The sequence below is a fragment of the Sebastes fasciatus genome, chromosome 23 (genome assembly GCF_043250625.1).
Source record: "Sebastes fasciatus isolate fSebFas1 chromosome 23, fSebFas1.pri, whole genome shotgun sequence".
Taxonomy (NCBI): Eukaryota; Metazoa; Chordata; class Actinopteri; order Perciformes; family Sebastidae; genus Sebastes; species Sebastes fasciatus.
The window spans coordinates 19,257,076-19,401,254 of NC_133817.1; the positions used below are offsets into that span (position 1 = coordinate 19,257,076).

At 42.8% G+C, this 144,179-nt stretch overlaps 2 protein-coding genes and 1 long non-coding RNA gene across 12 annotated transcripts; 1 reads left to right on the top strand and 2 right to left on the bottom strand.

Annotated features, from left to right (window-relative positions):
• Nucleotides 1–4,958: 4,958 nt before the first annotated feature.
• On the bottom strand, nt 4,959–114,827 carry foxp2 (forkhead box P2). 9 transcript variants are annotated; one of them, XM_074625227.1, is made up of 20 exons: nt 114,386–114,827; nt 105,103–105,169; nt 104,382–104,447; nt 72,663–72,849; nt 52,566–52,655; nt 41,881–42,018; nt 39,555–39,644; nt 38,506–38,586; nt 37,387–37,567; nt 35,862–36,174; nt 33,385–33,489; nt 25,547–25,634; nt 23,782–23,865; nt 19,628–19,838; nt 18,187–18,263; nt 17,940–18,041; nt 15,362–15,483; nt 15,016–15,085; nt 13,810–14,132; nt 4,959–8,697 (listed from the first exon to the last, which is right to left on the bottom strand). In XM_074625227.1, exons 4-20 carry the CDS (start codon nt 72,837–72,839, stop codon nt 8,553–8,555), a joined length of 2,397 nt encoding a protein of 798 aa, XP_074481328.1. In that variant the 5' UTR covers nt 72,840–72,849; nt 104,382–104,447; nt 105,103–105,169; nt 114,386–114,827; the 3' UTR covers nt 4,959–8,552. The 9 variants fall into 9 exon arrangements, with proteins under 9 accessions (XP_074481328.1, XP_074481326.1, XP_074481330.1 ...); XM_074625225.1 differs by having other exon boundaries at nt 18,187–18,290; nt 114,386–114,826; XM_074625229.1 differs by lacking the exon at nt 38,506–38,586 and having other exon boundaries at nt 114,386–114,826.
• Nucleotides 114,828–119,608: 4,781 nt separating this feature from the next.
• On the top strand, nt 119,609–127,295 carry ppp1r3aa (protein phosphatase 1, regulatory subunit 3Aa). Its single transcript, XM_074625799.1, has 4 exons — nt 119,609–120,508; nt 121,663–121,721; nt 122,672–122,763; nt 123,377–127,295. The coding sequence occupies exons 1-4, from the start codon at nt 119,736–119,738 to the stop codon at nt 126,554–126,556; spliced, it is 4,104 nt and encodes a 1,367-aa protein (XP_074481900.1). The 5' UTR covers nt 119,609–119,735; the 3' UTR covers nt 126,557–127,295.
• LOC141762020 (uncharacterized) lies at nt 121,827–137,444 on the bottom strand. 2 transcript variants are annotated; one of them, XR_012592696.1, is made up of 4 exons: nt 137,298–137,444; nt 131,921–132,116; nt 129,157–129,246; nt 121,827–122,817 (listed from the first exon to the last, which is right to left on the bottom strand). It is a non-coding gene; the product is annotated as an uncharacterized LOC141762020 (long non-coding RNA). The 2 variants fall into 2 exon arrangements; XR_012592695.1 differs by lacking the exon at nt 121,827–122,817 and having other exon boundaries at nt 128,826–129,246.
• Nucleotides 137,445–144,179: the final 6,735 nt, after the last annotated feature.

Consider the following 144,179-nt stretch of genomic DNA (forward strand, 5'->3'; position numbering starts at 1 on the left):
AATATACGACTAAAATTACAATATATTAACCTATTATGCACCGCAAAAATGAACTTCCACGGCCTCCATCATTTCTGACAACGTCAACAAACACGTCACAACTCGTGAAATCGGAGCTTTCAGAAACTTTCAAGGTCGTGAACATCACAAGAGGGGGGCGTTCATATGGACTCTTCTCGTGAACACGATAAACACGACCCCATTTGAAGGCACCATAATCTACCTGCTGACTAAAACATATTTTTACATTCTTGTATACTATCTGATTACCACCACTGATTTCTTCACATTACTGTACTGTACTTCCAAGGTGAAGAAAACAACAAGTATTTTCTTCTTCTGATGATCTTTAAATGAACACCATCAGAATCCATCTTTATGTTACCAACACTGCATTTTAAAAAAATCCATACACATAAAAAAGAAATCCCCTTCTTCCTCCACAAAGTGAAGGTTAATTTCCCAAAGCGTCAGTATCTCTTTTCAGAGACGGAGCAGGTATTTCTGCGTGTGTGCCATCTGCATCAGCACCAAAGCCCCTCCACTGATGTGGATTAGCGGTTCGCAGCACTTTGACTCTCGCTGCCACAGGATTTCAAAACACAGCTGTTTTTTTTTTATAGTTGGTCAGCACAACCTGTGCCGGGGCCACACTTCCTCAAAGACACTGTATCTTCTTTTTTCTTTCTCTTGTGGCATTTGCTTTTGAATGTAAATCCTTAATCCCCCCCATCTTTCCTTTTCCATTCTCTCTGCACCTTTTCTTTGTATTTGTCCATCCATCCTTTCTCCCCATCAACCTCTCCATCTCCATCCCCTCGCTTTTGCACAGCCGTCCACATTTTTTTTTGCCCGGTGTCACCTGCTTTGTAATCTGATTACTTCAAGGCAGAATTAGTATGTATATTTAATGCAGTTTTTTTTCTCCTCTCTGTCTTTATCTATTCTTTTTAAATCTTGATGAGTGATGCAGGGAGGAACGGAGACGGGGTGGGGTTCGCTCTCCTTGCATGTCTGGCGGATATGCCAGGGCCATGCTAATAAATGACAGCTGATTTATGCGTCTGTATTCTTTTATTTATAAAAAAATAGCAAGCGGGGCTGATTTCTGATATTAATAATACAAGTGGATCCACTTTGATTAGGCTTCTGTGGAGAGCTGTGCATATTCAGCATTACAATTAAAGCCTCTGATGTGAAATAGGAATGACACGCTAATGAAGCGAGCTAGCGAGCCTGAACCGCGACTGTCCAACAGCATTACGGCCCATCTCGGATGAAGAGTAATTATACGAGGAACACTGAAATGTCATTAAAAATCTTCAGTAAGTGATTTAACCCACCATTCCTCACTAATGCTAGATATTTCTTTCTTTTTCCCCCCCCTTTTTTCCCAACCCCCCACATGATCAACTCCCAAGGTTTTTCTTTAAAAAAAAAAAAAAAAAAAATCTGTTCCACAACTTCTCCTCCAGAAGTTCCACAAAAAAAAAAAAAAGGGTTCCTTAAAAAAACACAAACATATTTGGGATTTGAGACAAAGACGTACAATTGCATTGTCCTAATTTAATTGCAGAACTCTGTGGTGCCGGTGGTGGTAGGTAATTGAAATCATTCCATTATAAATTCCATTATGAATTGGTGATTAAGGCCAGAGGTGATTACCATGGATTAAAGATGATAGTTGGGATTTTTTTCTTTTCGGCATAACCTCTCCAGCCACCTGCACGCTATCCACCTCAAACAGTCTGATTTATCATGACTAACATGTAAAGAGAGGAAAGAATGAGAGAGAGAGATATGACGTGTGGAAAAGAAGGCGATAAAGGCAAAAAGAGTGTGTTGTTTTCTAAGAGGATTTAGTTAATCTGATTCAATTCTCGCTTGATGTGCTCAAACAACGCCTGGAAGGGTTGTTGTTGTTGTCTTGAAAGCGTAAAGCAAACAAACAATGAGCTATATCATGTCACCATATCATATTCATTAGTCTCATTGTCAAGTCTCTCTGTGCTCGTGTGTGTGTGTGTGTGTGTGAGACAGGGGGAGAGAGACCTGATATGTGTGTGTGGTAGATAATGCCACAGGCAAGAATTCATGAATATCAGCAGTTTCTCACCATTTTGTTGGGTTAATCCCTTGTTTCAGTTGGAGAAATAGGCATTTCTCTTGCATACATTATACGCCGGTGCCTGCACATCACATCCACACAAAAAGTACCTTTACTTCAGGTCTTCTGATGTAATGATGAGTGAAGTTTTTATGTATTGGGGTCACACAGTTTTGTTTTGTCTATCTCAGCAGCTCCTTTCGAGTGTCGGAGTGGAAAATCAGACGTGTAGGGCGATGATGGGGCAAGTGGATTCAGGTTTACATGAGTGACCAGTGGAAAACACAAGACTGGGACTTAAAGAACCTCATGGGAATTTTTGTTCTTATTTGAAAGTCTTCTGATTTGAAAATGTGCTGACTGTGATGTCTAAACAAGGATTTTTTTTTGCATAAAAGTGGGCAAAAACATGACCTACCTAAACCAGAAAATGTACCAAAAAACTCCACCGCTGCTGACGCGACAAACACGTGACTCCTCTGAAGGCATCTGACGTGGAGCGCAACGCCTTGTGGCGCCCAACTCGGCACCGGGGTGGGGCGATGAGCGAGCGGGGCGCAAGAGAGGGCCCCTCGCCCGCCACCGCACACCACCACCGCCACCGAACCGAGCATCATGCCTCCGAGCTATGCAATTATTTTCGCACTGCGTCCAATATCAACTTGAGAGCAATGCAAATTATTTAAGACGCGCTTTTCAGGGCCTCGCAATTATAATAATGATGATCTCAATTAGCGTTGCCATTGCCTCGGACTATTTAGCAGGCAATTTTGCAGCCCGGGGGCGAGGGTCTTCAAGGGAGCCGACACGCATCGTCAGGTCAGAAGGGTTGGAGAGAGGAAGAAAGAGACGGAGAGAGAGAGAGAGTGTAGGCACTCTTAATCAATAAACTGCGACACTGGAGATATTTACCACCCAATCCCACAAGGGGACGGTTCATAAATTGACCTAATTGGTCAGTGTTGGAGATGAAATGAATGATGCCAGGACCTAATTAAGAAGGGCAGCATGGAAGCCATTTGGCCTCCATTGTACTGAGATATACTGAGAGCTATTCCATGTCAGGAAGTTCAAGGAAACTTTGTTGCTTGAAACATGCTCATGCGCTTTATCCCGAGAGTTAGACGAGAAGATTGATACCTTACACTCTTGTCTTTAAGGTAAATATGAAACTGCAACCAGCAGGAAATTAGCTTAGCTTAGCATAAAAGACAGGAATAACAAAATCTGCCCACCAGCAGCACTAATTAAGCCAGCTGTTTTTCCCCTGTTTTCAGTCTTTAAGCTAAGCTAAGTCTCCTAGCTGTGGCTTGGTATCAATCTTCTCATCTAACACTCCACAACAAAGTAAATAAGCTTATTTCCAAAGATATTGAACTATTGCGTTAAAGCTTTTCCAAAAAATTAACTCAAATTTCAGTGCTCCCAGCCTCTCATGTAGTGTACCGCTCTGCCACTGTATATTAAAGGGACTTCTTTTCCCCCCACGCCATTCATGTGGAAAAGGCTTGCACCACCAAGCTACCCTTTCTTTTATTCATCGTACTGTAAATAACTCCACTTTATGAAAAGCAGCCAGTGTGACTCACGGATACCTCTCTAACCACAACCCATTATTATTTCATGGCCTTTGAAAGAAGGGTCTATGGCAGGCGCTCTCACACTTTAATGTCGGAGCTCCCTCTGATGTTGTGTAGTACACAGCGGCCCTTGTTGCACTCCGTATGCGATCCCTCACTTGAATTCACAAACACTTCCAAGTGCATAAATAGCACGGAAGACGAGTGCCTCCTCGCGAGCTAGCTAATGCTCTGGAACGCCATTGCTGAGGAGATAACAGGAGCCTGCCATGGCTGATGCCTGGGACTGTCATTGGGAGGTGGGGGGAGAGAAATGTGTCTGCGTGCCTTTATGAAAAACGCTGTTGTTCTGACCTCTCATGGGACATCATATGGTAAGGAAAAAAGAACATGCATCAGCGTTACGATTAAATGACCAGCGGACATGATTCAAAGGGTCCCACGGTGTCCCAGAGCACCCTTCGGAACGTGTAGAAGGCTCTCGGCATACAGACGAGCTAATGGGCAACCTATTGGTCATGGTAGATTCAGTTTGAATCTCAATGAGGGTGTCAGTGTGTGGCTGCTCCATGACCGACAAGGTGCGGTAGGCCTGCTGGAGTTGATTTAGCCGCACGGCCTGTCATAGCGTTTTATCAGTCAACATCCATCAATCGAAAGGCTAAAAGGCATGTTTTTTTTTTTCCCCTTCCTTTTGAAGTGTCAAGAGGAAACTGCCGTCTCGAAGACGGATGGAAAACGAAGGACGTCTGATGAAATTTCTTTGTTTTCTCTCCATGATGCAGAACGTTGATGGTAATATTTTTTTACATGAGCATTACAACAGACTTAACAATGCGGTTGGTGCCAAAACCACTTTTACAGCATGTAAGTCCAGAAATGAAGCCTATATAAGCCACTTCTTCTTACACACAGAGCTTTCAAAAAGGTACATAGTGGCGAGTATACTGGGACATGCTTGTGGTAACATGAAAGCAGTGGGCTTGAATCATACAAAGGCTAAACCCATTACAGGTCCAGAGGGGTCGGGCAACGCAGTACCTTGTCCCGCTCTTTCTAAACAAGACTCTAGGTGCTGCAAGCTGGAACAAAGCCTTGTAACATATACATTAAACTTTAATTGTTTTTTCTCCCCTTCACATCTCTGAAGTAGCAGCTCCTGAAACGTTAAAAAGTGTGCTAGATTTTCATGGCTGTGCCTTTGTAGAATAAAAGATATATGTGTAACAGCATAGGGGAGAAAAAAAGTCTCTGATGCTGGAGGTAGACAGTTGCTTTTCAAATTCCAAGTTTTGGTCCTTTATTTTATTCAGCAGTGAAATGCCATGAATACAGAAAATAATAACGTCTGTTACAATTCTCAACCATGACCTTCTAATGTCAGAGAACCTTTAACGTATGGACACAGTACACAGTAATGAAAAGTATCAAAAAAAGTAGTTGAATCTCAAAAAAGGAAATGAAACGAAACCAAAAATAAAAAGTTTTTCACCAATTACATAAACATATGTTTGCTACAGTCCCAATTTACTGTATACATAGGGGGATCATATTCCCAATTATTAGAGAAGGATAGCAGTAGAAAGGATACATGACTCAACTGCCAGACATAATGCTTCATAAAGTATGCACAGAGGTACAAGCAATAAATACACACATTAGGTTAAGCCTTACAGCTACGCAAAGCAGATGCAGAAAAAGCAGGTTTGCTATTCTTAGCGAGCAATGAGAGAGAAACAGTAAAAATTCAGGTAAGTCAGAAAAGAAACACTGAGATTTTTTTTCCTCTTAGAAAAAAGTCTGGTAAATTTATGGGTCCACCAACATTTTTTTTTTTTTTTACATAAGTATGCACAGTTATCAAAATACAGACAAAATCAACCCAGAAAATCCAGACAATCCTAAAATCTAGTGGAGGAGCAGATCGCAGTTCTGGAGGTCTTTCTGGTATTATGTGCAAGCAACTATTTTAGACATTTTTTTTTTACTTAATTTATACAAAACCCATGCAAATCTACAGGTAATATGCATTCTGTGGCTGACAGGTTTTATCCCTCCCAAAACAGTATATCTGAGGTAACGCACTCCTTATGCATTGTACGTACATTTAGGCCATCGTCCCGATGATGAGTTTTATTATATTCTTTTTATTGGTTCTTGGTTCCAGTCCACCAAATGATTTTTAGACATGCATTTTTTTAAAACACAATATTCCCTTACAGGTAATCTATACATTATCATTCTACAAATGTTTGAGGACAACCTATTACAATGCAAATCTTCCGTATCTTGACGCAGGGAATGTAAACGTTGGTTCGAGCCACGTCCTATGAGACAAGCGCAGTAAAGTGTAACAGCTCTTGTGGCCTTCTAATAACTCGTGCAATCTGTCATTAATTGTTCTGAATTTTGTTGTGCAGAGGTAGACGCTTTTCGAAAGCCTTTTTTGGGTAAGTGGGAGAACCCTTTTTTTTTTTTTTTTTTTTTGAAAGACGCTGCGTCCTTTTTATTTGGTGTGATAAGATTATTAAGAACGTCGTCTTCAAGTCGTTTTTGCTGACTCCAGCTCTAAGTATTGAAGGGATAAGCTTTGTTCCTGGGCCCAGTACCCTCTTGACGTGGAACTGGCGTGTGTGTAAGAGTGTGTGTTGTGTGGTGTGAGTTACATGCTGCGTGTTTGTACAGTACTGCACGTGTTCAGCTCTTACAGCCAATCCCCTCGGCTTGGCACAACGCTTGAAAACAACATATGCACAGTGTTTCCATTTTGGTCGTTACAGCACAATACAAAGCCACTCGTCGGTTTCTTTGACAGCGAACAGTTTCCGTTAACCGAAACAAGAAGGTCGACAGACCGAAAGCTCGGGGGTCTGTGTGTGTCAGCGTGTATGCTAGGCTCTGACAGGGTGCGTGTTGGTTGTTTTCTTTATCCCATAACAAGAGGAGGCAGAATTTTGTGTAACTTTGGTTTACTGAAAACAGAAATGACCATTAAAGCAACAACACTTTTCTAGATGACATTAGCTGGAAATGTAGTATCCACAAACTTTTCTATAAATACCAAGTGTGTTATAAAAAGCTGGTTGCCTATACAGAGTACACCGGCGCCAACACCGGTTGTATCTATATAGTTTCGAAGCTATGAACCACACACGAATGCGTATTTTTGATGACGTTAAAGCAAATATCACCTAGAAAAGGTTTAACTTTCCCCTTAGATATCCTCTTCTGCAATGGCTATTATTATTTGCTTTTACAATGGTAACCAAGCCATTTCATATCAACTTGAAAATTATGACTTATTTGGCTTCACTAGATATTTTTCATGTTTGGTTAGCGATGTTTTCAGTTTTCGACGCGGCCCCGGAAAAACAAAAACCGCCACGGAAATAAGACATTATTTTGACAGTCCCACTTAGAACATTACATATTCACCAGGTTAGAAAAGAAAAATAAAAATTAAAAATGTCTGATGTGTAATGCGTAACAGAAAGTAAAAAAAAAATAAAAATTAATACAACAACACAATGTTTCTGCACTTCCATTGAATACACAAATGTTTTGGTCATGATCCACTTTTACAGTTAGCTGCTCTCTACCAGTCAAATCACAAAAAAATGCCTGCAGTTCAAATATCACGTCACCTTTTTTACCTACAGTACGTCTGGCAGAAAAACTCCAAAGTGGACGTTTCTATGAGTTATCAAATTACACATCAAAATCAGCATTTATTTCCCCTCTCTCTCTTTTCTCGTGATCATCTTTGTATATAGGGCTAAATGAAACAATCCCAGAGGTTATTCGAAGGTAGTTTGCGGAACGAAAAGCTTCTCTTTGTACTAGTTTAAAGTCGCAGAAGACGGACCAAGAGGAGTTTGGTTGGTTTTCTGTCTATAAGCTATTGGCCATTGCTAGTGTTGGCTTTGGTTTCTAGCTGTTGCCTGTGACTGTTTGCAGGTAGACAAAGCTTTAGAACGAGGAGGTAAGGAGAACAGCGAGAAGGAAATTATGCGGAAATGCATTTTGTTTTTGTAAATGGTGCTTTATACAAACTATTGGTTTATCCCCCAACTTTAATTTCCAGTTTCTTTTTAACTTTTTAATCACAAACAGACTGGAAGCCAACTTTTTTTTTTTTTTTTTTTTTCTGGACAGCTGCAACAACAGTCTTGGTACCGCAGTTCTGGTGTGATTCAGGGAATGGCATTTACAGTTGGTGGTGTCTTAAAAATCAGATTTTTGGAAATTAACGATGAAAAAGAAAAAGAAAGCTAAAAAATAATATACTGGTTTTCATAATAGTAGCAACATACAGGCAGTGACACAAATTTCTGAGACTACTCCTGTGCAAATGATAACAGAGCAACAACTTGAATTGAACCAGCAATTGTCTCTAGACATTAACAACTACTGGGGGGGAGGGTTGGATTATTCACAAACATAAAACGTCTTCCTTTTTGGCAGTATATGAGGCCGCTAGCTTTTCAAACGGAACATGATTTGCTCATTTGTGTCATGTTTTTTCCCCCCCCTCATCATCCGTGAGTCCGTCATCCTTGTACTGTATGTGGCCACGCCATCTCTAATGAAATAAAGAGTTAATTCTTTTTAATCAGACATCTCATGCCTGGTTCATGTTGTTGGGGAGATCCCAAAGGGCTGCAACGAAGAGTTCCTTTGGACCGGTCTCCAATCCCGGATGCATGCTCAATAAATAGTCCCAGTGGTGAGAGAGAGACGAGGAGTTGTGAGTCCGCTGTGAGTTTGCTTGGACTGTGGAGTGGTTTCTAGTCTTGCGGGAGGTCTGTGTGAGAGAAACAGTGCGGCTGGGAGGAGGGATACGTCGACCAAAAACTGTATCCTAGTCACTCCAGGTCTTCCGATAAGTTCCCCTCCTCCAGCTCCCGGTCGTCGTCCAGCTCTGGACTGTGATTGGCCGTCGTCACCAGTGACATCGGACAGTCGTCGTCATCCATGTTGAGCGGCTCCTCCTTCACGTGAATGGGCGGCCTGGGGCACACATTGACGATAAATGTTAGATTTGTATATGGTTTATGAGAAAATTCCTGTAGCAAATAAATTACTGGCAAAATTTACAGTTAAAACAGTAAGAAAATATAGTAATGCTAATTATTATCACTATAATATTGTTTAAAAGATCGATCTTTCTGAGGTTGTAGCGGGATCAGTTTTAAAGCTAGAGTGAAGATACTGGTATCATATAAAACTATAAAACCTAATGAATTCACTGGTATCAACCATGTCATACTAGCTTGTCACGAAAGAGGTTAAATAACGCTCCGAACTTTCGCTAAATTTTGGCGAGGAAAAACTGGCATGGCCATTTTCAAAGGGGTCTCTTGACCTCTGACCTCAAGATATGTGAATTAAAATGGGTTCTATGGGTACCCACGAGTCTCCCCTTTACAGACATGCCCACTTTATGATAATCACATGCAGTTTGGGGCAAGTCATAGTCAAGTCAGCACACTGACACACTGACAGCTGTTGTTGCCTGTTGGGCTGCAGTTTGCCATGTTATCATTTGAGCATATTTTTTAATGCTAAATACAGTACCTGTGAGGGTTTCTGGACAATATTTGTCATTGTTTTGTGTTGTTAATTGATTTCCAATAATAAATATATACAGACATTTTCAAAAAGCAAGCATATTTGCCCACTATCATGTTGATAAGAGTATTAAATACTTGATAAATCTCCCTTTAAGGTACATTTTGAACAGATAAAAAAATGGGCGATTAATTTGCGGTTAATCGCGATTAACTATTTTAATCGATCGACAGCCCTATAGTTTCTGCACATGGAGTACACAATGTGGTGTTCAGCTCCCAGATAAATATTTTGTTGTATCAGAAAAGCAGGCATATAACAGCCGTTACATGCATTATCTAGTGAAAGGAACAACCATGTTGTTTGTGAGACGCTAATTCGACATGATGCCTCACGTCTACTGTAAGTAAGCGCATGAAAATTGCATGAAAAACACGGCCCCTGTAAGGCCGATAAGCTGTGATGTTCCAGACATGTTTGGCATTTAAAAGTTTACTGATGACACCAGGTTGAAATACATGAAAAAGGAAAAAAAAGAGAGGGGATGGGAAAAAAACAGGCCACATGATAAATAATGGAGAATTTCTCATCCCTGAGCCCCCTGGAGCAAAGGCAGAGGAGAGGCTTTTTTATCTAGTTAATAGAAAGCGCAGCCACTCGTTAATATGCAGGGGCTGTGCGTGTCGCTCCTCAAGAGGAAAAACCGGCAGCTAGGTTCTGCCATTAATCAACTTCAGCCCCGGCAGTTCGCTCGGACACCATGATACATGTTTTTAACTCTAAATGGATGAATATCTTTAGCCACTGTCAATAAGCGCCGGGCAGGAAGCAGCAGCGGCGCTGCAAGCAGGACGCCTCTCCCTTCAGAACAACAGAGGAGTGGGCGGAAAAAAAAAAAAGTGTTGGGCGACTAAAAAGAATAATAATGCTGTCACACACAAACAAGGCATAACATGATCTGGGGCCCTAGTCGGGGAGAGGGGTTTGTGCCACGATGATAAATCTGACAAAACCTAATTATTTCTGACACATCGGATGCATCACAAAATCCCCGTAGACTTTGAAAAGAGGAGAGAGAGAGAGGGAGAGAGAGAGAGAGAGAGGGGGAGACTTATCAAGTGGTAGTACGTTAGTTTGCGTCTCATAGCCTCTCTCCTGGGCTGCCTTCATCAGTGGGAAGGGGGGGGTGGGGGGGGGGGGCTTTGAATTTGAAAAGAATTTTTAAAAGGTACAGATGACTTTAATATTCAGAGCCAAATACTGTAAATTAATATTCTGATGTGGTGGGATGAAGAGGAGGAGGTTGATCTTAGCAGGATGCAAGTGGAGCGATGAATATTTCTGTTTCTGCCCCTCAGATTGAAGGAGGCAGCGAGAGGTTACACAAACAGAAACAACCTCTGGAAAAGATCCATTTTTATTATTAAGAAGTAAATCCAATTCTGTTGTTGTTTTGTGAAATACATAAAAAATCAGACCATTTGAATTCTTTAATGTCAGTTAATGAAATCCTTATAGGTGCTAAGAGGTCTGAGATTAAGTCCAACTAGTGCTGAAAAATGTATTTTATTTTATTTATGACTGACAAACATTCTCTGTTTCCAGCTTCTCAAATGTGGGTTCTTTTTTTTTATCATAGTAAATTGAGTTTTGGATTGTTGGACATATATTTAAAGACTAAATGATAAAACATTTGATTGCAAAAAAAACACACATGAAAATAACTGTGAACATTTGTATATTAATATACTTTCTTATGCCTAAAATATGAAACCAAGTCTTTACTAAGTCGCTCTATTTAGCATTTATAGTAGGGGTGTGCATTTGCAAGAATGTGGCGATACGATATGTATTACGATACAGGGGTTACGATTCAATATATCGCGATGTATTGCGATACTGTAAGCAAGGCAATATATCGCAATTTTTTTTAATCTAATTTTAGGAAATCTGTCATAGTATAAAGATAACAAACCATATGCATAAAATCTGAGTAAAATAAGTCTACTTTTTTTATGCAATCAGAACAGTGGGATCTGCATTTGCATTTATCCCAGTCCCTGTAACATCCAACATCACAGCACTACTTTGAGAGGGCACATACACTGAGAGGGTGCATCTCTTTGCAAATCAAATAAAGTATTGTCTGAGTTAATCTATGCAAGAAAACTATTAATTAAAAATCTATAGTGTTTTTGAGAATCGATACTTGATATTTTCTATAAGGACATTTTAATTTGTATTTGTCAAATTTTTTTTACTGTATTGTCATTTATTATCTGTTTATACACCATCCTCCACTCATGGGTGTCCACGGGATGCGTTATAGTTATTGGGAAATACACTAATAAACACTAATCTGCTTACAAAACACATTACAGATAAATGTTTATATATTTCTTAGCAAAGGTCTCCTCTCTTATTCTAATATGCAGCTCATAAAGTGTTTGTGTGGCTTTGAAGAAAAAATATGCAGGACCACATTCACAGGCCTGAGCTTTCTGACACTTTATTAAAAATATGTGGATGAGCCATTTAGTGCTTAATGGCTAGCTGCCATTATTGAGTCACTCAGGAGTAAACGCCGGACTTTGCGGTGTAATAAATATGTGGCGCTCTCTCTCTGCCTTAGTGTGTGTGTGTGTGTGTGTGTGTGTGTGCGTGCTCTCGAGGTGCCTGCTCTCACATCAATTGGAGATTAGCACCGGCAATCATGCGGAGGTATGTCAGGGATGCAAATAAGGTCATTAGTCCACGGGCCTAATGGTAGGTTGGGGGACAGGAGAGGTGGTGTGGGGATGGAGTGAGGGAGGGAGGAGGGGGGAGACGAAGGCAAGGGGTGAGGACTGAGGGGGCAATCAAAGACATTCATAACATCTCACTGTGATTCATTAACTAACACCAAAGAGGGGTGGTCACTAAATAATTTGATGTGACTGCACAAGACACAGCAGATAAAAGAAGAGTGATTTTAGTTGCCTTCATCGGCATGAAAGTTGGTTTCTAGGAATAAATGGTCAAGTTGCTAATTTGCTCACGTTGGAAACCCTGATTTTTTACAGTTGATAAGTCTTTCCTGGTGTACAGTACTACGTCTTTTACCCCTTAGGGTGTACATGAGTGTCTTGCACGTGCATACACACGAGTGCAAAACACACGAGTGCACGCACCCCAGCACGGCCTGGGGGCGATCCGGTTTGCGGTTTAAGAAGCTAGCATTAACCTTCAGACGCTGAAGGGGGAAGGAGAGGCTTGTCTAATTGTTGGATTGACTTGGTGTGGTGCCGAGGAGCTCCTCTCCTCTCCTCTCCTGAGAAAGGCCTTCAAGGTGATGTACTATTTAGTTTAGTGCTACAAGCCACTCCATTATTTAAAACAACATCCTGGCAAAAAAGCCGGTCGTGAAAAACACATTTCTTCCATTTTGAGGTTGTCGTGGCTGTGTAACGGGCAAGGCGGAGAGGGATGGATGAATGCATCTCATCCTCCGTAGTCATGTCAGTGTCGAGGCGGCGGCGTGGCCAGAGAGAGAAGAGGAAAGTCAATGCTGTCCGGTTACTAAAAGTTAAATGACCTGGGGGAGTGGTAACACTGGGATTCTGTCTGGAACTGGTGCAGATTTGCTCCACTTAACACCCCATTTCAGAGAGGGGTAAACACGTCCAAATAGATTAACGTATAGACCGTCTGGTAGGGCTAACCAAACACCGTTCTCTTCTCACAGATGGAGCCTGAGTGCATCCTTTATCCATTACAGTAGTGGTTAGCTAACGTCGGCCGACTTCGCAACATGATATTTGATGGACAGCGGACGAGTATTTTCTGTTTGTCTCGTGCTACTTTACTCACGCAGCCCTGCGTGTGACATCACAAGGCTCAGGTTGTTTCCTGAAACTCACATGAGATTAATTTTTTAACTCCATTAAAACAGAGATGGAGGGGGGGAAAAGGGGAGAGATTTTTAAAGTAATTACACTTGCTCAATATTAATAGGAACAGTCTTGCATAAAATATAGCAGCTAAACCCCTATAATGCAGACGGTGGTGTAATTAAAGACGAATGTGTAATAGAGCCTATTTATAGAAGTAGAACTAACTCCAAAACGTCAGGCTCATACCTCAGCTATTAAGCACCGTGTCACACTGAGGCTGCTTATGATACAATACATGCAGGAGACTGAACCTTGCCCTCGGGGTCGTGGCATACTGAAGAACATACTGGTACCGTGGGTTAAATATCAGGCAATTAAACTAACAAAGGGCACGAGGACAGCGAGTGAATCCAGTGTAGGAGTTGGAGGTGGAGGGTTGAACATGTGCTTGCGTTCTCAGATAGGTACTCATAAAAAATGTGAGATGTGTGACATAATTATCTCAAGGAAGGGACTGTGGGTTAAAGGATAATGAGGTCACTTTGTTGGTTTCCTATTTTCACTTGACTACTGATTTTTTTTTAATAATAATCCAATGAATTCTATTTTTTGGGAATAAAAACAGTAAATAATGAGGCCTAATTAGCTTCAGTTGCAGGGGGAATGTGCAGGAACTCACATGTGTACTGGTGGGGAGTATCCAGGGCTGCCGTGTCCGTTGGTGTCCAGGTGGTCGAGTGAGCCGTTGTAACCGTCGTGGGCGGAGTGCAACAGGTTGGGCGGGCTGCCGCTCAGCGTACCTGGGGGGCTGCAGCCCAGCAGTCCCGGCGGACTCCCGCCCAGCAGTCCGCCCGGACTCCCGCCCAAGAGTCCGGGCGGACTTACGCCCGTCAGGATGGACGGGTCTCCGCCGAGGAGGCCGTGGCAGCCCATCCCCGTGGCGCCGCTGTTCATGAGGCCGGGGTTCCCCAGCAACGGCAGGGAGGTCTCTGCCAGGGCAGCCTGAAGGAAAGCCGGTAAAAAAAGGAGAAGAAATGTGTGAAAAAGGTTGGAGAATTAGGAAGGATATGAAGGTATAATCATCTCAACAGAGTGTGTAAAGGCTAGGAGGTGTATGGAGAGAGAGAGAGGAGAAGCATAAAGAGTGATACAAGAGGAAAAAGTGGCAGCTGAGAGAATAAGAAGATTTAACACAGTAATTATTAAAACACACTTGTCTCACGCTAAAGTTTTTCTTCTGTTTCAGGCTATTTTCCCCCCGTGACACCTTGCTGACAACCACCTCCCCCCCAGCTGCCATTCATATGCCCTTGGTGTGGTGTGGCTATTAAAAAAAAAAAGAAAGTCCCCCAAAACTTTACCTCAAAATAATAAAAACTCCTGACACTTTCGCCTGCTGCGCATTAAAGTTATATACAGTGATTAAATTTTTAAAGTTTTTGCCATGAGCACCTCGCCGGCGTACACTATGAAGCCAAATCATTTATGACAGCTTAGATAAATATTAATGCACATGCCCTTGCATTTGCACATGCCACTATCAATCTAGGGGTGGCTGCCACAGCTGAAAGGAGGGGAGAAAAAGAAGGGGAGAGAAAGAGGGGAGGGGTTGCTTCCTGATTCGACCACAGGGTGGCCTTCTGAGTCTTGACGGGGGGAAAGAGAGGAAGGTGTGAGAGGAGAGATACAGGAACACACAAGCAGAGGAAAAAAACTTGCTCGCTCTTATGTGTGTGCGTACTAATGCAGGGGCTCTATTGTTCGCGGCAACCACGCTCATTCAGTCACTCATTTGGTCAATCACTCAGGCAGTAGTCTTGCCTGTCAGTCAACTAAACAGGCAGCCGGTGAGTCAGAGGTTCTTTTGAGGTGTTTGGTTTCGTACCTGTAAGCTGGCGTTTAGTGCACTTCCATAGCCAAGACTGGAGGGCAGGTTCTTGACAAGTGATGGGCTTCTGGATGTAAAGAAACACACAAAAAAGGAAATGAGTTCACACTCTGACTTGTTGTGTAGAAATTTAAACAGAAAATATATCAAATATTAGTAACTAAAGTACAAATTATAGAAGGAAGGTTATACAGTGCATGTAATTAAAGAGAGAAATGGACAGAAAAAGAGAGACAGAGTTTCAAAGAAGAGGACTGAATTTGGGCCCTCTGATTTCCTGTGATCGTCTACATGTCATTGACCTTCAGATCTAGATCTAAAGCAGCGGCGACAGACTCCGTACCCTGTGATCTTCTGCGACCTGCGTTTCTGGTACTCCATCTCGTCCACCGTCCACACCGCCCCCTTCACGTTCTCCACGCGCACAAAGCACTTGTGCAGACTGAGGTTGTGGCGCACGGCGTTCTGCAGAGAGAGAGAGAGAGAGAGACATGCGACACACACAGGTCAGAGAGGGATGAGGTAAAAAAAAAAGAATCATATTCATTCATTAACCGTCAAGAAAAAAAAAAGAAAAAGAAAAGAAGGCTTGGAAATTGATTTTTTTTTTTCTCGCATTTTGAAGAAAATTCTTAACATTCACGCACCATTGATTTAATTAGTAAAAATTGAGTGAGAGCGAATGCTCTTACAAGTCCTGCACACAGTACATATCAATCAGAGTAAGTAGGCTAAAAGGAGGTAATCAGCATAGCGAATGGCTTATGGTGGTGACAGAAGTGGTAATGCCGGCCTTGATAATGGTGATGTCAGTAACCCTTTCTGCTCCGGAAAAGCATTTCTCTTAATGGACACATCGCTTTAAAGATGACAAGAAAAAAGACAGTCATCAGGAGGCCCTTGTGACAGAGTGTGTGTGTGTGTGTGTGCGAGAATAAGGAGGATTAAGGTGAACTGTATCTGACATCTATATGTCCAAATATTCTCCGTGTGGTGTCACGTCGGGCGTTGAAGACGTGCTTACATGACACAATTATCTCTCAGAGCAGTATTTAAATTAAAACAGGATATATCTTCCGCAGCAGTGAGGTGTTTTCATTAATTACAAAAGAAAGGAAAACCTATAGAAAATAAAAGCCCTCTTATATTAATATGACCGTATGACCATAATTAAAACATGCATCAGACTCTACAAATAATAACCTTGGCTTTAATATCCCTGCCTCTCATATTTATCATCTCCCCCTAGCTTGGCTGTGTACTGCTCTTTCTCCCAAGAAAAAAAGGGATTCAAAAAAAGAGAAAAAAAAAAACTCATAAGCAGATCTCGCATCTGACCTGAAAATCCCAGGATTTGATTGATCTTAATGCCCATGGCTCTGAATATGATAATTTTAATATTAATGAGCAAATGAGCAGTTTTATTATGCATGCTATATAGTTAGAACTAATAAGCTTCTGGGTGAGAGGAAAAAGAGAGAGAGGAGAGAGGGGTGGTGGTGGGGGGGTAGATCCCTCTTTTGAGCTGATGAGACCAAGCTGAGATATTAAACTACCTTTCATTTCTTTTCTTCTTCTCTTTTTTTTTCCAAATAAAAAACAAATTCTCCCCGTTAATCAAATGACAAGCCCGCCGCTGATCATCCCTGCTAATGCTTACAGAGGGAATTGCGGATGTAAATAGATCACCTTGGTTATTGTGCGGGGCCGGGACACTAGACATTTCTAATGTCAGTGTGATATCTTTGTATCACAGGAAAAACGGAGCAGGAAAACATTTAAAAAAACGCCACATATGCATTGCTGTTGTGTTGTTTTGTTGCCCACAAAACCCTCTGAGAACATATCTTCTCATAACATTATTACGCAGCAAAACGTGGCGCGTACTGTACCCAACAAAACTGGAAAAGGGCACCGATCTTTTTTTTTTTTTGCATGCCCTCCCTGAATTGGTGATCACACGCCCATGTGCTCATTTGCATCCCAAATCCAAATTAATTCACTTTGCTAAATCTAGTGCTGTGCGCCACGTCTCGCATGCTGATGAGCGCCGCTGGTTGGAGTTTTCCCTCCAGTCCTTCTCGTGCAGCCACAAAGGCTAAAGGCGGCTAACGGATGACGCGCGCGGGGGGATAAAACACACTGAAGACGCTCGGGCGGAGGCTTTCTTTATCAGCAGGCGGACACACTTCTAGGTTGAAAGCATGTGCTGCGGGAAAGACATTTTTTACTATCTTTGTGTAGGAGGACAGGACAATAAAGTTGTAGGGACAGATATACAAATGGGCCCTTTTGTGTGGGTAAATAAAGAGTGCTCCCGCCATGACAGGCCAATTCTCACTTTCCTCCCTGCTTTAGTTCCACATGAACACACCCTTAACCCCTCTCTTAGACACAGTTTAGATGTGTGTGTGTGTACATGTGCATCTTTGGCCTACACCCCCCTCCTGTTCCCTTCACACAGCTGAGAGCTGGTTAACAGGCAAACAGCCATCTTTCTTCCTAATTAACCAATGATATGCGCGGGAAGGTGGTTTCGGGAGTAGGAGGTGGGGTGTCTCCTTTAACAAAAGGTGCTGATGATGGAGTGGCTGCTGTATAATTAGTGCATCGCGGCCCCTCTCCTTCTCCGCGCCGAGCCGCCCGCTATTAATTGCACCAAATTAGAAAACGATATCTGAGGCAGAATAATTCCTTCGGCTGTCATTTTCCAAACAGAAAAGGCGGAATGGCGGAAAAAATAAATAAAAGGGGGAAGAATGGGCTCTATTGAAGAGAAAGGTTAGGGAAGAAGGGGGGTGCTGGGTAAATATATGCTTTCTTAAGGTTCTGACTCCGGCGAGAGGAAGGAGTAGTCTTTACGGTGGAGGGAGTGAAAGGGCACAGCGAGGTTGGGAGGGTGGAGGGTTCATCAAGGTTACCTTCCAAGTTGCGGCGTTGCGTCTGAAGTAGGCGAACGTGCGCGTGAACCAGCTGTAGATTTCATTAAGCGTTAACTGCATGTCGGCAGAGTCCATGATAGCCTGAAATGAGATGACATCAAATAATGGTTTACTAACGAGACCGTGCAACACACACACACACGGCGACGGATTGAGAGAGCTGCCACGATTCATGCAGCAATTAATTTTAATCTAATCAGGCAAAGTTAATTTATTTCCCACTCACCTGTCTTATGAGGGTTGCATAAGTAAATGGCGGTCTGACATCTGCGTTCTTATAAAACTCGTAGTTTGGGGCAATCTCTGGAAAAATAAATACTGTGTCACCACCTGAAATAATTGGTAAATTTTTATTCCTTTAGGTATTGCATTTATTCAAGGTTTCATCAAATTAACAGTGGGGGAGAGACAGAAAGGGGAGAAGGGGGGAGAAAAAGAGGGTGGGTTGGGTGGGGGGGTTAGAGGGGGCACATCAAATCAGCATTTTCTATGTCTAACAAAATGCATTTTTAATTAATCTCTCTCGTGAGAGATCTTAAACACTAATACAGCCATAAAATGAGATCCGTGTAGTTAGTTAGGCTGAAGTTGAATAATTTATACGTCTTCACGCTAAACACAGAGAGAGTAAATATAAACATCAAAGACGGACCGTTTAAAATGCAAAGCTTAATACATGGCATGTCTTAATGTAATAAATATTGTATTTTTTTTTCCACCATTATTTGAACTTAATTAACATTCATGTAATATTTATGCACAGAGGAAGTTCTTGTCTATTTACATATAGAGTGATTAAACAGAGGCTTGCTTTTAGAAACCAGCCAGACGTCTCACATTGGTAAGACCAACAAGCCTGTGTGTGTGTCTGTGTGTGTGTGAGTCTGTGTGTGTTAAAAAAGAAGTGCTACAACACCATTATGGGTTACTATTAATAGTGCAGTGTTCAGAGTTGAGGTTTTCACATGTAATTTGCAATTTCAACATTATAATGTCATTCAATTTGAATAGAAATTCAGTTTAAAAAGCAAAAAAAAAAAATGTGTTCGGGACTGAATTTGAATTCAAGTCAAATCAGTGACACAATTCAGACACAGAATCAGAACGTGAGCGAAATTAAAGGTCTTATTGATAACATTTTTATGTAGATGAATATTTAAAAAAATAAATAATACATCCACAGAGCCTTTGTGCTGAATAAAAGTATGGCTTTTCCTGAAAAAAAATATTATGATTGTGAATTAATCATTTAAAAAAATGTTGGCGGGTCCAAAATGAATGTGTTGTTTATCTCTGTGGAAGATATGTGACGTTTGGTTCCCACTTCAACAAGGCTTGTGACGTTGGTGTCAGGTGGTATCTCTGGGTCGTCAGTTAGTGTGGAGAAAAACTGCTGAGATTGACAGTAAGTGTCTGGCAACGACTTGTTGTGAAGTGAATATAATGGAACGGGGGGAGGGAGAATGCGACATCTAGTGGCTCAATGTTATCAATAGCACCTTTAGCATCTAATACCCCAATGTCAAAAGACTTTTACGTTGCCTTTTTCAGAGGGATTCTCACGCAATCAAACAGATTGTGAACTGCTTGAAAGTGAGTCATGTGTGTGTGCTGCTGAGTGAACATATTTTTCTGTGTCGTGTTCAGCGCTGAGTAGTTGGTCCTACCTGACGACAGAGGCATGGAGTATTTGTCCGAGTGGCGTCTGCGCATGGCTCCCATGCCGGGGACGTTTGCTCCTCCCAGTACCGACGGCACCTGGGGCATGGCGGACATGGGTGTGATGGGTGCTGTGGGCGTGGTGGGTGTCTGAGGTAAGTTGGGGGGCGACGCCGAGGGCATGTTCTTGGACATGGTGACGCTGGACACCAAGTTAAGCTGTGGGGTGGAGGAAGATAGAGGGAAAGAGACAGATACAAGTAGTAGAGAGAGAGAGAGGGAGAGAGAGGAAAGCATTATTTTGTGGTTCGTCTGACAGAGCCGAGTGTCTGCTCTCCTCCTCCTCTAACACAGCTGTGTTTCCACTAACAAGGCTCGTGGAGAGGAGCCAGCCCATCTCCACTAATTACAACCACCAAATTGTATCATAAGAATTCTAATTAGAGCATGCTGTTCAAGATTATCCAACGATCAGCCTCCGTGTTATCCCAGCCCCATCTCTCTTTATCTCTCTATTTATCACTCCCTCCCTCCTTCTCCGTCTCCCCCACTACAACCACCCATAATCCTTCCACGCCGAAGCAACGAGCTGCTAAAAACCGTGGTCGCTGTCGGTGTGAATTGGACTACAGGGGGTTTATCTGAGCCTGGTCCGACCCAACTCATGACATTATGTTCCACTTTGGTATGAAAGGGTGAACCTAAGCTACTATTGTGACCCTGTTGTAATAGATATTGGCAGCCAAAATCCTGCTATCATAAGTGGAACCAGTGAGAGTGTAATAATGCTGCTACTGTATATAAACCCAGTTGATCGCACATTCATACAAGACTAATACTGATCAAACTGATCACACAGATCACAATTCATACAGCGATATTTTGCGTGGCGATATTGTATCGATACACGAACGTCAAGTATTGATCTTTTATTATATAAACTATTAACCGCTTAACAATCCGGTAGCTATTCTGTCTTTCAGATGTTGTAGTTGGCTCAGTCTTAAAGCTAGAGTAAAGATACTGGTATCATATGAAACTAGAAACCCTGAGGAATCCATTGGTACCAACCATGTCATGTTAGCTTGTTGGGAAGAATGCTAAAAAAACGCTCAAAATGTACGCAAAATTTTGGGCGAGGAAAAACCGGCATGGTCATTTTCAAATGGGTCCCCTTGACCTCTGACCTCAAGATATGTGAATGAAAACTCTGAGATGAACAACTGTATCTTATTAGATAAAACAGATGTTGACCGACTGCATAATTTGCAGTTGAAAAAAGGTAATAAATCACAATATATCTTTTCACAATACTCAATATATCACAAAATGCGCACAATAAGATTGCATCGTGACTTAAGTACTGTGATACTATCGTATCGTAGAGCCTCTGGTGATTCCCACCCCTATAAAATATCATAAACAACACAACTGGAAGTCATTATTACAGTTATGATTGATTTATCCCCCCCTAATCCAGTGAGACTTCCAGTGCATGAGGAAGTAGAACAAGTAGTAGAAGTTCATGTTCTTTCTCTAAGGTAGAGGAGACAGCGATGGTGACTCCAGACACACTCCCATTCACTCTGTCTCTGTCTCCTCCACTCCTTCAACATTAGGGACCAGAGAGCGCTAAGTCACCTCTGGCACGAATGCCAACTGTGCTTTCGCTAATCGTCCGGCTTTTTTTTTTTTTTTCTCCACCACTTTTGCGTTTGCTCTGCCCAAATCTCATGTGAGAGGCTCTAACCGACTGGAAAATTCCTAACTGACCTTTTAGTCTCCGCGCTAATTTAGTTGGAATGGTAATGACATCGTTACATATTCAAACCAAATTGCCTTAATTGTGAGTCCACAAGTGGAATGCATTCGATGCGAGGAGTTTTGAATTAAAAGCGACTTGAAAGGAGGGAGGGAATGGAAAGGGGGCCGAAGGCGCTGAAGGGATGGAGAGGAGCGAGGGCTGAGGAGTGAGGAGGTATCGGCGGTCATTTGAGGCATGTGTTGATAAATACGATGAAATGTCAAGTTTGAGAGACTCCGGTGGATGTAGGTTTTTTCAGATGATAATTATATGCCCACTTAGCTGTAATGAGCTGCTACAGTGATGGGCTGGGACAAGGGCTGGCTGCATATACAGTACAGGCCTCTGCTGAGTACAGTTAGGGAGTTATGGAAAGTCTATACATCTACATATCAATAGGTCTGATTGATTATACACATATCTACCTAAAACCATTACTAAAGCCACATTGTTTTTAGCAAACTAATAATTATGTTTATTCCCTGCGTCCTGCTACATGCACTAAACCAGACACTGAACTGTGAAACACCAACAGCATTTTTCCTCAAACACTCACATACCGTATGGCTCAAAATATGCAAACTAAATTCAAAATAAACGCCTTCGTGTGTGCGTACGGGCATGTATATTTATAATGTTAAAACATAATTTCCTGTTCCTTTTTGCCGCCTCTTCACCTACGAGACACGGCAACAAGCGTGACATGTTTGCAGGCATGCAATCCCATTTTTTTTTTTTTTTTTTGCAAAATAGAATTGATTACAGTCAAACGGGTGGAGGAGTGAGCACTTTGTCGCCACTCGCTCATCTGAATACACACTCAAGGTTGAGAGAGAGAAAGAGAGAGAAAGAGAGAGAGAGAGAGAGATCTTATTATTCAGAACTTGCAGCCTTGCTAACTTTGATTCTCATCCATCCATGGCATGGCCAAAAGGTAGCATTTAATGAAGTGCGATTCAGAGAATAAATGGGGTCATATTGGAGACAGTGCACCGGTGTCTTGTATTCGTCTGGCACTGGTTCTTCGTGGGTTTGACTAATGAAAAAATAGGACTTATTTTCCAGCCCTGATGGGCTAACACAGACTACTCATATTTATCAAATGTCTCGGCTGTTTCTACTGGCTGTAAATCCATGCTGCCATTTCAAATCCACCAACCATCTCTCTTTTGTTATGTCACTTTTGGTACACACACATGCTGAATCTTCGTCTTACCTCCCCTTAAAAAAACAGGGGGAGCCTTAAAACTGAGGACTTAACTGTTCGTTTAAGAATTCTGTCTGAATTGCCCCCACCATCAAATGCAATTAGCTGCTCTTTCATGTGTGCTTTATGTAATGCAATACTTCATTAGCATCATTCATTCATATTCAGGCATGGATTATAGGCTGCAAATTCTTTATTGGACGAGATGGAACCAAGCTGCTGGAGTTTTGAAGATTAAAAAAAAAAAAGCTACAGAGAGAGAGAGAGAGAGAGAGAGAGAGAGAGAGAGAGAGAGAGAGAGAGAGAGAGAGAGAGAGAGAGAGAGAGAGAGAGAGAGAGAGAGATTGAATAATAAAAAGGGAGTTTGATTCCTGATGGAATTATGGGATAATTATGCTATCTTGTGATTATCTACATTCTGTGATGAGAGGTGATGAGGAAAATTATTCTATTGAAAGTAGGCACTTACTAAGCAGCAGAAACACGCTAACAATGTTTTGCTCTCAAATATTTCAAAACGTCTAAAAACGGGAGAGAAATAATGTTTGCAAAAATGTATCATCTTAATATTAAATTCAAATACTGTGCTGGGGGAGAAATGCATTTGTAATCATTCCATCTAAAAGTAAAAGGCAAAGAGAGAAAAAAATAAATAAATCATTTTCCCTTCTTGTATGACCCACAATTTTGGATTTCTGGAACCAATTTCAGCAGCACTGCGGGTATTTACGTCAACATCACATCATCTTCTACCACTCAGCTGTAATTTTCAGGTGTTTGTTGTTAAAATGACATATCTTCTCCGCTCTCATTCCACTTCTGAGTGCTGCTGCAGCCACCGAGCCAAACAGTCATCAGCAGCCAACAGGTTGTTTTGGCTATTATATCTATCACAAAGAAATGACCCTGCATTTTAGCCAAGGACTCCGGCTCTGCCATCTAATACACCTCGCAAACTCTATTGTCCCTCTCGTGGCGCACAATACCTGATAAGAGGCAAGATATAACTCGGTGTTACAAAAATCCCATTCTCCCCCCCTTTCATCTTCTGTCACTCACTCGGCACAACTGCTATGTGCTTAAACTGGTCATTTTCTGTGTGCGTTTGCAGCCCGAGGCTGTTTACGGCGGGCAGAGCAATATGCACTCACTGGTTTGGGAGATGACTTGGGTTCCGAGGGCCGCATGTGCAAGTGGGCCATCATCGCCTGAAGACGCTCACGTTCTTTAGAAAGCTGTTAAGAGAAGAAGAAGAAGAAGAGAGTATATTAGAGTGGATTAAAGGAGAGGAAAAAAGGATGAAAATAAAGAATATGAGACATGAGATTGGAGTGAGAAGACAGAAAGAAAGAAGAGGTTTCATATGAACCAAGCAGTTCTTCTGGTGATGAAAGGAGAATAAGAGAGGCTTGGGGGGTGGGGGGTGGGGGGAGAGGGGGCACACAGGTCAGGCTAAACAAATAGCATTTCATCTTTTTGTCAATAGCAAAAATTTAGGTCAGCGAGACTCTGACAGTAACAAGCTAGTCGGGCCATAAATTAGGTGGTCCTGAGTGTCTGCTCAAAGTCCTGTGGACACTGTTAGGGGGATGGAGCGCAGCCAGCAGCTGCTGAGAGGTGAAGGGGTCTTCCAAACAGGGTGCCAGGCGGCCCCGCCTCCCCGGTCCAGTTAGTGGCCCCGGCCATCGCCTATCATCAATCTAATTCACAGGGAGTGACAGGGACTGGACCGTGCGAAAGGACCCCCACACACCCTTAATATACACCCAGAAACACACAGGGAAACAGACAAGCAAGTAGGCGTACACACACACTAACACACACACAGAGGTGCACGCATACACAGAGCTGGGCCTCATTACTAGTGACGGCTCTCTCGGAAAAAAAGAGAGGAAGAGAGGGATGGTGGGAGTAAGGAATGAAAGAAAAAAGGGGGGAAAGAGGAGACAGGACAGACAACACAAGTGCACTGTAATTGGTCACACTGTAAAGCTTCAATAGCTTTTGTGTTTCAATGAAAAACAAAAAAATGAAATAACATAAATCCTTTTTTTTTTACAAGCCAACAGAATTTATTTACTTTTAAGACCAGATGCCTAACAATTAAATACAAACTGTTTATCAGAGCAGAAAATAAGTATGTGCGGGAGGAAATGCTTGGTTGCAAGCAGGCCTTAGGACTCTGGCAGAGAGCAAGTCTTTATAATGTACACCCTTTTGCATCATATTCCTAATATTTAGTAGTAGTAGAGTATTTATATCTGACCCAAAAATATGCTGCCGTGCACAGCGTGCTGGCCTGGTTTCAACTGGCAGACTGACTATTTCCAGCTGGCACTTTCTTTCTAGTTTAAAAACATACGTATCTTATTTGTTTCTAAAGGAAGAGGAGCGCTTGTCGGCAGTGCTGAGTAATAATGTCGCTCAATCAGCGCTCTCATTATCTAGCCAGCATGACTTCTTAATAAGGTCACGCTCCACCTACTGAAAATAGTTCCCTCCTTTTGAGCTTTCTTCAGGTGCAAAGTGCAGTTAATTAACACAGCAGACCGGGAGATGCGCTCGTTATTAATTGGAAAGAAGAAGAGAGGAGAAAAAAAAAAGGAAAGCAGAGGAAAATAAAGCGCACGCTTAATTCAATTAAAACAGCCATAATGGCTTTCGTTGTAAGGCCCGAGGATTCCTTTGTTTAGTGGCTTTGTTGAATTCAGCAGGTCCTGCTTGTCTGGAAGTATTAAGCAGACCACAGTGTGGCCTTTTTCTCTCACTCACGTAACTTTGCAAAAATTTTGTTTTGACTGGATGATAAGTGACTTAAATGAGTTCGCTATAGGAGAATGTGACAATGGTGAAAATGTAACAATACATATAGCTTTGTTCCAACTCTTGCTCTTTATTACTTGACAGGAAACTTACTTGTATTTCCAGCTGCTGTACGACTTGCATTTGGACTCTACACTGGGCTGTGCTCCGGTCATCGAGGGCGTGTTCACTGTTTAGGTGCCTGGAGACAGAGAGAGAGAAAGATGTTACACACCAACTTTAAAGGGGACCTACTGTATCGTGCTCATTTTCAAGTGCATTATTGTATTTTAGGTTTCTAGTAGAATGTGTTTATATACTTTAATGCTCAAAAAACGCTTTACTTTTCTCATACCGGCTGTGCTGCAGCACCTCTTTTCACCCTCTGTCTGAAACGCTCTGTTTGATCTCCTGCCCCGCATCCCGAAAAAGCCCAGTCTGCTCTGATTGGTCAGCAGGCCCATTCTGTTGTGATTGGTCAACCCGAACCAAACTCTTCTGACTCAGCACCAGCTCCGCTCTAACTAGCTTTGTTTGAGGACGTGCCAAACTAGCCGTTATGCAAATGTGTTACTTGGTGACATCACCACGTTACGTAAAGGAAAAGGCGGGACTTAAATCGAGACGTTTCAGGTGTGGATATATAAAAATAACTGGATACAGCTTTTGTTGTTGCTCAGTGGCACATGAAGCCAAAATGGCTCGACTGCCGAGTGATAAAGTACCCGGATCATCCGGCACATCTTTCGCGCCCCTTGGGTCCATAGACCAGGTGCAGTAGTGATTTCTTTAACTCCGCCTCGCAGCCCTCGCTCCAGCCTCGGTCTGGGGTTCATTCACATGAATATAGGAAGGGAAATAACTCTGGATTTGGCTATTAGTGAATTTTACTTTAAGGACCTAATGATTTAAATAAGGGCTATTCAAGTGTTCGTACTGGGAAATTGATTTACCTCCCAATGTAAGTCTATAGGAAAAAGTATTTTTGGGCCCAATGGCATCACTTGATGGACACGGAAGTTGTAGTACCCCCGTTTGGCCACTACGAAAAAATTTGCTTCACAGCCTGGCGCTCTTCCTGGAGGCTTGGTTTCAGGCAGTTCAGAAGCAGTGTTTCTGTAGGGGAGAGTAACTCCCTTTGGCGTGTACTTTGGGCTTTGTAACTTTGCAGGCCTTTTACATGCATAAAACTATTTAACACACTAAAGGAAAGGGGATAAGCACAAAAGTATAATAGGTCCCCTTTAAAATCTATTAAACATGTCAAAGCTAGCAGAAGAGAGAGAGCTATTCATGTCCACCATTATCAAAAATTGTGGAGGATAATAATTACAGTATCAACTTCACCACTGTTTTTTGTTTTAATGATAATATTTCTATACTGGGGCAATCATCTATAGGATACTGTTAGGAAACCATTGTTCCACTGTGAAATGAGGTAATTAGAAGTAACATGACGGTGTGTGTGGTGCCATGTTTAACATGACAATGGGCCTGCGCCAGTTTAGATGGCTAACTTCAGCGCCGCCACCCCGAGCGCTGCTTTCTACAGAGAATAAAAGATGCCAGCCCAGCAGAACGGCTTTGTCTCCTTCGTTTACCGAAAACAATACACACAATTTAACACCGGCAACATTTGACACACAAAAGCGACTGAAGGTGCATTATCCAGCAGCAGCAGCAGCAGCAGCAGCGGCGGCAGCGGCAGACATATTAAATGTATCTGGTTGTGTTCGCCTCATTAGAAGAAAAAAGGCAGCCAGACAGCCATAACAGTCAATGAGGGTTTTTTGTCTTGATTGGATTTCGTCTGTGGGACACAAAAGGAGCCCCACCATTAAGATAGACCTTTATTCCTGGTAAAGCACACATATGCACGCACACATACGCACAAATATGGGGCGAAAAGGGGTTTCTAAAGTGTTGTGATGCTGGGTAATGAGCCTCTATCTAAATGATCATTGGTGACAAACTCACAAAGCAAGCTTTGAGGAGGCATGCTTATGAAATGCCAGAGCTGCCACTTTATCTCCAGTAATTATAGGTTAGCTTGCAGACCCTTCAATGATCATTTACAGCGCTGCCTCCAGTGCATTAGAGGGAGTACAAAATCTCTCTCTCTCTCTCTGGCTTTATCTAAGAACACACACACACACACACACACTCGCTTACATTATCATGAACTCACACAAACACTGATTGGCACACACACACTCCCACCACATATTCCCCCTCACTTCTTGTTTATCTGCAAACGTGCAAAACAAGAACTCATCGAGCCGGATTCTTCCGGCCTGCCAATCAAAAGCTGAATAGAACATTTGTAATCACAATAGCTCTGTACCTTTCAATTACGCCGCGCACATTTTTAAAACCATTCCATCCAGACTTTTTGTAGGTCTAATGCTCAGAAATGTTTCATTATAAATCAGGAATGAGGTAGCATTAAGAAAAGAGGGTGGGAGGGGTGGGTGGGAGTGGGATGGATGAGGGATAGCGGCGGAGAGAGAGAGAGAGGGGAGGGACGAACTGGTTGGATTTCTCCAGCCCTGTGCCTAATTGCTGTTTCAGAATGCGCATGCAAAAAAAGGGGGCATTACATTAATCATTTAATCACGTCCCTCGCAGGATGAGGGAACTAATGTTGCAAATACCCTTTTCATTTCACTGCCCATAATGCTATCTTATGCACTTGATGTATGGCGTGTGTCATGAATTACAGCTGCTTCAAAAGCACAGAGCGGGCTGCTCGCTGTCCCTGAAGATACCTCATTACAAAAAAAAAAAAAAAGAGGAGGGGGGGATGAAAAAATCTTTATTAAGTTTGCCTCTCATCTACAAGCAGCTTGTTTTTCTTAGATTTTTGTCAATGTGTGTGTGTGATTGTGGGAAAGGCCTCTCTTCCAAACGCTCGCACCTTCCACCGCTGGCCAGTTAGTGAGGCGATTACAGGCAGATTACTACATGCGTTTATGAAATATTCAAATGGCAGCATGTCCTACTGTGCATTAATAATGCCACACAAAGACAAAAGAGGAGGAGGAGGAGGAGGGGGGATGACACACAGACGGGCAGACAGAAAACAATAATGAAAGAACACCTTATTTACTGAGATGTGGGTGGAATGGTACTTTGAGTTTGTCTCCTCTTCGTCTCTAATTACATAAAATCCCTTTAACTCTCGTCTCCTATTTCATCTCCCTCCGTCCCTTCTCTCTTGTGTGATTTGTTTCTGATCCTTTGCTGCCTTTTTGTTTGCCTGTAATTTATAAACAAATCTAAATAATGTGTAGGTGAAAAATGAACTAAATGAAGAAAAAAGAGGAGTTATCTTAACTGTAGCATCCTTTTTAAGAGGTATAGGTGGAGGATATACACATCTTCGCCCATCAGGCCTGGCTGCCTCCTGTTTATGTTTACTGTTCGTGCCTCAGATTAGAGGAACATTGATTTCTGCCTTGAAGAGGGAATTACTCGTGTGATGAAGAGACCGTGTGTGAACAGGGAGGAAAGGATGGAGGATGGAAGATGGAGATGGAGATGGAGAGATGTAGCAAAGAGAGCAAATAAAGAGACAAAGAGAGTGATAAATAGAAGGAGAGGGGGGTGGGGAGAGGGAGGGAAAGGTGAGACTGATTTATTTTTTATTGGATGCTACAGTTTCTTCTTCTCTCTTAAGAGAAGGGAACAAAACATCTCAAAGGTTTTCCCCCCACAGCTGTGTGTATGAATATGTATAGGCCATCAACGTCCACTAAGGGCCCAATAATAAATCTACTCAGGCCAACGTATATGGATGGTACACTTGTGCTAATTGTCTGTGTGTATTATCAGGGGTTTGCGAAAGGCCCAGCAGAGAACGGCGAGTTAGGCCCCCAAACTGTCTGCTGGACACGTGACACACACAGTCAATGTATACACACACACACACACACACAAAGAGAAGACGCGCTGTACACCTACTGGAATGCATAAACAAGCGCATATACACACACTCACACACACACACACACACACACACACACACACACACACACACACACACACACACACTCTCCCCATGGTGGTGGTGCATAAGTAATGCCCTCCGTTTTAAAGGTCTTGTCACAGTGCGGCAGACATGTGGAGGGGTAGAGTAGAGGGGAGCTCAGCTATCCAGGGGCCAGGGGCCTGCCTGCCTGCCTCCACAGTGGATATGTGTGTGTGTGTGTGTGTGTGTACATTACATAGAGACGAAGAAGAAGACACTCGGCTACTGCCTTGTGGGTTTAATTAGCAGCGGGTTACAGACACCGACGTTCACGTTAGCGGCTGAGCTTGCCATTTTAACATGGAGCCTGCCTTCCTGCCAGTAATAAGGAGAGCAGATGGGTGACAAGAGAGTGGAAGAGTTAAGCGTGTGTGTGTGGGAGCAATTATCTGTTTATGTGTAGATAAGACTGGATCTTATTGAGGTGGGAGGATGTATTGATATACAAGGTGAAAAGGCAAAAAAAGAGGGGGGGACAAGACGGTGTATATACTGGAGAATAAACATGAAACTAGATGTGATAATCATGCTTTTTTTTGTTTGTTTAGAAGCACGAAATCAAGTATAGTGATCTATACAACAACTACATTAACCCCTTAAAACTATAAGGGGCCGCTATTCTGTCTTATTCTGCCTACTGGGGTCACTAAATAGTCTTGGTATTACATAAATCGGGTATCACTGTAAAGCTGAGACTCTTGTGGATCCAATGAGCCCAATTGTATTCATGTGTGATGATGTTAGTCCCCATAGTAACCATTTCATATAGTGAGACCATCACATACACCTCACCGTATAAAAAGACCTGTGGTGACCTCTAGGATAATCACAGCCTCATGAAACTTTACAACCACAAACTAGAGACCGAGAGCATTCAGAGGATGGATGGCTTTGACAATAAGGGGGTTTCTGAGCAGTTTCCAGAACAGAAGTGCTCGCTATTCAATCGCCGAAAAATGAAATTCTTGCAGAAATCTCCAAGTGCCCAAAATGTTTGATACCAAATCACAGCATGGCTTTATCTATGGTGTTCCTCAAGGTCTTGGTGTCTTAATGTGGTTATTTGGAGGGATTATTGATCCTTTTTACCAAATCTCAAGTGGTAAAAAAGGTTAAATTTAGCACCAAATCTGTGTAACAAATGGTATCAACCCCAAAATTGCTGCAACAATAGAGCATGGGAATGGCCATCACAAACTCATATCAACATGTTCTACCCTCTTATACACTTATTGTAATAACAACTCGACACAGTGCTGAGCTGCATCTCAAATTAATCTTCAGGTTCCCAGTTTTCAGATGATGTACACCACCTCTATGTGACATCTACTGTTGACTTTTTTTCTACCCTGAACATCCCTGTCTCCCTACGCCTCTAAAAAAAGAGGGTGGAATGGAGAAGGGTTAAGTAAGAAGGAGGTGTTGTACAGGCATGGCTTTATACAGCTATGCAAATGATATATATGAAGTGGCTAAATGTTCAAGCATTGATTGCATTTTCTTTTTTTTTATGTCTACCATAAAGGCACAAAAATAGCTCCAGCATAATATGCACTAATAGCATTAATGTTTCACCCTCCTTTTACTCATGTAACCAACACAAACACACGCTCACACACCCCGACACCCACCACTCAAGAAACATTCCCGAGCAATATCGCTTCATTTTGAACTTCAGAGAGCTAATTCAGGGTGCCAGTCACCTCGCGGCTACCTTTTCCAGGTGAGAACACATAAAAGCGCACTGAAGAGCTATTAAATGCTGATCTTGACAAGTTTCTTCATGCAACAAAACAACAGATGACTAAACGTGTCACCGCCGCTGAGCCGAGCTGCTACAGCGAGCTACGAGACGCCAGCTTGACTTGGGTACCCCCCCCTCCCCTTGCCTCCGCCTCCACCTCCTCGCACACGTAACCCACTCCCAACTACCAACATCTAAACTGTCATCTAAATCTGACACCCGCTTTATGTAACCCCGTTTAAACCGTGCCTGTGTGTGCGTGTGCGCATCGCGTGTGTGTGTGTGTAGCCGACTGGCATCTCCGGAAAACATAAAAGGACTCCCTCTGACACCGACAATCACTGCTCCGAGGCACGCCACCGAGCAGCCATCTTTGTTCTGATGACGAGTGTGCCTTCTTTGTTGGTTGCCTGTTTTCATGTGCTGGCTGGGTTACAGTACAGAGCCAGCCTCTGACTTGCAGGGATGTGTGTGTGTGTGTGTGAGAGAAGGAGGTGGGGGGGGGCGGGGTGGAGCTGAACCAAGACACTGTTCTGTTTTGTAGCAAGCCAGTGTTCTTACAAAAGCCGTCTGCCAACCTGTGCTCTCGCTTTAAAGTTTGAAATCTACCTGTCTTGTCTTTCTCGCTCTCTCAGTTTGTCTTTACAACCGTGCATCCTTTTGCATCGGCTTACCAGCTTACCAGGCACACCGCTTTATACAGTGCATCGCCTAAATAACCGAGCTAAGCTACCTAGACGCGGTATCCTCAGAGCACACAGACTTTTGGTTTCTGTTTGTGAACAGAGTGTACAGTGCGGAGGGGATAGACTGATGTCTTCTTTAAGTAAGTGTGCCGAGGTGATAGGACAAGATATCAGAAAACCTGCTAATCTGATACGAGCTTGCCGTCTCACACACACGTTTGTTCCCAAGCTGCAAGGCAAACTCTTCCACCTGGACACACGGCAGTCCGGCATTGCACGCAGCAAGCTGGCTTTCCATAAGCACGGCTTCTAAAGTGATGCCTATGGATGTTCGCTGGAGAAAATTGACATTGACATGTGTGTGGCACATTTTCCACAGGGGATAAGCAAACACACTCGTTAGTCGGAATATATATTCACCTCTGATTCATTTAAAATCCATCGCTGTCAATTGTGCTTCCTTTGAGTGCATTGTATGTGTTGATAGAGTGTGAAAATGCAGCTTAATGTCATGTCTGGTAAACACAGCTTTTATTAGAGTCATTTTCTTTTTTCGCAGATGCACCTTTTTAGCTTTAATTCACAAGCTGCTGTAGAATTAGCAAAAAGCCTGACCTAAATCCTGCAGCAGCTCCCCCATGGGTGGACTACTTTCTTGTATCAGTAAAAAAAATGTGGAGCTTTCTGCAACTTATTACAGTCACTACTGTAGAGAAATGCATAATTTGGAAAATACGCCGGAACAATGTCCTGATTTCAATAGTTTATGCGAATTCACATGGACATTTACAGCCCGTGAAAAACACTCGCCAGATCGTTATTTCACAGTTAATTACAAATCTAATTAGAATATTCAAATTAAAGCTTTCCCCTTTCTTTTCTTCTCTGTGTGAGAGCAGGGAGCCAGGGAAAGAGTGATAGTGGGAGAGAGAAGGGAGAGAGACTCTCAGTGAGTGGCAATGTGATAACCTGTAATCGTCAGTGCTGCAAACACCTTCTTCCTTTGATGTCCCCCCACTAACATCCTGGCAACAAAGCCGGCCAATTACAAATGAGCTAATTAACTAAATTGTTGATGGAGCATGAAGAGTTAATTCGCTCTGGCGCCTGCACCATGACAACAGTGAATGGGCGCCTTTGTTGTGGAGGTAAGTGTGCGGCCGTGCGAGTTGCCATTAGCTTTTTGACGCTTTCTCACAAACCTATCAGGCCCTTCCACGCCAGGAAGGAGATTTGTTATGGATCAGAGTTGGTTTGAATCCTGCACTGCCGGAGCTGAACCCTGTCAGCTGGCTGTCTGGGAGGTCAAAACGCGCTCTTTGAGAGGCGCTGATGTTTTCTTTGTTGGGCCCCTCTGTACCCTCAGAAAAGGAGGTGTTGTGGTATTGTGTGTTTCACAATAAAATGGATATTCGCTTCTTGTACAGACACACAAAATCCAACATGGTGGGCAGAGTAGAACATCTATGTCACTGCAGCAGCGTGTTCTTACTTCAAAAACTGTCCGAATTCGTCGCAGATGTTCTCGCAGCCGGGCCACTTGCACACGCCGTGACCGTACAGGGGGTGGGTTCCTCCACTTTCTTCATGTAGTGAACTGAAGAGTGAAAAAAGAGGAGAAGAAGAGGTAAGAAAGGGGAGGGTAGCATCGAGTTCATCACAGAGTCTGCAAAGGCTTGAGGAAGGTTTGTGCATGTCGGGTTACAAAACAGGTCAGTTCAGTTGAATTGTTCAATAACCGAGGCCAGAAAGGAGAGCCAGGGTGAAAGAGAAACATACAAATTAAGGCTGTCAATCGATTCAAATATTAAATCATGATTAATCGCACATTTTTGATCTGTTCTAAATGTACCTTAAAGGGAGATTTGTGAAGTATTTAATACTCTTATAAACATGGGAGTGGGCAAATATGCTTGATTTACGCAAATGTATGTATATATTTATTATTAGAAATCAACTAACCACACGAAACAATGACAAATATTGTCCAGAAACCCTCACAGCTCAGTGTGTCAGTGTGCTGACTTGACTATGACTTGACCCCAAACTGTATCATAAAGTGGGCGTGTCTGTAAAGGGGAGACTCGTGGGTACCCATAGAACCCATTTTCATTCACATATCTTGAGGTCAGAGGTCAAGGGACCCCTTTGAAAATGGCTATGCCAGTTTTTCCTCTCCAAAATTTAGTGCAACTTTGGAGCGTTATTTAACCTCCTTCACGACAAGCTAGTATGACGTGGTTGGTATGAATGGATTCCTTAGGTTTTATAGTTTTCCAGAATCTTCACTCTAGCTTTAAAACCGTTTTACTGAACAAATATACTGGCAGAGGCTGATTAAAGCAGGAAACCTTTGAGAAAACTCAAATGTGAGGAAGACTTCATATCTAACTCTTCATCCCCAATCGATCTAAATAATCGCAATCTGCAACTCCATTAACTTTGAGACAGCGTAGAACTAAAGTGTGAGCTAACATCCCCCGATGGAAATCTAGAGTGAGCTGTAGCTCTGTCTCCACCACAGCCCATCTTGTAAAGCCATTATGGGGAGGAGGGGTGGACGCTTTCAAGTAAACATTAAAAATCCAGACAGCCATATAATTTTCATCAGGAGATTAATACTCTGTGTAACTTATGTTCTTTTGAGGACAGTGGGGGGCAGGGGGGGACGGGGGGGGACGGGGTGCTCTGGCGTTTTTCAAATGGCACCCAAATAAGTTACGACCCTGCCTAGACAGCACATCCTATTAAAGATGACAGTTTAACCTTTAGGCTTGGCACTGGTGTGTGCGTACGTCTTGTGTGTGAAAATGTGAATGAGGCAGTACAGTATGTGTGTGTTTGTCTGCTTATAGGTTATGCCTGCGCGTGTATGTGTGTGGTCGATGACGATGTGCATGTGTGTGGCCCGTGAGTATGTGTGTGTGTGTGCTGGCAGAGAGCTCACACTGTGTTTTTACAGAGGGGGCTTTCCCCGCATCGATCCGTGGCATGTTAGTAAGCAGCGCTCCTGACAATACTCCTTGTTCGATCATTATGAGACACCACACACCCCTCGGGACACAGCCAGATAAAACGTCTTTTTTTTTCTCCCCTTCTCTTCTCGTTCCCTCCCTACCTCTCTCTTCCTTTCTCTCTGTCTTCCTTCTGAAGGTATCTTTTTCAAGCCTCCTTTTAGTGGTACTGGAGAGATAGCATCTACTTTAAACCAATTACACAGCACTTCCACCTCCAGTGTGAGTCTCTACCGAGCATCCAGACACACACACACACACACTGCTACCCTAAGTCCTTATTATAATATCGCCCAAGAAAAGCCTTTGAATAATGCATGGGCCAGATAGGCAGATATGTGAACAGTCAGTGTTTTGGTGCTGGGTGCATTTATAAAAGACGCCATCACAAGGATAAACATCCTGGAAACGCCACTCAAGGCATCACGTATTCTGTTTACATGACAAGCAAGCAAAGAAGGTAATTTTCAAAAGAGAGAAAAAAAAAAAGAGAGAGAAAGCACTAAATACTTAATGTACAAGGAGGTTACCTTGTCTCGCCTGCCAGAGAGGCTTGTAGTAAGAGCGCCTGCCTGCATGGCTTCCTCTCCCTGCTTTTGATATCTGTGTGCAAGCTAAGTGCGTTCAATGGCGCACGCGTGGCCCCCTGGGAGAACGAGGCTCTTACTTTTGTTTTTTTTTATATATTACCGAGACACTAATAAACTATTGAACAAATAAACAACACATCATGTTTTCCCTCTTGTAACAATGCTGTTATTTTAAACGAGGACAAACACTCTGGATGTTCTGATGTGTTCCTGCATCGAATCATGGCACAAAAACAACAACGGGGTGGCAAACGCGCCGCCGTAAACTTTTCATCTTCTCTGCCTTTTTTCTCCTCGGAGCTGCATGAAACAAAAAAACAAAAAAAAAGGTGGGTGGATGACATTTCAATTATTTCTTTTTTTACCTCTCTCGCTCCCTTTCCCTTTCCCTTTCCCGTTCCCGTTCCCTCTCTCTTCTGTGGTTGAGGGCGGGGGACTGTCCGTTGGCGATGGAATGGTGAGAGATGGGCGGCGATGCTTTGGCAGGATTGGAGGAGGAGGTAGTTGAGGAAGAGTTGTTGGTGGAGAGGTCTAAACCGCCGCCGCCGCCGCCACCCCCGCCGGTGCCGTTGTTGTTGTTGTTGTTGTGTTTGATGCCGTTGTCCTCCATGCCGTGGCCGCCGCCACCTCCGGTCACGTCCTTCCACAACTGCTGGAGCTCTGCGGGGCTCAGGCCAGCTAGAGGAATCAAGAGGGAGAGGGAAAAGAGAAAAGATGGAGAGGGGAAAAGGGGAGAGGAAAGCATAAAGAGGTAGAGGAGGGAGAAGATGAGAGAAAGAAAGAGACAATTAAACATACAGTATTTGGCTGCACAACTCAACCCAAGTATCTGGTGTGAGACAAAAGCTGAAGCCTCAACTTTATTCAGCAGCCAGAAAAAGTTGTCTAAAGCTGCATGACTCAAGGCCTTGCCCTCAGTGAGACTCCCATACTCCTTCACTGCAGACCTCAATTTGAACTCATACTGTACTGCTCAATAAAACCAAGTGAGTTCTTCTTCTTCTTCTTCTCTGCCCAGTCAGTCCCTCAGTCTCAAAGATTTGTGTGTTTCCAATGTGGAAGAACTATATAAAACACTGACTACAGTGAAGCGTGTGCATGTTCCACCTGAGATAAACAAGCTTCGTCCAACTGCTTGTTTCCAGCTTGGCAACTAATTAGGCAATATTCACTTACTTTGATTCCCTTTCTAAAGTCTCCCTGCCTGTTGTTTTCTGTCTGCGCCATTTTGGCGGTAAACAACAAACATAGGTGTTTACTTGGCTCAGGAGGAGAAAATGGATCCCTGCTCTTCTCTCTCTCTCTCTCTCTCCGTCCTTTTATTCTTCCTCTTCCCTGGCTCTCAGTGAAGGCAGTAAACAACAACAACAACAACAACCGGGGAAAGAAGGAGGGGGCTGAAGGGAGTGGAGGGGGAATAGAAACAGAGATGGAAAAAACAACAAACAGAGCAGAAGCTGAGAGAGAAATAAGACAAAGAAATGCACAATCAGACAAGAAGAGAGAGAAAGAGGAAAGAATGGAGGACTAAAACAAAACGATCATGTGGAGAGTTAGGGACAAAGTGGATGGCGGAAGAGCATACCAATGAGGGGAAAGGCAGACATACAGACATACTTAGAGATAACGCAGGGGGGACTCAGGTGCATACCAATGAGAGAAACAAAAACAGGCAGGATGTAGAAAGACAGAAGAGAGGAGTGGGACAGACAGGAGTGTGAGATGTGAGATGGAGATCTGACAGGGACAAAAGCAGACACTTAACACCTGCAGGCAACACACACACAGGAAGCATGTGACCACCACTGTTGCGAGTCACGTGCTCCAGATTACCACGACTACATTCCCCTTCTCCCCTCCCACTGCCGTCTCCTCCTCCTTTCCTCTTACCTTGCTGGGGCAGGGTCTGTCCGGGCAGGGCGGCTTGGCCGGGCGCGGGCCCGGGCAGCGAGAGCAGGCCCTGCCGCTGCATGTTGAGCAGGTGCTGCTGCTGCTGGAGCTGCTGCATCTGCAGGAGCTGCTGCTGGAAGACGAGCTGCTGGGCGGCCAGCTGCTGCTGCTGCTGCTGTTGCTATAGAGAGGAGGAGGAAAAAGAGGAGCAAAGAGAGGAGCGGAGAGGAGAGGAGAGAGGAGGGAGGGAAAATTACAGACGAATTAACAACTGAGAGAGTGGGAGAGAAGACGGAGCGGTGTTTGTGCTGTGTGTGTGTGTGTGTGCGTGTGTGGAGAGTCTGCACTCACTCGCCTCTACCGTGACCTTAGCTATACCTCTCTGCCGTCTCTCTGCACGCTCTCTCTTCTCTGTCTGTGCTCACTTAGTCCTGCTTTTTTTTTTGGGCTGTACCACAGTGTTGTTGCCTTCTCCTCTTGTTTGTGTGTGTGTGTCTGCGAGCACACACACACACACACACATACATAAACAGACACAAAGCTGTGCTGATACACCAGCTCTCAAGCCCGTCAGTGTACGTGGCTCGTGATTGTGTATGATACTAAGCCTCTGGTATAATCCCCTCATCCCCACAACCCCCTCCACCACCCCTGATAGTTAATTGTCTCGCCTTCACTGATGGTTTGTTACAGCTTATGTGGCCAGAGGGAGCTGGCAGAATGAGAGATTTACAGCATCACGTGCGTGCGGATGCATAGACACAAGCGCAAACACGCACATGTGCACACAACGCCTGCAAACCCCCCCCCCCCACCTCCCCGCACGCTTTCCGCTCTCCTCGCTGCCTCACAGAGTTGTTTATCACTGGGCCAGACAGGCAATTGCATAAGCCCTGTGCAAAACAACAACAAAAACAACAACAACAAAATAGAAAACTCAGTCGCCGCAGCCAAACAAGTCAGAGAAGGAGCGAATTTTTAGAGACAAAAAGCTTTGAATCTAAAAAAACCTCAGGTAATAATTGGCTATAAGTGCACGTGATTAGATGTGATGGAATATAGTCAGACTTTTTTTAGTTTATAATGCAAAAGAGATGATGCACGTAGGTGATGTTTTACCTGTGATTTCCTCTCCTCTCCATATACACGTGTATGTGCATATACCATTACGTGTTTCTGTGTGTTTGTATCATGGTGGACCTGGAAAAGTATGGAGGTGGAGACAAGGGGGAAGGGGAAGGGGAGGGGGGGGGAGTAAAACTTGTGATGCGCTCACTGGAAAACAGGCTGCATAATGGAGTGATGGAAGAAGGTAGTTTGTCCCCCCCCCACACCCGCCCTCCCCACCCTGCCTCAAGAGAAATAAGGGAGCAATTTCTATTCCATATCTGATGGCGGGGCCCCTGAAAAACTCTATTCACAAATCCAAACAGAAACAAAGCCGCCGGGAGGTCAGTTGCGGCTTCCTGTAGGGGCGGCATAATGGGCTGCTTGAGGAGACACTGAGAGGTGCAACACACAGTGAGAGAGAGAGAGAGAGAGAAGGCGAGTGTGTGTTTATGTGATAGCCTTTTTTTTCCTGATCAATTTAACTGCTTCCGCATGTACGGTTGTATCGCCTGGATGTGGCCCCTGGACGGCTACACAAACGTGGCTAAGGTTGTCATGCTCATCTCTTCTTCTCTGATAGCCCAAAGAGAGAACGAGACTGTCTGTCGACCGGCTGCCTGTCACTGTGATTTATGAGCGTCACGCGCTGTAACTTTTGGCGGGCGGCGCGTGTGTTTTGTGCGTGTTTTTGTACGCCCACAGAAGCAGTTCATTAACGAGTTGGACCGAGGACCCTTTGTCTCTGGTCTCCTCTCTATGAATCAGTGAGCGTGTGAGTATGTGTGTGTGTGTGTGTGTGTGTTTGAACGTCACTTGGAACAGTTCATTAGTGGTGTGTGTTTTGGGGATTCGTCTACTCACTAATAACAAATTAACCAGTTGATTTTGTTCAATTACAACATCTGAAGTGAATACACAAAAGAAAATGTGTGCTCTTGGTTGACAAAATGACGATGGATTTACAGATTTTTCAGTATTGATAATCAAATATTCCCATATTTCTACTTATCTAAGAGTTTTGGTCTCCTTTTTTAAGCATTGATTGTGTAGAAACTTACCTCTTTAGCCTGCTTGCCAGGGTGCTGCTGCTGGAGAAGCTGCAGATGAAGCTGCTCCTGTTGTTTCTTATAAAACTCCTGCAGGTGTTGCTGCACAAACACAACGAAAGAGAAAGAGAATGAGTAAATGCATATGTGTCCAAGTACACATCTCTAAATAGTCTCATAAACAGTATAACCTTAAATAATGCTGCAGTATTCATAAGCCATAAATGATATAACTCAGACTTTTATGCCATTTTGGGGACGTATAACTTATTCTAATTGATTTACTTGCAAAGAACCTCAAAGTAGACATTTTCTCTTAAGCCCGTACTACTTTAGCTCCAGCTGGACTTCACATGTAGGTTTATGCAGAAACGGTTTCGCATTATAAATAACATTTTCTACTGCTTTTGGCATTTGTATCCTAGCTGTCTTTCACAGTTCTCTCCATATGGACTTTTAATAGTCCCGCAGTTCTGTAGGGGGCAACAATTCATCATGTTAACTATGCATTTGGCTGCCAGGGTGCACTGGCTTCCTTTGGAGTGGCTGAAATAAACAGAATAAAACCCTCTCAGGAGCAGGTCCGCTACATTGAACTGATTCCTTTAACACACGTACTGTGACAGCTATTTAGATAATGATTTCAGTTTTATTTCGTATAATCTTCAGATGGGCTTTTTTGGACTGAAAGAGAAGCCAGTGGAACGCATGGTCCAGTTCTCTGCTAACTGCCGTAGAAATATCCACATGGTTTCACGGACAGGAATATTAAGCCCTTGGAGCATGTTTCTTGCTGTACTCACTTAATCAACATAAATCAACAGTAGAACTTCACTCTATGCTGCTGACTGAGGACAGGTTTTGACCCTGTGATTTAAGATTATGGGTGCTTAATGTTCTGTATGACGGATTCCATTCAAAATGATTCAAAGCTTTGCTATGTTAAGACTGACCAGTGGCGGACTCAGGCTGTCTGAGGGACAGGGGTGAATAAAATAAAAAGGGCACCAGTTGCACGCGGTGGGGCACCAGTGGAAGGGCACTTCATCACGTTTTCTCCACTGGAAGGACACCCTAGAGGGCACACCATTGCATTTTCTCCAATGGAAGAACACCCAAGAGGGCACTTCAACGCGTTTTCTCCAATGGAAGGACACCTTAGAGGGCACTTCATCACGTTTTCTCCATTGGAAGGGCACCCTAGAGGGCACACCATTGCATTTTCTCCAATGGAAGGACACCCTAGAGGGCACTTCAACGCGTTTTCTCCAATGGAAGATCACCCTAAAGGGCACTTCAATGCGTTTTCTCCAATGGAAGGACACCCTAGAGGGCACTTCATCATGTTTTCTCAACTGGAAGGACACCCTAGAGGGCACTTCATCGCATTTTCCCACTGGAAGGACACCCTTGAGGGCACTTCATCATGTTTGATCCACCATAGGGGCATCCAAGAGGGCACCTCTGCTGCGGTTTGTTCGAACATGGCGGGAACAAGGTGGGCGGTCCCCCCTCCGCCCTCCCTAAGTCCACCAGTGAGACTGACCATGTAAAAAAATATATGTAAACTAAAACTGTTAAGTGTAAACTTGTAAGTGCCTTTAAGGAGGCAGTGCAAAGACATGCCATTGTACTGAAACCAAACCTAGAGTCTGAGCGCTCTTAATGAAGAGGAATAATCAGAATGACTGACACTCTTAATTAAACAATTCTCTCTCCCTTAATCAAATCTACGAATGACAAATGCATTTCAACTCTTGACACGAGACTGCGCCAAGTGTGTGCTTTCTCAAGCTGATTCCAAATATTACATCACCCATCCATCACCTATCACTCAGCTCCTGGTGTTCAACCCAACGGTGCCCTACTCTCTCTCTCTCTCTCTAATCCCTGATGGATGCCTGTCAGGGAATTGAACCGGCGACACACCAGAGACGGTTAATTAGAGGTGACGTGAACAAGTACGTCAATTTCAGATTTTCTCTCGGTAAAGCGTGTCAAGGACACGGGAGCCTGTGGTGAGTTGGCATGAGCGACCGGTGGCTGCGGAGCACAGGAGTGACTCAGGGTTGTGTTTAAGTGGATGTTTGCACACACATTAATGCCAAATGAGGGTGTGTTAAAAGACTTAATGAAGTAATAACATGTAATTGTAGGTCTAGATCTAGGTCTAGGGTGTGTATTTTTCTCCCAGGTCAGTTTAAGTGACTTTAAGTGTCCGTTTGTGTGCATCTACAGCCTACTGCTGACGGGGCACAGCTTGCATCCGGGTGTGCGTGTGTCTGCATGCGCCAGGGTGTTTGCGCGTTGCATGGAAGTGCGAGAATGTGTACTGTACCTGCTGCAGCATTACAGCCTGCTGCTGTTGGAGCAGGGCCTGGAGCTGCTGGGGGGAGAGCACCTGCTGCTGGAGGATCTGCTGCATCTGTTGCGGCGTGATCACCTGGGGACTCATCATGGCCACTGACACTGGAACCTGGACAGTGGGTGAGAAGGGCAAACAATGAAAGGCATGAAATGGACGGAGGGAGACGTAAAAAAAAAAAGGAGGAAGTTGGGAAAATGGAGCATTAGAGACGTGCGTCAGGCCTACTGGAATGGATCTACTGGGAGCATGGTAATTGGTGACTGAGATGTAGGGAGAGCAGGCCTCCCATGGCCGTGACGCTTGGCAGCCTAGAGGAGATGCTGAAGGACAGATGGGTGCTGTGCCTTTGTGTTGCTCATCTTATTTTGCTCTGCCTCCACCCCCGCTGGGAAAAAGTGAGAGATTTAAATAGACGTAGACCTTAATTAGCAGGACCCTTGAACTCCCCCACTTTAGCGCGCCTATCAGCGCTGCTACTGTGAAACAGCGTAAATGCACAACTGTAAAGTTGATTAAAACTACGCTGATGAAGTGGACACATCGGCGTGATGAGGTGAGTCGTGGCTTCACCCTGAGCAGTGTTTTTTACGTCGAGGAGGGATGTATGGCGAAAAAGACTGATGTTTATGTAGGAGTTTCTTTACTAGATGCCTTCTGCAAGTGAAGTTTTTTGGAGTTTTATATCCTCGCAAAAGCACAGTTGTTTCTCGCTCTCCGACGACATTCCATTTTGAAAAATGTATGTCAGTTTTTAGGAGATAATTATTAAAACACGAGCTGTCAAACTGCAGCAAGGAGAACTTCGCCAAAACAAAACAAAAAGATACATAGCCTGTATTTTTTCCGCCAAATTCTTCTAAGACGGCAGCGCGAGCGACTTCTGAGGCAGCAGGATCAATAGACGGAGGATGCGTTCCTCTCCGGTCTTTGATTGTGAGCAGCGTGCACACGTTCTAACAGGGGAGTGTGGGCTAACAAGTCGTATTATGGAGTTTTGGCTCCTTGTGGCTGCTTAAAAATTTAACAACTTTTGTCGATGGAAGAGAAAAATAAATTTTGTTGACTTTGCAGTGGTGTTTTTTTTGGAAAATAAAATCAACTCGGGAGTGAATGATTTTAGTATTCAACACACTGGTTCACCAGTTGATTCTCCTTACGTACACACACTTCACTAGACTGATTGAAGTGACTCTTCATTCCCTATATGACCTTTAAAAAGGTAATTCAATCAGCTTCTGGCACAATAATGCACTAATGTACCATTTTTTTGTTGCATCTTGTCAACATAGATGGTTGAAAGACAAGCTTTATGACACAATTAAAACATCAACATGTAGTAACACCTTCACTGACGCTAATTGCGACAGTGTTTGGCACAGAGCTGCCATGACAGTAGCTAGCCTATATGGTGCGTCAAGGGGCCAATAAGACATCCCTGTCCTCATCGCCAGCTAATCAAGCTGCCTTGATTACTTTCCATGCATGTCTCTCCCTCCCTCCCTCCCTCCCTCCCTCCCTCCCTCCTTCTCTCTCTCTCTGTCAGGCCTTGACACGTCCTTGTTTAGCTCTCCTCTCCTCGACGCCTACCCTCCACCCCAGGTTTTCCCCCCTCTTTGATTAGCCGAGACATTTGCATGGTCACTACACATTTTTCATTTTAGAAGTCATTATGCATTAGTGGCTCCTGATCGCCCGCCTTGACTAATCCTGATGAACTGAAAATCACAGCTGAAGGTCAACTTCCAGCCGGCCCCGCTGCACATTCATATTCATATTCAAACAAATCCTGCCTCCATTGTTCATTAGGGTCTTAGAGAGAAGGGACTCCATCTAAGGTGGGAGAGGTGGTGGTGGAGGAGGCGGTGGAGGAGGAGGAGGAGGAGGAGGAGGAGGATGTTGTGGTGGTACATCTCTTTTCTTCTCCTGGACTCCTCTATGCAAGAGTGCCAAAAGAGAACGCATTCACAATAAGCGAGGTGGCGAACAAAAGCCGTCAAAAAGTTGCAAATTAAACAGTCCGTGTGTAATTATGCAAATGCCGTGCTTACACCTTCGATGTTATTAACCCTTAAAGGTACATTTGCTAGGTAAGTAATTACCCCCGCAGTCACTCCTGGTTTTGTGTTGGATGCCGTGACAATGGGACGAGTGCAGCTGAGAAACAACATGAGTGATGCACTCATTAAGACTATTAATTGGATGCGAGCACAAAGATGTTTTGGTTCACAAAAGGGATGCGGGCTTAGACGTGTAGGACTTAAACTTAAATGTATGCGCATGCATATATCCATCCATCCATCCATCTGCAACCGCTTATCCCGTTAGGGGTCGCGGGGGGGCTGGAGCCGATCCCAGCATGCATATATAAAGTGGAATTAAATCTAAATTGCACTTCAAACTCTTTTTTCCATTGTGTATATAAGCCTTCATAGTCAGATACCTGTAAATGAATAATGCAGGATTTCAGTGACGGCGACGTGTAAAACCAAACAAGGTTTTCAACAAAGAACAGCAAACAACCAGGTTATGAAATTGGGAAGTTCCTTTCATTAGCTTTTTTTTTTTTTTTAGAGACGTAATGGGTGATAATCATCTTCATTTCACCGGTGCTCCAAACAAAAAGAGGGGAAGGAAAAAAGGCAGCAGGAAGAAAGAGAGGGGAGAAAAGGCAGTGGCCCACGTCCATTGTGAAGTGCAGCACAATGCTAATTCCAGCGTTTAACTGCATGCTTTTCTGCTTGACGTATCGGAGGCTTCCAAGATGAAAGCAGATAAGTAATTGCTCTCCTGGTTCTTATTCTTCACTGACAACCCATAAATTTAATTTTACACACACGTTCATTTACATTTTCGAGTATATGACATGATAATTGCGGGAATATAACACCTCCATTTTGCAGGATACTGCACGGGGGCTTGATTGACGTGAGCGGTGAATTGAAAGGAACAGGAGGCTGAATTGCCTCTCCTAGAAAATGATTTTGCCACGACGGGATAAAATTAATGAGCATTTACGAGGGATGACGGCGGCGGCGTAAACATCCGCGTGCCGTGAGTAGACTCGCTTATAGAAGAGGGAAGCCATGATATCCAATTGGGGCTGTGCCTCTGTAATCCAAAAAAGGATGGATTTCCAACACTGGTGCACAAAAAAAAAATATTAATGGGATTTTATTAAATGGTTTGAAATTAGCTGCAGCTCATGTGGCCACTGGGGACCTTAATAACAGAAAAAAAGGTGCTTCTCCTGTTTTTAATGGAGCACATTTGGATGGAAAAGAGTAGTTTGCAAATTACTTTTGAATGTATTTGCTAACATTAGTAAGAAACATGCTTGTTTTTAACTGCGTTCACCGTTTGAACCCCTATTTGTTGATGTGCCTCGATGAGCTGTATTGACATTGAACTTTGAAAGCCATGTGGTTTGCCCCTCAGAGTTGGGAGAGCAAAACAAAGGACCTTTAAATTGGCTCCTGATGTGAAAACACTGGTGGGGCCCTCACCAGAACAAGCAGATCATTACAGCACTCTTGTCACACACCCGCAGCCTGTAACCAGCCTGTCCAATGCAAAAAAGCAAAAGGTCAAGCTCTTCCAGCAAAGAGCTCAGGTATCTCTTCCAGGCACCCGAGTCTCTCGTTATGTTTGATTTAACTGCCATTAAATACAAAAACACCAACTCCAACTGTCTGGACCAATGGACAAATGCACTTCCAGCAAATTACACCCACTCCACTGTGTGGCGCTTTATCTTTACAGCTATGACTTTTTACGAAATTACCTAAAGCGGAAGATAAGTGGAGTTCAAACTTAAACAATTAAAGTCCGGCGCAGAGGAATTCCTTTTATTCGATTTCCTTCCATATGATTCACTTAGCGGTAATAAGCAGGGGGGGGAGCTGGCGATTAGATGTCGGCCGTAAACATCGCGGGGGCGACGAACGCGGGGGCGGTTATCAACGACAGAGGTTGTTCCCGTATAAAAGCACTGGACAGGGGACTGAGCTGCGCTACAGACACTGCTTCAGATAACTGCGATGAGGAATGGAAGGGTCTTAGTCGGTAATTACTGTGGATCCTTGGCAGGGAGAGTCGCTGCTAATTAAGCCACTAGCTTCATTTCACACACAGGAAGAGAGAGAAAGAGAAAAAAGAAAAAGGGAGAAACCCCTCCACCGCCCCCCCGTCCCTATTTCATCTCAATCTCCTGAGCATCCCAGAGGGCCCAAACTCAGACCCCCCTCGTAGCTGGTGGACTTCTGACCTCTCAACTCCCCCTTTCAGCTGACGCTGCTCATTTACTAGCCAATTACTGCCAAATATGGCCACGCGATTATTGATAGCCGGGACTCTCCACTCGAGGACCACCGAGGCTACGGGGCAGCTGGCCTCGCTGTGAAGTTCAAGCCTGCGAGAAAGTACACGTGTGTTTACTATCACATAGGAAGCCACACACGCGCTCGTGTCGTGTCTTCAGCTTAGGGAGATCAATACTCCAGATTGTCAGGACTGAAGCTAAGTATATTACCGAATGTTTTCCTAAATCAATTTCCATAGCAGTGCATGGGAAGTGCAATTTATCATAACATAAAGACCCATCATGCAAAAGCCTCTAATAAAAAAAAGCCTGAGGAGATTGGGACGGGCTTAGCACAATTTCCATATTGATTTATCTCGACATGCAGATAGTCATTGATTAAGCCTCTCCAATATAGTGTGCACAACGCGGCTGCTGCTGTGTGACATTGCTTGTGCACATTGTTTGTGTCATTATCAGTACAAATTGTTACACCTTTATCATTAAACTGGCGCGATTCACTCCCGACTGATTCCTCCCTGCAGGTGCACATATTTCAAGAGTAAATGGGAGCGACAGATAGAGGGGGGAGAGAATGAAGAATAGAAGAGAGAGGAGTGTGCTGAAATAGAAAGAAAGTGAGAGAGAGAGAGAGAGAGGAGGGGGGGGGAGACACTTCCTTCTGATGTTGCAGGTAATATGGCCTCCACTGGATCAGCCTCTTCATCAGTGACACACAGTAAATTACAAGTGCTTCAAGCAGCTCAGTGAATTATAGTTCATCACTTGGAAAGGCTTTCCCCCTCACCACCGGGGCCCAGGCGTATCAGATCTGCCGGTTAGGATCCAATTAACACCCTGGCCAGAATCATCTGATTGCATGTGTAAGGGCTGGTATAACTCGTTTATTGCACCCATGTATCTTCTGTCACAAGGTAAATTTGTTGCTGCTACATCAAAGGTCTGAGCTACTTTTTTTTTTTTTTTTTTTTATCCTTCCCTCCCTCTCACTTTCTCTTGATCCCCCCCCTCCGAAACTCAGCTACCTCGCCTTGGGGTTGCATTTCAACTTCTTTTGCATCACAATGATGAACCTGCTCTGTCCTCGCAATTTAGCAATCTTGTCCTGTAGGTGTTGTAAATGCAGGAGGGGGAAAAAAAGAGGGAGGGAGAGAGAGAAAAAAAATCTTGTTTTCTGGTTACAAAAGCAGTAACCAAGGGTGTTTGACTTAAAATGTGCTGACGTTTTTTTTTTCTCTTTCTCTCTCTCAGAGTCAACAGAAGTTTTCCTCATGAATAACATAATATTTCCCCCCCCTCTTTCTCTTTTTTCCCTCTTCGCAGTGATAATTTCTCTCTATTTTCAGATGCAACCAGAGGGGATGCAGTGGAAAGATATATTCAGAAATGTAAATGTGAACTAGCATCCTTTAGCCACGCACGCTCCGGAGTCAGCTAACCTATACTCCAAGCCTGGCGTCGCAGCCCTTTTCCCTGCATCTGTGTGTGTGTGTGTGTGTTCCGGATGAAAGCCAATAAGCAGATGAGTTCTGCTATCGAGGTGGTATTGGCTCAGTGGTAAGAACGCGTGGACCTGACCTTTAAAAAGTGTGACACTTCCTAGGATGGCCCAGTGCCCACAGCCAATCTGACTGGCCAGGGGTAGGAAGCTGTAGAATTTACAGAAAACAGGGCTGAACCAACATCTCTCCCGACCATAAAACCTTAAGTATAACATATTTAAACATTCATAGTTAGAGCCGAGCGTTGCACAGATGGGGACTGAGGTTATTAGTCTTGTAAAAAGGTATTCACAGCTTGATAGTGTGAAAGGGGGCAGAGCGGCAACACTCGCCCCGTGGCTCTCAGGCTTTGCATGGTTAAGAAGTGGATGTTAAATACTGGTTGGAGAGGTCAGAGGGTACCTTCACACTGTCAAGGCGGGGGGTCATTCTAGCTGTTTTAATGTGCCCCCTGACATATAGAGGTGGTGGGTGTGTCACAATGGAACGCCTAAGGGTGACACCAAGACATGTTAGGAGGAGATGTGGTAAGATAGTCAGGTGTGTTTGGGGCACGGTTTAGGGCTGCAACTAACGATTATTTTCATTGTCGATTGTTTTCTCGATTAATCGGCTAGTTGTTTGGTCTATAAAATGTCAGAAAATGGTGAAATAGTGTTTCCCAAAGCCCAAGATGATGTCCTCAACTGTCTTGTTTTGTCCACAACTCAAATATATTCAGTTTACGGTCATAGAGGAGCAAAGAAACCAAAAAATATTCACATTTAAGAAGCTCAAATCAGAGGATTTTGACTTTTTTTCCTTCTCAAACTGACTAATCTATTATCAAAAATAGCTGGCGATTAATTTAATTGACAACTAATCTATTAACTGTTGCAGCTATGGCACGGTTACAGTGTATTTTGTGGGATTTCTAGTGAATCCATGAGCCATTCCTCCAAACATGGAGCACAAAACCTGCTCCCCCAGCAGATGTTAAGCTGCTTTAAATCCAGCTCTGCCCTCCTCCTTATCAATAATGATCAACAGAGCCACTAACAAACAAGGAGTTGCACAAAGTCACATCCAGCTATGTAAAACTTTAAGTATCTGTCATTGTGTATGAGCGCGGGCTATGTGTGGATGCATTATGTGCGTTTGTGTGTGTGTGTGTGCGAGCGAAACAACTGTCAGATTCATAGGCCACTGTAATCCTCTCCGCCTCTCCTTGTCCGCGTTTCTTTATTTGTATTCCAAATGTCAGTGTATAAATGCATTTCAGAGGGGGGATATTGCCACAGAGAGGAGCAGGGAGACGAGAGGGTGTTGTGTGCCTTGGGAGAGCCGTGTAAGCAGCATGGCGGAGGCAGGGGGGGATTTACAGGGAGAAATAGGTGTTTATTGAGTGCTCCCGTGGGCTTACTGTGTAATAATAGACCTGTCACATTACGCAAATGTGGAGAAGCAGCTTGCGTGTGTGTTTGTATGTGTGTTTGTTGGACTGTTTTTTCTTTTTTACACGTGTGTGTGTGTGTGCGTGCGAATGCCAGAGCTGCCTGCCTCCGCATCATCAACTCCTGAAAAGCGGCGATGAGCGAGCGGATAGAATTAGTCAGGCGAGAGCCTTTAGCCGCTAATACGCGTAATTAAAACTGCAAGCTGAGGCACTTAGATGCTTGTGTACTAAATAATTTACATGCCATGATCTATGGATCATTTCCCGCTCTTAAATACCAAAGATGGGGGGAACAAGAGGGGAAAAAGAGTGGCGGAGGATTTATCAGTATCTCTACCATAAGCAGGATGTCATGGTAATATTAATCCTTTCCCCCACTTTCTGCTGTGCTAATCATACAAGGGGATCAATCTGCCTGATTCCTCCGGTGGAAAACATGCAGCTTGATTGCCGTTGACTCTTATCAAGCTCGCGGAGCTAATAAAATATTGCACTATAGCACCCATTGTGGCCTCATAATCCAGGTAAATAATGCAGCTTTATTGTGTAAACTCCCTCAAGACAAGGAGAAAAGCTGGTACTGACAAGGAGGGGAAGAAATAGAACAATAAGAATAGCAAAACAAGGCTTTTTTAATCAAGTTTCTACTGCTTTATACTGATATTTGCACAATGGAGTATTACAGCTAAAATGTCATTTGAAATGAGTGGATTCAAGGGCACACAGCAGCATATTCCCACAGTAGAAATGAGCCGTTTGTGCTAGTGTGCATCACCGGAGGGTGTCTCTCCGGTGACGCTCTGCGTGGAGACTTTTTTTGGAACAAAGAGGTGAGGATGTTAATAAAGGCTGGATCAACAGATGGATTAGTTGGGAGCCGATCGGCAGGCCCCTCTGATTCATATTGATTCATATCGCCAACGCGAAAGGCAAGGATGGAGTAAGCAAATGTAAATATTCAATATTTACCATCTGCTGGGTGTTATTAGAGGCAGGGGCTTGGACACAGGGTCGACGGTTATCATGCAACCACACTGCTCTCGTTCAATATTGTTCCTCCTGCCATGTATGTATTGTACTTGGTGACTATGCAGGCATTTGTAGATCAGGATCCCATTTGTTTGAAGCTATTCGCTTTGGCATACAGAACCTCAAATAGACGGAGAGCAATGGACCCCGACAATAAGCGACAGAGAGCTTTTGTTTAATTAACAATTCCAGTTTTTTTTTTCTCCCCACAGCTAAATAGATACACTCAAATAAATAAACTCTCTATAATTCTGATGTCATTACGTGCGAATATACTGATAATATTAACACTCCTGATGAGGTTGAGTCGAATTATTTAAATGCAAAAAAGCATGACTGAGTCTTCGCCAACCTTATCTCTTCGCCAGTACGTAATTAGGCACACAGGGGTGTGACTCCAATTGAAGGTGTCGCCATTGTTAGACTCTGTGAAAATATCAACGGGTGAGGTTAACGCCAATTTCCCTGACATTAATGAAATGCACAGAGCCCCCTAATGAGGTAAACCATTGCTCCTTGATAGTACTTATTAGCCGAGTGGAGGGCACAAACTCCCACACTTCAATTTAAAAAACGGGCAAAAAATAAATTAAATAATAAAAAATACTACTAATAAAAACATGGAGCAGATGTCAAGGGGGCCTTACGTAATTTGAGGCAGGAACTAACTGTCTTGTTGACTTAAACGAGCAGAATGAAAAGACCCGCTATAGTGTGAGAAATATCTTTAACGCCGGGGAAGAAAGAGGATGTGTTAAAGCGTATATATATGTGGGGGAGCGTGTGCGACTGTTCGTGTGAGTGTGTGCAGATGTGTACAAGTGTGACCTTTTCCAAATCACTGACAACAGAAATAGACAGCTCTACGAATCAATAAGGCAAATTAGTTGTGAGGAGTGGAAGTGACAGGCGGTTAAAATTAGCGCCAGTCTGTGTAACCCACTAGTCAGGCTGACAGGTCTTTCAAATAACTAACCTCTGGATCAACAACACATGGATCTCTAGTGTTAGAAAAGCATCCAGATCCTACCATACAACCTTTGGTTATACTTCACATAAGAAAATATCACAAAATATAGCACTATTATGTTCTGTGATACTGTATCGATTCTCATGTATTGATTTTGAATTCATAGTTTACATGCAATCAGTGAATACCTTATTTCATCTGCAAAGAGATGTGCCCTCTCACAGTAGTGATATGATGTTAGATGTTACAGGGACTGTGATAAATGCAAATGTAGATCCCACTGTTCTGATTGCATAAACTCAGATTTTATGCATATAGAGGTGTGTTCTTTATACTATCTAATTTCTAAAATTAGATTAAAAAAAACCCCACAATATATCGCCTTCCTTACCGTATCGCAATATATTGCAATTAGGGTTGTCAAAGGTAACGCGATATTAACGCAAATTAGTTTTAACGTCACTAATTTCTTTATTAATGCAACTTGCGATTTTTAGGTTGTAGCTATGAAACTAGAAAAACCAAAGGAATCCATTGGTACCAACCACGTCATACTAGCTTGTTGCGAAGGAGGTTAAGCAACGCTCCAAACTTGCGATGCATTTTGGTGAGGAAAAACTGACCTCTGACCTCAAGATATGTGAATGTAAATGGGTTCTATGGGTACCCACGAGTCTCCCCTTTACAGACATGCCCACTTTATGATAATCACATGCAGTTTGGGGGCAAGTCATAGTCAAGTCAGCACACTGACACACTGACAGCTGTTGTTGCCTGTTGGGCTGCAGTTTGTCATGTTATGATTTGAGCATATTGTTTTATGTTAAATGCAGTACCTGTGAGGGTTTCTGGATAATATTTGTCATTGTTTTGTGTTGTTAATTGATTTCCAATAATAAATATATACATACATTTGCATAAAGACAGTATATTTGCATACTTCCATGTTGAATACTTGACAAATCTCCCTTTAAGGTACATTTTGGACAGATAAAACATTTGATTAATTTGCGATTAATTGTGATTAACTATTTGAATCGATTGACAATCCCTAATCGAAATATATTGAGTCCCCCGTATCATGATACGCATCGTATCGCCAGATTCTTGCCGATACACAGCCCTACTTTCCGTATTAACTACTGTCCAGTTTGATGGAGGCCTCACTGACAAATAAGCTGTATACTTGAAACTTTGCTCTCTGAGATGTATCTGTGTTGTATTTTTCTCGTGTCTATGTGACGCTTAGCTTCCCGGGGACCGGCTCGTCCGGCTTTAGGATTCCAGCGGCAGGTCCGAGGATTGCAAATCAAACACACTTGTGGAACAGAGGAAATCTTCTTTTCGGAGGAGCATGTATTATGGATGGACTTAAGAGATTAGACGGTGAGGCTGCTTTACCTGCAGTGGACGCTGCTTGTCCTGGCTCTTTGGAGATTTCAGGCCACTGCCTGGCTGCTGCAAGAGTAATTGCCTCGCTGCTTGTAGGGCCTGGGAAGAAAAGGAACACAAGACAAAAGACATTGTGAAAAAAAAAGAGAGATGGGGAGGGAGGGAGGGAGGAAGAAGAGACACTGAGAATAAACTATTAGATTTCCTGAAGCTGACAGCAGAGATAATTCACATTTTTCAGGGACAAAAACAGTCATCTGTGAGTGAAAACCCTGTCAAATATCACCTGGTATTTTCCACAACACATTGGTTAACACTACGTTGGAGATACGTTTTAGTAACAATTCACAGCACCGTGATCAAGGATAAATACAGTTTGTCTAGAGCACCCCTGAAGAAGAAGAAGAGGGTGGAGAGGGGGGTTGGTGGGTTGAAAAAAAAAAAAAAAAGACAGAGCGTCAGTAGAATTGACCTGTCTAGTGTGTGCTCAACTGAAATACCCACTTCTCTCGGCAAATTACCACCACATTTGCATATTCATAATATCAATTTGAAGTAGAGGCAGCGCCATGTGAAGTGTCCCTGGGAGCTGTAATTAAAGTTGACAAAATCAACATCAGATTACATTTAGAGTGAATTAACTAGCAGCCCAGGTTTCACACTATGCATTAAAGATGCTTATGAGCAAAGGAAAAGGGTGATAGATGGATAGAAGGACGGACACAGAGAAAGAGAGACCTTTACGCCGTCTGATGAAATTAGCTCACGGCTGTTTACATGTTTGAAAAATCATATTTGTAAATTGTAAAATTTGTCATCAGCAGTGTTTGATGTGTTTGCCAGACATGCAGATGATAAGAATCAAGAGAGGCTGGGATGTGGTGTAATTTATTTCTCTAGGGTTTGATGGGATTACAGATCCCCTCCCGCCTGGCTGTGTGTGTGTGTGTGTGTGTGTACTGAATGTGTGTGACGACGAACGACAGAGCGAGCTCCAGCTTCACAGGTACGGTGGCAGCTGGGCTAGCAGCTTCACTCCCCGATTCTTCAAGAGCAGATGGATGAAAGAGTCTGGCAGAAAAGAACATTGTGCACAGCTGCTACTACTGCTGCTGCTGCTGCTCCACCACCACACAAGCCTTGTATTCTTCAGGCCCACGAGCATCAAGTGGGAGAAAAAAAAAAAAAAAAAGCACACACACAACACAACACAACAACTTCACAGGTGTTGCTTTTTTTTGATGAAAAAAGAAGAGGACGAGTAGGAGGAGAAGCAAGTAAAAAAAATAAATAAAAAAAAATAAAACTAAGATGGAGAGAGTGACACTTCCTCAGGAATCAGGGGTGCTCATTTTTATTTTCTGGTGCTTGCCAGTATCCATGACAACAGCTGCCTTGACAGGGCGTGCATATGGCGCAGCTCTGCCAGCTGGTGGGAACAATGTTTGAACTAGTACATTGAGATCCTGAGCAAACAAGAGGAGAAGACGGTGTGTGAGAGAGAGAGAGAGAGAGAGAGAGAGAGAGAGAGAGAGAGAGAGAGAGAGAGAGAGAGAGAGAGAGAGAGAGAGAGAGAGAGAGAGAGAGAGAGGCAGCAAAAAAAAATGAGAAGGAGGAGAAAAAAAAAAAGTTGCCATGTCTTAACCCCTCAGGGAACGCAGCCACCTCCTGATCAATTATGAAAAGACAGAGCTGGGAGGGGGATGCTTGAAGGGGTGGTGGTGGTGGTGGTGGTGGTGCTGATGGAGAGGAGGGTGGGGGGGTGGGGAGGGTCTGTCTGTCTGGGTGCTCAGGAGGAGCCAGGCTTTCTGAACTGAAGTAAACAAACACATTACACTGGCACTGGGTCCTAACTGCATTGATCTGTCTCCTTGGTAAGAGGAGCCTAGTCGCCACCGGGTTATATGTGTGTGACATCTGTAAGCTGAGCCATGGCCTTTCTTCACAACACACACACATACTAAAGGTTGCCTGCCTGCGGTGGCACCTACACATCAACACCTGCAGTCGACTCGCCCCAAAATGGATTGGGAAATCAAACATTGCTTGACTTCCTCTCTCACTGAAGGCATAAAAAAAAAGACCAAACAAATTCCTTGAATGCAGCCAATCACGTTGCTAATTAAAACACGAGGCCCTAATTAATCTCACCGTGATTGGTGAATCAAAGTAATTATAAGGTTTATGGAGTCCTGCACACACAGTAGTTAGAGGGGGAAGGCTGCTTGACGATGAGCGCAACCCGAGGTAGCTGTCGGGAGGAAATGTTTATCCGTGTGTGAATCAATAATGACTCGCTGTGTTATATCCAAAGTCAAGAGAGAGAGCCACTCGATATATTACGCGCGGTCAAGAGTACAAAGAAAAGAGATGTTTTTTAAGTGCACTTCCAATATCCATGCCAGGTAAATACGGAGGGAGGTGCAGGTATGAGAGGTGACACGCAGGAGCAACTACACCCGGGCTTATTAGAAAAAGAAGTCTGCTCAGACTATACTTCTCCAAACATAACACAGACCTTATCAACACCGGCTGAAGTTTTCCAAGAGTGGTTTGTCATGCCTGAAACTGCCTGTCACCTCTTCCGTGGAAGTGGGGGTCTGTGAGTGTGGAAGGTAAGGGAGGAAAAACAAAACTTCCACCGGCTCGGAGTATTCAGCCATTACAGTAAAAAGCACCAATTTGTGCCACCCTACTTCCCCACTCCACAGAGACGGCGAGCTCATCTCGAAGCGAAAAAAAAAAGAAGCACAAAATGCCAAGAAAAGTCATCAAAAAGTTTGCTTGAAGAGCCGCCGGAGCGGACAAAAAAACACAGACGAGTGCTGGTGCGCGCCGCCTATTTAACCTGGGTTGCTATGCAAGAAAAAATGACATCCCCCCCAGTCTATTAATGCGCACATTGTATAAACAGCACAATGTGACACATTCTTCAGAATGAGAGAGCAAGCCAGACAGAGAGGAGGGAGAAAGAGAGCCAGGGCCCTGCTATATAAATAACAAGGCACTCAGAGGCATATTTGATGTTGATATCCATCACTGAGGTTGGAAAAAAAAAAAAATAAGAGGAGGGAAAATAACACACAGAGCGACGGAGACCGCGACACGGGGATCCTTATGAAAATAAGATTCAGCCCAAATGGATCTGGTGTAATTGGTTTCAGATAGTGAGGTCAGGAGAAAGGCGATACAGGCGACTATTATGCGAAACGGACTGAGAAACAAGAATGTTTACACAGGCATTCCTCTGCTACATTAATAGGCATGCAGAGATCACTGGAGAGGGGAGGAAAAAGGAGAGAGTGAGAAGAGACTGACAGAGAGGGGAAAAGAAAAAACAACATCCATTCATCCCTCCCTCCCTCCCTCCCTCCCTCCTGCTATCCTCCACTCTGTTTAGACTCCATACAGAACAGGGTAATAAGGAGCACCTATCACAATGCACCTTTGTAAAGAGCATGCAAAGATCTTAAACAAGCATGAAATACATTAGCAGGGCCCTGCAACACTGGGCCAAACCATTACAAATCTCCAGATTGCTTATTTTGTGTGTGGCGGAGGGAGGGAAATAAGCCATCCACGAAAAGAATGTCACTCTTTCAAATTCCACCTGGAGACGCAGCCATGACATTGGAATTGGATATATCTGAGGGGCTGTGACATTGTGTTTGGACAGTGCAGATCACTTCCTGGCTTATAGGGTCACGTTGGGAGTTGTTGTTATTAGGGGGGGTTATATAGCAGATATTGGAATGATGACACTGGTGTGAAATAATAAGGTGCCCTCGACAGGTACGTCTACAGGATGTTGCAGAAACTAGCTGTAAACATGGCGTATCAATTGTTGATCAATAAGAAATGGGTTGCATCAGGATACTGTGGTTTGCAGAACAGATGTTTTGTGTGTGTTTGTTGTTTGGGAGTAAAGGGCTGCTGTTCAACACTAGGCTGTAGGCCAGAACAACTCCCGTCATGCTGACAGCTTTGACAACTCCCACACACACACACACACTTGCTCTTGGTGCGTGAATAACCACACACATACATACATACACAACACCGCACCACCAGGCTTATCTATCTTCGCTTCCAGGAAAACACAGACGGCGAAAGAGAGGGGAGGAGGAGGGAGGGGGAGAAAAAAAAAAGGCAAAAAAAGAAAAAAGTGTGACACTTTATTCAAGCTGGAGGGAGTCGCATGCCACGGAAAACAAGGCACAAACAGTTTAAGCTGAACAAACAAACATGGCTGATTGGACTGAGGCTGCTGCCGGCCCGCTGGCGGGGGAGATACGCGCTGACACTCTCCACACCAAAATATTTACACCCTATCTTCTTATATAAGTGGATTCAGGGCAGATGGATGGATGGATGGATACGGATTTGGAGGGGCTGGTTGGAGAGGATAGACAAATGAGAAGAGAAGAGGGTGGGAGGATAAGATGTCCCATACAATGTCTGAATACAAAAGTGGGGCCTGAGTTTGTGAAAACAAGCAATGTGCGACCGGGGGAGCGTCGGCGGCCCCTAAACAGGCTTCACGCAAGAATGGGAGGATGGATGCAGCCGGGTGGCGTTGAGATTACAGAAACTGTCCTGACACAGAAGTTTAGTCACACAACTGACAACACAGTATGTGTCTATTAGAGCTAAAACCTGAGATTTGGTAAACACAGTGTCAGAGACGCTGGTGGAACTAAGGCAAAAAAGTGTTTGTGATGATCTTTAAACGCTCCCTGCTATATTAACGCAAATACTACATGTTTTTCTTTATTTAATCAGGTCAATGCTTGATGTGTGTGGCCTTCTATGGTTGCTATCGATCTCCTTCACCTTAAGTAACTCGTCCACGGCGGGAGTAGAGAGACTCCTATCCTTTTATAAAGGTCAGAACTGGCGATGACGCACCGGGTGCCTCGACAATGGCTTCAGAGTCAGTCCCCTTATCGTCTCTCCACAAACCCCGCACAAGAGCACAATACACATCTGGATTCAGTCACCTCTGCTAGTTTGAGTACTCAGATAAAAAAATGACTTCTTTTCAAACACAGATAGCAGCTGGAGGAGTGGCAGCAATGCAAATAAACATTTTGTATCTGTTCAAAATGTACCTTAAAAGGGAGATTTCTCAAGTATTTAACACTCTTATCAACATGGGAGTGGGCAAATATGCTTGCTTTATGCAAATGTATGTATATATTTATTATTGTAAATCAATTAACAACACAAAACTATGACAAATATTGTCCAGAAACCCTCACAGGTACTGCGTTTAGCATAAAAAATATGCTCAAATCATAACATGGCAAACTGCAGCCCAACAGGCAACAACAGCTGTCATTGTGTCAGTGTGCTGACTTGACTATGACTTGCCCCAAACTGCATGTGATTATTATAAAGTGGGCATGTCTGTAAAGGGGAGACTCGTGGGTACCCATAGAACCCATTTTCATTCACATATCTTGAGGTCAGAGGTCAAGGGACCCCTTTGAAAATGGCCATGACAGTTTTTCCTCGCCAAAATTTAGCGCAAGTTTGGAGCGTTATTTAGCCTCTTTCTCAGCAAGCTAGTATGACATGGTTGGTACCAGTGGATTCCTTAGGATATGATGCCAGTATCTTCACTCTAGCCGGCGTTAAAACAAATTTGCGTTAACAACTTATTATTAACTTTGACAGCCCTAAAATAAACACATGTAAATGTTGTCTGAAAGGCCGTTGCAATGTGACAAGATTGGATTTCTTTTTTTTTTTATGTCAAATGCTGAACGTTGAAGCTAATGTGAAAGTGCCTGAAGGTGCACTACCAAAAAGGCTAAAAAAAGGTTACAATACAGAGTGTATTTGCCTGACTAACTAGTGTATGAACATCTCAAAATCAGCCACACCTAAGCTCCACCCAGGCTGCCTTCCTATTATTACTCAAATTTGGATTGTCTGGCTCCAATAACTGGCAGGATGGAGGCCACCAACAGAAACCCAGTGTATGGGTGATTTCTCAGATGGTGCTTCCGTGAGAAACTAGAACGAAGGAGAGAGAAACCAGAGAGAAAGAAAGAAAGAAAGAAAAAGAGAATTTGGAAAAGTACGTAGGAGTAATGAGCATTTTAATGTATGACTCAATAAATCAACAGTCTGCACAGTGAACAAGGGAGGGAGGGTGAGAGAGAGAGAGAGAGAAAGGGAGGGAGAGGTCCATGGAGAATCTGCTCGGGCCTCAGGACGGAGGTAAAGCTATCCAGCAGAACAATGGGCTTCTGTGTCGTCCCTCTCTGCTATCTCTATCTCACTGTTTCCAGCTATACTTCAGCTTCATATAAAGTGCTTCATCCAAAAAATGAAATTCAGCTTTGTGTTCATTTATTGTTGTGTGCTCTTTTTTCTAAAGTAGATAAAAGATGTTTGGGAAGAAAAACCTTCCATATTGATCGCTTGCTCTCTTTCCACCTCTTCACCGCACTTTGAATTCAACTTCTCTCCTCCTCCCTCCTCCCCCCCTCCTCATAGCTCATATCACATTATTCATTTCTTCCTCTCATCCTTCTGTCTTTCTCACCCCTCTCTCCCACGTCTCTCGCCCCTTGTTTATTGATTCTCTAGATTAAGAATTCCTAGGGTGGAGGATTGTAACACACAAGCATCAAATTATTTTTGGGGTGTGCTTATTTGCCTTTCCCTTGCATCTATTTGGCCTGTGTCTGTAGACAATTATGCCTACCCAGCCTCAGACTCAGGTGCTAATAATGAAGGACAAATAGAATCATATGTGTAAACTTCCCCCACTAATGAAAATTTATATTAACTTTCTGCCACAGTAAACAGAGCTGCATAGCTACACCCTCCCGGGAGGGTTGACGAGATGAATTTGCTCGCTCTCCTACCCCATGGAAGGTGGCGGTGGCGGCGACGGCGGTGGTGGTAGGAGGGGCCCCGGCTCCATTGTGTAACCCCCCGCACTTATTTTTTCCACTAACGAAAACAAAACACGGGTCTGTTTTGCCCATCACAGATAAAGTGTGTGTTTATGTCTGTGAGAGGGAGTTGAAGAGTGCATATGCACCAATATGAATGTGTCTGTTGAGACGTCGGGGAGGCCGAGTGCCAGCAATAACAAAGAGCGCGGCCCTGCTGTCGGTCATAGCGAACGCTAACATTCACTGACACCCCGCCTCCTGCTGTTATCACCATGGATATTCTGTGTAAATACAATGATGGATATGTTAAAGCAAGGGGGAGTAATTGTTTTCAGCTACCTTTAAAAAATGCATTTTGACAAGGTAAAAAAGACCTGGCCATACATATGAAAAGCTTATTGGCTCATACAGATGTCATAACTGGCTCTGTTCTCTCTGTCCATTGTCTCAGTGCATCTCTTCCCTGCTTCATCACTTCAATTCAATTCACCCCAACAATGCCCCTATTACCCCGGCGCCCTGTCTCTGCTGGTGGCTCTGGCAAAGTCTTTACTTTGACCTGTGCTGTATCGCTACGCTTAGATAAGGTGACAGCGGGCCTATTCAGCGGCGCTCTTTATCTACTGCTGCTTTTAGGGAAGTCCTTTAGAGCCCGACGACTGAGAGCTACCACAATATACTATCACAAAGAGACAGAGAGGAAGAAAAATAGAGACGGACAGAGAGAGAAGAGAAGAGACCGGGGAAGGTATTTGTGGGGGTGGAAGAAGAAGAAGGGAGAGCAGTGTGTGTGTGTGTGTGTGTGTGTGTGTGTGTGTGTGTGTGTGTGTGTGAGGTCAAGTGTTCTCTTTGCAAAAGCAAAAGCTGGCATGAGGTACGAGTGTTCAACTGTGCAGCTCCCCCACCCCACCCCAACCCACAAAAAAACACACAAATACATTCTCACTCGGTTACACACTCTTTCTCTCTCCTGAAGCGCTTGATTTCCTCTTCAGGTGATTATGATCCCTCTCCTTTTCACAGTTCCAGGCGAGTGGAGGTCACACAGCTGGATGAATACCTGATATGAAATGTTGCATTCGGGCCAGCCGTAGTTCATTTGGAAAAGGGGGATGAGCCAAGTGGAAAAAAACTGGAATTGTGGGGAGGGAAGAAGACCTCAATTGCTTAGTCCTAGTTGCTTATAAATAAATAGTACAGTAAGCGTGATATCATAGAGTAACATATATAAAAAAAACTATATGTCTATTGTAGCTACTCAGTGATCTTGAACACAGCTGTATTTCTGCGCAAACAAGGGTTTTCTCATCATTCTTGTCAGCGGCTCAGACACAGAATGAAGTTGTTGTTTTTTCGTGGAGCTTGTGTCTGTCTTTGTTGACAAGGCCTTATTAAGAGAGCTCCCACTCCAAAAACATGGCCAGAGGCGACTAGCAATCCGAGTGTGGCACCAGAGAACAAGCAGACGCCGCCGCGGAAAGAAAGAGCTTGTTTTGTGCAGAACGCCAACACCAATAGATGCTGCCGAAAAAGACGAATGTGCTGACACGAGATGTGTGCACAAACATAAAGACCGGGGGTATATAGTGGTAAATAAAAGGCTGCTGCATCCTGGGTAGGTAAACTGCATTTAAGTGTGTTTACCCTCCATTAAACCGCTGATAAAGACACACACGGCGCAGCACATATACACTCAAAGCCTACACAGGAGCAACAAAACAATGATTAGGAAAGCTACTGTCATCCATCTTTGTGCCAACCAAAATGGGCTAAAAAGGGTCCACACTGGTTATGTGTGTGCATGTGCACTACTATAAGCAAGCCAAGCCTGTATGTCTGCTCGGTGCATGTGTGTACATCAGATCCTGTCTTGGGGGGCTCTGCAGTTGCAGGTCAATAGTGTGAGTGTCTGTCTGTCTCGTCCTGCAGAGCTCAGGTTAAGTGCTGAGTCTAATTGTTACCCTGTTGTTCTGGGGTCGATGAGAGAGCACCCTGACCTTAGCTGGAAAATGACCTCACCTCACTTGCTGCATGGCTAACCCTGCAGCTGTACTGACATACACTTAACAAAACGTAGATTTTTACATACTGTAAACAGGACATTCTCCAGTGTGGTAATTTTAAAGACAATTATTTTGAGCTTTATAGATGACGATTAACAGTCATGTATCCTAATACAATGGTTCGTATGATATCTTTAAAAAAGTTATTCCTCATCTTTTGTGCGTTTTCCTACGAATGTCCAGCAACACCTGTCAATTTCTGCTTGTTAGATGCATACAGTCTTTTCAAAATAAACTTCTGTCTTCACAGAAAACAGGCAACAAAACGACTTAGTTAGGTTTCGGAAAAGATCGTGGTTTGGCTTAAAATAAGTACGGAAGTGGCGTAACTTAAGTACGGAAGTTACGTGAAAAATAAATCTTAAAAATAAAAATTCTGGTTTCACAAACACCGGGCAAAAGTCCAAGTGTTTTTTGACCCACCTGTCCACCCCGGCCTCCTCCCTATGTTGCGTTATATACTTCCTGGTTCGCCGTTACGTAGATTACATACATATTTTGTGGGATACATAAAAATTACAGTGCATTACTTTCCGTATGAACAGCGTATGTGTCTGCACATCGTCACACAACTGTTTTTCCATAATAGCCACCATATAGTTTAAATAAGTTTATGTGACTACTACTTAGTCTTGCCCCCAGCGAGGATTGCTCTCCATTGCAGGCGCTGTATCTTTCAATGAACGCCACACTTCCCCCAAAGATCAACCCGATAAATAGCCACGACATCTGCCTGTGGAAGGGCCATGGATCACATTCACTCCCACCTCTCCTCTCTCAATCGCTTTGCTTATGTAACACCTATCTTTTCCTGTGCTCCTCCTCCTCCACCTCCTCCTCCTCCTCCTCCTCCACCTCCTCCCTTTCTTCCCTCCACCCTGCATTGTACCTTGGTGGTTGTCTTGTGAATATTCCAATTACAGCGATGTGTGTTTGACCTTTAAGTGAGCTGTAGAAGATATAGTTATCTGCCTTCCACTCTGACACCCTGCGTCTATCAATCAGTGTTCCGCCCCACCACCACCACCACCACAACCACCACAACCACCCTCACCACCACCACCACCACCACCAGAACAGGATGCTAGACTGAGCTGGGTCTGGTTAAATGTGTTTGTTACATGTGCATGTATTTGTGTGTGTGAGAAAGAGATGGAAAGAGGGAGCTATCACGAGCACAGACTGTGACTGAGGTACGGTAGGCTTGGAGAGTCCCAGTGATAAAAATGCATAAGGTTTGTGTGTGAATACATAAATGTATACCGCATACACACAAAGAGAGAGAGAGAGAGAGATGTTAAACATTTTTTTCTTTAATCTGCCACCAGCCTGACTGAGCCTTACTTCCATAAACAAAGCCTTTTTTTTTTTTCAACCAGCATCCTATATCACGCTTCCAAGAACAAGCGAGCGTGAGCGGAGTCATACTTCTTTAGTTTCATTCTTGCTCCCCGCCCTTTTCCAAAGGGCTAATCTACATCTTTCATTGAATCAAGAATGGAAATTCACAAGAAATGCTTCTTTTTCAATTTCATGCTGAAGTAGCTCAAGTTAGTGGATGTAATTTCTCCTAACAAGAAAATGTATCACTCTGTCGCACACTTTAGGCCGCCTATGTGAGAAAAAGGGGGCCTCCTTTTTTTTTTTTGCATTTTTTTTTTCTCTTCGTGGGCTTTGATAAATGTGCCAAAAGCATGATCACTCCCTTCATAGCGCTCCGTACAAGGACAGAACAATTACAGTGGTTATTAAGAAAATAAAACCTCTGTTTGAAATTTGTATGAAAGATAAATGACATATCATTTAGGACTGCAGTGAAGGCATTACGATATTAAGTCAGGACTAAGCCAAGAAGGGGGATGGGGGTTGTTTTACACATATTGTAGGGACCTCAACTTCTGAATTATGTCATGGTGCAGACACAAGCTAGTTGGCACGCTACTAACACAAAGAATATGGAAAGAAAAACACACAGGGACTTTCACATTTCAAACTTGTGCCAACAAAGAAGACAAAAATTATTCTAGGAAAGACTAACGAGGCGCAAAACTCCCATACATCCATTTGAAGTTTTGTTCAAATTATGATTATCAGGTTCACACTGAATTGGATGATGAAGTCCAAACAGGTGGAAAAGGAATGCATGAAAAAAACAGTATCGCTGAAACAATACCACGCATGGCCAAGCCACCGGGCTAATGTATATTTATCATGTAAACTTCTGATAAATGCATACGCAGAAACAATCAAATCTCCGGGTTTCAATTGGAAGATTTCGCGCCACGGGCTCAAGCGTGAAACCAATATCAGCTTAGTGTCTAGTCGAGCTTGAAGTGCCGCGCCGGGCCCCGCGAAGCATGTTCTGCATATGCTCGTGGGCGTCGCTTTTATCAGGGTGGAACAAGCAGCTTTCCAGTGCTATCGCTGATCAATTCGGGCGAGTTAAAGTCCCGCAGTGTGGGTAAATAAGCAGTGGTTAGGTCTTGATGAGGAGTGGCAGGGCTGTTTGAGCGGCACCGTAGGCTGGAGAGAGGTGGGCCTGTCTATCTCTGCTGCAATGTGACTGCCATCATTAACCTCAGGATACAGTACATCTTATTCTCTGCATCTGCCCCAAAACAAATCAGTATATCCTCCCCAAAGGACTTGATTCTAAGTGGATTTCTTTTCATAAATCACTTAATTTATGTTTGCTCTATTGCCCCACATTCAAAAAAAATATAGCAAATAATACGTCTGACATTATTATAAAGTTGTAAATGATACAGATGACAGCAAAGTGAGGGCCTGACCTTGGCTGATACACAATAAAACCCAGCAGCCTCAGCTCTAAAGCCCGCAGTGAAGAGAGCCAAAGCCAGCGCTAAGTGACATGTCAGTCAGTTCGTCTGTTTGGAGCCTTCAATTCCCCACGGCCTGAGCTTATTTACTGCATTTGTATGAAAAGCTGTGAAGAGGAGAGAGGGGCTGCGAGCCCCGGCTGGCTCTCTCTTACATATGTATACAGTGTTTGGAGGCGTAAAGAGCATCTCCCCTCGCAGCCTGCCTAGCGTTACAACTACAAACAACTCGGGAGGAGGATGGATCCATTTATATATTCAAAAAATGGGTCAGGGATGAAGGTAATCGGAGCAACGGAGGGTGTTAACAAGTACAACGAAAAAAAAACGTGTGATGATACCTGGAATCTGTTATAGCCGAGATTCCGGGCGCATTAGAGGAAGAGAGCACCGGTGACATTAAAGATGCTGCTACTTTTTGCTAGTCATCTTCTTAACCAGATTTGAAGTCAGTTTAGTTATGGAAGGGGAGGGGGGGTGTACACACACAACAAACCATCGGGCATGCATTTCAGAGTCTGATTTGTTACTATTCATGGCTAAAGCGGAGAGGAACTGTAATACTAGACATGCTTGTTAAATTCACAACACTCCAAAGCTGCCTTCTAGCAAATCCTGTCTTTTGGTTGTCAGCTTAAGACACCCCGGCATATGCATATGTAGGATTTTTAAGCTCTGTTAAATGGATAGCGGTGTCGTGGCCTATCAAATGACTATAAGCCACTTGCCTTTTTTTGGGGGTGTGGGGGGAAAGGAAGCATTTACAGAAAAAAGCAAGACAGCAATGCGTTACCTTGTATGCACACGCGTGTTTTCTCTATCCTCCTGATTAGAGGAAAACAGAGCCATTTACATGTGTATTTCCAGGCTTGCAGGTGACAGTAACGCTCCACCCTGCCATATTAACGGCTGGCACTCTGTTTAAGCCAACGACAGGGGAGTGGCAACAAACAATGACAGAATGCCTGTTTTCGATTGTGAGAGCCGCGAAAAGATGATGCGCCATTCACCGCCGAGGCAGTTTGCAAATAAATTATTGCGGTGGGGTATCGAGCCGGAGCGATCGCTCAGTCCGCTCGGAGTTATGTGTGCGAGAGTGTGTGTGTGTTTGTATGAGTGTGTGTATGCGTGTGTTTGTGTGTGAGTGGACTTATAGATCCAGTTGCCATTTATTTTCCCAGAGCTGGAGCGGGGCAGTTAGGGAGGCGTAAAAGGAAATGAGTTGTGAAGTGGCCATTGATCCTGGCCCTGCTGCACTAGGTCGGCTTGAGACCGCGGGACTATCGGCCACAGTATGTGCCGCTGAATGGCTGCCTCTTATTTACACTGAGGTGGTTAACCCTGACCCAGTTCATTTATCACTGGGCTAATGCGCTACACTGGGGGGAAAAAAAGGAAAAGAAAGTGTGAGGTCAAACAAAAGGTTTGGATTGAATGATGTCACTTGGCTTGCATTTAACGTATTTGCCATTCAAATATATGAAAATGTTAATGTAGTTTCTAGGGGTGTAAGAAAATATCAAAAATATCGAGTATCGCTGTTAAAAAAAACAAAAAATTAAAATTTTTCCTACTCAGATTTTATGCATATGGCGGTGTGTTCTTTAAACTATTATAGTTTTCCTAAATTTGATTTGAAACATATCCCCAATATATCCCCTAGCTTACAGTATCGCAATATGTTGTATTGCGATACGTATCCTATCGCCAGATTCTTGCCAATACACAACCCTAGTAGTTTCTGTTTCACTTCTTGTTTAATTTCATATGAGCAACAAGAAAAAAAGCTTGTCACAGCAAGTGTGGCATTGATCTGATAACACCCACACAGTGTGATGTGTCTTTTTCTACCTGTGCTGCCCCCTCGACCTCAACTCCGCGGCTCCCGACCGCTTGAGCATAAAATCGCCATAAGTGTTTATTTCCAGCAGATTTCCCTCTGTCTATCTCTCTCATCCTCTCTTCTCTCAATTCCTGCATTCGCTCTGTCCCCTTTCTCCTCGTCTCTCTTTCAAGCCTTGCAGCTTGACATTTCGCCATGCTCTCGGGGGACTCCGGTGCGAAATGGAGTTACTGGGAGAGCGCCACTGTAAATTCCAGGAGGCCACATGTAATGTGTCTTAAACATAGATGGACAGCCCAGGTTTCGAGGAGCTGAAGAATGAGACGGATGGAAAAAAAAAGGGGACAGACGGAGGTGGAAGAAGAAGAAGAAGTGGCGTCTATATAGATAATAGAATAATACTGTGTTTTGTCTGGGGAAGGGTGAGCAAACAGTAGCTATGCTGTCATTCACACCCTATATCTTTAGTGTCATCGCAAAGGGGGGGAACTACAGGCCTATATATCACAGGCCTGTATGTACTATCCTGTAGGGACTGTCTGCTGATAGCCAGGCTTGAAATAAAAAGAAGGATGGCTTTCATTGTAAATAAGTCAGACACAAGGATTGCCAGGGAAGAGCTGTCTTTTCACTGAAAGGGGGAAATAATTTTACAAAGACATACAGTAACATACTGCTTCCCTAATGCTCCTCCAAGCCTTTACAGAAAACCCCCTTATCTTCACACAGATGATGACGGTTAACAAAAGGCTCCTTTATGAAATCGTTCATATTTCAGCGGAGGTCTGTCTCCTGTCCTGAGAGGTGATTGATGCATCAGGCCAGGGCCGGTGTCTTATTTACACAGTTGAGTGGGGCAATCTCAGGCCTGAAAGATAAACCTAATGAGCTTCTTTGTGTAAGGGTGCAAATGAGAGACGCCACCATCCCTCCCTCCTTCCCCTTTTTCCATCCAAAGGGACAGTCTGGGTGATTAGGCCTTTAAATTATGCTCAAGGGCAAAGCCCAGATTTGCATCTTAGGTGTGTGTGTGTGTGTGTGTGTGTGTGTGTGTGTGTCTCACATACGGAGAGAAAGACAGAGAGGCAGGTGAAGGGCGAAGAGAGAAAGATGCTCGAGGCTTGTTTGTGAGAGGTGATAGGTGAACACTGTGTGTCAGTATTTAAATATTAAACTACACTAAACAACAAACTTGAGTTGTTATAAGAGAGAGGTGAGTCTGTCAAATGAGTGCGTGCACACACACACACGTACACACACACTGTCATTTTGTCCTTTGTCTGTGGGGGTAACTTTCTCCCTAATGACTTTCATTTTGGGGGAGAATTTCATTTGCCCCTAAACCCTAAATATTACCCATCACTTGCTGTCATATTCCTCATCCCTTCTATTTCCTCCAGCTAAACAGCTAGGAAGGCAGGTTAATTGCTGTCACTCTCAAGTTGGACCACTGCCTAGCTCTCGTGTAGCGACAGGGGTAGCCTGGAAGTAAGATGGCACCTCGGCGCACTTATTGTAATTTATGTCAAGACGCTGCAGTCATTTAAATGGGGTTGGATGGTTTGCATTTTGCTGCATCATGTGCCTGAGGAGAACACCGAGATGCATACAACCAGTTTACCAACATGTTGACCTCTGCAACCTCTTGTAAACTGCGTTTTTCTTTTTTTTGCAAAAGTAAATAAATCACAGTCCTCACAAACACACATAAACATAAACATAAATCATGAAATGATGATGAGATATAAGCAACCAAAAACAAATAAATTAAATGTATGACGTGGAACAAAAGATTTGAATCTGTAAAGTAGGGTTGTGTATTGGCACGAATCTGGCGATACGATACGTATCATGATACAGGGGTTACGATTCAATATATTGCGATACTTTAAGCTGATATTTTTTTAATCTAATTTTAGGAAAACTGTCAAAGTATAAAGAAGACACAATATGCATAAAATCTGAGTGAAAAAGTTATATTTTAATTGCAATCATAACAGTGGGATCTGCATTCAGGGATGCACCGATGCCGTTACTGACTCATATAGCTAGATCGGGTATCGGTGACAATGGGGCCAATCTATTCAATTCATTTCTATGCTTATATACTATATACATTATACACTGGAATTTCAATTCCATTTTAAGTATTGACCAATTTGTTGCTGCATTAACAAGATTTCCACTTGAATTGTAATTCCTGTTAATTTTGAAGATTTTGTTTTTACCAAGTTGTTGGTGCATGATTTATTATTTGAATAATAAATTACAATTCAGTAAATTTATATCTATGTATCTATTTGTCACATTATTGTTTTACAAGGTTAGGAAAGTAATGTTTAAGTCAAGCCTGATGTTTCCTTACACATAAAAGATTGATCCCAGTCACTTCAACACAGTGAGGCATACAGCTTATTAATTAAACACTGGTTCCGGATCGGTACCCGGTATCGGCCGATACTCAAAACCCATGAATCGCTATCGGGACTGAAAAAGTCGGATCGGTGCATCCCTAGGAATAACAGGTTTACACAACCAATAGCAAAGAAATTAAATGTTTGACATGGGACAAAAGATTTTAATCTGTAAAGTAGGGCTGTGTATTGGCAAGAATCTGGCTATAAGATACGTATCATGATACAGGGGTTACGATTCAATATATCGCGATACATTGCGATACAGCAAGCAAGGCGATATATTGCAATTTTTTAAATCTAATTTTAGGAAAACTGTCACAGTATAAAGAATACAACATATACATAAAATCTGAGTAAAAAGTGTACTTTTTATGCAATCATCATTTGCATTTATCACAGTCTCTGTAACATCCAACATCATAGCACTACTTTGAGAGGGCACATACACTGAGAGGGTGCATCTCTTTGCAAATGAAATAAAGTATTGACTGAGTTAATCTTTGCCTGTAAACTATTGAGTAAAAATCGATAGTGTTTTTGACAATTAATACAATATCGCAATATTCAATATTTTCTTACACCCCTACTGTAAAGCGAACATTTTCTCGTTATGTCTGAGTTTAATGATCTGGATGAGTAGTAGGTTGTAGTGACAGAAGGTTGTCCCCAAAGCTATCCAGAGGTCTTCGGTTAAAACCACAATAGATAAACCTGAGCCTCCATCTTGCTCTGAATATCAATACCCTCCGTACAGTGGCGAGCCCATTTAGAGGGGGGCAGTAGTCCTGAGTATTGGCTCATCAATCCCACTGATAACCCTGGCAGGATTAAGTCTACACACCACTGTAATCAACTAACAGCCTCATTATGGGACATTATGGTATAGATCCAAAGATCGATGCATATAGCTTCCATGTACATACATATAGCAGCGTATAATATTAAAACAATGATAAATTGATTGGTAATGTGAGCTCAGCAGAATTTCTTTTTTTTAACAACGGGCTTTTATAGTGATCATTTTAGCATAGTAATTAGGGCTGAGCAACATTCATCATTTTGCTCTGATACATATCTGCAGCTGGCAAATTGCAATCAGATACAGTGGGTATCTAATCTGTGATCTCAAATCAAATTAGGTCTATTTAGACAACCTTGGGAATGGGGGTGATGAAACCCTGACAGAAATTAGGGGATGGAAATTCAATTGTGACACGACGGTTATCATTCAGATGCGCGGATAAGCGAGTGTGTGGCTTTCGCGTCGAACACAAAGACCTGTTTAGACAGATTGTATACAGGATTTGCAATAAAATAAATTTGTTTTGAGGAAAAAAAAAAAAGTCAATATTTGAAATATGGAAAAAAACAAAACTGCTCCTGTGTAACTTGGTCTTGATCTGTGTCCTATAAGCCTTTGGCCGAATCGGAGACCTTAAGATGCTGCTTTTCTAATTATAGCTGCAGGTGGTATTTTGGAGCTGCTAGGTAATGGCAGAACCCACAGGGACAGTGGAGAATTCATCAGTGCTTATTATTAATCATCCCCCCAGCAGCGTGATGAGAGACTAGAGCTTCTATACCCACTGGACCACTCAATGTCATTCCAAATATGGGTGGAAAATTACACCCAACAGCCTTCCTTCAAAATGGACTCGGGAGCGGACGTGGACTGGAATTTTTTAAGCTGCACACAGGTGCAAAAAAATGAAATAAAAAAAGAAGTGCAAGCATGGATGGATGGACGCATGAATATATGACCACACGAGTGGATGCTTCATACACGCTGTCATTCACTTTGCCAACCATCACGTTCTTCAGATGAGCACGAAATAGCACAGCTCTGTTGCTAACAAATGCAGATCTTTCGTCGGAATGACTCTCTCCAAAGAGATGCAGTGTGAGCACGCCACAGGAAGTGTGTGTGAAGTTAACAGCACAGGGCCCCCTGTTTTAAAAAGCCTCCAGAGACCTGTTAGCTGGACCGCTCATTTCAATGTGTCTGTCTCTGGGTTAGGAGAAGGCTTGGGCTGGCCTCTTTTACAAGGCGCACACTGTCATACAACCGCCACCCCCCCCCCACCCGCCACCACCACCACCCCCAACCCCACTCACCCACCCACCACTACGAGCTCTTAGCCGTACGTCCATCTCAGAGACTTAACTAGACACTTTATGCTTACGTCGCTTTTCTCTCTCAGTGCTGTGGCCTCTTTTTTTTTTTTACTGCACAGCTTTGTTGAGTTAACATTTACATACACACATTCACACACACTTTTTCTCTGCTTATGTCAATTAAACTAATGTCTAATATTAGATCTCTAAATGTGGGCAATTTTCAATAAAATAAAAATTATGTACACTTTTAATTTGCAGCATTTAAAATGAAATAAAAATACTGAAATAAAATCTAAAATAAAAAGATTTTTTACAGAACAAATTCCTTTATGCTTTCTAGTGCAACATTAAAGTGGGGTCCTCTTCTTATCCTGCTCTCTATCTCGTTCTATTTTATCTGCAGAGAGCATCAACACAGCTCTATCCAACACCTTCAAATGTAAAAGAGTGATGACTGAGAGAGGGAGAGAATTGACCCCAATCAGGTGTGTGTGTGTGTGTGTAAGAAGAGTGGTAGAGTGGTGATAAATGGAGGGGGGTAAGGCCACAGTGATGCCGCTGCAGCCACCAGCAGGACCAGTGGGGTTACGCTGTGGATGGAGGATGGGTGCTGAGTTGGAAATGGGGGGATGGAAGAAGAGGTGGCGTCGGGGGGAGCCTGCAGGTCACGATTTTGCTACACCAAATACAGATGCAGCAGACACACAGAAACACATCGACCGAACTGACCACAGGCTTTCAGCTGCCTCTGAAAGTACACACACACACACGCGCACAAATACACGCTTGCATGAAAATTCCCCCATCCAAACGAAAAGGACAGCGCGCATCATTACAAACCGGCGGCGTTGTCCCCCCCAATCCGCCCCCGAAGTATGGCCCTCTGACCTCGTCTCCCACTGCTCTTTTGGCAAACTGTCAAAGCCATCATTCACCGTGAAAAGACACGAGAGACACTTGACTCCTCTACTCTGCTGGCGACTGACTTTCACAACTCCTGCCCCCCACAACCACCACCTCCACCCCCCCTGCGGTTCATTCACCCTCAACTTACTCCAAGAAGAATAGAGTTAAATACAATACATCACGGATATGAAGAAGTTAAAGAGATTGAAAACGGAGCGTCAACCGAAACAATTCAGTACGATCGATACAATAAATAAGCAACAGAAGGGAACAATATTATCAAGAGTGGAGAGGGAATGATCTCACAGTGCGGTTTAAAAAAAAAAATCCAAATGACTTTCTAGTTGAGGGAAAGTGAGACTGCATGCAAATTAGTCATCCCGGTCAAAGGTTTCTGTGCCGCTGGTGGGTCTGTGGTCAGTCTGTGTGAGCCTCCAACTAGTGCCGAGTTAGGAGGCCCTCTGGTGGAAACAGCGCTGCCATGACACACACACACACGACCCAAACTGGTCCGTACGACGCTCCAACGCACACATTCTTTTCCCTTTCTCTCTTTTTCTCACTGACACTCTTACATGCACACACACACTCTCACATGGCCTCACATTGCTGCAACGAGCTCTCTCTTTAAACACAAATTGAAATGCTAAAAAAAAATATAAAACCAACTAAAAACAAAACATTTTCATCACTCCACAGGCGACAGCTTCAGGCAGAACATGCTGACAGCACAACAAAACTGCAGAGAAAAAATTTACCAACAACACAAACAGCCGATTAAATAAACAAGTTATTTTTTCCCCGTGTGCTAAATAAAAAAAAAAACACACAAACAATACAAAAATTTCATTGTGCCTCCTGTCTGTGTAGAAAAAAAGCCCCAGCGCTGCCTGAGCAGAGAGCAGAGCAGAGCAGAGTGGGAGAGCGAGGGGGAAAACAGAGTGTGAGAGAGAGGAGAGGAGAGAGAGCGGCAGAGAGACGAGACGGGGGAGAAACACAACTTACCTGCTGTTGTTGCAGATGCAGCAGCTCGACTGTGCTTACTTCGCTGCTCGTGTCACCAGCGCTTGATCTCCCATCTCTACTGCCAGCCTCTAATTGGCTGCTGCTTAGGGTGCTCATTCCATTTTGACTCATTGAACTGTTGCTTATTGTCTCTGTGGCCGACTCCTGCATCATCATGATTTAAAACCTAGAAGTGATTAAGAGGCACCGGTTAGGGCTCTTCTTGTTACAATTCCCCCCTTTTTCCCTCCTTTTTTTTTTTTTTTTAACGCTTCCATTATCAAGCCCTCGGTCCCCCTCTGCAAATTAAAGCATTTAAAGAAGAGGGAGGGGGGAAAGGAAAAAGGGGTGGGGGGGATGCAGGAGGAGCAATTATGCATTCATTGTGTAAATGAAGCAATACAAAGAGATGCACGTCCTGGTGCTATTTAAAAATGGGAGGGGTACCTAAAGTACATGCTTTTATCCATAGAAGGCATAAATCTTTAAAAAAATATATATTTTTTTGTCATTATTTGTAATAAAAAATACATTCGCAGAGATAAAAAAAATATGCTTGAACAAAATATGTGATTCACAATTAATTGTTAATATCTCCCTCACACTTTAGGACAGCCAGGCTGCACAGACAGAAAAACAGAAGCACTGCTAAAATATTTGACGTCTTGAAGCTGTCAGATGTTTTTAGTGGTGTGTCGCGTCTGAATGAAGTTGCCTAATGACGCAAAGCTAATCATGCAAAATTAAAATTTTGGTGGCGGGGAGGAGGAGGAAGGTGGAAGGAGGAAGAGGAAGAGGAGGAAGGAGGAGGCACCGAATCACATGGTGCAGGGCTGGTGATGAACGCTATAATGGGTTTGTCATCTGTGCTGTGGCTAAATAAAATCTGCCACACAGGCTTCCATAGAGGCACGATGCTCATATGTCATTTACTGGCTTGACCCCCCCTCTCCCCTCCTTCTTCTTTAATCAAACCTTATATATTCATTTATTTTATGATATTAAAAAAAAGAAAAATCTCTTCTCTCAAAGGGACACAATTAAAGCTGCAATCAAACTTTGTGGTGGGAGATCTACAATGAAGGACAATAATTTTAACAATAAATATATATTATTATATTAATTCTCTCGGCATCTATTAGATATGGAAAACTGGTGAAAGAGAGAGAGAGGGAAGAAAAGAAAAAAAAAAAATCTATCACGAATATCACTAATGATTGTGCTAAAAACAGCATAAATTATGCATATTACCTCCTCTCTCTCTCTCCAGTAATAAATGTTTTATCATTTTCCCCTGCATTTAATGCTCTGTACCTTCACTGGGGCAGAGAGGAGCCCCGCCAACATCAGTCGACATTCTCACCAATAAATAAAAAAGACACCCAACAAAAGGCAACTCTAAAAGCACCCCACAATCATGGATATTGTCTCTATTTTGTCAAATAATTACATCTAATATTTAAATTTAGAGACGATTAATATTTAAAAGGATAAAAAAAATACTGTACTTTCACTACCTTATGGAGGAAGTTTGGTTTCAAAGGCTATGTCCGACTTTCATATTTAAAAACACCTTATTTAAAAAAAAAAAAATAAGGTGCAAGAGCACATCCATGCAACCAAAGAGGGACGATGATTATGATCGTGTGTGTGCATGTGTTTTTCTGCGCATTTGTGCCCAGCCCGCATGGGCACCGTGTGTATTCTTTGGCCAGTAAATACCGTTTTAATAGAAGTGTGTACACGTCCTTCCCTGTGTGTGTGTGTGTGTGTGTGTGTGTGTGTGTGTTTGACGAGGGGCAGATACAGGACAGGCCTTAAAGGATGTCCACAGCCAGGATAAACAGGATCCAGGCAGGGAGAACAAACAGGGCTGAGCTGTTACACAGAGCAGGGCGACAGCTGCCCGGGACACAAGTAAATAGGGAAGAGGCCAGGACAAGGCGTGCTTGTGAACAAACAGGCCCCTGTTAAACACCGCGCCGCTCACTACTGATGGAGAGAGACACACAGGAAAAAAGACAGAGAGAGAGAGAGAGAGAGAGAAGAGCAGAGAGGAGGGTGGGGGGTGACGGAGAGAGACAGATGAAAAGAATGAGAGAGAGAAAAGGAAAGTGAGTGGGAGGGAGGGAGGAAGGTGGTGGCGGTGGAGGTGGTGGAGGTGGTGGAGGGGGGGGGAGGAAGACTGGCACAATGTGACATCCAATCCGGTGATGAATCTCAGCATAAGAAACTCAAGGCTGCAGCCGAGATCAGCCGGCTAATAAGTATTCAAATTAGGCATAAATTTTACATGCCCAATGTTTAAAATATTCAGAGAAAGACTGTCTGATTGCCTTTACTACAATTTTATGAACATTCTAATGGAGCCTGGATCTCTCTCCTTTTTTTTCTTTCCTGCTTTCTTTCTTGGAACAGCGATGGATGTTCAGAAAAACTTGAAGACGTACGAGACGAGGAAATAAGGATTTTTAATAACATCTGAATGCAATGCAAACTACTACGGAAGTCCAGGGAAAAAATTGCAACTTTGATATTAAACCAATGAAATGTGATTTTAATGTGCTTACGTGTTAATATTATAAAAAGAAAAAAAGGATGAAATTATAGCTTGAGTAAAAAAAAAAAAAAAAAATCATCATCATAATTTGAATTTAATACACAACAGCTTAATCTCCGTGCCATAATCTTCTTCGCCCTCCTCCAAAATAAAATGGGGTGCAATATGTCTAACTGCAACATAATGATAATGCAGATATATGCAAAGTGTATTCTCAGAGATCAGATGGTGCTTTAACCTTAATGACAGCGGTGAGATAAATTAATTAGCCATCTAAAGGCGGCATTCAAATCTGCCAATTAGAATGTCAATTAGAAACACAGCCGGGCTGCAATGATGAGCGGGCGACCGAGCTTGCGGATCTGACTGTGGGGGTGATGGAACTGTCACACACACACACACACACACACACCCACACACATACACACAATACTCAAGAGAGACAGATAGTGACAATACTCGGCACCTGAGGGTGTGACAATATGCATGCATGTATCTACATTTGTGTGCCTACCACGGGTTCACCATGCCCTGTACCCTCTCCCTGAGGGATACCAGCCCTGACCCTGGATCAGCCTGTCCTGAACCAACTGGGTCGGAAGGAGCCACCCCCCCAGGTACACAACACCGACTGGGGGACCCTCGCTCTCTCTCATCTGCGGCGGTTGCTGGCTGCAGCTTTAACGCCGCATGAGTGAGGCTGCCGGCTCGCCCGCACGTGTGTTTGACATCCCATAAATTGCCGGTGTCCCGCGTTTCAACACACCCGCTATTTGATGCTATTTCCTCAAGCCATAATCTTCCAATGAGGGAGAGCCGAGACCACTTATTATCGTGATCGGAAACAGAGAGGAAGGCTGTTATTGCGCTGGTAATACGCTGGTAATTCTGCAGATGTATAGCTTTGGGAAGGAAGATGATAGTGATACTAAGTGTTTAGGTTGCGGGGTGGTGGGGAGATAGCGAGAGACACAGAGATAACTCCGCGCTCTCTCTGAATTCACCGTCGTCAACGCTGATGGCTCAAACATTTCTATTAAAGGTGGAGGATCAGTAGAAAGAAAGGCATTTTTCCCGATGATAGACGCAGACAAGACACTTTATTTGCAAAGCTTCAAGACCAACTCCGGCTTTTGTCTCATTCCTTGTGCAACCATAGCCTTGCTTGCTATTCCTCTTCAGCTTGTGCAAATATTTACTCTTGAATCTCTCGCACTACGCAAATCTGCCTCTTCCATCAGGTGCGGGATCTGAGAGAGAGGGGTCCTGACGACGCATTTGGCCCACAGATTGGGGAGAATTTCTCCTCTTTTCTTCCCAGAAGTGACACAACAAAGGTGTAAGGAGAATTGAGCCTTTCATTGCCTCGCACACACACACACTCTCTCTCTCTCTTTTCCACACACACACACACACACACACACACACACACACACACACACACACACACACACACACACACACACACACCTATCATTAAAGGGGAAAGAAGCAGCCCTCCATCTTTGTTTGCGAGCTCTAAAAGCCCTTAATGTAGCCTCATTACCTGGCCTGTCTCCCGCTCTATCATGTGCAGTAAACACACACTATGACACTGGCCATCCATCTAGTGGGAATACACAGCTGTCTTCTGTGCTCCAACACTGTCTGGGGAACACTGGGGAATTTAACACACACACACACACACACACACACACACACAGTCACACACACATGTTACGTTGTTAACACACAGCGGGCTTGACACCGAGTCTCTGGCCTATCCATTTTCAGTGTGAGGATGCTCTCCACTGTGTCTCTATCTAGAACACTGATCCATTCCCATCATCTTATATGCATGAGTTGCAAAAAATATTGCAAAGAAAAGGGGGGGAGAAAAAAAAAGAAGAAGTGACCTGTAAATCTGTGATCCCAGACGTCTGTTCATTATCAGTTCACATTTCAGGTGGCTGGAATTCTTTTTGGTTTGTGAGATCAAAAAAAATCAAATAATAATAGAAATTACATTTCACAGTCTGCTGACTCCTCACAGCTCCCTGATCAGGTCGAGATATGGTTACCATTTAAAATAATCACAGATTCTGTGCTTGAGTGAAATTAATTCATCATTGCCATAAGTTACTATGCATACAAAATAAAGAAGTAACTGGGCAAGGGCAAAAGGCTCACACATTCAATACTTCAGATTGCTTAATAAATCAAAATGTCACATATGTGCTGACTTAAAAAAAAAAAACGGTGCTTAAAAAGCAACTGCATTTCAAAAATGATAAATGTAATCGAAGACCAAATAATGGAGAGAAAAAGAAGTTTTAAAATAATCAAAAACCGCCAAGGCGTAAATCTATGCCTTCAAAAGAATCTGTGATTATGATCATATGTTTGTTTGTACTGGGGTGTGTACTGTAATTTTTCTGGTTGCAAGTTGTCACGGCGCAGAGGAGACCACATGCACTTTATTACAGCCTTCAGCTTCAGTTTGGAGTCGGAGATGGAAAAACGACCACTTGGAGAGCTGCGTTCGACAGAACCCAGTCCCCCGGATTAAGTAAAGGCAAGCCAGACTGCCGTGCCTTAGAATTAAAAGCTTCCTTTTTGGCACTAAAGGGCCGCCATAAAAGAGCATTAATGACTACTTCTTATAAACCTGTGTATGGTAATGGTTTCTGCTCTCAGATAGAGGAATTTCAAAAGTGGTTCACCGGTGAATGAAGATTGCTTTGGAAAAAAAGAAAAGAAAAGGGGGCTGAAGAAATCATATTTACAAAATCAGGAGTGGGGCCAAATGAAAAGAGATGAATATGAATAATGGACTTTTGCTTTTTTTTCCCGGGATTAACATTATTCAAAGCAACAGAATCAAATGTGGTTATCTCCTGTCCAATGAGCCCTACATTGAGAAAAACCTCAGTCATATTTCAATTCTTCATTTGAGCCGACAATAAATCGTAGTTCTGTGATAGGAGACATTCAGTCGAGGACGTTCAGAACTTAATTCTCTCCTATTTACAATAAGGAGATGAGACAGAATAAGATAAAAGACAGACTATTTGCCACAGTGTGTAAGTGTCCCTGAATGAGAGAGTGTGAGTGTGTGTCAGAGTCAGTGTTTGTTGGAGTGCAGAAAAGGGAAAAAAATGACAAAGAAAAGCAAAGGAAAAGGGTGTAAAGTGCATGTTCAATTGTACGGCCTGCACAATGTCTTCTTAGAATCAAATGCAAGAGGCACTCGTGAATAGTGTGCATGATACTATGTTAATACAAATTCATTTTATATGAATACAACCAGCTCTGAAATGGGACAAAACAGTTATTGTACATGGGAGTATCCAATTACAAATAAAAGAAAACGTTATGTTCAATTAAAATCAACGATGAATCATTCAGTTAAAAAAAAGGGGGAAAGTATTTAAAAGATGAAATATAATTTCCACCACTGCAGCAATAAATGCACACTTCTTCTTAAAGATATTACTGTAGCGCAGCACGCCCCTCGCAGAAAAGAGAAAAAGAGGAGGAGAGAAACTACTTTTCTCCTGCATTTAGGCTCGTCCCATATCATTTACACGTTACACATCAGGCGCCTCGTTCTGCTGAAGCAGGAGACAGCCCCCGCCCGCCCGCCCGCCGTGGGTGAGCGAGACAGTGACGAAAGCTGATCAGTCGGCTCTCATTTGCATATTTGCCAATTCCATTAATTAACTCGGCCCACCTAATCAGGGCTAATTGACCTATAAAGAGGGGAGGCCTCATTGTCTCGTCCAATCATCTTTACCACGAGTAGAGGAGGTGCGCCGGTGAACGCAGGGTACTTCCGACCTAACTGTATTTATAGAGCGTGGAAGTATTCTACTCAGAAAAGATTCTCACACCTGAACTAGGACTGAGCTGACATGGAGCAAGAGTTGGGGAAACAAAAAAAAAGGAAGGAAATGGACAAATTCTTTACACTGCCTTGTCGAGGGGGAGAAGAGGAAAGAAATCAGAGGAGCTAATGACAGTTGGATGGCCTGACTTCTTCGGTCCTCTCCGCGGCGCGGCAGATCCAGCGGACAGGCGCATGGGAGCGAGCCGCGGCCGGCACACGGTCTACAGAGACATAGCTCATTGTGACGTTTCCAGTTATTTCTGGTTGATTAGGGCCATTATGTCTCCGGCTCTGATTTATGTTGTCATTCCCCCTCAGCAGTCCTGCATCGATAGATCTTAATGAATTGGTAAATAAGGGTGAAGATTGCAGTTGACAACACCGAAACATTCCTCATTCATACCAGACAAGATTTATGTAACCAATTAGGAGCATAACAGAGAAGGGGGGGGGAACTGGTCAGGAGAAAAAATAATCTGTCCACAGGAAAATTACCAAAGTCGAACCCACGACAAAATAGATAATGGGTCGTCTTTAACACCGGCTTAGTCACACTTTCACTTTCTTTAAAACTCGGAAGAAAGAATCACTCCTGCTCCTCTTAAGAAATAGATTTTTACAAAAATATGCCGGTTGACAGCTCGACTGCACCTCTCTATTCTGAAAACACACCCGACTATTCAGTCCACATCTGAATAATGTCCAAACCAAAGATGATGATGGAATCAACAGATTAAAAATTAAGCCCTTGCCAACAAAGCACCACTTTGATATGGAAATATTAAATTCAAGAAGCCACTCTTCTCCCCCCCCCAAACCCCACAACCATCCAAAACAGAAATGTGAAGTAAGGGGCGTGCATGTGTGTGTAGTAGGTGTGTGTGTGTGTGTGTGTGTGTCGTGGGGGCACACAAATCAATTGTTCACTTACTGTTTGATACTCAGAAATAATCATTTGCATTTTTTAATAGTCTCATATTTCCATTATTTAATTTCTCTACACTGCAGTTCTAGGAAATCTGTTAGCAGACAAAATAAAGGCCTCTTTGTCATTTAAAAAAAAAATAAAAATTCAGATAAAAGTGCTGATCATCAATAGCCGGCGACAGGCCAGGAAGACCCATAGGGCAGGAGTGAACAGAGCTGGAAAATTAAAGCAGAGTGATACGGGAGCCGGCTCCTTTCAGCCTCTCTCCCTTCAAGCACATGCAAATGAGGCCGTGCTGCTTAACTGCATCATTTATGTGGATAATAGCGGCATCATCATTACGGCAACTCAAATTAAATTACATCACAATTAGCATAACAAAGTGATTGGTTAAACTTTCAAAACAAATAACGCGGCTCCGGCTAATGAACGGTGTTAATTGGCCAGCGTGCATTCTAAATAAAACATGTAGATAAACATGTGTTTTTAGTTAAATCATTTTTATTTATTTTTTTTTTCTAACAAAATGAGACAGACGTGGAGAAGAAGAAAAAAAAAAAAAACAGAAAAAAAAAGAAAACTGAATATTGCCAGGGGGATTTGTAAACTGAAATATAAAAATGTGTAGCATTTAATTTTATTGCGCTAAAGAAGCTATTATATGCCAGACTCTGGAGAACAATGTAAATTATCTGCCTTTCAAAATGGAGTTTGGCCAATTCTCCATGTGAACTAATCACATAGCTCATTATGCATTAGGGTATTAAATTATGAAGAGGAGTCCCTTTCGCATTCCTGCACAAAGCCCTATGAAATGTTAATAATATGCCCACAATAGCCCAATACCATGCCTTGCTCACCCTCATCAATATTTAAGTAAACAAATTATCCCGCTCGCCTTTGATAAAGATAATTAGTGCTTCACCGATTATCAGTCTTGTGACCTCTCTCCTCTTCAAACTAAACATCTGCTCCAAAGATTTTTTTCTCCCCACCCCGAGAGATGGGAGGAAAAACAAATAAGTCAAACTTCAAGTAAAAAAAGCGTTGCCCTCTCAAAACACACACACATCTGCAGCTGATTAATATTTGATTGTTATTAGCTCGTGAAAGGTTAGACAGTGTTTAACCGTAGTAGTGAGATCTCTGTCCTCTGATGATCAATGATTATTAGCTTAGCAAGCAAAGTAGCAACATCTGAAAAACACAACTAATACCAGAGCGTAGAGAGAAAAATACCAAGTGAGTTCACACACAGCCACATGCACACACACTCCATACGGACACACAAAGCCACATCTGTGCACACGCTCACTTGTACGCATGCACACACACGTACAGGCACGCACACACACACACACACACACTGAGCCATTCATCAGCACTAATTAAGCAGCAGATTAACAGAGCCCGCAGACCAAGGCTGCACGGTTACACAGTGGGACGAGCAGCGGGGAAGGCATGGAGACGCAGCCCGGCAATAAAACACAACCATTAAACACAGCCAAGAGCCTGGAGTCGACTACGGATGACACAGGATTGATGGATGGATGATGGATGGATGGATGGATGGATGGATGGATGGATGGACAGAGTCGGCCTGACTTTTTTTTTTTTTTACCTGAAGGTGAGGAGTGCCAGAGAGCTTGACCAGAGAACAGAGTGCTTGCCTCTGCCACCGCCGAGGGTGTCTAGAAGCGACGGCCGCAAGTCGACTGGTGTCACCCCGTGGAGAGGCAACACTATCTGTGTCATCACTTCAGCCGTGTTTATGGGGGATGGCATCATAAACAAGCCAGCTCCCCCCCGCCAGCCGCCACCCAGCCCCCGCCCCAGTTCCCCCCGCTCCCTCTCTCTCTCCTCTCCCTCTCGCCACCTCACCACCACCACCACCACCACCACCACCACCACCACCGTGCCATTCATGCATACTTAAATCACCCTCGCCCCATTAAAAAAAAAGAAAGCCCAGACGCCTCTCCTGACAATTATTCTATCATTTCCAGTTGTCACCGGGGCAATTACTGACCGGGGCCCCCTGTGCGGGTCGGACATGCAGGGCCCGATAGGAGAGGCTTGAGTTGGGGGAGAGAAGGGAAAGAGTGGGAGAGGGGACAGCGGAGGGAGAGTGTGTGTGTGTGTGTGTGTGTGTGTGTGAGAGAGTGTATGTGTGTGTGTGAATGGAAGGGGGGGGTAGTGTACAAAATGGAAATTTATGACAGAGACACGGTGGCTTCTTTCTCTCTCTACACTGGAAATAATTAGACCATCATTTCTTATGCCTGCCGCTGATGAAATATATCACAATTACTGGAAAACACTACTTATCATTTCATTCCCTATTTTTATTGGAAATGAGAGACATGGCAAATTATTAGTCAGATCTCTATTTTTGCTGTCTTTTGAATTTATTTAGGGAAATCTGATTCTATTTATTTATACTTTTTGCAAAGTAAAAGAAAAAAATTCGGTGCATTTGGGTGCAAATGTGTAAAGAGCAGCTGTGTGTGAGTGTGCAGGTAGTGTGTGTGTGTGTGTGTGTGGGTCCTGTGTGTGAATGAGAGAGTGTGTGTGAGGGGGATCTTCACACGGGGAGTGCTGTGACTCCTTGCAGGATGCTCGCCGGCTCTCCCCTTGCACCTCGGCTGTGTGCTTACCAGGCAGCTCGCGCTCTGCTCTCGCTCTAATCGCACATCTGCTTCTCTGAACACTCTCGGCTTCGCTCTCTCTCTCTCTTTCTCTCTCTCTCTCTCTCTCTCGTGCAAGTGCACACACACACATACACACACACACACACACTCTTACACACAACCTGCCCGACTGGCTCTCTACTCTGTTCTGTGTACCCGGCGTCGCTGAGACGAGAGGGAAACGGAGACAGGAGAAGGGGGCTGGAGGACGCCGCTACGAGAGGTGCGTTCGCCCGCCAAAAGGTATGTGCGTCTGGCTTCACTCTAGCACAGTTCAGTGCTTTTCTATTCAGCTCCCGATTGTGTGCATGTCAGAGTGCGTGTGTGCGTGTGGATGTAAAGAGTCTGAATGGGATTAGTGAAGGGCTGAAACGGCAGTCGGTAGCCTCCGCACCGTGCTCTGGCGGAGAGCGTATAGGGCTCTTAAAAACAATTATCACATCCAATGCGTTACCAAGTAACACGCTATCACAAAGCACTGCTACAATACCACAAGTACACATCCAAACAAAGTCATAAATAGACTGCGAAAGAGAGAGGGGAAGGAGTGACAGATAAAAATGACCTACCTTTAAAACAATGAGTGAGAAATCCACTCTCCCCGGTAAGAAGCATTTGAAGAAGTATTCTCAGAAGCCTGGAAGCATTACCAAAAATGAAGAGAGGAGGGAAAAAATGCCACTAGTAGGGGATCAGAGCATCAAAAGTGGGGAGAAAAAAAAAGTAAAGAGAAACTAGCTGACGCTTACTGTCAAAGACATCAGCAGAGAAGTATTTACAGCGGTATTTACAGTAGTGCGAGGGGAGAGCACCTCTGCCTGGTCACGTCTGAGAGACAGTTGCCGTTTCAGTGCCGCCTAATTAAAACAAGTCAGGCAGCCCCACTGGATTGTTTTGACGCCTGAGGACCAATAGTACACAAAAACCAGTGGCTTGATCGGTGGGGTAGGGGGGCTGGTCGCGGAGGGGAGCGGGGAGGGAGGGGGCGGAGGGTGGCGAGAGTTGGCAAAGAAATGGTGAGGGGGGTGTAACTGTGTGTGTGTGTGTGTGTGTGTGTGTGTGTAAGGGGGGTTCAGAAGAGGCGTTTTGTAGAGGAATCTGAGAGGGGAGGGAGACCACAAAGGTTCAGAACTGGGGAGACCTCCACATGCAGACTTTTTCTGAGACAAAATACTAAGATGATGCTTTTCGAGGGTCTTTTGCCAATATGTTACTACCACCGTATACACTTTAAATACATTTTTTAAGCATTAAACAATGGCCAAATTAGAAATTATTCAGTTAAAAGTCTATAATATTGTAATAAATAAAAAAAAAGTGAAACACACAAGCTGACAAACATTTCACAGCTTTCCCCCCCCCCCCTCAGCCACAGCTTTTTAAAAGCTTGGTTTACCACTTGATAAAAGGCACAACGTGTCAGTACAGATGTCTTAACATGAGGATTCAGTTATTTGAACAAGTCTCTCCTAATGAATTAGTTCAGTATCTCTAACTGGGACCGCAGAAACCGCCGGTCCCCCCCCCGCCCCCCCGCCGCCTGCTGAAGAAGCCGACGAAAAGCTGAAGCGAGCCGAGTTAAAGCCGGGCTATGGGCTGAATGTGATGTATCAACATGTTTCCCCTACTGTAAACAATGCACAACAGGCAATGAGCTGGAACATTTAGGGCTAATGGTGTTTGCCAATCCTTTTGTCAATTTTTTTTTTATTCCCTCCTCCCTCCCTCTCTCTCTTTCTCCTTTCCTCCTCTCTCTCTCTCTCTCTCTCTCTCTCTCTCCCTTGCATGCCACAGATGTTTTTCTTAGTCGCTCCAACAGACAGGAATCTACTGGCAAGAAGAAAGGCTCGGTCTTCCCCAGGAGAGAGGAGTACAAAGCCCCCAGTCTGCACACAGCAGATGCAGAAAGCCAGTCCATCTGCCACCAGCTCGCTCTGCCACATGGGCCTGAGAGATTTAATACAAGAGGGGACTTTTTTTTTTTTTTTTACATCTGCCTACATAACTTTGTGCCATATATATAGAATCAAATACAAACACGCATCTAAATCCGGCAGCTCCAAAATTCATAGTTACACACTAACAAACACACAGGCGACCACAGCAAGAGGTTATTGAGAGTGCAGGAACTTTTATGTTATAAAGGAGAGGCAACCCAAGGCAACTATGACAGATTTATTTAGGAGAAGACGTAGCCCCCTAACGTGGGGTAAAGACCACTTGAACTCGCGGCTCTGAGCACAGGCGCTGGCATGATTTAACAGGCTCTGAATAGCACATTATCTCCCGGGCTCCGCTGGAGCATATTTCAGCCGTATGATATCGTTATTTAGAGACCAACACGGGCCCGAAAGATGTAGCATTTTCATTAGTGTCAACTCTGCGAGCTCTGAGGCGGAGGAGGGTAAACACTAAACAATCATGGCAGAGCGAGGGGAGACGGTGGGAGTTGAAGCAGGGGGGATGACAAGAGAAGAGAGAGAAAAGCAGCGACAGAGAGAGAGGCGAAGGGGGCTAACATTAAACAACTGCTGTTAATTGCTCTAAGCATCCACATTATGCCAGTAATTTCTCCCATTTCTCTTTCAGCGTTGAGGGCTTCAGGCTAGAAAGCTCCTTCAGCCCCTTTAATAAACTACTCACAGCGCCTCGCTGGAAAAGACAAACAAGAGGCCCCTGGCCTTAGAAACATTCGCTTCACTAGGGGGAAACGCTATGCCTATTCCTACACATCTGTGACAACTGTGTGCCTCCTCCCTTCAGGTATTTATTCCCCGTGTCTCTTCTTCCACTGCTTTCCGCTGCCAAGGTCAACGGAGACGAACAGGCCCACCAGCGTCCTGATGTGGTGGCAGCAGAGAGGAGAGAGAGGGAGAAAAGGGGGGGAGGGAGATAGACATGTGTAGTGGGTACAGTGAGGGAGGGGTGAGGGAGGGTGGCAGCAGCTGGTTACCAACCCTGGCAGCAGCAGCAGCAGCAGCAGCAGCAGCAGCAGCAGCAGCAGCAGCGGCGGTGGGGGAGCAGTGGATCTGTGATGCAGTGCAACGCCACGACAACGACGGATGTTGCTCCCCGTCTCCCGGCACTGCTATCGTTTTCACAGTTTACACACACGCTACCGCTAACTATTAATTTTCAATTAAAGCCACCGTGAAGTGCATCGCCTCCGGGGCGTTAGACAAAGTCAAGCGCCCATCACAGCGGCTTCGCCTTCGTCATTTCTGCCGCCCGACACTTCAGCGCTAGCAAGCCACCGCAAAGTGCATGCACTGCCATGAGGTTTGTCAGTCACAAAGCAGCCTTCAGCCATGTGAATCACTCCTCATTAACCCTTTAACAACCATTAGCCTAAAAAAACTAGACGCTAATGAAAGTGAAATTTAGAAAGAAACACTTTAAATAATAATAATAAAAGCATGCACGACCCTTTTTAAATATACACAAGTGGAATGAGGACAAAAGACAAAGAGACCGGTGCAGGGGAGACAAAGACTTTCTCTGACTGGTGAGTGTTGTGTTTATTGAAGAGCATCAATGATGTTCACTCTGCATCGGGAGGTTATCCATTTGACTTCCCTCCTCCCTCGTCCATTCTCACATTTAAGAGCCAGTCAGACAAAATGAAGTGATTTTTACCGTCTGTTAAAATATGCTCAACTGCCCCCTAACAACTCCCACACGGTGATAACCGCCGTTTCCAAAACGTATGAAACAGAGCACACACATCAGCGCCATTCATTAGCAGTCACACAAATGTTCCACAAGCACAATTCATGAGCCACTTAGTCCTGCCTACAAATAAATAAATAAAAAGGCCAAATAAGGCATGATGAGGGGGTAGGGCTCTTTTTTTTAGTCCCGGGCAATGTTGATCACACGATATGCTGCTCGTGGCCAGAGAGCAGAGACCATTACGGACCAGTGATTATATAAGTGGTTGGAAGGCAGCACCATTTTAATATACTGTACTTAAGCACCAGGGTATCCATGGCAACTTGCCTTGCACCGTGCATTCAGAAAATCCCTAATGAAATGCCTATTAAGTGGCTGATAATGACAGTGTCCAAATATATTTGCATATGTATTTCACTGCAAAAAAAACACAGAGTGGTGAATGAAGGTAAAGAGGGACCTGATTACTGCAATCACAATAATAAATATGGTGATTCTGTTTTGTTTTTTGTTTGTAGGAAATATACAATTTCTAAATCAGTGAATAAGATTGCTTTTAACAAAATTTATACAAAAAAAAAGTAGTGGCGATGGGTGTGAATTGAGGCCTCATTACCTTCCTCTGGGAGTCTCCACATGTGACTTCCATTTGCGACTTTGGCCGAGTGCCCAACAGGACATCCCTGAGAGAGTGTTTGCTTGACTCAATATCAACAGCCCGAGTAAGCAGCCGGGGGGTGGTGTGGTGGTGGTGGTGTGGTGGTGGTGGTGGGGGGGGGGGGGGCCTCGGGTTCCTATTGAAAATAAACCAGGCTGTACATTCACCGGGCCCAGAAATATCAACACGCGCTGCAAGGAGCCACGTATAGCACTCAGCAGCGTTCCGCTGGTGCCTCTCCAAGGCTTAATGATACCTGCACCTCCCCTCCAGCTGCTTCTGCAGACGCCGCCGCTGCACACAGACAGCAGGCGGGCGGGGGAATTAAAGTATACATTACAGCAGAAAAATAAAAAGAGATCGAAATGACAGAAGTCAGACAGTTCAAGCTGACCGGGCCTCTTGAAGCGAAGGAGCTGGTAGACTAGCGACAGACACTCCAGGTTAAATTGGCCCTCCTGCGCCTCCTCTTATTTTCCCACCACCACCACCACAGCTGCCTCCAATGCCCAACCCCTCCTTCCTTAAAAAAAGAAAAAAAAGCTTTTCTTCAAAAGCGTATTTGAATTAAACGAGTTGCTGAAATCAAAGGCTCGGCTGAGCCGGGTAAATTTAAACAAGCAAGTGCGGCTCACAGCAGTTTACCTGTTATACAGCAGATTGGAATTAGATGAAAAGAGCGGAGCATGGCAGACAACTTCCCTTTATTCACAGTGGTAGATATTATCATATAGTAAAGGCGGTTGCAGTTTAAATTAGATTCCTTCTCAGAGAGAAGTACATGCTACTGAGTTGTTGTTTTTTAATGTTCCCGGCCACTGAGATGTCATCGAGATGAAGGGAGGAAAAAAAAAAAGTGAGATACAATATTCGCTTCACACACACACACACACACAGATTTCCTGTTAGGGATGAATCTGAAACCCATTTATGACAGTGATCTGTAGTGTCTCCAGCTCTGCCAAAGAGATTATCATTCCCAGAACCGCGGCTACACAGTTGAATGGCAGCAGGACAAGCTCCACTGGCAGTCAAAAGAGCACAACACCTGTATATGCTATGCAACAACCGCTATCTAAGGCCCGAGGAATCCCGTTGATACTTTCGCAAGTATGGCAATGAAAAAATACTTCCAATGCGGGATGACAGAAGCAAAATTAAACACAGACGCTGAATTAGATAATGGAGAAAGTTTGGGAATCATCTCCAGAAGCTGTCGAGGCACGGAGCGTCCTGCGTGCTGCGGAGTCCTCCGATTACCTCGGCCCTTCCGACTTACTGCTGACACAGTGGCTATCCATTCATGACTTAAAAACACCATTCAATGAGACACCAATAACACCTCAAAACCCCCCTTATGATCAAATTAATTCGGGAAAAACGGCATTCCGGCGAAGAATAATAAACTCATTATGTGGAAATTTCAAACTCTCTCTATTCTCCACACCGAGGCTAATTCAAACCTAATTTTTACTAGCCACTAATTTGAGGGCGAAAGGCGGGGGATAGGAATTACATCTGGAGGTAATTCATTGTGTGGAACTGAGCCCAGTGGAGGCTACGATACCCCCCCCCCACCACACACACACACACACACACACACACACACACATACACACACACCAAAAAAAAGAAGAAAAAAAAAGAAAACAGAGAGACAGACAAGACATAGACGAGGAACTATTTAGGTGAGTGGGACTTCCGGAGCACTGAAACGACACTTTGCACAAAAAATGTTTTCATTGTGCTGTCACCAGACACGGGCTGGAGAGGATATAGGTGCTAGACAGACAGAGACACTGATAAATAGGAGTTAGGAAATACAGTTTGGGCTCTTCCAGACAGCTGCACTGGTTCACCATTTGGTTAATCGCCAAAGAGTTTAAGGAAGGGTGTGGGGTTAATTTTGCCTCTTACAGTTTGAATTGCCCTGTTGTTGAAATGTGCTATACAAATAAAGCTGCCTTGCCTTGCCTTGCCTTACAGTTGGGTGCCCGGCTCTAAAGTCTCAGAGTTTATGAGGACGTCTCCCTCTCAAGTGACCAGCATACATCTGGGCTTGCCTAAGTGGGGCTGCCTAATAAATGGCACACTTTTCCAATGATCTGCGCTTTCAAAGCGCTGAGAAAAAAGGGTATCCAGCTGTATCAGTTTCACTGTATGGATGCAAACTTTGCAAAAGGAAGTATTTGCGAGGACCAGAATTGGACATATTTTAAAGATTTTTCTCGATAACGCCGAAGGAAGTCGCGCTGATCAAATTGGGGAGAATGGAATATAAAGTTTTCGGGCTCCCAACAATCAGGCACAGTGGAAAGAATCCCTGCAGGAGGACATTAACATGTGATAGAGAAGCTCGCCTCAGTCCCTTCAACATCCGAACACCCCCCCCTTGCTCTCCCGCTTCCATCCACTGTGCCACCCCTCCAACACTAAATGTGTTTTCCAAATGAAAATAAACGGAGTCCGACTGGTTCGAGGCAGTCACACTCCGGAATATGAGATCAAATAAAGGCTTCTGTGGAGGCTGAAAGGAGAAATGAAATGGCTTCTGAGGGGAGATGTACCGAGTAATAAAATTACTCCTTTATATCTTCCTAAACAGCGCGTGTTCCCCTGGAGTGGGTGAGGGCTTCACTTTGGTCAAAGACAAGTATGCAAGTGGCAATTTTTCCTTCAGGCAAGATTCCCCGATACACTTCTTGAGACTTGCAATTTTCTTGAAAACGAGAAACTATTTCGGCAACAAGTTAAGCGGAACTTTGGAAGTTTCACTTTGATGATGTGCCGGCACACGCTGTCATTGAAAGGTATGTTCCATTAAATTGGAACAGCAAGATGATTCATAAGCCTGCTGCTTTTCAATGAGTTCAAACTAGGCTGAAATGTTCGGATGAACGCTTGTATTTTTCGACTAAAACATATAGTTGACTCGGAGCTGACCATGATGTCACTACTTGAAATTGGTTAGCTATTCCCCGTTTATACGAGCGCCATTCCATTTGGCATTGGAAGGGGAATTTACGACAAAAGTATGAATCTAACTACTTAAAAATCATGCGATTGATTTGTATTTTTTAAAAAGCTGGTCACAATAATATTCAGATGGACTTTTTTGCTACGGCAGAAGGGCTATATTAGAGGAAATTTGCAATTGGAGAGAATACATTATAATTCATTATACAGTAGCTATTAAACCTTCAGTAAAAAATGCTTTAGTACAAGGATTGAGCCACTTATCATACCTACTCACTGCCTTTAAAAGCTGTCCATGTTCAGTGCTCTGAGTGGCAAAAAAGCAATCGCTGATGACTTTGAAAATAGGACTAGATGTACAATTTATCAAAACAGAAATGGCTGGCAAGCGATTTCAGAGAGTTGTAACTGTTTGTTCAAAATCACAGGAGAAAGGGAGACTGCAATTTACGGGATGAAAAAGAAATTCAGCGACACCATTTTTAAAAAAGTTATCAACAGAGTGGTTTTGGGTTATACTGTCCAAAAAACAACTTTAAGAAATATAAATAAGATTCATCTAACACAGTATGTTGCATGGATCAAGAAAACTGTGTACCTTTCCATCACTATATGTTTTAATGTGTTCTCTCAATGAGGTAAATCTAAGATACAACAAATTAAATAAATTACTTGCTAGATGCACACAAGTATCCCCCCCGTTTCAGTTTGTTTTACGCAGTCTTGGCATGTAATTAAGCGGTTTACACCAGCTTGATGATGTTTGTGCTGTGACTACGAAACTAATTTCGATGCAAAATATAGAACGATATTCTCAGTGACAACCTGCAAGACTGTTGTGTACAAACATATACAAGCAGAGAGCAGACTCATTAGAGATCGCGTAACACCGGGGCCCCGGAAATAGTGCGCGGACCGTGCATCGGCGGCTTAAAACACTTGTCAAGCCATCATCGTGGATGACTTTTAATTTACACAAAGGCACCCAATTATACTCGGAGGCAACGTTTTCAACACTTTGCGAACTTGGGAAACATCATTAACTTTTCTCTCTGTGTTGCCTTTTTGGCCCCTGTCGAAGCCCGTTGCCGTCTATTCAGGAAGACAAATGGCAAAGGGGATGTTTCTGACAGCTTAAAAGTACCCATCAGCTGCCTGCGAGACATCTCCCCCTGCACATCCAGCCCCGAACCTCCCCAAACAAACAGCAGGCTCCACTTCAAATACATAGCAGGACTATTAGGTAATCTTCTCCTTTGTTCACTCTCCCTGAGCCTTGGTGACTAACCTCAATCTCTCCCTGTTCCACCTCCTAACTTCAAGCTGACAACACAACACTTGATGTTGCCAGGACTGTGGGAGGAGTGCGCCGTGATGAATGGCTATCTGGAAATATGCTATCTTACGTATTCAAATGAGTTGTCGTGTTATGATGACAGTACCAGTTTGGGTTTGAAAGTGAGAGGGGAAGGAGAAGCAGCACAAGGGCTCTTTGTTTTTGGGACGGGACAAATCTGAGGTTTCCTTTTTGGATATTCAATATCCTGCAAGGTACAAAACAGAGTTACAGTAGTCTAGTGTCTGGGCTTTTTTTTTTTTTTTTTTTTGGAGGGGAGGGGTGCTACGTGTGTCTGTGAATTGTTGCATGCTTCTTAGTCGATTGCTTGCGTGAGTCGCTTCCAACAAAGCCTGGGAAATCAATCAATCTGCGAAGAAATACCTCTTATGCCAGATGTGGCACTTGAAAAAAAAAAAGACTTTAAAAGACTTTCTTGTGTTAGGCTCTAAGGGTCCAAACAGTATGAAATGAAATATTTATTACAAATGAATCAAGCTGTCAAAATGCTACCTACTCCACTTTTGAGTTCCTGCTTGTTATTTTAGGTGGCTTCTCTTTAGGCGTAGCATGTCAAATCTGCAAGTAAACGTCTCACTGCGAAATATACCGCCCGCTATTTACTTCACCGAGGAGAATGAAAGACAAATGTTTCATTAGCAGGTTTTTCTTTCTTTTACAAGTCTTCGGTAGTTCCGCTCCTTCTTCTGCGCACCCTTGCATACACCGAGTATAATTATAAATGCAACGCTTGCTATAGGGAGCTGAACTTTTCACACCTTTCAAAGCCACAAAATTGGATGGTTTTGTGGTTGTGCAGCTGCCGCTCTGCGCTAATGCAAGGCGGTGTCATATGAAAAATATTCCTCTCCCCAAACCACAGGGCTGGTCATTAATGAAACACAGGCCGCGCAGTGAGGTCATACAGAGTCTAGATTTCAGCAGCCACACTTAAAAACCGCTCAGAGAGAATAGAGAAACATGAACACAAATCAGATTCCAGCTCCAAGGACGGGGGGAAAATAAATAAATAGAGAAAAGGCACTGGCCCCCTCTCACATTTTCCCCCAGCGCTCTGCAAACAACCGTCAACTGCAGCTCAGAAACAGCTCACAATGAGAGCAGACTAAACAATCTGGTCCCGGCCAAGGAAAATGCTAAGCAACTCTGCACACAGGATGTCTCACCCTAATTGCCAACTATCAAATCTCACAATGGAATCCATCCATTTGGCAAAATCTTCACAGCAAACTTTGGCAATATACTTTTTTTTTGCTTTCAAAAGTGTCAACTTTTTGTGATGAGAAGACAGGACGAAAAAAAGGTGGAGATGGGGAAGACGCAGTTGTCGAGAGAATTTCATTTTCTATCTTGGATTTGCTGGGGTTTATTGAGCTTACAGGAAAACTAGCAGTGCTGAGACGAGGGGGGGAAAAAAAAAAACTTTGATTAGCTAAAGGTGGTAGGGGTCTTGTAAACGAGTGATTAAAATCCTCAGCATTAAGATAAACAGACTAAATAGGTCCCCGAAGACGTGCACACTCAGGAAGGAGAGGGAGCGAGGGCAAGCCCAAGTCAGCAAGAGAGACTGACAGACTGGAGGTGGGCATGGGAGCGGAACTGGAGCCTGGGGACTGGTATAAGAAACAGGGTTACCAGGAGGGACCCGGGCTTTAAACAGGAAGCTAATGGACAGTCTCCACCATCCACCATGTGGCATTGTATTTTCCAGCCAGTCAAAGCCACGCTCGCAGAGACCCTATGACTTCAAACAGCCAAAATAGCAGCACATTCATGAAACAGAACAGAACTACTGGGAATTAAAGAAGGCAGAGGGGGGGTGGAGAGAAAAAAGAAAAAGAAAAATGCACACACACAAAAAAAAGGTAGCGGGCCTCGACAGCAGATGGTAAAATTAACATTTCAACAGTTCCTTCCTTTCATGTAGGTCTCGGCAGAACTTTTTTGAAAAAAAAAGTAAGAGGGGCTTGGGTTTTGGTAAGATAGAGTGGTGTAGAAGGCATCTGGAAAAAAGGGGAAGAGGAATATTGGCTTATTGCTCCTGATGGTCCACCTCAATGAAAAATTAAATAGGTCTGTTTTGCAGGTTTCCCCTCTCTAGAGTGCCCTAAGCTGTGTTATGGAAACATCATCTTGGTAATTTATACGCCACAGAACACCTGGTGATGAAAGAAAATAAACTATTCCTCCCTTTCTTTCTCCATTTAAAAACCCCAACACTTTGGCTTTGTGCTCTCTCTCCCTTTGATGTTTGCTTTTTAACGTCCATCCATTTGGGCTTATTTTGCAAGAAAGTTGGCATCCATTGTAGTGTTAAGTCGTGCACAAAATGCTTGTCAGATTTAATTTTGAAGTCTTGATGTACACTTCAAAAAAGGTGCTGTAGAGATGTTATCGTGGAGAGACTGAGGCATCTCTAATAAAGACCCAAACAATGGACAGCCTCTCTCATTTCCAACCCTGTCCAATGGAGCGTCTCAGTAGTACCCATTAATTTGGACACAGTTCTGGCTAAATTACATGTGTTCCACCTCTGTGACATTTTAAATGCAATTAAAAGCTGGTTATGGAAGTGTGCGCGGACTTCCCTGTGATGAAGGGAAATCACCGACGTGATTAACATGCAAACGAGCTCACGCTGGCAGACTAGATTGGGGTTTGAAAACCTCAATTACTTTTGTGTGATTATCTATTTACCAGTACACAGATTTCCATTTCTCATCTCCAGCCGCGTTCCCCCATGCACGAGCCTCAATTATACGTGGCACACACCTTTATTTATGATGCGCGCGATGCTGGAATACAAGCCTGGGTTATTTTTCACTGTGATATATTGCGTCTTTAAAGGCTGGGCCACCAGACCAGCACTTCCTAATGCTGAACCATTTGCTTTGTGAGCACTTAATATGATCTTGACCCCCACCGCCCTGCACACCCCCAATCCATCCATCCAACCTCTATTTAAACTCTGTTTAATCCCTGTTAGACAGCAGGGAGAGTAATGGACAAAGGGCAACCATTTTTTCCCTTTCAACTGAATTTTCTGCTTTAATAATTTGTATTTATTTCGAAACTATAACACTACCAAAAATCCCTTTTAAAATGCATGAATTACTATGTGTGTGGGGGTGGGTGTGGGGTATTATCTGGAGACTAATTGCAGGTGAAGATCCAACTATATTAAGTGGCAGTTGAGAGGAAGGTGTGAGATTGAAATGAACTGCAGAAACACTCCAGGCCTTATAGTTTGTATCATCTTGTTGATGTAATTATTAAAGCAACGCCTGGCAGCACACGACGAAATGCAATTCAATTAACTTAAACTGCTGAATAGTGACCGTTTTTTTTGTTGTTGTTCAAATTTACATTAAAATATACTTTACATTTTTCCAAGTATGCACGTTTTTAAGATGCAGAATAAAACCCTCAAACTTTTTTTTTTATATAAATGAAAAGAAGAAGCATCAAGCAAAAAAATTAAAATATTCCAAAAACACACAACACAATTAATGAACTAGAGTGCAGTAACTGTGCCAATGTGTTCTTGCTTTTCAACCATTTTTATAATGATTTTTAGAAGAAAAAAAATAGTATAGTGCATGATCTTATTGTTTTGTCGGTGTTGCTGCGTGTTCCTCGGTGCCCAGGGACAGGAAGAGAAAAAGGAAGACACACACACACACACATATCTGTGGCACAGCCGGGCTTTTTCACATTGTGCCCAGCATACATAAAACATGCCCTGTTGCTTCAGCTGGAGCAAAAAGGAAAACAGTGCCATCAAGTGAAATTTCTGAGGATTCCTCAAACACCTCGGCAGATAGATCTATCACCTAATCGATCTAAAGAGGAGTCTTATTTTGTAAACGTCAATTAATAGTATTATTTATCTTAAAATAAGAGATTTGTTCTTGTTTAACAACTACTGCATCACTATGTGCAACAATTATTAAACATACCTTTTAAAAAAGTGTAATTCTAATGTATTTTTTTCAAAAGAATAGTCTTCAAATCTTTCCTCTGGATGGGAATATTAGACACGAGAGCGCCTCCCACTCAAGTAGTGAGATGATAAGACAAGAAAATGAACATGATGCTTTGCTGACTTCACGTTCAGAACCCTGTTTGAGGCACCTCGGGAACAAAGGGAATCATTATTACTATTTGAACTCCAGGACTTGGCTACAACGCTGGTATAAGGTTGCTAGAGTAGGTGGAGAGAGAAAAAAAAAAGCAAAAAAAAAAGCAGTGGATAGAGCATATTGAGGGAGTGAAGCTGGTGGTGACGGCTAGAATCATGAGTGAGGGAGAATAAAAGAGACAGAGAGGGGTAGAGCTTAGATAATAGCAGATAATGGACAATTAACTCGGGCTAGTAGTGCCGGCTGCAGTGAATAGCAGCTTGTGGTGCGGCAAGTCCCCGATCACCACTCAGCCATATTCACATTGGGAATACAGGCGATATCAAGCTGCAGGGCTACTGGGCCTCGGAGGTGTACACGCTGCATTAGCAATCTCCACAATGCCTTCAAACAATGCTTGATACCAACAAAGTGTCCCAAAAGTGCCGACGCAAGCACTCCGCCGGTGGGGAAGTCTGTGGTGCCATAACCTTGTCCATTGTTTCATGTCCTTTTCACCATCAAAATAAACCCAGGAGCCGCAAATCCATTAAAAAAAAAAAAGAAGACATACTGCCATTCCTGGGTGCAGACATAGGAATTAGCATAATTAAACCTATATAAAAGCTAATTGCATAAATAAATGAGCGAATGTCACGGCGGTGCATCACACAAACAATGCACGTGTTCATATCAGAGGGCTCAGAAGTGTTTTTAACTGCCCACCCAGCCCCCCCGCCCCCCCTTCAAGCTCCATCTAAATCTATTGATCTGTGAAACACAGGGACCCAAGGGAGGCAATTCACTTAATATCATACATCTAATGATGAGATGAATAACGATTATACCATTTGGTAATTAAACGTCTTACAAACCATTTAACTGTCTGTGCGTCAGGAGGGGTCGCCGGAGGTCGCAGCGATTGTTTTTCATTTCTCGCTCGGCAACGGAAAAAAAGCTGGGAGACGCGCGCGGGAGGTAAGGCTAAAGGGTGGTGGTAGAAAACAGTGCCATGACACAATGGTGAAAACACACTAATGATTGTTAGCAGCTATGGCACTAATCCCTAATGCTGTCAAGACTTTGAAGGGAAAACAATTTGGAGGGAGCAAAAAGGAAAATAAAGCCAGACAAACATCTTAGCTTCCCTGGATTCTTTTCTTTTCTTTTGTATATTTAGAAACCTCATTAGCTCGCTTGTGCGTCCTTTCACAAGAAGAGATAAGGGGAGTGAGGAAAAATAAGCCCATATTTATTGGTAAATACATGACAAGGGCGATGTGAAAGAGGATGGGGGGGGGGGGGTTATGTACAGACACCTTCACTCTTTGCGAGAATGTGTGTGATCCACACATCCACGCGCTCTGAGAGCCAATTTACTGTCAACATCCACCAACCCTAATCCCTACTTACAGGCAATAATTACCCAACGTTGCCATGTTGTTGTCTGGACGGGCATACTCCAAAGACCTGTTTAGGGCTTATTCTTTTAACTGTAATGTAATGTAAGGGGTTACGAAGCATGCACGCAAACGTCCAATCGCTTTGTCGAACTAGCCTAACCCTTCCATCCGATCCTCTAACAATACCTTTCTTTTGTATCTCCTTCTAGCACATTCACACAGCATTAACTGACAGAGGGGATGTGTGTCATGCTCCTGGCTCCTTATTGAATGATAGCTAGTAAACATTGTCATTCCAAAGAGAGACAGGATTAAAGCCTGCTTCGCCCATTGAGGGGAACAGTGCGCGGAAAGAGAACCGGAACAATAGCCAAATGGAAGGGACGGTATCACAAGGGTCCAATGTCTGCCGTGATGAATATGTGGGAGATTATAACCCATTCCATCATTTCCATAATGTAAAACTCGTCTTTCTTCTTCAACCCCCGCCGACTATTCACTAAATAAATGAGAAAACTATCACCCGCGCAGAAATATTGGACAAAAGGCAGAAGGGGAGGGAGAGTGAGTTCTGAATGACCCCCGTGCCTTTGACAATACAGGCGCCGTCCGGACACATTCGGAAGCAGCGGAGTGAGTAAGACCTGGTAGAGTATTTATCACTGGGCACAATGCAAATGTATTACCATGTCACCTATACCACTTTACGGCGCAGAATGGAACCACGGGCGAATACAAGGGAGTTTTATATAATGCCAGGTGGAAGTATGAATGCGGTGTGGCTTCGCTAGCACTCTAACCTGAGGGATCATTCAGTGGACGCTGGTCTTAAAACCGTCCAGCCACAAAGAGTCCGCCCTTTGCATTTAAGCAATATGCTAACTAGCCTAGCTAATGAATCTTTTCCAACAAAAAAATCATTTGAATTGGACTGACTGAACGGTTTTTTGAAAGAACTTGTGAAAAGAAAAGTAAAATAGCAGAGTTCAGGGTAAAGAGAAGGTGAATAAAAGAAGTTGAAATGATTGAGACTACCTTTTGGCTCTGGGTGAGTTAATAACTTTTCTTAAAAGACTTTTTTGAACATCTGTGAAAGCTATCTGGTTAAGTATGGCTTCCGGGGGAAGCAAAAAATAAATGACCTTTGCATTATAAAAGTTATACTATATACTGAGCGTACGCCGACGATATAAGCGTCCACTTGACTGCAGGCCCTCGAATCCAACTGTTACTTTTCTAGAGAGCTCCTCAAAAAACATTAAACTTGTGAAATTCCTGAGCCATAGAAAAAATATCTCCCCACCCCGTGCTCTCCGCTCACACCTCAACATCGCTGACACCTTTCCAGCCATTCACTTGATGTATGTGCGCCTGTTTATGTGAAAGAGAGAAAGCCTACGTGTGTGTGTGTGTGTGTGTGTGTGTGTGTCATCTGCTCCGATCACTGCAGTCTATTCCAGAGATTTCTCCCATGGTAACCTAGTTTATTTACTTTATCTACAATATAATGCTTCAGTGAGCATTAGCAACTTTGAGACACAAGTTTCAATCAGTCGTCTAGCGGGCGGCGCGTGCGCGGCTCGTGCGTGTGCTCGGCCAGGTGCGGAGAAGAGATGAACACCGCCGCCCGAAGAGACGGCGCGGCTTTAAAACCGAAAGGACTGACAAAGAGGTCCCGAAATAATACAAAATAAAAACGGACAGCGGGGATAGCAGAAAAAAAAGGAGAAAGCAGAGGAGGAAAGCCAGAAAAAATAAACTGTACAGGACAGCGGGGAGAAGAACTGGGAGGAAAGGTGGTGGTGGTGGTGGTGGATTTAAAGAAAATAAAAGACAGAAGCTAAATAAAAAGTGATATTGTGCTGAGAGACAGGGAGGAAGACAGACAAAGGGAATGATAGAAGTAGACAAAAACAAAGTGAAAGAGAAAGAGAGAGAGGAAGAAAAAAAAAAAGGAAAAAGGAAAGGAGACAAGGTGCTCTCCCTGGGTAGTGTGGAGCAGGTCTTGTCCAATAAACACAGGTGAGCAGCTCGACAGGCCAGGACCACCGAGCTGACTGACAGCTGAGAGCTCTCACTGACCGCCAGCTTTATGTTACATGACATGAGGAGTGCAACTCAACTGACAAAAGAGAAACTGCCTGCACCTCTCAGAGAGTGGGAGGGAGACGGGCTGGCCAAAGCACACACACACACACACACACACACACACCCTTACGCACTTATGCACACTGTTTAAAGCCGCATCCACGCACTGTGGCCACAAAAAACATCCACTCTCGCACACACACCCAGACGGGAGGAACGGCGTGCTATTTCCCTTCACAGGTGAGCAGAAGGAGGAAACACCCCGGCGCTTCGGTTACTTAGTGGGAGAAAGTGAGGAGTTGTAGGGTGAGGGGGGGTAGAATGTATGCTGTGTGCCGACTGAATCTTTTCCACATGACGGGCCTCGGGCTGTTTTTGTCAACTGCACTCTTGAGCGGCGAGGAGTCAGGTAGTGTGACCACATGATTGCCCATGAGGCACTGTGGTGAGAGAGGGAGAAATGGGGAGGGAGAGAGAGAGAGAGAGAGAGAGAGGGAGTGAAGGATCGGGGGGCCGGGGACAGGACCGATGCAGCGCGCATGATGAGGTGTAATCACAAACCCCATTCAGAGTGCAGTGGAGTTTGTCAACATACACACATTCACATTCCACTGTCTGTCAGCTCTGTGACCCAAATCGAGCATGGTGTGTGTGTGAATGTGTGTTTTTCTACACACACACACGGATGCTTTCTGCCCATTTCGTCTCCAACCAGGTAGTAACAGTTGCACTGTCTGTCTGGGCTTGTGGTTTGCGGTGAGGAAGTCAGATTCCAAGCTCTTGTAGGATTTTCTGCCGCCGCCTGTATCCCTTTTCAGCCCGCGATCAAGTGATCATTATGAACAAAGGACTTGGCTTGTTGCCTCTGGAGTAAAAGCTTTTTCAGTGGCTGTGACCGTGTGGTTTGATTTGAAACGTCTACTAAAAAAAGAAAAAGAAAAAGAAAGAGTGAGCTAAAGAGGAGGAGGAGGAGGAGGAGGGCACTATCTCATGAAGGAATCTGAAGAATGACAATAAAAATGCGTCATTTTTTTATAATAAAAATATGTGCAGTTTAGACACACTTGTGTTAATTAAAAGTTAATATGTAAAGAAATATATTCTGAGCGAAACAACTTGAATGCTGTTGTCATTCCATTTAAATGCATATGAAACTAAATCTCATTACATACAGTACATAACAAGGAACAGAACCAACAATCTCATTTACATTTATAGAAACCTTCTTTGTGTCTGATTACTTAAACAATGTAGAGTAAGTCTTATATCACCACAGGAAGTCTCATTGTCACAATTTCTGATGTGGGTAACGTACAGTGTAGGAGCGGGGGAAAAAAATAATCGATACAGGATAGTATCGCGATATTTTACATAACAATATTGTATCGATACGCGGACGTCAAGTATCGATCTTTTATTATAAACTATTAATCTCTTAACTATCCAGGCCGCTATTCTATCTTTCAGAGGTTGCAGCGGGCTCAGTTTTAAAGCTAGAGTGAAGATACTGGTATGTTATAGAAACTAGAAAAACCTAAGGAATCAATTGGTACCAGACATTCATGTTAGCTTGTCGGGAAGAATGCTAAATAATACTGCAAAGTTACGCTAAATTTAGGCATGGCCATTTTCAAAGGGGTCCCTTGACCTCTGACCTCTGGATATGTGATGAAAACTCTGAGATGAACAGAGTGAAAACTGTATCTTATTAGATAAATTAGATGTTGACAAACCGCATAATTTGCAGTTGAAAAAAGGTCATAAGTCGCAATATATCTTATCGCAATACTCGCAATAAGATTGTATTGTGACTTAAGTATCGTGATAATATCGTATCGTGGGGCCATGCAGTCTCTGAGATGAATAGCACTCATCAGTGGGGTTAAAACAGTGTAGATTGAGTTGATGTCATAATGACAGTATCCCTATAAAACACTGGACTGTGAAGGGGCTAACATAAACTGAGGGCTCTGTGTGAGTGCAGGCTGAAAAATGAGGCTTGCGTGACAGTTTGGTGATAACACGCCGAGTTCAATCTGTCAAGACAATCAGCATTTAGACCTCGGGAGAAGAATGCGCGACTGTGTGCGACCGATTCATTGGACACGATCACCTGCGAGCGAAGCCACTCGTAATTCTTCCCACCTGAAGTGAGGAGTTCAAACTAATGTCAGGCCGCTCTGATGTCATGCCTGCCTCGGGTTGGGTTTCACAATAATCTCGGGGCTGTTGGAGGGATGCCATCGAGGTCCGGCTTCCGCGCCCAAGCTTTCTCCAATTAAGTCGCGGGGGGAAAGAATAACACGTGAAACACTAGATCCCTGCTCGTATATAGAAATTAAGCTGGTGCATGCCGTATTTGCAATCAGTCATTTCTGATATGAGGTGTGCGTATACAGAACTATTGGAGGGGCCTCAAAGTATGCTGAGGGCAAATTTATCTTTTTTTTTTCCTTCACATATTCTGCAAAATAGCATGAAGATTTGTCATTTTAAAAAACAACTGGATAAAAGATAAGAGTGGGGGAAAGATAAAGAAACAGCATAGGCAGCCACGAGGATCAATAGACTCATTGAGCCTCTTTATCTTCTCCTTAAGGAATGATGGCGATCCTCATTCTGAGCCTCCTCACCTCCCCACTTTCTAACTCCATTCTCATGGCAACTGTGCACTCTGGACAAACACTCTCCATGCAATCTCTTTTCTTTCGCTCCTCACCGTCTGCCCCGCATCTCCACATCCTCCTCTTGTTTTGTTTTTTCTATTCTGTCCCCTCGGTCATTTCTCTTTCACGTCAGACCTGCGAGCAACATAAATACCTGACACTTGCCAAGAAAAGATATAGTGCAGAGTCTGTTCATATGGAGTCGGAGATCTGGACTGAATTCAGCCTTGTTATGGTTATATATTTCAATGTGTGATGGCTTTCATATGGGGCCAAAGAAGAATATACATCACAGGTGTGAAAAATATTTCCTCTGCGGAAATAGTGTAAGTACGGGGTTCCGGAGTCTATTTAAAAACAGGACAGCTCCTAATCCCGGAGATCAGCAAAGGGCAGGACATCATTGGTCGATCCACTTTTGCTCCAATTTGCTCACAGCACGGCACTATCAGACCCCAAACCAACCCTCATTAAATCAAAATATGGAAACTTGGGGAACTTCCAAAAACTCCCAACTTCTCTCCCTCCCTCTTGCCTAAGTGTAGAGACAAAACAGTGGACCATAGAGAAGGACGACAGTAGGTCCTTGGGACTGAGAGCAAAAGGAAAGGAAGAGAGGGAAAGTAAACCTTTGATGAGTAAGACTTTTTTTGTTAAGCGAGGGGGCTTAACTTTAAAATATTCTGGGTGGCAGTGAATGGGGGGATTGACCAATGGCCCTGATCTCAGCCACACACTGGGGCACTGGGGTTAATGGTGGATAAAGATTAGGGAAAAAAAAAAAAAAAAAAGGGGTTGCTTCGCCTGATCTCCATCCACCCCCACACTCCACCCCGCAGTTTTCACCTTCTCAACCAATCCCAAATCAGCTAGACAATGGAGGCTGCCAATGGGGAATGATCCGAGTCCCTTTGATTTCTGCCTCTACTCCCTCGACTGCTCCGAGTGCCCAGGGTAAAGACCCGTGGAGGTTCCCCCTGTTTGCCCACTCACAGGGACCACAGTTAGCAGGGCTCAGGGAAACCATTTGAGGATTGGAAGTGGAATGACAAGAGGTCTCTGATCTATGACAAGAAATCAATTTCAGACTGGAAATGTGAGCAGAGGGCTGTTCAGTCCGAACCGCAGCTTCTCTAAAGCAGCCAAAGATATATCTAATTGCTGTAGATTTTTATATACGTCTACATTGGAAGTGCGGCTCGCAGTGTTCGGGCAATTACACTTTTTTTGCGATGATTAGGAGGACTTTTTTTTTAGGCCAGCAGATATGCAGTAAGAGTTCATCTTTGAAGATTTAACTGAATACTAGACAAATTAGGAACTAATATTTAAATCTCTTTTAGGTGGAAAAAGGGAAATGTGGACTCTGCTTCACTCTGGAAAGATAGGACTCTTGGGGAGGTGGACTTGGTTCTGCAGCCAAGCCACCCAGCATCTTCGCTCCTGCCCATCATATCTGTACCTCAAAGGCGCTTCTTCACGACTAAGATAAATACACTTCCTCCTTTAGGTTATGGGGTAGAATATCTAAATAAACCTACAGTATGGCCTGGATTCAAAGCAAACGGACAGCGATATCCGGCTTATATAAAGTCGCTATACATTTCACTGGTCTTTTGAATATTTAGGCAGACCTATTAAAACAATTCATATAGTAATGATTGATTACCGAGTGACAGTACATATCTGTAGCAAATCATCACATTCAATCATTCACACACACCACTCTTTTCTCTTCACTGCCATGTTTACTTATATACTTACAAACCAACACAATTAAAAGTTTTCTTCTCACCATCACTACATAAAAGTGTTAGGAAATGTGTGTGTGTGTGTGTGCGCCCGCGAGGCATGGATGCATGAGTGTATACGAGGGATCTAATCAATACAACGGCCACATTAGACATGATGGAGGTATAATTGGTGATTCTCATTACGTGACCTGAGATTCCTCACCCTCATTTGTGGACTGACCTGGTGACAAACACCATCTTGTGTCATTAGCTCGGGAAAAAAAGGGAGTTTAGCAGAACTACAAAGATGCGGGATCAATCAAAGAGTCGGTTTTTATTAGATATTAACTGATTAACAGATAATATTTGACAGGGCTGCCCCCTCTTAGTCGGCTAATCGGTCGTTTTGGTCTCGGTCGGCTAAGATTTCTAGTCTTTTTTTATGCTTTTTTCATGCTGAATGACATTTCTAAGCACATCTCTGGTGAACACAAGATTTAAAAGTGGTGCTTTTGTGTGATTCTTTGTGGAGAAACTCAGTTTTACAGATCCGTCGATTAAATCAACTAATCGATTAGTTGATTTAATTGTACGAGTTAGTCGACTGAGAATTTCTTTAGTCGAGGACAGCCCTAATATTTGACTCACTCATAAATGTGTTTTATTTAATATTAAGCTAAAACAACATTGTGCTTGAAAAATGCATGCAAACGTCTTTCTTGGTATCTGAAATAAGTTGCTACTGGAAACATGCATCTCCCACATCCCAACAACTTTTTTAAATGATGGCATTTTAATGATGTTAGGTCCATGTACTAGCAGGTATGCCTTTTCTCATACCCGGCTCTGCTGTTTTGTCATTTCAGCGTTACTCTGAGGCCATATCTCACCAACAGTTATGCCTGATGTGGCTCATTACAGTAGACACATCTATCTGGGGGGAAGAAAAAAAAACACAACACCAGGCATGCAAGGACAATGAAAACTGCTTTCACTTACCACTTTGGACTTTACAGTGTGTGTCGTCTGCTTTCTTCTACGGGCGCAGAGTGTGCATATTTCATCCTGAGAAAAAAAAAATAGATGTTTTGGACTGAAAATATGAGCAGTAACATAGAACAAACCTGCATCTCTGCCTTCTAGTTTCTGTATAGCCAGTATAGAGCGATACACGGTGTTCACTTCATTCGGTTCTGTTCGGCTACAAATCTCAATCAAGACATCAACAAAGTAAATCCGAGCTTGCCCACATTTGTCGGCCATAATGCATATCATAACTTCTAAGCGAAGAGTAGATTGAAAAATCCTTGGGGTGTGAAAACCAAACAGGCACAGCTGAAAGGTTGCCCAGTGGAGGGGGGAATTCTATCAAGGTGGACAAGATGAAGATTTGTTACATTTGAGTGGGGGGAATGGGGCCCCTTTGACCTCCGCTAGCCACTACAATCACCCAAACACAGTCGGGCTTAACAATAATGCAACACCACGACCAAAGACACAGTTGGAGTTTTGATAAAAAAACTAAATTGAGTTTATCATTTTATTCAAACAAAAAAAAGAAATGACTTGAAAGAAGAATGATCTTGAGAATACACTGTAGGTTTCCTGGTAATTTTAACACTGATCCTTGACAAGACACTGTTAAAGCTCCTCTAATCTTTCTCAAGGTTAAGGATTCTCTGACAGATGGACATGAAGGGGACCGTGTTCAAATACTCACCCTAAGGGAGAGAACTTGCCGTCGTTGTCCGTCACAGGAGTGGAAGGAGTCCGGCGATGTCGGCTATCTGCGATGAGACAACAAAACAGAAAGTATATCATTAGTCCAGAGCCAGTCATGAAATGCTTGTTTCCTGGGTGCTTTCAGAGCTGGGACGGACATGTGTGGGCTAGATTGTGTCTTGCATAACTATTGTCTGTGTGGCTTGTAGGTGAAAGCAATAAACTTTGGAACAACAAAGTGCACCTGGATTTTGCAGCGGAGCATGGGAGCGTATGTGTGTGTGAGAGTGAGTGCATGCACAAACAGGCAACAGTACAGTACAGTAAAAGCTACACACACACACACACACACATCTCACTTTCTCAAGTTAAAAGGTGGAGTGCCTGGAAGGCTCGAGCTCTCAACGCCAAGTAAATCACACTATTAAACTGACACGACTGATTTCTCATGTACTGTAGGTCCATTCAGGCGTCTCCATCTTCTCTAATTTAGAGACCATTAGTATTGATGATTTTTTGTGTTAATCACACAGCTACAGCAAAGAGTGCACAATACCACAACTGCAGCTACAGATTGCTCTGGACATTTTTACTGCACACACGCCACATTTAGAGCATTAGGTAAAACATAATAATAATTCCCCTCGTTGAAGAGCGCTATGGGGGCACATTTCTGCTGCCAGGGGCACAAAATGGCCTGGATGTTCCTCTCTGAGACTTTTTTTTTTTTTTCCCCTTTTATTCTCCCAGAATTCCATTGACCCCTACAGGCAACCGACGACTGCTGAATTCTAAGGAATGTGCTCTCTGAACTGTACAAAAAAAGCCCTCAGCCCGACGAGCGCAGCTGAAAACAAAACATGCCAACTGCTATAATTTTTCACTGTTTTGAGTTTGTGGAAAAATGTTGCACAGATTGCTGCGCAACGTTTGCTCAGAACTGGGGGTGAGAGGGTTTGAGGTGGGCACCAGAAAGTTTACAAGACAAGTTTAGGATCATATAAAATCACATGATTAATTTGTATTTTGTACGTCTGCATACTGAACAACTGAGATATACAGTTATATAAAGTAATAAAATGAACAAGTCTAAATTTTTTTGCAAAAAGCCTATAGCTGCACAGGACGACTAAAGCTGTCAATCTAAGTAGGGCTGTGTATTGGCCAGAATCTGGCGATACGATACGCATCATGATACAGGGGTTACGATTCAATATATTGCGATCTATTGCGATCCTGTAAGCAAGGCAATATATAGTGATTTTTAAAATCTAATTTTAGGAAAACTGTCATAGTATAAAGAACACACCACTTTATGCATACAATCTGAGTAAAATAAGTTGACTTTTTTTATGTAATCAGAACAGCTGGATCTGTATTTGTATTTATCACAGTGCCTGTAACATCCAACATCACAGCACTACTTTGAGAGGACACATACATTGAGATGGTGCATATTTTTGCAAATGAAATAAAGTATGGACAAAGTTAATCTTTGCATGACAACTATTAATTAAAAATCGAAAGTGTTTTTGAGAATCGATACAGTATCACAAAACATAATATTGCGATACTCGATATTTTCATACACCCCTAAACCTTCGTGACGAAAACAAAACAGAACGTTTTAAATATGATTTAGATGTAAAACATTACTTTACTTAAAATGATTTGCTGCCGAGCAGACTTCAATATCACAACACCTCTGGGCTGTGCAGATGTCATATTTTATTCACCGGAAAAGCATTAGGAATGCTATTAGTCTGTATGACCTCCAATTCGTGGGGATTTACAAATACCACACATATCTTTATGCCAAATACAAAAACCGCTGGTAAATTCTATCAACTTATAAATATGGCAAACGCATTCAAGTATTCATGAAGGCCTAATAATGCTATAGGCTGATATTTACATAAAGCGTTCGTGCACTAAGTCAAGATAAACTATTTAAGACCCGGACCACAAATACTTCCACGCTGCAGAAAAAGGAGGGTCCTGCGATGAAAGAGGACATTATGCTAACAAGTCAGATTACTGTACACAATAACTTTATCTTAAAAGTAAATACCATCCTTGGTGTTGAAAAGGGGGGTGGAGGGGGGCGGCATTATGGAAAGTCACTGGCAATATTTCTGTGGGGACCAAATGCTCCTTATCAGTGTTAGTCGAGCAATTCAGGCCCGCCCGAAGAAAGATGAGTCTTCAAACTCATTCTATTCATGGTCAGACGTGTAATTACCCTCAGCTCACAGTCTAGACGTAACCGCTTTCACAGTATTTAAGACCCCCTATGCAACGCGCGGACGCCGGCTCCTGCCGCCCGAGCCCCGCACGTTAAATCTGTGGGCAGATAAATTAGTGAAGAATGCAATAAAATAGACACAATGAGAGGAACTTTATCCTCCCCGCTGCTAAATGAGATTTCTTTGAAATGCAGATCAGTGGCTCTAGATTAGTGAATTTTAGCTGCTGTCAACATCATAACAAAATACAAATGCGATTGTTCGCCGGCGCCTTATCTCCTTGCTTCCATCTGCTGGCTGGTTATTTACTCCCCCCTGATTTACTATGCAGATCTAAATAAGTCGCATCAAAAGGAGGGCTTACTGCACAATGCCTTCTTAAGCTTCTACATCAAGGTATTTGAAAAACCGGTAGTCACATGAAAAGGCTGCCCATCAAAGGCACATCTCTAATGAACTCTCCCATATCAGAGGGGGCTTGTGGGGCCTGGCTTTAATGCCGTCTGTGTGGTGAGAGAGAGGAGCAGAACTACAAATCAGAGCCACCAAGCCACGGTGGAGACGGGAGGAGGAAGATAGAGAGGGGGAGAAGAGAAAGGAGAGACAGGAGAGGGAGGAGGAAGGCCTCAGTTATCAGATGAGATTAACTCAGCTGCACCAGGACTAGTCCTAGGTCCATCCATCCATCCATCCATCCATCCATCCATCCATCCATCCATCCATCCATCCATCTCTTTGGTCTAGGCTGAAGAAGGCACTCATAAAAAGACTACAATAGCACTAGATGAAGTATCAATGGATTACTAGACTTGGCCACGGGTCTGGACAACTAAAAGAAAACCCAATAGAGCAAAAATTCAGCATGTAATATCAACTTTAAACAACCACCTTCAAATCCAAACTAAATGCAGTCTCCTCTGGGCTTTTTATACAACTAATAAACTAACAAATCAAAGAATATTAATAAATATCTGTTAAAAAAAAATGACAAACCAATCCATTTCTCAGAGGGAGATTCTTGGACAGACTGTCAAAAACAGGAAACAAAAGCACACTCCGCTGCCCCCCCCCCACCCCTCTTCTCATTCTCCCCAGGTCTGCAAACAGCTTTGCTAATCTCGAACAGAGCTTTTGCATTACGCTCCTGCAATAACCTTTAATTTCATGGTGTATTTGTTGCATTCAGAGCACAGGCCGGATTACAACCGACAATCTTCAGACTTATACGGCGAAAATAAACTGCATGGAGAGATCATGATCTGTATCCCCCCCCCCCCCACAACCAACCACCCACCCATCATCATCTCCGCCACCATCCTGCTTTGTAGCAGTGTGCCTGGATGAAGGGGAGACCCCCACCAACAAGCATGCAGTTTACCAGTGAACAATTAGCCCCGGAGCAAGAGCGGGCCCGGCACTGGCACATGTGGTTAAGAGACGAGCGCTGCGGGAGAGCGCCAGATGATGAAGGGATGAGGATGATGGGGAGGAGGAGGGAGAGAGAAGAGGACACTGACGGGGGGGGTGGTGGAAGGAGGCGTGTTGCGTGTGCCAGACACGCGTGTGCCAGTTTTTGGCTACTGGGCATGTCCTTCGTCACTCACTCGCAGCTACTCTTTACAGAAAAGATAAAGCCACATAATGGGCCCCCTCCTCAATTCCACTTTGAATCTGGGTTTTTAGGAACCCGTCCAGATTGAGCTGTAATGTGAAGGCATCCGACGGCTGAGTCGCTTTCGCTACAGAAACCCCAACTTCTCGTCCCTCCCCTCACCCCGCCTCGAGCGTCTTCCTGCTGTGTAGCATGCCAACTGGGCCCGGTGCCAGTCGCATTTGCAACCACAAGGGACCCTTGTCTTTTTGCCTTGCCTAATGAAATGACAAAACAACAGATTTGCATATGCAGAAACAGGTGTTGTAACAGGTTTGACTCCTCTTGACCCGGGCCATGTTGAAGAGAGAAAAAAAAAACATGCATGAAAAAACTAAAAAAAAAAAAGTTTATGACCAACAGCTGCCTGGAGGTATTTAGGCTCTAATGGGCACTCGAGTCTGCACCATCTGCCCTGCTGCTTGCCAGAAGTGACAAACTAAATTAAAAACCACTCATCAAATATCATAAAAATAAACCATTGTTTTGCTGCCTCCATATGGTTGTGGCCGTTTTTATTTCGTTCTCACAGAGGAGCAGCGACGGAGGCTGAGCTCCGAAGGCCTATAGCTGTGATCCAGGGAAAATCCAGAGAGCCGCACACAGTAGCCTGTAATTACCCTCCCGCCGATCCGCTGTCTTCAGACCAGAGCCCTGCGTCATCCTACACATTATCCGGGTCCATCCTCTCCACATTACAGAGTAGAAAACCCAACAGAGCCGGTGTGGTGAAACGAAGGTCATTGTTTAGAGTAGGATTCGGGGTTGCCATCAAAGAGCACGAGCTGGGTGTTCAGATGGTGAAAGGAGATAAAAAAAAATCACTGCACTATACTTGTAACTAGATAACTGCTATTTTGCTTTATGCAAATTTGTATTTGCCAATGCCAGAAAGAAAAATTGTGGCGTAGAGTGTGTTGCTGTGAGAAACAACCCAAACTAACAGTGATGCATCTCTGCAAATGTCAAACGTCTCCACATTTTGACCAAATTACGTCCTGGCCCAAAGGGCTCGGCTGGAAACATTCCTGTTGTCCTTTACTGAAAGACACGGCTACTGTACAACACCCGACTCCACCACCCAACCCCCATGCTTCCAGTTTTCCCTCCTGTTTTTATTTAGATGAGTGAGACAGAAGGAACAAACCTGAGACAGTCGTGACCCTGCGCGAGTGTTGTAACTTGGTCTAGAGCTACGCCGGCAGAAGGCAGCACCATATGCCCTCAGCCCCGAGCTGGATGCTCTTTCTGCAGCCTAATGTGCCTGTCAAAAACTGTTACTGTCACGAACCCCCCCCCCCTTTTCCATGTTTTTTTTCCCCCTCTCACAACATGTTTGAAATAAACATTTTTTCTCCTTCTTTCTGTCCGTGTGTCTCTCTGGGTAAAGAGGAAAGGTCCTTGGAGATGGGAGGCAGAGTTAACGCGGTATTGATGTATATCTGTGGTCAAAAACACGAGCGGTCTATAGCTGAAGCTGAGCTATCATTCATAGCCACGATGCACACATTAAAAACTAATCTTTTTTTTCCAGATCATTACCTTCTGATTGTCAGATATTAATCAGGTTGGAATTGACCCAAAGAAGTTTCCTCATTTTACTTGCATACAGTATCTATCACGCCACTAATAATCAAATGATGTTATCATTACTAAAAAGATGCCAGAGATGTCTTCATAACTGCCCTTTAAACAATGGTCGACTTCACTGTTAGCCTACAGTGCTGTCTCACATGAGGTTTGACTGTTTACGAGTGACAGGCTGATGGCTGAGCAACGGTGACCTTGCCTTTTACCACGAGTGACCCTCTATCTTTAATTCAGGGCAAGACCCCAAAACCAACACATTTTTTTCACACCAGGACACTGTCCATCTGACCGTGACTTGAATAAAACCTGCCATGCTTTCACACCACGCTGACCAGCAAGTAAACATGCAATTGTTAACTCAACAAGGAACAAAAAAAACAAAAAAGGGCAGAAAAGCAAGGTCTGTGGCTGCTGTAGGTGTACTGTGATTCAAATGAGTACATAGTCTACTGGATAAACAGACCGACAAGAAGTCAGTTAGTGTTACAGGCCGAGTTTATGCCAGCTCAACGGGAGACTATTAAACTACAAGGTCACCGTCGAGACTGTGGTGCCAAGAGGTGAAACCTTATGAAAAGGCATAAAGTATCTTAAGGAAATATTGTGTAAGCAAACCTAAAAGTTTGTTTTAGAACCCTAACATGCATGTCCCCTTTCCATTTCAGAATCTGACACACGCGCCGGCCAAAAGCTACACTCTCTGTGGCTTCACAATCCTCGGAGGGAGGCGTGATGACGCAAGATTTAATATTTGCAAAACAATCTTTGTGAGATTATTTTGACACTGGATTGTTTTGGTCTGAGTAAATATGTAACCGCCTAGCCTTTTCAAACTTGGCCAAGCAAACCCATAAAAATAAACTAAAAGCAAATTCTCCATGTGACTATGAACTGAGATGAAACAAATGGCACAGTGTGAAAAAAGAAATAAGTCACTGACTGACTCTTTCCTCAGATAACTCGCCCTTGTGTGGGCAAACTCCTCTCTAATCCCCATCCACTGACCCCACCCTGCACTGCTTTCTCTGGCCAAAAGAGTCACAACGTTTCTCCCTCACAACGGCGTCGAGTCGGGCTTAAGAAGTGACCCAGGGAGCGGAACTAAAAAAGTCTGAGCTGTCTCAAGACTCTTAGGAGCTGTGGCACACAAAACATCATTACTGTGATGTGGATAATTACAGTACGAAAGAGGTGGCCTCTTAAGCATGTAATACACTCTTTTATCTTAAGAAGTCAATCTCTCCCAAGCTGACAGCTCGCAGTATATGATCCCGGTAAACAAATACTTTTGCCGCGGCACAAAAGTGCTATTAAAGGCCAAAACTGTCAACACAAATTCCATTCTTACAGGGGAGGAGGAGGAGGGGGGGAGGGAACCAAAGTGGGAGAAGGGGAGGAGGGAGGAGGGGGGGGAAAAGGACTTGATCACTTCTGGTTGCTTTAACTTGCATGGAGGTTGTCATGGAAACATTTCTATGAAGTTAACTGGGATAAAACCTGAACATTTGCCATTTAATTGCCTTTAAGCTTAGTAACAGGGCCAGGTTAGCTGTATATGAAAACACGCTGTGTGGGTTTACGTGGATGGGGCTCGGTGAGATGTTTAGAGAAGTGAAGCTGGTGCACCACTCCCTCGGTTTTCTTACCCATTTTTCCCCCCAAAATGCAGCAACACCTCAAGGGTTGAGCGAGCAGTCTGTTTCATTACAGAGGTGTTGGGGGATGGGTGATGGTGCAATTCAAAAGCTAATCCAAAAGTGAGCAAGTGTTTCATTGCCTATGAGAAGTACTCTGACTCAAAAACACAATCGATGTGCAGAAAAAAAATCCACTTTCTGGACTTTTTAATGCGATTCTAAATTCGCCATTTTTGCATGTGTTGTTTCTGCGTTCGCAGTAAAAGCACACAAAGTTTTCCCCTCAGAATTAAAAAAAAATAAAGCATTTTCTACTTCAGCTCAGCAACAATTTCCATATCCAAGATAAAAAATCATGCATCAACCGGTGTTCATCGAGCTGAAAGCTGAATCTTAATATTGATAAATGATTGAAACGTATGACAGGGTATACACATTAATCCTGTGGAGGACATTCATTTTCCTATTACCATAATGTAGAGCACGACCGCCCGATGATAAATGCAGCAATCAAAAAATGGACGCAGAGTGGGGAGAGTCGGGGTAATAAGTGCACTGCTCCCAACAACGGTCAGTGTTGGAGGGAGACTAATGGCAAGTCTCTCTCCATCTCTCCCACCACTGCCTTGGGGGGAAAAATGCATCCTGTTTTACAAAAAATCCAGTGACCTTCCTTACCGCACACACACACCACCATCCTGACAACATGTAAACAAGACTGTTTTAAACACGCTTTAAGAAATGATTACAGGGGCCACTTCAACAAAGGGGCTGATTGTGCACTGTCGATGACATATTTCACAAGGGGCATTTATTGCCGCCTGGCCTTTGAAGAGTGAGAGCTGCTGAGTGACGGGGGAACTGGCCCACACCTGCATAACTGAGGAGGGAACACCTGTGCACCCTGCGGCTCCAACAAGGAGGGTCCATCCAGCTAATCCAGGGGTGAAAGCTGATCAGAGGACAGGCCTGAAGAGTTCAGCAGCTCACCACTATACCTTGTTAGCCTTACTTTACCAAAAAAAAAAAAAAGTTACTACTATCTATTGATTTTTTGGGCCACAGTGATTGCAAGAGTACAGGGGCAAGACACAGAGAGTGAAACTCAGCAGAAGCTTTTTATATATGAATTTGACTGTTTTGCTTATTAATAAGATAGATTTTGACATCAATCATGATGAATTTTGATATGCTACCCAGCATCCCTTTTGTTTGTTTTTGGACAAAAATGGAATATAAAAAATGGAGCGAGCAAGCACGGTAGGTAAGGTGTTGGACTGCTGATAATCAAGAGATATTGATCGTGCAGATAAAGCATTGATAATTACAAACAATTACAGCCTTAAATCTACTTGCATTTCATTTTTTTAAGTGTACTATTTGAGCTTAAGAAACTGTGACAGTGCTATTTTAAAAACACGAGGAAACAAAAAAAGCTTTTAAAACTAAATGCATGTCACAGACGAAAATACCATGGCTTTACAACACTAAAGGAATTTTTACTAATCCTTGCCTATTTGATAAATAAGATATTTAATATGTGATATACATATAACAACTTGTATTACACATAATTAATTTGCTTATGTTTTTTAGTAATTACTGCAATTTTAGCAATAAACAATAAATTCCAGCAACCACTAAATAGATAGGCTTTCAGTGACATTAATGCAGATTATAATCTGACATTATACTGTAAAAAGGCGTGTATAAATCAAATAAAAAAACAGAACAGTGCATTAATATTACCAAATTTCTCAACAGACTACCTTTTAAAAAATAGTTTTTTTTAGATATGACATTTATCAACTTGGTGGTAAATAAAAAGCATTTAAAAATTGAATTAAATGTTGAAATAATATGCAGATAGGAAACAATAATGAGCTTTTCAAAAGTCAGTTTCAGAGCAGGCACAGCCCTGGACAGAGCTGTCTAGAGGTCCAGCATGAAGAACTACAACAGCACTATATAGGTGAAATATGTCAACAGCTGCACGGTCATTAAAAATCACAGGAAGTCCACGCGCAACGTGTAAATAACAACAAATGTTGCACGTGAAGTTTGCAAAAGCGCGAGATATAATAACACCATGCAGGACTAACTTGTGACCCGGCGGAGAGAGACAAATAGTACACTCTTGGGCAAGGAAAAACTTACCAGAAAAAAATGGCAGGTATAGCCTAGATATTTTTCCTCCGCGATGTAAAAAGTCAACACACACCAGGTGAGAAGTCGTCTGTGTGTTTTTGCAGAGAGCTCTTCTTCACAACACGTGACTGTCCAAGTTCACCATAGCGCAGAGAGAAAAACGAACAACAAGCTGCAGAGTAAATAAAACAAGCTGGAATATTCCTCCGCTGGGCACCGCTGGCTGTCTCGGATAGAGACACACACACACACACACTCTCTCTCTCTTTCTCTCTCTCTCTCTCTCTCTCTCTCTCTCCTGCTGTCTCCCGTCAACGCCGCTGTTATTACTAATGCAACAGAGAGAGGAAAGAAAGCAGTACACTGAGTCCTGTTTGAATGACGCGCAAATGCGAGGAAGACGCGGCTTGTTTTTTTTTTTACACACACACACACACATCAGCAAGCAAAGTCTATTTGGGACTAGAAAACCCCCCGAGGGGAGGCGCACTTGCTTGTGCGCGGAGGTGTGTTGTTATTTTTTGGGCGTACTGCGACCCCGTGTGACGTCACCTGGCCACCTGCTATGTAAACAAAAAAGTCCTTTTTTAAAAAAGTTTGTTTCCTCTTTTTCAAAGGTTTGGTGTGGTGTTTCTCCATTTAGTGGTGGCTCATACCGGAGTTTCCCCGGTATAGTCGTGCATTGTTGTTGTTGGAGTGAACCGGTAACCCTCTCCGGTAACGGGACGGTCCTTATTCCGAACCCAAAGATAAGTGCGCCAGTTGCTCTATGTGAGAAACTTCATTTAGATGAAGGAGACGCACCAAGAAGTGGCTTTACTGCAAAGACAAAGTGGGAACTATACATGGGAGGGAAAAAAAACAATAAATATTCCCATAATGTTCCTGTAATATTTCAACAATCTATCCTACTTTTTCTGTGGTATCTTTCACATAAAACCTTATTATTTTCCTTTCTAATCTTTATCTTAAAGGGAAGTTGTGTGTCTTCCCCTGTCATGTTTGTATGGTAAACTATACGTCGCTCACATATTCTATTTTAACTCTGCATAGAAGTTAATATGTAATCATTTGTTGTGAAGATGAATCCAGAGGAATTACATGGGTGCAACAATTTAAGATCAAATGTGTGTGATTGTGTAAACTAGGGAAAGAATCAGCATCCTTCGGTCAGGATTTATAGGTCAGCATCATTTATGGGTATTTTTTGGTCACATTTTAAATGTAATAAAATACATTATACATTATTAATCAGTTTGTAGAGAAAAAATACTTCATGATCATGTGGAAGTGTGTGCATACTGTAAAATGATAGGTAATCAATAACGGTAAAAATCGTATTATTATTATACGCAATTTTAATCTAAACACAAATTTAGACTAACTCATTATCTAATAAAATCACTGCTAAATAAATACTTTATTACAAAAAAATATGACTGTTTGTCTGAAGGAATTTTTCCTATCCACTCTGTCATTCCTTCACAAGGTAATTTAGCCTGTATTTATTCCTTTAATAGTAGATCCGAAGCTAGTCACACATTGAGCTGTGTTATAAAGGCTTTGCTTTATTCTTTATTGTGTCTCGTCTTGCCTTTTTTTCAAACGTCGCTAAGACGTTCACGGTCAAGAAATGAATGACCAGATTATCATTAACTGAAAAAAGAAAGAAAGGGTGGGGGGGCAAGTTTTTAAAAAATGTAAGAAACGCGAGAAGTATATATTGTTTTATTCTCTCTACTGTCAACATTTTAAATTATACATTCCATGTTATTAATATTATGAATGACTAATTGTGGGATGTGTGCATTGGAGGCTTATACTTGTTTGTTTTTAATGAAAAACACAACCGATGTGTCTTACTTTATATAACAGTGTGAATTTAAATTGCATCAATAAAGCGGATATTTTATTTGTTGACTAAAAGCATAAATACTCGACTTCTCCTTATTAGTTATTAATGTCCATATTTATATTATAGGGTAATCCTTCCTATATTTGCTACTTGTAAAAACACATAATATGCAGCACCGTTGCCATACAGTAGATATCCAAAATGTCCCAAAATTGCTATTCTATTGCTTTAGAGAAACAAATGTTAGGCAAATTTCTACTTGATGTGATAAAAAAAACAAGTATTGTTCTGGTTGAAAATATGGGACAGGCATATTGTATGGTCTAACATGCAATAATTTGGTCTGTTTTTTTGTGTGTGTTTGTTTGTGTTATATATCCTACAATAATTGCTATTAAAAGTATATATATATATCAAATAAAAAGTAGGAAGAAACAGCATCTGGGAAGTGATGAGGATGAGAAGGGAAAACAAGTAGGATGAATTGTGGTGGTTTGCTGCCACCTACCGGTCAATGTTAATAACAGTCTGTTCGAGGTAACACATGAGACAATGGGCTGTAAATAACACTAGGGAAGTTTTCTTATTTCCCCTTTACCTCTATGTTGAATGTTTTTTCTCTGACACTATCTGCACACTTGGAACTCATTATCACAAAGAGGTGCAAACTAAAAAAATGCTAATTAATGACTGAGGTGTAAAAATAATCTGAAATGTAGTTTACTCTGATCACATAGTGCCATCTACTGATATACATTAGACGTACAAGTTGGCCACTGTGAATACATTCAACACATTTATTAATACTATTAAAGAGGTGTTGATTCAGCTTCTTTTTTTCTTTTTTTTTTGTGCAAGTTTTTTCTCATATTTATCTGCTTCCTTTCTAAATGTGAACACCTAAAAAGGGAATACAAATATATATTTTGTATTCATTATTACATTATTACAGACTGTATGCATAAAGATGTTGACAGTATTTTAAATTTTTGTATTTAACTATAAATATATAGCATTTTTATTCATATGTCTGCCTTTACAAAAGATACAAATGCGAATTTCTGATGCTATTTAAAGACCAAAACTGCAATTAAAAGTAAAAAAGTACCTCTTTGGCTTCAAAACGTAGAACAAAGGGTCTTTTCAGGACAAAAGCCTGCTCACCTACCTGTGAAGGATTGTATAACCAGCACTAAAGTCTATTTACAAGATATACTGGATTTTGGGGTATAGTTACACTGCATATCGAGGATTAGTTGAACTTCCTATCCGAGACGGTGGCACACACACACACACAAACTCAATTCTCTACAAAAAACAGAATAATCTTCAGTTGTCTGTTCCAAGATGCAGTGAACCTGAAGTATGACGGCTGCCTTCAACGGCACTAATACGAGAGGATCTGGAGATGTCAATACTCGCTTTAACACAGAGGCCTTTCAAGCTCACTATCAGCACTAATAACTATATGAGACATTATCGATCTCAACAGGGAAATTATCTTGTTTTTTTTACAGTCTGCCCATGGAGGTCAGAGGTCAGAAAAAGCTCCAGAGCACTTTCCCTGCAACAGGTAGGGTGACATTGTCCTGGGGACACTTTGGTACTTTAGGCAATACAAGTTCTTTAACTGTGGCCCTTTAACTGCAGCAACCTAATGCACAACATTATGGAAATTCTAAAAAAACAGTGTTACTAATAGTTAACAATGCAAAATAAGAATTTCTGAGATAAAGATAGCAAATATTTGACAGCAGCTCTCATGTGCACCCGATTCGACCGTTATCAGGCCATTAAATAGGCGTTATCAGTCGCTATGAGCACCATAGATGTGAGTCATTAGGGGCCTACTACGCCTACTATGTTGTAAAAGTCAAAGCGAAACTTAAAAGCAACACGTTCTAACACGTAAAACTGAATGATATGTTACGTTCTGAACACAAACAAAAAGGCTTTTTTAGGTTTAGGCAACAAAACTACTTAGTTAATTTTAGGTTTAGTTTTGGCTTAAAATAACTACGTTTAAGAAGTGAAAGTGAAACTTAAGACTTGTGAACACAACGACAGCTAGACTTTGTTGGTTTCCCGTCCATCGCCCCTGACCTCCACCCCATATGTAGTTTCATGTGGTCTATACTACAACGCCTGACTACCACTTCTGCTCCTGTTATAATTACTACGGTCGCTAGAGGTCGCTGTTGTTTTCTTTTATACCTACTTTTGGTGATCTTCCATGTGAATAGATGACAAAACCTAATATTGTGTAGTAGGCCCCTATTGACCCACATCAATGGTGCTTATAGTGATTGATAACACCTATTTAATAGCCTGACAATGGTCTAATCGGCTGTACAGTGGGTACAGTAACTTGAGTTGTCAAACAGCTGCACTAGCGGCTCTGTGATGCTGAACTTAGGCACTGCGGTATTTTGAGCTAAAAGCAAATATTGGCATGCTCACATGCTCACAGACAATGGTGACATGATGTTTAGCATGTTCACCATCTTAGCTTAGCATGTTAGCATGCAAACATTGACTAATTAATAACAAAGCACACCTGAAGAAGATGGAAATGTAAGTAGTTATGCAGGTTTTTGATCATACACGGAAAAAAAACTCTGAACAACTTAAAATTTTGACCTGATGATGGCGCTAGATGAAAACTTAAGGGATCACCAGAGTCACTACAATTCATTCAGACACGAATGTCTGTACAAAATGTAATGGCAATGCAATCAATAGTTATTGAGGTATTTCAGTCTGGAGCACAGTGAAGGACCAACTGCATTTTTTATTCGATATCCATTTAAAGCAAATGAAAGCAAAATGAAATATTGTGCAAGCTAATGAATATTGCTAGCAAGTGGTAGTTCAGTTCTGCAAATCCTGAAATAATCTCCATCTGGCATAAAGCTGTCCAGCTGTGTATCTACATGCACAGATTATATCACGTGGTAATAAAGTGATACATCATGGTTACATGACAGTTTTGTTTATCAACTGGCCATAACAACCAGAAGACACTGTGTCATATAATTTACACTCAGATCAAAACTCCCATCTCAGCCAATTCATTATTTGTGTTTTGTAGAATACCACAAGGATAGTAAAGTTAAAATACAGCTTGTTAGTTTGGAATATTTTCCAATTTGAAGGAGCAACATACTTTAAACATTGGACATTGTTTTTTACTTTAAAGTGCTTTATAAAAGCTATATTTCCCTTTATTTATTTTGTAACTAGCAAACATATTGTGCGAGGATAACTGAGAGGATAACTGGCCTGCCTTGGTCTAGTTATATGTGTCCTATTAATAGGCCTGGCTCAGACTCACAATGTTCAGCTGTAACCGAACTCCATCTGTCAAGTCACGTCCTCTCCCTGCTCTCCCTTCTACAGTATCACTGCAGCCGGGCTGGGGGCACTCTGGTCTGTGCCACCCTCCGAGCCAGACAGACGGCAGGACGGACGGGCGGACAGCTGCCTCTCAGACCACCGCGCATTATGGAGGGTCTGCACGTCCAACCCTTGGAAGAGGACGGGGTGGTTGTGGGGGAGGGAAGTGAAGAAAATGGGGAGCAGGAAGAGGGGGGAATGAAGGCCTCGTCTCCCACGGGTTCCACCACGGACGAGGAAACGGACGAGAACTCTGAACCAGAGCCCCCGCAGGTCAATCGGAGGAAGGTGTCGTTCGCCGATGCATTTGGCCTCAACCTGGTGTCGGTTAAGGAGTTTGACAATGCTGAAGTAACAGAAGTCAGCCAGCCCCCTGAGAACGAGGCGACCCATCCCTTGGAGGAGTTCTACATGTCCTCTCTGTTTGCAGTCCCCTCATCCCCAGAGGAGCTGGACCAGAGTCTCCAAGCGCAGATGGTAGAGCTCGAAAGCATCGATCTCCTTCCGGGAACCACCACGCTGCGTGGCATCATCAGGGTGGTCAACCTCTGCTACGGGAAGTCTGTTTACGCCCGCGTGAGCCTGGATCGCTGGACAAGCTACTTTGACGTGCTGGCGGAGTACGTGCCCGGATCCAGCGATAGGAAAACAGACAGGTTCACCTTTAAGTACACTCTGGTGCCTCCCTTTGAGAGAGAGGGCACCAGAGTGGAGGTCTGTCTGCGTTATGAAACTTCAGTGGGCACTTTTTGGGCGAATAACAAGGGAATGAACTATGTGCTGTTCTGCCATAAGAAAGGAAAAGTAAAGGAGCACGGGCCTCAAGCGCAAGAGGAGAGTGCGTTCTACAAGAGCAAGAGGAGCTGTCTCAAAGCTAACAGGTGAGAGAAACTAATGCAGAGTCTTTTTTTAAACATGCCTCAGCTGAAGGAAGTCACATCACGCTCGTGACAATAGATGCCATTACATAATAATCAACACTCAAAATAAAATGGAGGTTATATGGATCCATCAGTGCTTCATAGAAGTAAAGCTATTGAAAGTTCTTCAACCAGACACAAGAAAAAGGTCCCAACTAACTCTCATTTGCTGTGGTAGGAAAGTGAAGCTGTGCTGCTCCTCTCATTAGGTGGAAGCCGGCCGGGCAATTGTGTGTTTACAGTAAGCTGTTATGTAACTTTTCAGTAATGGATGTTTGGACTGCAGAACACATATTGCCCATTTAAGGTCAGGTGTCTGTTCAGGTTTCCATGACGTCTCACCACGGCTAAGGAGGCCAGATATGCGGACTTTATCCTCTTTGACCCCAATTCACAAATAGCTTTTTTTTCTGCTCTGGGAACAATAATTCCATATTATGCATCTGTGCTTGCTCTGGTCTGACTTGCTGCAGTATAACAGTAATGGAAATGTGATAATACAGCAGACAAACATTAAAAAAAGCATTTAAATTGTCTCAGTTTCAAAGGCTGCTGGTATATATATATGCTGTCTGCATGGAATTAAGAATCACAGCTAACTTAGTGTACATATCTTACTGTATATCATAATCATAGCAGGTACATATACAGTACAGCAGGCGCTGACCTCCTCTTTATTTTACCATTTCGCTAAACTTAGTCATAAAAATAAGATATACTATAGATAAAGAGGAACTGGACAAATTAAACACTGAGCCTTGAGGCATTATATGGAGGTTAGTGGAAAGAGGGTGCCAATGAGGGTGGCTCCTGTAAGAAAAACTGGAATGGTTTGACCATTCCACGCATCACCACTCTTTTTCATATCCACCTAACAGAAAGAAATACAGCAAAACATGAAAAAAAATACACAGAAAAGAGTTTCACTCTAAAATGTGATAACCCCTGTTTGAATATTTGCAACATTGTGTCAAATTGTTGAAACAAATTCTGAATGAAGCCCCTTAAAAAATACATGTAAAAAGTTGAGAAACACTGAAACAATGTGATTTATTAGCTGTAAAACATATCTGTGAGCTTGTGTAATGTTATTCCTACTTCTTTTTGAACCATAGGAGGGGGAGTGCAGAGGAAACGACCTGGGAGACTAGTAACCTATCAACAGCTGCTGCAGGTGTGTATACTTAAAGGGGAACAGCGGACATTTAAAAAAAAAAAAAAAAAATTACTCTGGAGGCTATATAACAGGATGAAAAAAAATATTGCTCATATTGCGCACCGGGAAACCACGAGGTGGCTGCGTCATCAAGGTAAACGCCTGACTTTTGACAACATTTGCACTATAAATAAACATACTGTCACTTCCTGAATTTATTTTATATTAACAATAAACACTTATAAGACAGGGAAACTGTGTCATACCTTTCTGACTTCTTTCGTCTTCCAGTAGTTGAGCAAAGTGCTGTCCAGTAGAATTGAAAGATTCATGACAGGATTTCAGCATATGTTGTGACGGCCGTCACGCTCACGGGACAATTGCGCCTAGCAACAGACACAACAAATTATGTTTTGGTAGCTAGCTATTTAGATAGTAAAATAACGTTATCTATAGCTAATTACAGAAATACAGTACTAGACTTTTATTGAGCATGGATGGGAATAGTCCGAGATGCCTTACTGGTGTTCTGTTCCTCACTGTGGAAACTACAAGCTAGCTGCATAAACTAGAACTACTGGAAGACAAAAGAAGTCAGAAAGGTATGACACAGCTTACTCATCTTATACTATAAGTGTTTATTGTGAATGAAATCACATGAAATCCATTCAGAAAGTGACAGCATGTTTATTTATAGTGCAAATGTTGTAGAAATTCTATTTATATTACCACTGGCAGGGAGTTACTGTTTACCATGATGACGCTGCCATCTCATGGTTTTCCGGTGCGCTCTCACAATGTGTGCGTACATGAGCAGGTTGCAGTATCTTTTCCATCATGTTATGTAATACCATTATTTTTTTTAAAATGTCTATTGTTCCTCTTTAATGTTTCTATGTGTGTGCATGTGTACATGAATTAAGTGTGTGTATAAGCGTGCAAGCAAATTTTTGTCTTTTTCTTTGCAGAAGCAGAGGCCACACATAAAGCAGAGGAGGCTAACAGAAAGAACAGCACATATATACAATCATTACTATACCATGAAGAACACAAAACTTTGGTGAGGTTCATTTATCATCTTTTGGGGGGGAACACAACACACTCCCCTTGAAATCTGTGGAAAAAAAATGTAACACCAACATCACTCAGAAGTAAACACTGCTTGCGACAAAACAACTCACGATCACTGCTAGTCACCGTGTCTCCAGCTGCAAATATAAAGTGAGAAAGTATGTGTGTTCTTTCTGCAAAGACATGATAGCTGAGCTAATAGATGCATGTCATGCTGCACAGTCCTCAGTGGGCCCCAGAAGGATATAGAAAGTCAGCTAACCTGACACTTGAGAGCATGTCTGAAATGTGCAAAACTATTAATAATAAATGCAACCTGCTTGTAAAGGTGCAGGGAAGTTGATGATGTAAACAAAAATAGGCATATGTGCTGATGGTTGCAGCAGCGTTGCAACACATTGCCTCATCAGAGTGATGTTTCATATGAAAGAATACTCAATGAATGGGCCATTGCATTCATTTTTGTCATCAAGCCAGTATGAGGATTTAAAGTATAGCGGATGGCTTTAAAGACTAACACAACTGGTAGCCTCTGGCTATAGTTCAAGTAGTTCAAGCATTAACACTTGGCCTGACCTTTGACCTTTTGGCCTTTTCGACAGGTGGATAGCATAAAAAGCAGGCACAGAGCAGCACGTTTGGCACGCGTGCAGGATTTCCTCTCCCAAAGGAGGCAGCAAGTACCAGAGGCACATGACTCGGCCGATGGCCAGAAAGTTTCTCGGCCTTTGCCAACGCCGTGGGGCGACTCTGCCAACTTTCTCCAGAAACGCCAAAAGAAACAATCCAACGAGAGTCCACAGGTGCTCACCTACCACCAGATTCCTCTGCTCACGCTGGACTGGAACAACGACAAAGCCCATCAGTGGGGGGCGGCTGACACGCATGACGTCTGGACTGGAGGAGCTAAAATGACCTTGTCAAATGCGTCAGAGGAAAATATAGAAGATACACCTCCTGTCAATGATATGTGGGGGACCTTTCGCAACGGTACAGATGATACGACTGATAAAGAAACCTCCGTGTGCGATGTATGGCAGGCATTTCTTAATGGGCCGAGCTGTACGGACCATTCTGGTGTTCCTGAGTCGGAATGGCTGCAGACGGCAGCGTCAGTGTCTCCCTCGAATGATAAAGAGCCCAATGCCCAATATGCGGCGAGCAGTCAAGAGCGTGAATTTCAGGTGGGCGCGGATACACCCACCACCTCGCATGCACGCACCTCAGCTTTATGTCAGCTGCTGTCAGATACTTGCGAAATATCATTGGATAATGTTGCCTTGAACACTGAAGACCACCAGCCGGCGGAGGCATGTGTCAGCAGCCCACGAGATGACAACACAGCGACACGAGATGCATCCCAAAGGTCACAGACAAACTCCGTAACAGACACTCGGCAGGAATTTTGCCTCGAGGGGGCAACGCCTGTGTCCGAGGGCTCTGCTGACAGCTCAACTGAGTGCCACAAGCATGCGATCAGGGAGCGAGAAAGAGAAGGAATAATGGGAAGAGCAGAAGGGATAGGAAAGGATGAGCCCTTCACACCACACGCAGCTGACTTAGTAACAAGCTCAGGGGAGTCAGAGACAACAGACATGACAGCAATGCCAGAGTCTCAGAATGCCAGCGCCGTCGATAGGATCTCACAGGGAGCAAGGCTGCATGAGGGTCTTTCTTCCAGCAGGGATGGCGAGGTTACAGGTAGCGCACACAATGTGATGGATGACACGCTGGCATTTAGGCGGACAATCAGAGAGGGGACAAAGGATGTGGAGAGGTTTGTCTTTTCCACATCCAGACAAGGAGTGGAGGGAGGGATCACGAATAACTGTACGGGAAATAAAGTACCTACAGATGAGGAGATATTTAGGCCACAGAAAACAGGAGAGTGTGAAATCTCCCAGAGGTATGCAGATGAAAAGCAGCATGAGGAATTCAGGCTGAACCAAAACAGTGAAAATCCATTACAGGAGAACGAGAGCGATGAAAATGAAATAAGACTCGCGCAGACAAACGCAGATGAATCCAATCCGAGCCAAACGTCTGAGGAGAATTTCAAGCAAAGCCAAATAATGGCATTCAAATTGGAGGAATCAGAGAGCGAAGATGCTGCGTCAAATAACAAATCCTCGGAAGAGGGGGAACCTTCCTATTGTACGACAAGCGACGAAACAAAGAGACTAATTGGTGCAGAAGTGGGAATTATTCAGGTATTAAATGAGGAACATAGTGACAAACTTAATTCATCATGGCAGAGGGGAAAACCGTCAATAATTTCGGAAGTACATAATAAACAGTCAAGGCCAATCAAAGCAGGGGAAGAGGTGTGCATTCAGAAAGAGGAGGATTCAAATGAAACAGGTGAACATGTATTAGTCTCAAATCAGACTGAGGAAGGAAACGGTTTGAGTTGTGACAGAATAATTGAGGAGCAAGAGGAAATAATAAAGTCAGCACCAGAGACAAGACACACAGTTGAATCCAGGGAAATGAAAAAGGTCTTCCAAGGTGATCACGATACATTCAGACCTTTTACAACAGATAAATGCAACCCAAACGCCGTGGAGGTGGTAGAAATGAGATGGACTCATTCAAAGGACGATATGAAGGGTCAGAGAGAGGATGTAGGCCGTGAAATAAGCCCAGAAGAAGTTAAGGACGTTGCAAAGCAAGACACTTCAACAGAACTTCAACACCAACCTGAGACATTAGAAAGAACAGAGGAAGATATGAGTCAGAGAGACAAAGATGAGAGGGTGAGTATTGGAAAGCTGGAAATAGAAGAGCTGGGGGAGTTGATGGGTAATGTGGAGAACTCTCGGGGGGAGAGCGAGAACGCACCGGCTGAATTGAAAGAACGAGAGTTGTCAGCAGAAGTTGAGAGCTCTCCACGTGTTGAATATAAAAAATTGTCAGAGGGAACAAAAGACCCCATTACGGCGGAAAATAACGTAGCACTTGAAGTGATAGAGTCGGGATCGGAGGAGGTGTTCATAGAAAGATTTGGAGATGATTTGGTAAGGGGGGTTTGGGAAGAGGTGTTCGGCCAGAGTAAAACAGATATTGTTGATGGGATGGAGATCGAGCTGGCAGATATACCTGATATTAAACAAGATTGTCTTTTTGAGACAGACTTCAATGATGCTTTTGATTCAGGTGTATTTTCCTTGACAGAACTACCAACAGATCCAAATTTAAGTCTCTGTCAAGGCCTGGAACAAACCGTATCCACTAAGAGCGATGAATACTCCCCGAAAGAGACAAGTCAGTCGCTCGCCACAGCAGAACCAATTCTCTCAGAATCACAGACAGATTTGAATTCAAGTGCTCATCTCAGTCGAGATCTTGCCCCCGTTTCATCCGCTCAGAGTAGACAGTCATTGACTGAGTCGGCCCAAAGCTCTCCGAAGGATCGGGAAAACTACACTCAAACACGAGAAAGATCAGTCACCCGTCAGGAGACAAGTAGACACAGAGAAGACTGTGTAGTCGCCCGCAGGGAGAGTTTTAATCGATCGGCTCACAAACATCCGAGTTCCTCCTCTGACAAATTAAAAGAGTCCGATAGCGTTGTGTGGTTGATGTTGGACATCCTCAGTAACATCACCAGACTGCTAATCTGTGTTCTCTTAGTCGCAGGATTCTTTTTCATCGTTTCCCTGTATGATTTCCCGGCATTATTTGCGCTCTACATATTTTCATTGTGTTGGTGGTTTTACAAATGGAAGAGACATCGAGTGACGACAAACAAGGAGATGGAGGGAGAGTCTAAGAGTTATTAAGAGAGGACGGGTGTTAAAAACTGCTGTGTGTAGCATTTACTGTAATGTCTTCAATATCTTCATACTGTTTATTCAGACTGTGAAGATGATTGGAAGCTACAAAAATAGGTGCAATAAAACAAAATGCTACACACAGCACTCGTAGCTTGTGTGTTTGGTTGTGTGTTTTTATATTTGGTTGTTTCTAACTTTCACTGAGTTTGGTGCAGTGGTTCCCAACCTTTTTTTTGTCTTGTGACCCCTTAAAGCAATGCCTAAGTGTGGCCCCTTGTCACTCGTACGTCTACCAAAGAGTGACTTTTGTGGTTTATATGTTTCATTTAAATAATTAGAGGAAAGTATGAAAAAATAAACATACTTTTGATGCAGTAGAAATGTGTTTTTTTTCACTTCATTTCTCTCCTGTTATGTCTCATGGCCTTTAAATTTTTTCTTGCGACCCCTTGTGGTGGTCCCAAACCCCAGATTGGGAACCACTGAATTAGTGAATCAGGGAAGGTTTGTTTTTTTGTTAATCAAATCAACAAGCAACTTTGCATTCAAATTTAAATAAAAGTACTAGTTTTTTGTTTTCTTTGATTTAATCCACTTGTTGTTGAATGTGTTTTAGTGTAAACAATTATATGTATGATGTGTGTATATTTGCAGTGTTTTCTGGGCCCAATATCACTTTACAATGCACCAAATGGAACAAAGTGAGTATGTGTTTGATCCTTATAAATAAAGGATGTCTTGAATAGTGGGGCATTGGAGATTTGAAATGTTTATCTTTCTTGGATTTTCTTCAATAAAAGAAAAAGAACTTGAAACTTTTCGGGGGTCTTTTACAACGTAAGGTTTTTGTTGAATATGTTGACTGATTTTGTATTTTTTTTAATTCTATATTTTATAATTTTATAAATTTTGGCCAAACTCGTGACAAATGACACCAGAAGGGATTGTTTGGAAACAATTTATTTCATGATACTTGACGAGAAATAACTGGCTTCAAATCAAGATGCTTATTTATAGATGCAAAAAATTATCCTAGATCTATTTGTACCAAATATTTACCATATTAACCCATGTTTTATCTGCTATCCCTTTGGTTTTATGATTATACAGGAACTTTTTTAGTCCTTTTGTATGACGCTACTGTTTTTTAGGGTCTTATTTCAGATATTGTCTGATTCCATTTGTTAAATATTATAATTATACTGTATTGGCATGCATTTATACAGTATATTATGCATTTTCTTCTTGCTTTTGATATCTTATACTTTTTTTCATTGACTCCTTTTTAAAGCACTTAGTGGAAAAATACCAGAAAAGGTCATTATTACCCAACTAACCTTCTCTATATGTCTATTAATGACTTGTTCTGTATCTAACCCTATGCATCAATTACAATAATGCTTGTTGTCTGCAAAACAAAATAACTCCTTCCTGTTTAGTCATTGTGAATGTTACTGGATATTTGGAGCTTCATTGCTTTACAACAAGGGGGAGTTGAGACAAGGTATACAACACTGTTTTAAGACTTCATACCTCAAATGAATGCTCTGTTCAGTACAGTCGCCTTTAGTGTGATTAGTGTTAATCCTTGTTGGAAATTGTTCCCAAACTGTGTATTAACAGTCACATAGTCTTTCAGTATTACTCATAAGATAAGTCACTGACATCTTCACAGACCGGAGGAACAGTCAGCAGTTCTTTGTTCTTGGATTTGGAGATTACTATAAAGGTAATTTAGTCATTTCGAGGGAACTTAAAGCATTAAGAAAAAGGTCAGAAATATGAGGATCTTTGAAGGATATGATCTTCAGAAGTTTCAGCAGAATTACATGTTGATTATCAGACAAATCAACTCTTTGAACCTTAGTCTTTAAAGTGAAAACCATCTTTGCCTCCGTCTCTAAGGAGTCATTTATCGGTTCCATTTTAGTGCCCGCTGACAGGAGCTGGAGTTAAGTGAAATTCACATAGCAAATAGTCCATTTCATCCCTGCTCATGTTGCTCATGTGACTTACTAAAAGCACTATATTACAAGGTTAATAATACAATAGGATAAAACGGAGGCTTTTGACATTGTGATGTCCAATTTCGTTGCTCTTACCAGATGCTTTTTCCAAATGGAAACATGCCATTTGGGAAACCGTTTATACTGTCGGTACCGTTTTGACATGGCATGTTGTCCATCCGGTAACCACCACCACACCAACAAGTGTGCACAAGAAGAAGTGTATTATATACACACTATATTCAGGGATTTTTGTGATATAATGGAAAATAATTCAAATGTATTATATGTTTTAAGGGACACATGGCCTTTCAATTATGATAACTGATGTTAACCTTGATGATAATTCAGATTTGTCAGTAGCCTTCACGCACACTGTGGTATTTATAGTTCCGCCTTTTCATAGTGAAGTCAGTAATTGAAGTTAATCATATTTCACTGCCTGAGTTAGAGTAATGGAAAAACGTACATAATTTCTTTCGTCGGTAACAAAAGAGATTTTGAAATCCCTACATCTGCAATAATGTGGAGTGGGTGGAAATAGTTCTGCATGTATCCATATGTGTTTTGATAATGTGTCTGTCAGTTGTGTGTACTTACATATGCCTCCATCTCCACGTTCTGATGAGAAAAACAGTCCAGCAAACATCTGGCGGATGGCAATATGCCAAATGGTGGCCATGTCCAACCCTAAAGAAGCATAAAAATACACAAAACATGATTGAAATATGAATATGTTTTTTTGGATTTTACAATATAATGCACTTCACGACTAATAATGACAATATAAATTGTCAACTCTCATTGTGGTACTATATCTATTACACAAATGCTTCAGTGCTGACGAGGCCGTTATCTGCTTATCCACCACAAGCAGAGAAGTCTCCCTGTGTGTCACGCCGTGTGCGATAAAGTGGCGCTTTGAGTGACACTGCGGTTCAGTAGAAGTCACTTGATCCCGTCTGGGGTATGTTGACCTTTTGTAAACTGGCTACGATCTCATGCTGGCTACTTTAGCAAACTGGCCAAAAGCCAATGTTGGCACAGCGGAAGGGCTACTCTTCACAGGGCGCTGCTATGAGGATGCAGTACGAACCTGGCACGGCCACTGTCGTGTGTGCAGACAAAAAGTAGCCGTGACAGGAAGAAAAGTGAGAAAACAAGGACAGAATCTCGATGAGCCGAGGCTACCCTGAGGTGCAAGGCTACTCGTTGTATTATTTACTAAATCGCATGCCAACATGTATGAACAGAAGGATTATGAATTAATCAGCGCTGCACTAGGTAGAGGGATCGGGTTGCATGTTTACAAATCCAGATGGTAAGTTAGTTAGGAGACTTTAATATCCACAAATTATGAAGTCATGATAAATTGCTATCTAATCCATCTGCCTTTTTACCTGTTTAAAAATATAAAAAATATTAACCTGAAAAAGGTCTTCTTTAAATGCCTGGCCCTTACTTCAGTGAAAGTTTTTCTTTCACTTTAAGAAATTTGAACTGTTTCACCTCATGGACAGTTTTTCAGACACATTTTAAGAAAAAATTGGTGCTAAAACTCATGATTTGAATTTTAATTGATATTTTCTTAGCAGAATAAAAGAGCCTGGGATATAGCGTCTACCCTGGTTCATATGAGGTCGCCGAAAGTCCCCGAGGGTGCAGAGCAAGACACGTTGATTGAATCTCTGGATCACACCCCGAACCTTGTGATACATGTCTTGACTAAAATGAGAGCCTATCATCATACGTTGGCGCTCACATTACCGTGTGTATACAGGATTGTGTTTGTGCTGGTATGCGTCTCTGTATACGTGCGTATGCGAGGCGGACTATAATAAGGATCGCAGGCCGCTATCATGTGAGAGATATTCTCAGGAGTGCATTCCTGTATTAGCATTCAACACAAGCTTCCTGTGGTCCGACATCAGTCATCAAAGCTTTTGGAGATTAAAGTGTTTACTGTTTCTTCCTACAGTTGTCTGGTGATAATTTGGGATTTAATTATATAACAAACGGGGAAGAAAGAGTACAGAGAATAGAGAATACCACTACTACTAAGGCTACCCATGATAAAAAAGAAAATACATCTTGACATGATACTGTTACACACTTCGGATATAAGTGTACATGAACAGCTTACAGTGGAAAAAAAATACCCTTTTTTCTAAAAAACTAGCTGCAACGCTACATTTCTTCCAGCAGATGTCACTGCAGCTCCACTTTTCAAAGATGTCTAAACCAAAAAATCATAGCTGATGCTTTTGGTTGATACTAAAATAATACAGCAATCGTGTGATCACCTCAAGCAAACATTTGACACCATCTGCATAATCCTAAACTTTAAAATGTAATTTTTTGCACGATAAGTAGTCCGACAGAGAAAAAAAAAAAAACGACAAACACATGACAATCTATTTTTTATCCCTGTGTGCAAAAATCACTGTGCAGTGAAGTGTGTACTGGCGGGGACGAGAGGGTGCATGAGGACACGTTATGTGAGTGGATGAGAGCGCAAAATGAGGCAGGGCCGTGTTGTGCGGCCTGAGGGGAACAGAGGCACTCTGCTGACAGATTGGAGACCAGACAGACTGCATCGTCCACACTCTCTCCAGTCTGGGGAACCACTTTTTATTCATCCATCCCTCCATTCCGCCTTCGCAGCCTCCATGTCGTCTCTGCTCCCTCAACCTTCCACCTTGCCATCTTCATCTCCTCTAACCTCCTCCCCCCCTCCTTGCCATCTCGGCCTCTCTCTCTCTCACCAAATCTACACGCCTTGCCCTTACCCCCTCGCCTCCTTCTCTGACTCCCCCTTAGCAACTCGACATTCCCAGATGTCCGCTGGCTCTTGCATCACTGAGACAGCCAGGCTTTCTGCTGTTGTCACTTGGCATTTGAAAGCTGTGCGTGCGTGGGACACCGTCACCTCCCATTCAACACTAATTGCAGTATACTGACTACTGGAGGATTCATCTGAGAGTAAAGCAGCGGAGTGGTACCATAAGGCTTAACATTTTTTATGTGTTTGTTATCAGATTAAAGATAGTAACTGATTGATGGAGGGCAAATATCAATCAAACGGTTTATTTAAAAATGCAATAAATGTGCTACTGTTGAAATAAGTTTCCTCTTTATTGACAGTTTAATGCCAAAACAGCTATAAGTTTCCTCTTTAAAGGGACTCAATGTAAGAAATCAGAAATTGCTTGTTAACAGTGACACCTGTGGCCGTTAAGTCAACGACAGTCAGTGTCCTGTTGCTCACACTTCACACTAAAAATGAACGAGCATCGGTCAAAACAGTGAGGCGACACACACGAGACTGAACATGATTGACAGCTAAAATCACAATATACGTCACCTGCTTGGCGGTAATGTTAGCTCACCAAACGAAGGTCCCTCCATGGATCGAAGGCCCGGCCGATTTTGATCCTATAGTGTTAACTTTTCCTGCTTCAGCCTCCCGACCGTGATTGGAAGGCACAGGGGAGACACCGTAGTTTTGGTCGGAATCGATAACGTGACTCGCTCCTGAGCCCCGTCACTTCACTCAGCAGCTGGGGAAACAAAACACGGGAAACCATCAAAAAAGAACATTTGGGGTGGTGATCGACTAAAATTATTACTGCAGAGAGAAACTTTTTACATCCACCAAATGAAGGCCACAACATATCCAGGACTAAACGAAGAAATTGATTTTAGTCCGTTTTTGTAGTGGCTCTTATGCATGTGGTCTGGTATTGTTGAGATAAATGGTTATATATTATTACTTATTTACTTTTTTTCTGTCTTGTTATCTGTATATTTATGTTTTCTTATTTTATTTTCATTATTTTCTCTGCTTTCTTGACATCCTGTAGAGCCATCTAGTGACCACATTTTGCATTCGTCACCTGAGAGTTTATTGGCCTCTTGCTCAGGTGTTTGCAATCATCAATTGTCTGTGTACTCACAAAAGGGAAAGCTGTGTGCTGAGGGTTACACCCTGAAGAGGGCTGTTTGTGCCGCTACGCGTGGGTTGTTACCCACTCTTACATGTACCAGCATTGTTTTCAGCATTTCATCATGAAATAGCCAATTGAATAAAGGCTTTTTATATTTTTATTGCCAGAAGAGTGCCCTCCCCCCTTTTTTTGAACGGGAAACCTCTGTTGGTTTTGAGGAGCTGCTGCATTTATTTCTGCACAAACTGTAACTTCCACTGAACATATTCTCAAAGCTAAACTAACTCTCTTCTGCTCCGCTGCTCGCTCGTGTTGCCGCCGCTCGCTCTCACTTGCACACACACTTCCACAACACTAGTTTTCCCCCCCGAGGTTAACGAGATATAAAGTTTTTTGTGCTTCCGCGGAGTTTGTGTTGGAGTCTGAGACTGGTCGTTTGTTTGCGTTAACGGACTTCATTTCCAACCAACAGTTAGCTATCGTTAGCTATAGGTGTAGCTGTGCTGAACAGAGTAGGCACACACACAAGCGCGCATGACGTCATATCCGCTTGGACACCGACCCGAGTCCTTCACGTAGAAAGCTAAAAGTCTACAGGCTGATAGAGAAAAAACAGAAAGTGCTGGAAGGTCTCATTTTTTAGGTTAGGTTACAACCCGTTCCCTCATTGGCAATAAAAAAGTGATTTATATGTGTAAAAAAGTTACATACAGTCCCTTTAAACAAAAGCCGTTTGTCACTTTTATTAAAATATGAACATCTTTTTGCATTTTAAACACATATTCCACTTTTAGAGAACGCGCTCCGCAATATATCTTGTGCTTTTATGGCGCTCATTAGAAGTGCTCCTACTTGCTTTGCAGCATTACCATGAGATGACAGAGCTGTTTGTCATCTTTAGTGCTGTCGGCTGGGTTTGTTTCATCACAACGAGGAGGAGGTGTGAGAAAAGAATGAGGAGGAACATGAGCAGGAGAGGAGGAGGAGGAGGAGGAGGAGGAGGAGGGGCAGATATTGCACTCATGAGGAATGCTGTATAACTGTATACATGAGTTTTAGTCACATTTAGTCACATTTTGGCACCAAACAGGGAATGGTGAGAAGAAAGGTGAGAACTTGAAGAGCGTATGGGTGAAAACCTTTTTGGTACCAAATGAATCAAGAAGAAAGGGAATAGTATAGTATTAAACCTTAAACCTTTTTTGGCCAAAACACTCCTATTTTACTTAAAAATAAATAAATAACAAGTTGTAGGTGAAGAGTGGCTTGTAAAGATGGACATTTTTTTGCAGTGCAGAGTGAATCACAATGAGCTGTGTTTTTCTCTGCCGTCCTGCAACTCAGCCAACTAATACAAGGAGACATGCCATTCCTGAGAAAAAATTCCCTTCAGCCGCCCTCTCTGAACCTTGTAGAAAGAAGCACGGTGCCAGGCAGTGCTTTGTTCTCCGCAAGCAAGCAAACATTACGGCCACTAGCCGTTGTTCATTCATATTTTCAAGGCCAAAAACCCACTTATATCTGAAAAGCCAACAAGATGGACACACGTAGCCAGCAGCCCAAACATCCATCCTATGCATTCCAGTATATACAGATTATTCAGGTACTTCAGGTATACATCACTCATTGCTTCCCTCTTTATTCTTGCCTGCATTAATAACTTACGGCATTTTATTTCATTTTGACATGACTGACAGCCACATTCAAAAAGACAACCCACTGTAGCGTGCTGTTAATATCAGTGGTGTAATGTAACAAAGTAATAATACTTTGTTACAGTACTTAAGTGTTTTTTGGGAGTATGTGTACTTCACTTGAGTTTTTATACTTCTACATCTTCGTTACACATTACTATTGCAAACAAGCAGGTTTTGGCGAATCAGTGGTCCTAGCTTGCAAGTTAGTTATCATTCAAGTGATGGGCGAGTGGTTAAGTTTCGATTTCCGCTCAAGTCCAGGCAGGCTGCATGTCAGATTATGCTACTTGAGACTACGAGGGAAGGAAAAACTGGATTTTACTCATGAAACCCTTTAAGTTGTGGAGACCTCGTTTTTCTGTGTAATGTAGCATCCATTTTTAAGCTGGTGTACATGCGTACAAGTGGCAGTAGGCAGTATATTTTTGGCACCATTGGGCAAAAATTCCATAATAACCTTTCAGCATATTGTAATTCAAGTATTCTGAGAGAAAACTAGACTTCTGCAGCCCGTCATGGCTCTGTTTTCAGGCTTTAAAAAAATCTATCACAGGTCATTTCATTGAGAGAGCGTTCCTATTGGCTGTGCTCCGGTCATCTGACCAGAACTTGGCGTTCCTTCAACAGATTTTACAATGACGGCCGGGTCACAAACTTTCTCATTTTACAGCTAAACAGTGCACTACAAGATGATGACGGCAGCTGGACAGCAGACCTCAGATCAGCTCTTCCTGCTTGTTTTCCTCCGGTCTGTGAAATCTTGCAGATGCCGTTAGGAGCATCGGAGGACACAGAGGCACATGATTTTTTTCAGTTTACCTGTTTCATGTACTACTGTCACGATATAGCGACCGTTTTATAAAAATAACATTTTAAAAATCACATTTGCTTCAATCTCGCCTACTTCAGCTTTAAGAGGAATAAGAAGGGCATGGTCACATATGCGCAAATGCAAGCGAGTGACCATCGTCTCCTGACGTTTTTTCGCACTTTCGCTCGCGTAGAATTGAGGTGAATGGTGGGGGAATATTAATTTTGCGCATGCGTGACCGCCCGATAAACTTCATAAACTCTCAAAATTCTGACTAGCTTGATTCTTTATTAACAGCATTTACTTGTATTTTTACTTTCAAAACTTAAGTACATTTAATATCAGAAAATTACTTTTGATCCTTAAGTACAGTAAATATCTAACACTTTAAGACTTTTAATCAAGTAATATTGTAATAGGTGACTTGAACATCTACTAAAGTCATTTTCTGGTTAAAAATCTGTACTTTTACTCAAGTGTGGCTTTCAGGTACTTCATCATTCATCCTACTCCCACTCACTACTGGTTATTATTGTGCATGTTTAGGATGGCAATGTAGGCAGTCTGTATATAAACCCTATAGTGTTGTTTACAGTAATGATGCCCTATCTGTTTTAACTAGGAATCTCTCTATTTAGCTCTATATTATTGACAGTTTAATGCCAAAACAGCTGAATGGGTTCAAGGGCTAAGAAGTAGAAGACCTTAGTGAAGTCTTCATGTTGCCATTTTCAGTCTCTTCCTAGTTACTGAGCAAAGCAGTAACCACAACAATATCTTTTTCACAGCAGGAAAAGCACAGGTGTTACTAATTAACAATGTTCTGTCCCCATAAGCCACCACAGTGTGACATATTGAGCCAGTGTACAGAATAGTAAGAAACCTGAAGTCAAAGCAGCTAAGTGGAATTCGGCCACCATTCATTTGATCATTAACACCTGTTGCTTTTCCTGCTGTGATGTGCACAATGTCTTCCATGAAAAAGACATATTGCTACCTAAAACAATTTCCTGAAAACACAGCATTGCCCGCCCTGTTTACCTCAAGTTTATAATTGATATTTTCTGACAATGAGGCAAGAGTTTTAGCATGTTATCAGAAAGAATCATATCTGTATTTTACCATCTCAATAAGTAGTGTAAGAGTGTAGAAGGCAAGGCTGGCAAACTCGCTATGAGCCTATGGAGGTGGGCTGCAAAGCATTTGGGCACTGGGCAATGGGCATCACCGGGGGAGGCCATAGAGAAAGGCCATCAGATCCATTACTGAAGCTGCAGAGAAAGCCACTAGACTGACTAGACATCATCTTTTCTGTGTTATCATGTTTGGTTCAGGAGATATGATGCAAAATACATAATTTGGTTATGGTGGAAAGTATAATGGCCGCCATGGCCACCACGAGGCGTTTTTGCGATGCCTGAAAATGTTCAGGGCTCCAATATGTTCAAGTGTACCAAATTTCATGCCTTTATAAAAAAGTGAACATCATTTCCACATATCACCTGGAATATAACCCATTGGTACCGAGTAGGGGCCTCATCAGTTGGAACATGTTTATATTGACAATGAGATAAGAGTGGGAAAACATGAAATAATAGATAGAGAATTCATTTCTTGGGAAAGTCTTTTGAGTTTTTGTATTATTTTGTGTTTCTGCTGCTTAGAAAGCCATTTACAAACTGCCCCAATAACAGAATCCAATGCAAAGTTCTGACATCCGATCAGATACAAACTGCACAAAGTTACGTTTATTCTCATAAGAAATGTTGTTATTGTTGTTGTTATTCATGTAATATATCAATTTAAAGCTCTTTTTGTACTCTTTATGTTGGAACTACCCATAGGCACATCAGATCAATATGGAGTTAGTTATAAGGGCATTTGGAATGGCATTCAGAATTTGCCTGATTGCAGCATTAGAGGTCAAAGGTCAAATCCTCTTGACCTCAGTGTCATGACAATGTGACCGATGGATAGATTATAGTCTAAGCTTTACAACGATATATAACTTCATGATGTTGTGTGTTGGTTTCCCTCTTTTATACTGGATCTATGTGTAAAATGAAGAAAAAAGATGGAACAATTTGAATGATGGAGGGATGACAAAAGGAGTGATAGCACATAGAAAGCTACCATTTCTGCAATGGTATCATGCATTTTCAAACACTAGGGACATAGACCTTTAAAAAATATCACTATGAGCCTTGGTTTGTCTCTTGAAGCCTTTTCTCTTGTAAAAGTTGAAGATATAGTTTGAAAGTATATCCAATAAAATGTGTAACTTACCTTTAAATGGTGCTGCTGTCCTCATAATAGAAAAACATATAACCTAACCTGGTAGATAACTGCAGGTTAAACTAAACTCACATCACCCTTCAGGGTTAGCTAACTCTAGTGTACACACTGTAGACAGACACACATGGCAGTAACTCAGGAGCCTAGCTGAGGCTAAAAACAACCCACAATGCAACACTGTCTTCAAGTGACAGGCTCACTCTGTAATACAAAAAATATCAATCATGTTGCATTACATCTACCAAAGAAAAAAATGCTTTTCTCTTAATTCTATTTCTAATTAATTCTTTTAAATCACTTCTTGAACCCATTTTATACACTTGCTTTTATGTGTCTTTTTATCGTTTTATTGCTTTTTTCTATTTATTACTATTTATTTAATTGATATGTTTTTTGTTGTTTTTTATTATTTGTATTTATTGTACTGTTTCTACAGACCCCAAGCTGAAACATTATAAATGACTCCCAAGTTTGTTGCCGTGTTTTACAGCTGGCAGAAGTAAAATATACCAAGCTGTTTCCATAGCGATGCATTTCCAATATAAAAAGGCCTGTCGTAACCATGCATTTTGACTGATGACTTAACGCTAATGTAGTGTCTGGTGAACTGGGATGGAAGCTTACTCCAATAAACAAAAACTTGAGAACACATATATCTCTTTTAAAAGGTTCACTGCACTCAGTTATAGCTCATAAAATATTAAAAATTTAAATCTGTGTGTCCCTTTTTTAACTGACCCAACTGAAAAAGCTAACCCAAGTCCCTATAGCTATTGATAGTAAGAGCTACTACATCTCAGGCTAGTAACCGTCTATTTAGCTGCGGCTTATGGGCTTGCTGTTCCACGTTTTCCAGCCCCAATAGGACCAAAATCTTGAGTGAAAATTGAAAAGCAACTGTGCAAATTGGTAAACTGAAAGACCTGAATCTTACCAGAGCCCTGCAACTTGAATGCAAAACCAGCCCCCGTGGCGGCCTCGTCATCCCGAGAGAGCCTCCTGCTGTCGTATAGAACAATGGACCAAATGGAAAAGTGACCTTGTTTGTCTCTGAGCAACAAAATTACCTCACTAAAAGCTGTAAAGTAAATGCGCACAAAGCTTAAATAACATTTAGTGTCAGAAAGTGCTATTCCGGAGTGCATCCAGATAAGTCAAGGACAGAAAGGCATCTTTATGCTGACACGTATATAGGTAAAGGTAGCAAAGGGTTAAGAAAAGCTTTAGCGATGACCAGGCAGGCCCTGAGTGTTTGACAGTCGGAAGACAAGCAGTCGGCCTCTCTGAAAGCCCTCAGTAAATCTGTCTGCATGCCATTTAGAGCGTTGGCCTGACCTAAATGTCAGAGCAACATTTGACAGAACCATATAACTCACTTTCACTCTCCCTCTCTCCCTCTCTGGATCCTTTCTCATTCCCTCTGTGATGTTGGTCTTACAAAAGGGTTAAATCACTCAGACACAGCTCACGGTGTCTGTTCATTTCGATGACCCTCAGGCTCCCGTAAGACTAGTAAAAATGGGAATTGCATGGCGAAGGGCCTGCAAAGCTATTGACATTCTCTTGTATGTTGCTGAAAAGCCTAAAGATACACATTTCTGTTGAGGAGCCTATTAAAAAAACACTAACAACTTTCATTTTGTTTCATATTTTACTGTAGAAAAAGGAGATTTTTCTTCCCTAGCGTTTGTTGTATAATACCCTTGTCCTCTGTATGACTAGTCAAAGAGACATAAAGCAACATTATCCACTGATTTCTTTGTTGCCTGCTCTTTACAGCAGAATGGGATTTTGAGGCTAAGAGTTTTGGACAGAAGGGACAGATTTCAGGGTGATTCATTCAGTGAGTCTGGAGCCAAGGTAAACTGTGTCATGTTTCGTGCCTGCGTATAACCGTATGCGTGTGTGTGTGTGTGTGTGTGTCTGTGCATCCTCGTGTGTGTGTGTGCGAAGCCTCATTTACCCATATTAACGTTGCATGTGTGGGAGTCAGTGTGGGGGTATGGGTGTGTGAATTGCTGCAGAATGTGTGTGTGTGTTTTTTTTCTATGTGTACTGCATTATATGGCCGTGTGTGGGCAGTTAGGATTACACAAAGAACGCACCATATTGAGAACCAACATATTGTTGGCTCACACGGATGGGTTTCATCACGGAGCAGCCTTCTCTCTCTCTCTCTCTCTCGCTCTCTCTTTTTGAGGAAAAGGTCACACATTGAGCATAATCTGTCTTTCCCTTTTGACTCGCCTTCAATCTTTTTCCTCATTTTAACTTGTGTTTTTTTCCCCCCCGTCTGTTGCTACCTAATTTTACCCTTGCAGCAATCATCCCGGGCTATTTTTTGCAAGGATTGAATCACAACATGGTGTTGACGTAACGAATCAAAATACATTTCATCTGGCTCAGATATTGCACTCTTTTTTTTTCAGGGTAAGGCATTACACAGTAGTAAATTCTGAATTTGACTAAGCAACAAGTGTTTCAGGTAAAAATCCTAAATCTCAGCGGTGCAATTACATAATGTTTTGTTTCCTTATACTGAAAGGGAATACTTTGTCCACTCCTATTTGCTTTCGTAACACCACTCATCCCTTTGCTGCTCTTGCTGGCAGCCTCTTCCTCTCGTTTTCTTCCTGTCTGCGTCCCTAGTTCACCTTCATCTCTCCTCAACTACGCTATTTCTCCCTCCAACCTTTCCTTTTCTCCCACTGATATGCCCAGCAGTAATCCTCTCGACTTGCTACACAAGACTAATAGCTACTGTAAACACACACACACATGTGAGGTTAACAACGTATAATGGATGAGTAGTAAGACACATATGGAATAGACTACCAGGGGTTGAGGAGACGGAGGATTAAGAGGGCAGGGGAATAGAGGATTGTGACAGAAGGATTTAAATTAAAGACATAATTTATGAGGTGCCGCGAGCCATGATGTGGAAACACGAAAGAAAGGAAGACGGAATGGACAAAATCAGGGGGAAAATATGGGAGATGTTGAACAAAAGGATGGATTCTAAAAGATGTAAAGAAAGGAGGATAAGACAGATGTGCACATTTGCCGCTGCGTATGAGGTGACCCTGAATCCGATCGATTTTTACAGCTCCACTACCGTAAATCACCAGCGCAAGACTGCGTCTGTCAGCCTGTGTATATTTGTATGACAATATTTTTGGTGCGTGACGATGTTACACAGCCAGTGTTAAAGTCCTCAGTGCAAGTTGCTGTTACATGGAATCCATCTTATGGTACATTTCTTATCAATCCACACACACACAAACACTGTGCACATAAGCTCTCACCTCCACTTCACACCTATCAGGAAGAATGGAAATGTTGTGTTAATGGTGACTCAAATCCTTTAAAGGAACAGTGTGTAACATTGTGGGGGATCTATTAGCAGGAATGGAATAAAATATTCATAGCTATGTTTTCATAGTGTATCATTTGAAAACTAAGAATCATTGTGTTTTCATTAGCTTAGAATGAGCCCTTTATATCTACATAGGGAGCGAGTCCTCTTTACAGAGTCAGCCATGTTTCTACAGTAGCCCAGAACGGAAAAACCAAACACTGGCTCTAGCGAGAGCCTTTCGCATTTTTACGTTACCAGAAGGCCACCGTAGTTCTCCGACGCGCTTGTGAAACTGCGGTAACGTGAGCCGCAGAGTGTAAAACCGTGGTAACGCCAGCCTCCATCTGACTTTGGTCGTTCTTAAATAAGTGTTGTGTATAAGGATGGCCTCTGAGGCGAGGCGAACGGCGTTACTACCGCTTTGCACTCTGCAGCTCACATTACCACAGTCTTGGAAAGGGAGGAGTGAGCAGAGGGGTACTCATTTGGTTGCAATCTGCAACCACACTACTAGATGCTGCCGAATCTTACACACCTGTAGCTTTAAAAGCACTGGGTACTAAAAAAAAACAGTAAGAAATCCTACGTAGTAAACAGTCAAAATTATGACAAATTTCTTTACCACCTCTTTGAAATTCCTCAACAACTATTGGAGGGATTGCAATGACATTTTGTATAGATATTTGTGGTTCTCGTAGGATGAATCCTACTGACTTTGATCAGCATAGCCAGTCAATCAGACCAGTGTTGGTATAGAGTTGACACACTTCCATCCCGATCTTGCTCTTCTTGCTGTGCTTCCCCTGCGCTCGCAGGATTCCGGCTAGACCTCCGCAGATTTTCCGCAGATTTGAAACAAATAGAGATGATGCTTTGTTATCTTAAAGGTGAAGTAGGCAAGATTGGAGCAAATATGATTAAAAAAAAGTTATTTCTATAAAACGGTCGCTATATCGTGACAGTAGTACATGAAACAGGTAACCTGGAAAAAATCATGTGCCTCTGTGTCCTCCGGTGCTCCTAACGGCATCTGCAAGATTTCACAGACCGGAGGATAACAAGCAGTAAGAGCTGATCTGAGGTCTGCTGTCCATCTGCCGTCTATGAGAGCCGTCTGTCAATCACTCGCGAACTCCGACCAAACGGTCAAACTAGGCAGCGCTGATCAAATATGAATCAATATTATGTTACGTTAATGCCTATTTCTCGCCTCAAATGTTTTTAGAATCATCTTGTAGTGCACGGTTTAGCTGTAAAATGAGAAAGTTTGTGACAGCCATTGTGAAATCTGTTTAAGGAACGCCAAAGTTCGGTCTGCTCATCAGATGTCTGTCATAAGCAGTCACTGTAACACCGAACCCCCTACCACGCATCACACACACACTCACACAAGCTCCTTGTAGAAGGCCTTGTCTGAGCCCCGGGTCCCCTGGGTCTGATTAATGCTCTCTCTACAGGACTCCCAATGGGAGATCACTCACACAGCACACACTCTGCTGTGGTTTATATGCATGCACACATTGCCACATACTGAGAGTACAACATGAGAGCTGCTAAGCATGCCTCCAGAGTTAACAAGGCATTTTCTATAATAGTAATATGTTACCTCATCAGTGAATGTGTGTGAGAGAGAGAATGCACTGCACTTTCACAGCACATAAAAATAATATGGTGTTTTGTAGCAGACCAATAGATAATAAAGTTACTGTTTTTCTCTAAATCATAGTGCAAAAAGCAATTTCTCTTCCGCTACTTTTACCGGAGTTCATCGCAGTTCATTGGATGTTGTGGAATGAGTGTGTTTCAGTTTTGTGAAAATGATTTAGCGTACAATCACACACAGGCACTTGAGATACAAGTCATATATATATATATATATATTAAATCAAAAGACAAACTGCTTTTCATTTTAAGCTCATATAATGTTTCATCTCACAAAATGATGTATATTTATGTCGCCGAGGAAGAATCCCAGTCAAATTCTCTTTGTGTCTGGGTAATGAAAGGGGTTCGACACTGGTGTTTACAGAGCAATTTGACTGGATGTTATAAAATATTTTCCTCAAAAGCAAATATTTGCTTCTCTGGAATTTTACACCGTCAGTCGGTGATATCAGCTTTATGGCAGACAGGTTAGTCTATCTCTCAGAAGTCCCACGTGTACATGTTGCAGGGGCAGTGAGGCAAAACATGTATTACACCATATATAAAAGTATTGGAAACAACAAACAATGTACTGATGATTTACCTATTTGTAGATTTAAAATGTAGATAGGAAAAGGCAAAAAAGCTAATGTTTGTGATGCTACAGGAAAGTATGGAAGCCCTGAGATGCAAGTGAGAAAAAAAATTCTGATCTGAATTGTTTTCTCTCCCGTGTTTATGACTTAAGAACAGGTGAAAAAAGGGATTTACCAGGATAATCTTTCTAAGCTCCTAATTTTTTCTCCATCTGTGAAACAGGTGGGAGTTCTGCCAGGTGGAAAAAAAACAGGTTTTGCCAAGATAATTTTTCTAAGTTACTTTTTTATCATTTGTGAAAAAGTTTTGGCACAATTTTTCTTTGGTCACGATCATTTTTTGTTACAATTGTTTGTTATTGTAATACTCATTTTGGCCACAGAGGCTGGAGTGCACCATCACCCCATGCTCTAAATAGGACTAAAAACATTCATGTTTTCTTCCAGGTGAGTTTTAATTTACATAACTTGCTAACACACAATTGTACCTAGAGTGCATGAGGCTCAATTGTGTACATACATTTATTTATTTACTTCATGAAATATTAAACTTTCACAATCATGATCTAGCATATACTGCAACTGTGACGAGCAAACTTATGGCAGAAAGGTTTCCACCGACATCTTTATCGACCATCTCACATTTGAAAACTTGCAGTGTGTGTGAATGACATAAGCTGCACAGGAAGTAAACATGGACCCAAGCTGTTGCCTAGCAATGCAATTCAGTTGAAATGGTCTATAGAGTAGGCAGGCAGTAGTTTTACTATAGTAGCCCTATAGTTACCATGGTAACACATGTTCCAGAGCGATGTCGGACCTGTGTGAAGACTTTGCTGTTATCAGGGTCGTAGAGTCAGATATTGAAAGAGAAGAATGGACGTAGAATACATCAATATTTCGTTAAAAAAAGGAAAGAATTATGATTTCTGTGAGAGCCTTTTTAATTATTTTTTTTCATAATAGATACCACTGATAAAAGAGATATCCGCACACTTAGATCTATGCAGCGTGACACTGTATTTGAGCTAACAGAGCCTCATCAGAGCATATCGCTGAAAGTATATCAAGTCTCTCTTCTTCACTGAGCTGAAATTATGTCTCTGGGTAGCAGCTATTATCCTTCTCCTTGAGGTGCATGAACTCACATGCACACATTCAGACTCTCCCTCAAAAAGTGTGCCGTAGTTCTGCTTCTCACTTCTCTCTCTCTCTTTAACTCTACCTCTCCCTCTCTCTCTCTCTGCTAACAAGGAGAGAGTAAGGGGAGACAGG

What these genes read in the sequence shown, in the direction of transcription:
- ppp1r3aa (XM_074625799.1), top strand. Translation starts at nt 119,736, where the DNA reads ATGGAGGGTCTGCACGTCCAACCCTTGGAAGAGGACGGGGTGGTTGTG. An exon ending in AGCTGTCTCAAAGCTAACAG is followed by an intron (nt 120,509 to 121,662) that starts GTGAGAGAAACT and finishes TTTGAACCATAG; the next exon opens with GAGGGGGAGTGCAGAGGAAA. An exon ending in CCTATCAACAGCTGCTGCAG is followed by an intron (nt 121,722 to 122,671) that starts GTGTGTATACTT and finishes TTTTCTTTGCAG; the next exon opens with AAGCAGAGGCCACACATAAA.
- foxp2 (XM_074625225.1), bottom strand. Translation starts at nt 72,839, where the DNA reads ATGATGATGCAGGAGTCGGCCACAGAGACAATAAGCAACAGTTCAATG. An exon ending in GCAACGCCGCAACTTGGAAG is followed by an intron (nt 15,484 to 17,939) that starts GTAACCTTGATG and finishes CTCTCTCTGCAG; the next exon opens with AACGCCGTGCGCCACAACCT. An exon ending in AGGTCGCAGAAGATCACAGG is followed by an intron (nt 15,086 to 15,361) that starts GTACGGAGTCTG and finishes CTTTACATCCAG; the next exon opens with AAGCCCATCACTTGTCAAGA.